This window comes from Stenella coeruleoalba (genome assembly GCF_951394435.1).
Source record: "Stenella coeruleoalba genome assembly, chromosome: 16".
NCBI classification, from domain to species: domain Eukaryota; kingdom Metazoa; phylum Chordata; class Mammalia; order Artiodactyla; family Delphinidae; genus Stenella; species Stenella coeruleoalba.
The window spans coordinates 46,103,654-46,235,197 of NC_137162.1; the positions used below are offsets into that span (position 1 = coordinate 46,103,654).

Consider the following 131,544-nt stretch of genomic DNA (forward strand, 5'->3'; position numbering starts at 1 on the left):
GTGCTACTGAAATGTGCAGTGCTCAAGCCAGCTCCCTTCCCCAAGCTCACTTTCTTTTTGGAGTTCATGGTTAATTGTAAGCACTTATATTCGCACGGCACACTAGTATACGTACCTCTCTCTCTTTTTCTGGAAACATCTTTTAATTCTTATAACCGCCTTACTACAGAGGCATTTTTCACCACGAGTGAAGCGCTGGTCACAAGCTACAGGTCAGCAGCCTAGGCCACTTTCGTACCCGGTTCACAGGTAGAAAGGCGGGGCTGCATTCTTCGCTCAAACCACGTGGTCTCGCCCGCAGTTCAAAATAAACCCTGGAGCCGGCGCATGCGCCATAGGCCGCACAGGCGCAAGCCCGTCGGGTCATTGTTGGGGGCGGTGCTTGGGCGGTGCTTACAGCGGAGAGAAGACGCACGCGCCGCGCCCGGTTCCAGACCCGGTTGCAAGGCTGTTCGAGAAGGCGGCTGCTTCTACGTTTCTATACAGCTGGCCGTGCGGCCCTGCGGTGAGTGTTCTGGCAGCTGAGTTGAACGTCGGGCGGGAGATGTCTGGGGCCCGCTCGGGCTGTCCAGGCGGCCGGGAAGGAGCCCATCCGCGCGGGGGGCCGGGAGGCGGCCCTCGGGCCGGGCGATAGCCTAATGCGCCAGCCCACCTGCGGCCGGAAGTGACGCTGCGGGGCGCTCACCTGGGGGGGCCGGGGGTTGTCCCAGCTTCTGGTTCCGCCGCGGGCAGGCGGGCCGGCATCTAAGCATCAACTTCTCGGCTTTGTGTTCGACCCCCGCGCGCAGGGGCAGCCCGGCCCTGTTTGGTCTCGATTAAAACACTGTTATTTGAAAGAGAGAATCGGGGTAAGTAGAAGTCAGGCACTTTAGGCATTGATACAGTAAAGTGGAAATATGTGAAGGAGGATTGAGCAGTCCGCATATAAGTTCCGTAACAGAAAGATTTCCCACGTAGCATCCATCTTCAGTGCTGTCTCCCTGTTCCAGGCTTCTGTCACTTGTCACCCGTATGTGTCCCAACATGTCCATGTTGCACTGTTTCCTCCAATCTATTATCTGTACAGTAGTCCAACTGGTCTTTTACAAACATAAATTGGGTCATGCCATTGTCACCCTGTTTAAAACTCTTCGAAGTCACTCCATTACACTTGGAGAAAAATCCAAGTTCATGTTTCCTCAGGCCCCTTGTGTTTCCTCAGGGCCCTTGCCTGCCCCTCCGTCTTCACTTGTGCCCATTCCCCTCCCCAACTCTGCATGCATTCAACCAAACCTCCCAACCAGAATCCAGCTCATCCCACAGAAGACCCAGTGCTTAAAGAAAGACAATGAAGATATTGTTTTCTCAGATGATTGAGCCTTGCAGAGTGTTAGAAGATATTTTGTAGAATTTACACAATAAATGGAGTCTTTATCAGCTCCTTTAACTCTGTTATTCATGTAAAATAAAATAAAAGATTTCTCACAATGCAGCCTTCTTCCATTTTTCCAACCGCACCAGCTCTTTCCAGCCTTAGGAATTAGACATGCTGTTTCTTTGCAAAATGTTCACTTTTGGCCTGTTAACTCCTATTCATCCTTCAGATGCTGGTTCAAATATAACTTTATCAGAGAGACCTCCCTGACCTCACACCTACCTCTGCAATGTCAATTAGGCTCCTCTGTTATTTTGTCATAAAGAATCCTGTACTTTCTTCTTAAGGGAGTTAACCACGGTTACATTTGTGTGTGTGTATAGTTTATGTATAAATACGTACTTATATGTAAATATGTATATGTATATATAAAATTCTTAAAATATGTGTCATCCGCAAGAGCCTCTAAGCTCAATGGGGACGGAAACTAGTTAACCGAGTACATTGCCTGGTGTAATTGACTTTCAATAAATGTTTTAAAAAAATATATTTATTTATTTGGCTGAGCTGGCATGCGGGCTCTTAGTTGCGGCATGCAGGATCTAGTTCCCTGACCAGGGATCGAGCCCCGGCCCCCTGCATTGGGAGCGTGGAGTCTTAACCACTGGACCACCAGGGAAGTCACTCTATAAATATTTATTGAATGTCATATAATTTATTTCACTTTGGAAACTCTTCACGTTCTGAGGAGAGCTTCCTTGTTTTCATCTCTTATTCCCAGGAGACTTGCCCTTTGGTCCATTCTCCAAGTGGCTTCTTGACTGCTTCCTTATTTCTTTTTTCCCTTTTCCCTTCCCTTCCCTTTCTCCCTCCTTCCCTCCCTCTTCCAGTCCCTTCTGGCTTGTTTTTTAAAAATCTACCCAGCTTGGACCCCAAGGTCAATTACTCAGCATCTTTACCCCATCCTCTGATTACTTTATTATTCCAGTGATCTCCCTGCCATGGCCTATCCTTAAGGGGATAAGGCCTCTGTTTCCTTCTCTACTCACTTCTTATCCCACTGCAGTCTGGCTTTGTCCCCTTTGCTCCACTAAGGTTTCTTTTACTAAGGTAACTAGCGACCTACTTTCCAAATCCACTGGACCCTTTCTGGTTTCCTTTGGAGCTTGCCCTATTATTTTCCATTTTTAACCATTCCCTCTTACTCTTTTTCTGTTATTAGAAGTTTTCTCCAAACATTATTATTTTAACCTTTTCTTTGTACTGCAGTGTTATTACTTAATATTTTGATGGATTTAATGTCTTTTTTTAACCTGAAAAGGAAATCTTTATATACATACAAATAAGAACAATGAAAACAGAATTGTTAAATTCCAGCTAGTATGAAGACTCTGAGCCAGAATCCTGCTGTCTCTGTTGAAAATGATAGAGTGCCAGTCTTATCCTTTCTCCTGAAAATAATCAGAATGGCCCCAAATGGAGGAACTTTCTTACTCTGCTGTTCTCTTTTAACCTTTTCAGTGTTAGCCTTTTCTTACCCTCTAAAAGGATCTTTGGTACCTGTCACAGCCTTGGGATCCCTGGGGCTGTTTACTCTGCCAGTGCATCCACATCTTGTCCAGATTTTCTCTAGAGCCTAGATTTGCGTTTCTGCCTGCGTGCCAGCTGGACACGTTACTGCCAGCTCTCCCTGCTTCCCATCTGCTGCTTTTCTGATTCATATTTTTGTGACTGAATTCACGAGTGACTCAGTTGTCCAGACCAGACTTGTTATTTTAGATTCCTCTCTGAACCTTACTTCCTTTCAGCGTGTATGAACACCTCCTGTATATCAGATCCTGGGTCACATGTTCAAATCTCAGTTTGTATGTGTTTTTTGAACTCCAGACCCAGTGCACTGTCCTTTCCTCTATGCCCACCTGGCCTCTTTTTTAATCAGAAAGAGAAAAACAGATATCGTATATTAATGCATATATGTGGAACCTAGAAAAATGGTACAGATGAATTGGTTTGCAGGGCAGAAATTAAGACACAGATGTAGAGAAAAATCGTATGGACACCAAGGGTGGAAAATGGCGGGTGGTGGTGATGGTGTGATGAATTGGGAGATTGGGATTGACATATATACACTAATATGTATAAAATGGATAACTAATAACCTGCTGTATAAAAAATAAATAAAATAAAATTCAAAAATTCAAAAAAAAATGAATTTACAGAAAAAAATATATATGCCCTTGGTCACAGGGAAACAGAAGGAAAAAAGGGAAATAGATTCAATATCTTTACTGTTAGAAAAATATCTCAGTGTATATTCCAAACTGACTTGCTCTAAATACTGTAGGTAATGTTAATTTTGAAGACTACATTGATCAAAGAGTTTCATTTGAATTAAAGAATTTATTAAGTTCCTAAGATAACTTTCAAAAATTAATTATTTTTTTGGTCTGCGTTGGGTCTTGCTGCATGCGGGCTTTCTCTAGTTGCGGCGAGCGGAGGCTACTCTTCGTTGCGGTGCGCGGGCTTCTCATTGGGGTGGCTTCTCTTGTTTTGGACCATGGGCTCTAGGCACGCAGGCTTCAGTAGTTGTGGCATGCGGGCTCACTAGTTGTGGCTCGCGGGCTCTAGAGCACAGGCTCAGTAGTTGTGGCGCATGGGCTTAGTTGCTCCGTGGCATGTGGGATCTTCCTGGACCAGGGCTCGAACCCATGTCCCCTGCATTGACAGGCATTCTTAACCACTGTGCCACCAGGGAAGTCCCCCACCTGGGCTCTTGCCTGTGCCTCTTTTACAGACCTGCCCCTCTGTGTTGTTACTGGCATGCTTCTCCTCCACTAGTGAGCGAGCTGCTTAGGGCAGGATGACACTTAAGTTCCTGGCATCTTTGTATCCTAGTGCTTGGCCACTGGGATCATTTTATTTAATGAGGAATGAGTGGGGCTTGTTGGGGAATTTGTCATCATTTCATTGAAATAAAGTTTTAGTGCTGAAAGAAACCTTAGTTTATTCACTGTTAAATAAAAAGAAAAGCTGTCACTTTTTTTTAATGTATATAAAAGTATTTATTCGATGGAGTTATACAGGCAATATAGTGAACACATTTTCTTTCAAGGAGTTCTTGATTTCTTGGAGTAAAATGTGAGAGTTCCCCTTTATTCCTACCTGTTCCTTCTGCTTCCCCCTCCCAATTGTCGCAGGTTTAGTTTGTATCCCCAGATCATTTTGAATGCATTCCATACACACAGGTGTGGATACACATTGTTTTCCAATATAAATGTCTTCATACGATGTGACTTTTTTCGTCTTACTTGGCTTTTATATCACTAACATTGAAAATACTTAATGACTTTTAAAAACTATTTTAAAACATGCTACAATAAATATCCTTATGTATATGTGAGTATTTCTCTGGAATAAGTGCCTAGTAATGTGAATTTTAAATCTTGACAGATATTGCTAAATTGCCTTCCAAAAGAATTTTACAAACTTATGTTCCCACTGGCATTATGTGAAAGTGGATTTTTCTTGCTTCTCCTGGATATTATCAGTCATCATGTTTTTGCCAGCCTGATGGTGAGAAATGATATCATGCATTGAAATGGAGTTATTTTTGAGAATATTTTAATTAATCTTCCTCAGATTCTGATTTGAGTGGTGCTGTTTATTACCTCTTGTTCAGAGTTCCTGTTTTTTGGAGTTCAACCTAAAAGTTTTTAGTGTTAGATTTGTAGAGAATCTCTCTCAAGTCACTAAATCTATACTTTACAGTTGATCTTGCCACTATAATGTAGGTCACTCGTGCCATAATGCAGTGAAGAGGCTGACTTGGAAAGCAGCAGTGAAATGACTTCAGTTGATTTGGAGAAGACTCTGTGGGCATCATTCAGGATGCTGGCTGCCAGCTTTCTTAGCTGGCTACCCCAGTGTCGTTTGTTGGTGATACTGCATTTTTTCTTCTTTTTTTTTTGTTTTTCTGGTTAATTTTTCTCAATTATCAGCACTCAAGAAGATCTATAGCTTGTGCCCGTTTAAGAAAAATACTTGGGCACTTAAATTTATGTATAATTGGAGGATTATTTCTTGATTTTTTTAGAAATTGGTCTGCTTTCGTTATAAGATATTTACAAAACTATATAAATATCAATTCTATATAACTGAAGGGCTGACTGAAAAATTGTTTTCCTTTTAGATAGTCTGTAGAGGATGCCAAATGAGAGGATCCCCCACTCAAGTCAAACTCAGGAGCAAGACTGTTCACAGAGTCAGGATATCAGTGAGAGTGCAGAGGGGACAGTCAAGCAGGAGAACGATGGCGACGTGGAGCTGGGGGAGAGCCTCCCCTCTTGTTCCCCTGCTAATGGACCCTCCACTTCCGCCAAGGGGTATCCCTCGGAACTTCCGAGGAGAGGGCCAGCCCTGCTGCACATCAACAGACATCAGATCCAGGCGGTGGAGCCCAGTGCCCAGGCCCTGGAGCTGCAGGGTTTGGGTGTGGACGTCTATGACCAGGACGTGCTGGAGCAAGGGGTGCTTCAGCAGGTGGACAGCGCCATTCATGAGGCCAGCCGTGTGGCCCAGCTTGCCGATGCAGAGAAGGAGTATCAGTCAGTGCTGGACGACCTCATGTGAGTGGACCACCTTCTCTCTGATTATAGAGTTTGTGTTTACATATGACGGAGAGATTCAGACAATAGCTGTGGTAGTCCAGAAATTTAGGAGATTTGTAGAACCTTTAATTGGAGGATGGGGTCAGTAAGGGTGGTCCTTGACCTTGTGTCTAAACCCCAGCCCTTTCGCTCAGAAGCTCTGTACACAGTAGTTAGGTGCTCAGTTCAGTTCACAGCAGCTTGTTACACATGATGTCCTGGAGAGAAGCACTGTTCTAAGTGCCCCAGATTTTGCAAGCTTGTGCACAGAATGGTTCTCAGGAGAAGCGTTCCTAAAGTTCTGATATGTCCTACTCCAGATACCAGGAACATATCCGCCCCCCCCACCTCCCCATCCTATAATTTCTTTCCAGTTTCCTGTGCCTAAACCTAGGGCCAGTCTTTTGGTACCTTTTCAGATTTGCATTTCTAGAAACAGTGAGAAACAACTCCCTGCTTTTTCTTTCTTCTGTTGTAATTTTGACTCTATAAAGAAAGCTGAAGTCCCATAGAGACTTCACTTGTGCTTTAGAGGAGAAACAGACCTGAGCCGTGTTGCGCACAGCACACTGGTGGGGAAGGGGGTGCCCTGGACCTGGGTTGGAAGACGGGGCAGAGGATTGAGTTGAGCTCGCTCTCCGTTGCCAGTCTGCCCTCCTTGGCCAGTGTTCTTGGCTGTGTCAGGGAAACAGGAAGGGGAAGGGGAGGACTGGGTGGAGGGATGGTGTGGTCTCAGGTGGGAGCAGCTGGGGGAGGGGGAGGGAGGCACGTAGAGCTTTTGGCTACCCTGGGCGGGGGGTGGGGGGGTGGGGGGGGGTGGGGGTGGGGGGGCGCTGTGGTACAGGCAGCTGTTGGCACTTAAAGGGCATGTTTTCTGCTAACAGTTTTCTGGTGTGTTCTTTGGGCCTCTTGAGCAGCAGGTGTTCTCCAATAGTTGTAGCCTGACCTTCAGGTGTGAGGACCGCGATGCCGTGTAATGAACACACCTTTTACATTCGACCTGAGAAATGTATCCACTGCTTGCAGAGGTGACAGAGCAGGGTGCTGCAGAGTCACCTAACACTAGAGGCCGCCTAACACTAGACAGATGGTGACACGTACTGAGACTGCCAGTAACTTGCATTGATAACATCTTTTCTCCTGAAATCCACAAAGGGTACAAACAGCAAATTACACAAGTGTTGAGATTGAATTTGTGTTTTGAAACTTGGGAGTTACAATTCTATGATGTCTATTTTAGGAGCAATGTATTATAAACTGATTCTTTTTCTTTGCACTACAAAGTGTAAAACGACAGCAAATAAGTCTTCTAGTCATGCAAAAGAAAAATATTGTCACAGTTGCCTGACCTATATAAGAAGATGTTTAAATATTTTTAGTACTTTTCCAAGCTTCGGGAGACTTCCATAATGGCCTTTAAACACGGATGTATGAGTTGTTGGTAATGGGGTACGCTGTGCGTATTTGGGGCAGGGAGTATATGGGAAATCTTCACCTTCCTCTCAGTTTTGCTGTGAACCTAAAACTGCTCTAAAAAATTAACTCTCAAAAAAAAGTGTATGCATTTTTTCATATAAAGGGACAGCTTATTGCCTGTTGGTTTTGCACAGTCTCTTGAATAGAGTAGACCCTTAAAATGCTTGTAGAATGAATGAATCTGCTTGCAAATGGGAATGAACTGATTAAAATTGGCCAGATTAGAGAAAAACATGAGCAGTCATCTTAGACTCCTAATAACCCTTCAAATTCTATTACTGGCCAAAAAGAATATGTATTCTGGTTTAGTTGCTTTTGTCTTTTAGTTAATAAGAAGTAAAAGGGACATGTTTTTAGCATTTCTCTCCATGTTATTCTATAAAAGATGTTACCAGAGTGGAAAATGGACATTTTATCTTCTTTTTCAGGTCATGTACGACATCCCTAAGGCAAATCAATAAAATTATTGAACAACTTAGCCCTCAAGCTGACACCAACAAGGACATCAACAGGAAACTAGATTCTGTAAAACGACAGAAGTATAACAAGGTGACTCCAAATAACACACTAAGTTGCATTTTTGCAAAAGTCATTATTTAGGCTCATTTAATATTTGGGAAGTAGCTATTCTGAAAAGTACTGGTAGATGTGAAGCAAATTTATAACAGAAACTTTTGAGTTCCTTTTATACGTTTAATTTTTTTGGCTGTTTCCCTTTAACATCCTCTGCTTAAAGAGTGTTTCTAAAAATACGCATATGTACGCATACGTACGTAACCGAGAAGCAGTTCCTCTTTTGGCTTTGCGTGCCTCCTCACGCGGGTACTTTCATAGTCTCCCTGCCGCGCCACTTTCTTTCCCCAGCTTAGGTTCTTTGGCATGCGGGCCTCTCACGCCGTCTCCTTGTCTTGCGTGGACTTGCTCTTTTTCCTGCTCAGCTCCTGCTTGCACTGACTGTCTGCAGACGTTTCCCATCGACCCAGCCCTCGCCCCTCACACACTCGTGATCACTGTTCTGAGAGGCTGGCCTTCGGTGTTCAGTCATCACCCAGCCACACTGACCGGGTCTGCACTTAGGGTTGGAGGACTTAAGGGTAGGGAATGTCTGTCACTTATGACATTGTTTTTATGAGGTTTGAAACATTTTTTAGAATTGATGTACACTTCATGACAATATATTGCAGGAGGTAGAAATGACTAGTTTTGATCATTTTATTGCCGCCATCCTAAGTGACTAGCAGATGGCCTTGTGCTTGCAGTGGATTCAGTGCAGTGAGTAGAGTCCCCACAGCTCTTATTCAGGCTCTACTTGTGGGGTGTGGTTAACCTTGGTTCCTCCTTTTGCTCTCCACTCACCGGTTCATGATCTTCTCCACACTGTCTCTCTCACTTAACTCCACAGCAGCAGCCCAAAGGTCAGAGCTCACAGTGGCTTGAGGCACCAGGGGTCTCCCCAAAGCAGAGAGGAGACCGCCTGGCTTCTCGTGGAGCATGTGAATAGTGGGCTTCTGGTGGGCTGGGGTGTCGAAGAGCAGAGAGGACCAATCTTAGGCCCCTTTAGGTACTGGTCTAACTTGGTTATATATTCCTGTCTCTCTTTAGCAGCTTTTTGCTGTTTAGAGAGAGACTATTCAGAGAGAGGCTGTTTTGTATGAGAGTTTGCTGAGAGAAAAACTGTGAGATACAGTAAAAGGAATTACAAGTCATTACAACATGGTGTTTATAATCAGGATGTCCCCTTGCTCCACACTCATGTTTGGCGTTCAAGCATTCTTGACCTTGGGAGAAAGAACCACCTACCACAGGCCTAGTTAATTAGGGAGTCCCTAGGAATGGCCGCATATCCAAGCTCTGGTGATGTAGAGGGAGACAAGACAAAGGGGGGCCCGGGGAGGACAGAGTAAAAGGGTAGATTTTCCCTTTAAAATTTTGTGATTGGGTAGGATACTATAAAGGACAGTCATAAATATGGTAGATTATCAAAGGTGACTGACTTTTTCAACTGTTTGAACATTTGTGTTTGTTTCTTATCCCTACAGCCTATTGACCTCATAGCCCATTGGCTGCTAAGGTCAGAAACAGAGAAATTCAGTGATTTACCCAGTGTGTAATGAGGAAACCATGTAGAGCAGTTCCACCTCCCAAGTCGGTGGAGAGTCAGTGCAGTGAACTTAGCTGCTCAGGCAGGTAGAGAGCTGTGCCGCCCAGTCAGGAGAGTGGGTGGGGACAGGGATGCTGCCCGATGGACATGCTTTGAGGGCTTCTTCCTGCTAGAAAAGTGGCAGTTATTCAAATAAGGTTTTCTGTAGTAATAGTTGTATTTGGTAATTGTTTTATTTTGCTCTTGATTAAAGTTTTTAAAATTTTGCAATGCTGTCGTTTGTATTTAACATTTAATCACTTCATTGCTGTTTTTTGTATTCAATATCTACCCATTAAGGAACAACAACTGAAGAAGATCACAGCAAAACAAAAACGTCTCCAGGCTATCCTTGGGGGAGCAGAGGTAAAAGTTGAACTAGATCATGCCAGTCTGGAGGAGGAGGATGCAGGTGAGGATACTGGGGACGGTGTCTCTGTTCTCGAATTGATGCCTGATGCCTCTCGTCAATGGAGGGTGTCCCTTCAGTTCTGGCCTGGGTGTTGGGAAGAATACATTTGTTTACTTAGTGACGAAAGAGACACAGGAAAATTTTATTCTCCACACCTGTAGAACCAAATCTATTTTAAGTCTTGTGGGGTTTCAGAGAAAGAAAGTAAATTTTTAACTCAGTCTAATGGAGGTTCCTGGTGTGCATTTAGTATTATGTCTAATAAATTAGAAATCTTAACATTCTTTTATATTGATTCTGTAGACACCTAACATCTTGATTGAATTGCGTTTTGTTGACCAAGCATCGTCCATGAACATTCATAGAATTGCTTTTAAATATCTTTTGGGGACGTATCTGGCAGGCTTTCCAAGCATCAGTTCTGTTGTTCAAGAAAGGGCATCTTAATTCAGGTTATTTAATCCATGGCCATGATTTTGTTTCTATCACTGACCTGGATGGGCATCTTTTGGGAAGCCTTTTGGGAAGATGCATAAGCTCTGAAACGAAGTATCTTTGTAGTCAGTGTGTGTGCATGTGTGTTTAGAAATTGTTGGTAGCTGTTCAGTTATTTACTAGTTGAAGTATCGATTTAAACCCTTCAGGCAGATATTTTCTACTAATTCCAGAAGTCTATTCAGTAAGACAAGAGAATTGTGAGAATTGAGGCATTGGAAAAAAATAACTATGAGATGTGCTATTAACGTCTCGCAGAATCCACTGGGCCTATGAGGAGTGCTTTCTGCTGCTGAAATGCCATATTTCTCATTGGTAAAAAAAACGATTGTCCTGGTCTGGCTGACTAGAACTCGCTGCTGCCTTTTGCTACCTGTTATTTGTTTGGTAAAACTTGGCCCAGGATTAATTGTTACTTCCCCCATCCAAAAGCTCCACTTGGCCTGTCTGTAGCAGCTGATACTTCCCTGCCTTCCAAGATCCATGTCTCTCTTCTGGTTTTCCTTTTAGCCTTCTGACCATTCCTGTTTAGTTTTTTTTTGACCGGCTTTTCTAGGCTTATCTTAAATGTTGATTATTCTCAGAATTTCTTGCTGAGCCCTCTTCTTCTTTTTTATAAATTTATTTTTTTATTTATTTATGGCTGCATTGAGTCTTCATTGTGGTGCGCGGGCTTCTCATTGCGGTGGCTCCTCTTGTCGCGGAGCACGGGCTGTAGGGCGCGCGGGCTTCAGTAGTTGGGGCACACGGGCTTAGTTGCTCCGCAGCATGTGGGATCTTCCTGGACCAGGGATCGAACCCGTGTCCCTTGCATTGGCAGGCAGATTCTTAACCACTGTGCTACCAGGGAAGTCCTGAGCTGCCTTCTTCTTATACTACCTCTCCCCAAATAATCTCATCCATTACCTATGGCTTTTGTGGCCACCTAGGTTCTAGTATCTTATAAATCTGTAGACCTGTGGCCTTTTGCCCTTTTCCTGAACTCCTGGTTCCTATTATCCCTCTCCAGTGGGGCTCCAGCTAACACTTCAGACTCCTGGTCTCTCTTATAACCCTTCCTCCTCCATCCCTTCTGGGATACTTTCCTTCTCCGTGGTGCTCTATGCTCTGTTTGGTGGGGCAGGAGAACAGAGTGTCTAAGCTTTGTGTACCCCAGCTCTGTATCGCCCAGGTATAGACCTTGGCTACATTCTTTAACCTTTCCAAGTCTGCTTTGAGATGGGCATAAGCATAGTAGACCTTCATTTCTTTGCTCACATGCTTGCCTGAGGTTTCCTTTCCCCTGGTCTCCACATAGTGATCCGTTTCCTAATTGTTGTGAGGATTATCTGATTAAAGAATCCTTTCCTGGAATTAGGTGGGATAAACTTTGCAGCAGTTTGCTTTGCTCCTCTGATCTGGGATGAGATGAGTTGCTTGCTATCACCTTTCCTGTTCAGCATTGTACCTGGATAGTGTAGTAATGTAAGAAGAGAAATAAAACCATCATTATTTACAGCATATGTTATTGGTCATATCAAAAATCTGAAAGGATCAATGGGCAGTCTGTTGGAATTACCATGTGAATTTAGCAGTGTCACTGGATACAAGGTCAGTATATAAAAATCAGTCATATTTCTACATACGAGCAAAAGCAAAAAATAAAATTTAATAAAGATGGCAATTACGATCAAAATCAAATACCTGGAAATAACTCTTAGTAAAAAAAGGTAGTTTTCTTCAGCGCTCTCTACATTAAAAACTACAAAATGTCATTGAAAAATTAAAGAAGGCAAATAAATGGGGAGATACACCATGGTCATAGATTGGAAGATACAGTTCTGTCCACTTGTAGTTTCAGTGCAACCCCAATATAAATTACAGGGAGTTTTTTGAGGGAGAGGGTATAGAGTAGGAAGAGTAGGCTGAGGGTGGGTGGCACTAACAACCTGATTCTAAAATTTGTATAAACATGCATTGGGTCAAGAATGGCCAAGGCAATCTTGAAGAAGAACAAAATACCCAGACTTATTACTAACCTATAGTAATTAAGACACAGTAGTGGCATAAGGATAGACAAATACACCAATGGGACAGAGTAGAGGGTCCAGCAAACAGACCCACCCATGTGTGGTCACTTGATTTATGACAGATGTGGCAGTACAGTGCTGTGGAGAAGAATCGTCTTTTCACTAAGTGTGCTGGGTTACTCCACATGAAGATAAAGTGAATATTGGCCCATTATACAGTGTACAAAAATAAATTCCAAATGGGTTGTAGATTTCACCGTTAAGGATAAAACAAAGCTTTTAGCATATAACAGAGGAAAACATTTTCATGATCTTGGGGCAAAGATTTAACAAGGCACAAAAACAAGGCTCACTGTAAAGGAAAAGATTTGATAAATGAACTATGTTACAACTAAGATCTTATGTCGCTGAAAGATAGCATTTAAGAGAGTGGAAAGGCAAGCTGCAGAATGGGAAAAGATGTTTGCAATATCTGTATCAGTCCAGGGACTTGAGTCCAGAATGTATGAAGAGCTCCTAGAAATCTTTTTTTTTTTTTCCTTTTAAAGACAGACCACATATGAGAAAAATGGGCAAAAGATTTGAACATTTTCTTCACAATAGGCTACCCAAAAGATCAACAGATCTTACGTAAAGATTCCCTAGTTCATTAGATACTAGGGAAATACAAATTACAGCCACAAAGTGGTACTACTCCATGCCTACCAGCATAGCTAAAGTGGAATGGCAAGAATGTGGACCAGTTGAAACTCTCAAACACTGTTGGTGGAACTTAAAATTGCTAGGACCACTTTGGAAATCGGTTTGGTGGTGTCTACTAAAGCTTAATATACCCAAAGAATTATATACATACATTACCAAAGAATGTGTATTGGAATGCTCGTAGCAACATTATTCCTGGTAGCCCAAACCTGGAAACTACCCAAATGTCCAGTAACACTAGAATGGAAAAATTGTGGTAGAGTTATAATAGAATACTAACAGCAATGAGAATCAACAAACTGCAATTGTATTCAGTAGTAAGTGTGACTCACCCAAGCATAATGTTGAACAAAAGAAACCAGATACAAGTACAGACATTCCCATTTCCATTAAGTTGAAAGCCAGGTACAACTTGTCTACCGTGTTAATAGGTCAGTCAGTATCTGGTGGGGTAGAAGCTGGGAGGCACCATGAAGGGCATATCTGGGGGTCCTAGTAATTTATGCTTCCTGATCTGGATGCTGGTGTTATGGGTTTGTTTTCTTTCTGAAAATTCACTGAGCTGTACACTTAGGATGTGTGCACTTTCTGATGTATGTTTCTCTTCAGTGCACATTTAATGAAAAACTGCACTGTGCTATTATTGGCCTGCAAGAAATACAGATTTTAGAATATGGTGCCTTCCTATTAAGCCTTTACTTCTTTTGGTATTTTGGCTATGGGTAAAGTAATTTTGCTAGAGATTAATTTCAACTAATGAAAGAGGGATGATCTCTGGGTGGCTTTCTATTATTATGGCATAACTTCCAACTTTAGTTCATCCCTTCAGTCAGTTAACTTCGCACATCTAACACGGTGCTGTTGAGTGGACCTTTTTGCAATAGTGGAAATGCTGTCTGTGTTGTCCATTATGGTAGCCTTTAGCCACATGTGGCTATTGAGCGCTTGAAATGTGGCCAGTACCACTGAGAGAATGAATTTTCAACGTAAATTTAAGTAGCCGTATGGTGACTCTCCTATTGGGCGGTGCAGAGGCAGCATTTATGTTTTACCTATTTAGGTGCATGCTGATTCTTTAGATGTCTGTTTTCAGTTCTGCTGTCTCTTGTATTTAAGTCCATCTGAATGCTGGTATTAGCAGTGACGTGGAAACTTGGGAGATTGCTTCCTCAAGGGCAGTTGATAAGGAAACATGGTAAAATTTCTCTGTATGTTACATATGACTGGGTCTGTCTTTGGATGCACAGAAAGTATATTGATAATGCAGTGTTTTGGGAAAAGTTATTGAGAAGTTACCGTTTTGAATAGGAGTATACTAAATGCGGCATGAATGCTATCGTAAATTTCACTCTGTTCTTCACATACACTATACTTTAGTACGTCATCTACTTTAGTACGTCAGTGATTTTTTTTTTAATTTATGTATTGAGTAGTGCACATATCCGTTGTTCTCTTGGAAAGTTTTGTGCTAGTGCCCAACGTGTTGTCATCCCTCTTTTCAGAAGCAGAGCCGTCCTCCCTCGGCAGCATGCTCATGCCCGCTCAGGAGACTGCTTGGGAAGAGCTCGTCCGCACTGGTCAGATGACACCTTTTGGTACCCAGATCCCTCAGAAGCAGGAGAGAAAGCCCAGAAAACTAATGCTCAACGAAGCCTCAGATTTTGAAAAGTATTTGGCAGATCAGGCAAAACTGTCCTTTGAAAGAAAGAAGCAAGCTTGTAATAAAAGAGCAACTAAAAAAGCCCCGGCCTCGGTCACTTCTGAGCTGAGCTCAACACTCAGTGAAAACAAACCAGACAAGAGAGGCAAAGTTCTCTCGAAAACAGATGAGCGCTTGAAAAAACACATCAAGAAACTCCAGAAGAGGGCTCTTCAGTTCCAGGGGCAGGTGGGATTGCTAAAGGGAAAGAAACCCTTGGAGTGTGATGTGAGGCCAAAGGCAGAGGGAGACTCTGAGGATGAAGTGTCCGAGTACTTGCCCACGGAGTGGGAGCAGGGGGAGGCGGCAGGGACTGACCTGTCCGGGGAAGACACCGACTGTGACCGGAGACGGGTGCTCAGTCGCCAGAAACGGCAGAAGAAAGTCGCAGTGCAGGAGATTGATGATGACTTCTTTCCAAGTTCTGGGGAAGAAGCTGAAGCCGCAGGAGGAGGAGGAGGAGGTCGGAAAGTAGTGAGATGCCGAGATGATGGAGATGAAGATTATTATAAGCAGCGGTTAAGGTCAGTCTCCAGGGATTGTACTGCTTGCTTTATCGTAGGTGGTAGGTTTATTAATAAATGAGAGTTCTAGTCTAGCGTAATATATTAGACCTCCATTCATCCAAAGGTTGGACTTCCTGCAATCTTAGCCTGCTAGAACCACCAGAGCCCCTGAGTCCTCGATGGAGCTGACCCAAGATTCTACTTCTACAAGCTTCTACTTCGGGGTCTTCATTGAGATTTGAGGGCAAGTCGAAGAAGAAAAGCTTAGGGGGAGGGCTGGGCAAGAGGCATGCCTAGGACTAAAGCAGGAGCTGTGTGGGTGGGTGGGAGAGTGGGTGCCCTGCCACAAGGGGCAGGAGGAGGTTGGCTTGTGTAGTGTATGTTGGGTGAAAGTAATTTTAGGAGACTTTCCTTCAAAAAAGAGCTGAAATTTAAGTTTTAGTGTATGAAAGAATAAGCTTGCTTTCCTAAATCCCTCCTTCCTTGTCTTGAAAAAGTGGTTCTCTACAAAATTTCAACAATACCATGCCAGAAATGGGCTTCCTATGCCCAGCATACCCTTCCTGTGCCCTGTCTTTTTTTATGCTAGAGACTAACTTTGGCTTCTTATTTCCGTGAATTTGTCAGTGTCTGATGTAAGTAAGTAAAAGGAAGGTGAACACTTTTTTTTTTTTTTTTTGGTGGTACGCGGGCCTCTCACTGTGGCCTCTCCCGTTGCGGAGCACAGGCTCCGGACGCGCAGGCTCAGCGGCCATGGCTCACGGGCCCAGCCGCTCCGCGGAATGTGGGATCTTCCCGAACCGGGGCACAAACCTGTGTCCCCTGCATCAGCAGGCGGACTCTCAACCACTGCGCCACCAGGGAAGCCCAGGTGAACACGTTTGTTTGTGGAGTCCGCACTGCATGGTGCCACACGTCTTCTGAGTCAAGAAAACCAGTGTGTATGCTACAGTCTCCACCGTGTCCCACGGAGCATGACGTTATGCGACTCAGGTCTCACGCCTTAGCTTTTTAAGAGTGCCGCGAGACTCAAAGGGATGCAGGAATCTGCTTAACAGATTACTTTTTTAATACTTGCTCCCAGGGTGGCTTTTTCCCCCAGTCCTCAACAGTTTTTTCTTGTTTCTCAGGGTAGGGAGACCTAGTTTATTATAATTCTTGTAGCTTTCCACTGGCCTTTGCGAATGAAGATTGACCTGATATTCTTTTCTTCTGTTATGTAGAACTGCCGACGCCCTACATCCAAGCTGCCACATACATCCTTTTAGAAGCAGGTGCAGCATAGTTCTTTTCACCAGTGATTTGAGTACCTGCAACCTAAGTCCAGGTCTTTAAGAGAGCTGTTACACTCTCACTGTGGTAGTACCTTAAGCAGCAAGACGGAGTTGAGGAGTGGCTTAATGTTTGTCATTTCTCATTGTAGCTTGCACATCTGATATCTGTAAAGTTGTCTGAACAGTGAGTGGCATCAGTCTTTTTCTTGACTATTGTAGAGAATTAATAAAAGTGTTGGGCTTCCCTGGTGGCGCAGTGGTTGAGAGTCCGCCTGCCGATGCAGGGGACGCGGGTTCGTGCCCCGGTCTGGGAGGATCCCACATGCTGCGGAGCGGCTGGGCCGGTGAGCCATGGCCGCTGGGCCTGCGCGTCCAGAGCCTGTGCTCCGCAACGGGAGAGGCCACAACAGTGAGAGGTCCGCGTACCGCAAAATAAAATAAAATAAAATAAAATAAAAGTGTTAATCTCAACATATTGATTATAAGTGGAATGAATATTCTTCCCATTAAATTGAGTCAATATTAAATATATTTTAAGTATATCAGTATTTTGATCAAGGGCAATTATTTTGATTGAATTTTAAATACAGGTTTAGTTTAAATTCATGGCAATAAGTTTTTCTTAATAATGTTAAGATTGTAAAACTGTTATTTCCAAAGCCATATTAGAAGTCAGTTTTTTGCTCAAGTTATAGTAAAATCTCAAATGAATTTTGGAAATATCAATAACTCTAATTGCTACCAAAATACTATAGCTCTTAAAATTTTATAGCTACAGTTATTAAGGTAGATAATTGTTAAATTGCAGATATCCACATTGAAATGTTTATACTGCATCTCCTTTGGTACCCTTTGGATTGGGGGATGTTAAAAAAACAAAATGCTCAGGATTGAGAAGCATATTAAGAATATTTTAAAACTGCCAGTCACTCTATACTTTGTTATTTCTTGTTGTTGATCTTTGTAGACAGAATGAAATTGTAATGGTATCCCCTTGAGGGAAGAAAAACACTTTAGGATTTCTTATCTTAGCACTGGTTTGTTGATGGATAAGAAGAATAAAGCCCCATATAGTTTACAACATAGAAAATGAGTTTTTCCTAATGGTTAGAATTTAGGAATATGTACCCAAGGTAGATACCTTTTGGACTTAAATATGTGTTGGTTATAGACCTGTTGATTATAATGCTGTTTTGAACCCTTAGAAGTGAAAGTGGGCGACTCCTAGACATCTCACCCCCTTTATTCCCTCCACTTGGAGAGTCTTAGGTCTTTCATTAGCTCTAGATTAGTCCTAACTAGGTGTCTTTAGTTTTAGCTGACGCTCAGTGGGAATTTCCTGTCAGGCCTTTTCTACAGCTTAACCTTTTCTGCATCTGGCTAGTAGATGATCCTGCTTTCTCTGACTTAGCCCAAGACCTCAGATCAGTCTTGGAAGTTTTAAGCATCTTATAAAATGCCCGTGTATTTTGCCTTTCCAACATTTTTATCCTGCTTGCTTCTCTGTTCTGTTGCATTTGGAGGCTGTCTCCTCAATGGTGTTCCCTGATTTTCATACCTTTGATAATGTACCGTGATGGATGGGCCACTTCTTAGAAGCAAATATTCTGTCGTTTCTTATTCATGTCAATGCTAACAGATCTTACAAAGCATCCATTATTTTTTATTTTAATTTTGGGGTACTCACGTTTCCATTAGGGTATGGCTCTCAATTGTGAGGTCTTCCTTAAAATCTATTGCTGCTTTAGAAAGCTAGGGTCTGGGAGCTCCAGGTGCCAAACACTTAACAGAAATAACACACATTCAGTGTTGGGTGATATATGTCCCTGGTGAGCCCAGAGCGGCCTAGAAGACCAAACATTTCATACGTGCACCTTTCCCCGCCAGGTGAACAGAGATCTGCAATCCCGGTTCCCTCAGTGTAGTTGGTTCATTTTCCAGTTGAGATGTGAGGTCATCTCCATTGCTTCATCTTTGCTCTCACTGCATGAATGCACATCTCCATTCTAGGACTGGCGTCTGGGGGTTCCTGTGAAGAATCTGCAGTCTTTTAGGGGACGTGGGCACAGATGGGACCTAACCAGTGTGCAGGGCGTAATGAAATCAGACTGAGGTATTTGGGGAAGATTTTGTGGAGGACGTTCATCCCAGCACTGGGCCTGGTCTGTTGGGTCATTCAGATATGTTGATATGGACCTGAGGATGCAGGTTAAAACTTGCCACATTTACCCCCAAACTTCAGGTGCATCACTGAACAGGAAAATACTTGCATTGCTTTGGGGGCACGTTGTTTCCTCAAGGGTCTCGTCTGGATTGCTTTGGGTATTGGCATGGTGGCCGTGGTCTGCAGAGGAGTCCAGTTGCTAAGCTGCCACTTCAAGACAGGGAGGGCACAAGCCCTTGCCTTTGCCAGCCAGCTCCCACCTTTGGCAGTGGTAATCTGTTCGGGGGAGACTGAGGCCTGTTTGGCTTCCCTGGGAAAGAGTGCCGCAATCCATTGGTGATGTCTACCTTGGCACGGGGACAACAGGGGGAAGTAAGCAACATGCTGTTTGCCAACAGTGAGATGTAACAAACAAAAGATGTCACCAACTCATGCCTCTTTCCCCAGCAGTGGACGTACTGCTTGGGTCGGACTTGCAGTGTAGGTCCGTTGACACCCCGAGTGAGAGGATGCACTTCCAAATAAGGTCTGTCTCCTGCTGGCACGACTAGGGAGAACATTTATAATTTGACTTAAACCTATACTCTGAATCTCTCCTTTCTATTTCCATTTGCCAGCCATGACTGCTTAAGTTGCTAACCTAACAGCTGTATTTTCTTGGCAATGAGCATAGACTAAGGCAAAGATTCCCAGCCCATGGGCTGATCCTGCAGAATCACTGGGGGCTCCACCATTGGAGGTGCTGATTCAAAATGTGTACGTGGGACTACCAGGTGGTCATTTAAAAAGGCTTTCCCAGGTGATTCTGAGGCACCGGCATGTTTGGGAACTACTTTGATATATATAAGTGGACTTTATATATTCTCTTCCTTTCTGAGGCCGTAAATTTTGGCAGATTGAGTTTGTATATCATTTTCTCTAAACTTTTATGTACCCTGCACAATTGTGTTTACATAGGAGAGGGCCTGGGCAGGAGCTTTGGGGCCAGTTTATTCAGCTCAGTGCTGTGTATAATAGTTCATCGGGTTCTTACCAGGGTGTGTGCTTGAGAATCCCCTGGGGAGCACCTTTAGGGCTCAGCCCGGAGCAGCAGGAGCTGGGCACTGCACTTGGGCTTTGAGCTCCCACTAATTCTGAGGTGAGGTTGGTAGCATTCTTCCTTATCAGAGGCCCTTACGATGTTCCCATTTAGGAAACCTTTGAGGAGGTTGGAAAGAATTGTTGGTAAGGATGTTGGGATTTGAGGATGTAATGCTCAACTCTAGCCCGAAGTTAGCTTGGTATTGCTGCTGGGATAAATCCCCACCACCCCCCATCCTCAGTCAGTGGAACAGTAGAATTTAGAAACAGACTCTTCAGTAGGTGGTGCCTGAGTCACCTCAGATTATCTGGTACTTTGGGCCAAGCTGCTGAGATCACAGCCTGAAATGGATTTGAACTGGTACCTCCAGATAGTTTGAAGGGTTCCCATACCCTGCCCCTGACCTTTCACTTTTGATAATTCCTTGTTTTTTGTGTGTGTGTGTGTGTTTTTTTTTTTTTTTTTTTTTTTTTTGTGGTACGCGGGCCTCTCAATGCTGTGGCCTCTCCCGTTGCGGAGCACAGCCTCCGGATGCGCAGGCTCAGTGGCCATGGCTCACGGGCCCAGCCGCTCCGCGGCATGTGGGATCTTCCCAGACCGGGGCACGAACCCGCGTCCCGTGAATCGGCAGGTGGACTCTCAACCACTGCACCACCAGGGAAGCCCCCAGTTCCTTGTTTTTTAATAGTGAAATTGTGATAATATTAAGATAGAAAAAACTACCTGCACCTCTACTTTTTTATATTTCATTCCAGCCTTTGATCCTATGCATATATATCTTTCAGTTGTTCTAATTATAGTAGGCTGCACAAACACTTTATCTTGGCCTTTTCAGGGTGATCAGTTTGCCCATGATGTCACTGGTTAAGAGCTGGGATTTGAAGCCAGGACCGGGTTGTGTAAACGGCGGTTTCCTTTCATTTGTGGAATTGGGTGGAATGGGCAGTACCTATGTGTGGCCACATGGTGGTGCCAAGAATCAGAACATAGCTACCCCTACCTCCCTGGGCTGGAGACCAAACCCTAGACCCAAGTCAGCTGGGTAAAGATTTGGGGAGATTGCTAGGGACTCTAGAAAACTTGACTGATCTGGTGTGGATGGGCATAGCATTTGCCTCGTGGTGTGGTGTAACTCGCGTCTGTAGTCATGACAACGGTTGATGTAACTGGCTTCTAATACAGTTTTGTCGTTAGAGGTTTTTCTTTTCTTTTGCCCCATTCTGAACTTTATTTACCGTGAATAACTTTGAGTTAAAAAAGGTCAGGGCTTCCCTGGTGGCGCAGTGGTTGAGAGTCCGCCTGCCGATGCAGGGGACACGGGTTCGTGCCCCGGTCCGGGAAGATCCCACATGCCGCGGAGCGGCTGGGCCCGTGAGCCATGGCCGCTGCGCCTGCACATCCGGAGCCTGTGCTCCGCAACAGGAGAGGCCACAACAGTGAGAGGCCCGCGTACCGCAAAAACAAACAAACAAAAGGTCAGATGGCTCCATTCATTGTGTAAATCTTACAGAGTATCTTCTAAGCCCCCGTAAGACTTAATCATCTGGGAAAATGGTATCTTCAGCACCCTGTCTCTTGAGCACTGTGGCTTCTGTGGCCAGGGGCGAGTTGGATCCTGGTTTGGAGGGTTTAGCTGTATACATGCATAGTTCTAGGAGGGGAAGGCTGTCGGTATTTTCAGATGCCGAAATGAGTAAAGCTGAGGAGGATGAATGTTGAAAAAAGCCTCTTGGATTTGAAATTTGGAGGCCCTGAGCAAGGGTGGTATCCGTGGGTGAGGGAGGAGGTGGTTATGAGAACTAAGATAGCCGACATTAGTGAATGCTTACCACTTAGCAGTGCTTCGCTGTATGTGGCTCTATTGGCTTAGTCCTCGCAGCGCCCTAGGAGATAGGAACCTGAGCCGAGAAAGCTGAAGTCATTTGCCCAGGATAGCAGCAAGTGGAGAAGCTGGTGGTTTGGGTCAGGAGGGAGTGGTCTGTCAGTGTGGACTGGTGCGGTGGGCTCAGAAAGCATGGCCTCAGTGATCACTTTGTCCCGTTGCTTGATGAGGACCAAGCCCACACTTTTGCAGGCCCCATTCCTTTGCCTGAAACGGCGCTGAAGGCCATGCCTCCTAGAACTACAGTCTCAGCTGCTCTGTCTCCATTTTATTGTTTTCACCGAGCCTCTTCCTCTTCCTTTTGCCTAGAGCCAATCCCTTTGCAGTGCGATTGTCCCATGTTTATCCTTCAGTTGCATCTTTGTTTGTGCTGCACATGGATTCAGGTCACACTTAGGCAAAGGCCAAAGTATTGATACAGCGTAGAGCTTGATTTGCTTGTACCTTTAAAAAAACAAAACAAAACGCAGATCGTTTGATTTCTAAAAATCTGAATTTGGTAAAAATTTAATCTAGGTTTGATCCAGAAACTAAGTATAATTATTTGAAGATTGTCCTTGTCATCAGTTTCTGGGAGTTGATTTCTTTTTCAGGAAATAAACTTGTGTTCTTTTCTTCTTCTAGGACTCTATATTTTAAAGAGAGAAGAAAAAGTTAACTCCCTTTAAGACTTTTCTTAGAGAGCATCCTGGCTTCTTTTAAATGACGAAGCTAAGACACAAATGAAGACTAATTCTGCTCCGTGCTCTGCACACACCTCTCATCCTCAGCTCCAGTGCATAATTGTCTGCATCAGTCTTAATTTACTCTGTGAGATCTGGACTCCTAACTGAGAGTATTTCATCTGCTCAGATGTGCCAATTAAGTCCACCAGATAGACCATAAAAAGGCAGATAGGAAAAGTAAAACACTGAGTATCTCAATTTAGCAAATTAGACTAATCTGCAAGGAATTCTTAGCTGTCTGAAATAGAAAACTTATTGCACTACAGAAATGCAAACTATATTAAATACCCAGCTAGGTGCCTTGAGTATATTTTTAAAAAATCAAATTGTACTCACTGTGCTTCTGTTGTAGAATTTTTTCATGGATATTGCAATAAGCGGAGAACGATCCTGAGAGTGAAATTTCACTCTATATTAGAAATGATTTAACTGTATGATGTGTGACTTTTCCCTCACAATCGCTACAGATCTTGGTGGCTCTTACAACGTAAAAATGAAAACAGCAATAAGGTCAGTTGTAAATTTCAAACAGCAAAGTCAGTGACTTCCTTGAAATTTTGGAGAGGGCACGTTCATTTTATTCATATATAATCTTGGGCTACTAATATTTGATAATTCCCATTAATAGGTATATTTTGCCTTTTTTGTAGGTTGGTGTAGGCATTTGAGTATAGGCGATACCTCCTTTTATTGCCTTTCGTTTTATCGTGCTTACAGATAACTGCACTTTCTACAAATCGAAGGTGTGTGACACCCTGCCTTAAGCAAGTCTATCATTGCCATTTTTCCAGTAGCGTTTGCTCACTTCATATCTCTGTGTCACATTTGTAATTCTCACAGTATTTCAAACTTTTTCATTATTATATTTGTTATGGTGATCTGTGATCAGTGATCTTTGACGTTACTGCTATGACTCACTGAAGGCTCAGATGATGGTTAGCGTTTTTTTGGCCAACCATTTTTTAATTAAGGTATGTACATTGTTCTTTTAGATATAATGCTGTCACACACTTAATAGACTACAGTCTAGTGTAAACATAACTTTTTTTTTTTTTTTTTTGCGGTACACGGGCCTCTCACTGTTGTGGCCTCTCCCGTTGCGGAGCACAGGCTCCGGACGTGCAGGTTCAGCGGCCATGGCTCACGGGCCTAGCCGCTCCGCGGCATGTGGGATCTTCCCAGACCGGGGCATGAACCCGCGTCCCCTGCATCAGCAGGTGGACTGTCAACCACTGCGCCACCAGGGAAGCCCCAACATAACTTTTATATGTGTTGAGAAACCACAAAATTCATGTGACTAGCTTTATTGCAATATTTGCTTTGTTGCGGTGGTCTGGAACCGAACCTGTGATATCTCCAAGGTATGCCTGTATATCGGTTTGTCTGGTATTAAGTGTATCTTACGTGTTTGTTCAGCCCAGATTACCTGTAGTCAAAAGAATTACTAAGCTGATTTTACTATTACTTGGAAAAGTTGGCAGGTGTCCAGTGAAGAGTGAGTTTTGACCCACTCTGCACAGTAGCGAGGTGGGAAAGGAATCATGTTATCGTACAAAAACGAAGGCCGTCTTTCCTCTCCTCAAACTTTTTTTTTTTTTTTTTTTTTGCGGTACGCGGGCCTCTCACTGTTGTGGCCTCTCCCGTTGCGGAGCACAGTCTCCGGACGCACAGGCTCAGCGGCCATGGCTCACAGGCCCAGCCGCTCCGCGGCATGTGGGATCTTCCCGGACCGGGGCACGAATCCGTGTCCCTTGCATCGGCAGGCGGACTCTCAACCAGTGCGCCACCAGGGAAGCCCATCTCCTCAAACTTTTAGCACTAATGTTTTTTGAGACAAATTTGAATTGAAGTTTTATAATTTGATTTGCTCTTGTGCAGTTGTTTTCATTTTTTTTTTTGTATAGCATTTCATTTTCATTGTATAGCATTTAAAGAGGTGATTATTGACCTTTTGGCTGGTGCTATGAGCAAAGGGGTGAATTTTGGAACTTTGAAAATACTTTTTGAGAGGCAAGATTATGCAACAGTTAGGAGCACAGACTCCGGGTTAGAATCTTCACATTGGTGATCTTGAGCAGGCTGCTTTACCTGTCCCTGCCTACCTTTCTTTAATTGTGAAAAAGGGATTAAGAATAGTATCTGTCTCATAGGGTTGTAAGGATTAAATTATTTAATACATGTAAATACTTAGAACAGTGCCCAGCACACAGTGAGCATCGGTAGCCATTAGTTGTTATTATTACTTAGAGTTTGTTTTCTGCCTCTAAATTTAAAAAACGTATACATAATATATATGTATATATAATTTCAAAACACAGCTTGTCCAGAGCTAGCCAGTGTTACTTAAGGAGGTAATATATGGCATAGGGGGTAGAAATCACAGGCCATGGCGTCAGAATGCCAGTCTCCCCTAATAGCTATGAGGTCTTGTATATCTCCCCATTTGTATATGGGGATCTTAGCAGTACCTTCTTCAAGGGTGATAGGAGGATTACAAAAGATAATACATCTAAGATATTTGGCAAATGTCAGACAATCAACAAATATTAGCTTCTCTTGTTATTTGCATGCCCACTAGGTAAAACATTTACTACAAAGGTTCCATCAAGCCAGTAAGAGGGTCTGTGAGAATCATGAGGAAGAGCTTATATAAATATTGATATGTATGAAGATGTGATGTTCTTCCAAGGTAAAAAGCACTTTAACAATTGTATGTAATATGCACAGGCAACTCATTAGCTGTTATAAACTTAGTGTTGTTTGATGTTAGGCTTTTCTTACCTCTAATACATTTTTTATTAGTATGATTAAGGTCCACTTAGTGATAAAATATCTATATGACTATAAGTACATTATCAGTAATTGTTTGGGGAGAAATAAAAAATTATTTCTCCTTTGAACAAACTAGGGGTCACTAGACATCTGCCCAGGGGGCATTCTTCCAACCTCACAGCCTGCTTATTGGTTCTGAGTGTGGATAGGTCAGGATTACACTTTGGTTCCTCACAGTTTTCTCTGTTCTGAGGTCAGTGTTCCAGATGCTTCTCTCATGCCTTATAAGGCTTAGTTTCCACATTCCTTGCTGTACTAGGTGTGTAGGACATTGTGCCTAGAGTGACCATGATAATCTTGATCTTGACTGATAGTACAGGTGCAGTAGCATGATGGCCTTCTAGACTTGGGGGCTGCACTTAACTCCTGCCTGCCCAAGATTGCGATTCCAGGTGTTTTGACATTTGTTACTATTTATTCACGTTTAACCTACAGTTAACTAAAATTTCTCAATTTTACTTTTTTTTGTGTAATCTCCTGCCCATAATTATAAGATAGTATCTGACATGTATGTAGTATTAAAAAATAGTTTCTAAAGGGTATAGTATACATATTATCTCATTTAGTCCTATAAGGACCTATTATTTGGCTCACTGTGGTCGAGGAGACAAATACAGTGGTGTTAAATGATGTTTCTAAAGTTCGGACCTCCCCTTACTAGTTATGGACCTGCATCTGGTTTTCCCTTCTCAGTGGGTATCTTAAATCTGTGCTTTTTGCTGGGTTCTGCTCTAATGGCCGCCCCTGGAGTCTGAGGGACTATAGGAGTTAGAAAACCTCCCAGTGAATAACACACTCACCTCATTTTGTTTGGTTGCAGCTGTGACTATTATATGTATGGATTAAAGAAAAAGATGAAAGTGGGAACCCTAGAAACATTATTTCCTTTCTAGTGATGTAAATATAGGGCTAGTTAAACTTCTTTTTTCCTCTGCTAGAAGATCAAGTCTTTCATAAAAAGTCGAACCTTTTGCTCAGCCTTTCCCACCTGGTCCTAGGGAGGCTTGGACCCAAACTCAGGACTCCTGATTTCTTCCAATCAGCTGGTGTGCAAAAACCAGTCTTGTTGCAAAGTGAATCCCCTGGGAACCCCCCAAAAACAGACATCAGGGCTTGAAAATAACTTACAGAATTTTTGTCATTCAACATAGTGAGCTTAACCTCCTCTCCTTTTTTTTCCTCCTTATAAAATTCTAAATTAAACACCTGGCTTTGCAGTCACCCTTTGCCAGGCCTCATTCTTTGCAGTGGGCCCAGCCACGTTTAGGCACTGGCTACAGCTCGGAGCAGTACTTTAAAGTCACGTATGTAGAAGGGGTAGGAATGCAGCAGGAGGCAGGCCCTAAAGGAGGTAGAACGGGACGTTTCTTGAACCCATTTCTGAGGGACCCACTTTGACCGTTTTCTAGCCATGCTTCTCTACCCCTGGTGTCTTCCTCATCCCTAGCCCAATTCAGAACCTCATTCATTCATTCCCTGAGCATTTATTGAGCGTCTTGTGAGGTGGGCATTATACTAGCCTCTAAAGATACAAAAATGACTGAGACAGTCTCCCCCAGTCTAATGGGGGAGACAGATACGGATTTCAAAAGATGCTAACACTCTGGTAGGTGCTAGCGTTCTAGTGGAGACGTCAGGTGTGCCTAGGTGCCATGGTGTTGGGAAGGCACCTACTTGGAGGATGCGATGCCTAACTGGCCGGTCAGGGATGGCTTCTTCCAGAGGTGCTACTCGGGCAGAGCTCTGAAGGGTACACAGGTGTGTGGGGGAGAGAGGTTGGGGACAGTACGGGGCATGCACATGCACAGAGAGGAGGCTCTGAATTTCAGCACAGTGGCAGCTAGCTGTGTTTTTCTGCCCTGGCATTTTTGAACATCCTTGAAATGCTGGAAATTCTCCTTCGAAAATAAATTAACTTCTCAGGTGTATTCTAAGGGTTCCATCGACAAGGCGTGCCTGTAGGTTACAACTGAAGGACGTATGTTTCTGGTGCAGTTCAGCTGACTGTGCAGCGTTGCTAGCAGTTTGGCCCTGGGTCCACGTTGCTTCTGACAGATCATTATCGCAGTATCAGCCCCAGGTCCCACAGCCTGGGCTGATTTCTCATTCCTGCGTGAGTGTGGCGAAGCCAAGGAGCATTTGCCCTGCCTGCTTCTGATTGGAATTGTAAGTTTATGTTTATTACTGGGTTCTCCTCTGAGTAGCTGCCAGTGGAGTCGGCAGCGGGCTGACTACGGCAGTCGCGTGGGGAGTTGGAGCTGCCAGAGAACACCAGGCCCACTTGGTTTTATGTAGCTGCAGCTGTGACTCTTACATGTGTGGCTCTTTTAAAACAAGAGGAAAGAAAACATGAAAAAGTTATTTCTTTTCCAAAAATGTAAATATTGGACTATTTACCCCCCGCCCCCACTTTTAAAATCTGTTATCTAGCTTATTTGTCGAAAGAACAGAATTTAGACATTTTGAGGCCATTTCAGAGTTTTAAGATTTCAGATCACTGGGGTCCAGATCTTAATTTTGACCTGCCCCCAACCAGTTTTAGGTCATTCTGTAGCTATCTTTCTGTTACTGTTGCATTAAACCTGGCCATACTTCATGACAATTTACTGTTTACAAATCTGTTATAGCACTTTTAAATTGAGATGTTCCAGCAGATACCATCTGCTGACTAGGTGTCGTTACTCATGGTGATCATGCTATTCACAGTCATTTACTGAGCATCCGTTTACTATCATAGTTTTTGTGCAAATATACATGTTCAGGAGTTCCGTCAAGCATTTGTGGTGCGTTGCGTTACCACATGCAGATTGTATTGGACTATACATTGCCTCTGTTTCTTCCTTTGTAAGTGAACATTATAGTTCACTCAGGGTTGTGTGAGGATTTCGTTAAGTAGATATGATTATATATAATAACATTAATTCATTAAGCACCTGTTATATTCTAGGCTTGTGCTAAGTGCTTTCTGTGGGGCACCGCATTTAATTCTCCCCTAAATCCAGTGAAGTACATGCCGCTGTTCCTCCGTCTCAGAGTCGAGGAAGCTTAGATGCTAAAGAGGTTAAGTTGCTTGCTGAGGGCTGAAGTGCTAATACATGGCAGTAGAATTTGATTCTAGGCCGTCTGAGTCTGAGGGTTTGGGCCTGTGCTCACTGCATGTGTCAGACCCGCTTTATTCATCCCCCTTTACACCTGCTGGCCGGACAGGTCGCTTGGCCTGCCAGGCTGTAGGACCAGCGAGTTAAGCACACTAAAGAGGGCAATTTTAGACCCTGGTAGCATCTGGGATGGGAAAGGCATCTGTTTCTCTCAGAGTTCAGGTGAATCTGGCCCTCCTCCACCCCACATAGTGTGCCACGTGGTACTTCTGGTCGACCAGCACTTGGTGCTGCCCTGCTTCAGCGTGCGCGGGTTAGACGGTCAGGTCTCTTGGCTGTAAACCACATGAGGAATTACTGCTTTATATACCAGGAGAATCTCTTAGCCTGAGCCACACATGCATGTGGTTTTGTAACCCTGGTACTCTCTGTCTTTAATACGTGTATATGATTCTACTGGGGCGATTTGTCTTTACAATGATACAAATACTTGTAGGCAATAATGATTTTTCCCCACCACCTTTAGTCATCTGTTAGCCAAACTGAATAAACATTTGTCTCTTTTCATCTTTCTTTACAAAGCGGAAGGCGCTGGAATGCAGTCATTTCTGTAGTGGCTTATGTGGTTTCCTAGGTGCTGTGTGTTCTGTGGCGACATGATGCCTGTATGTTTTAGAAGGGAGGGAGGAGGAGGAAGCTGAAAATCTGTTGAAACAGAGTGATGCGGTGGGAAATTTAACAGCCACAAAGACTAACTGGCTAAGTCTAAGGCAATAGCTATCATTTATCAATGAAGGGTAATGTGTGGTACTCTTGTATGTAAGGTATTTCACGACCTCATTGTGTCAAACTTGTTAAGCCAGGATCTTCTGTTTTTCTTTTTCTTCCTGTACAATTATTTTTGAGTAGTTGCGCAATGAAGTATTCTTAAGTGGCTGTGATAGGTTTTGTGATTTTTCCACAAAATTTGTATTATCCACATATTCGCTAAAAACAATTATCTTATAATATGCAGGTGTTTGGTTCTGAGCTCTGATGGTAAGAATGTGGGTACTGAGGACTGTCTCATTATCTGACATTGCCTGCTTGCTAAACTTCAGATAGTGAGAAGCAGGATTTCAGATATATACATTAGGAAAACGTTTATACATCATTTTGGTTTCTAAGTTCCAATGGTAAGGGTTACCTTTATATCAGGGTTTCTCAACTTTGACACTACTGATGTTTGAGACCAGATAACATTTTGTTGTGGAGGACTGTCTCGGACGTTGTAGGTTGTTCAGCAGCATCCTGGCCTCTACCTGCTAGATGCTAGTAGTGTTTCTCCCCTCCCCCTCAGCAGTTGTAACAACCAGTTATGTCTGCAGATATTGTCACGTTACCCTGGGGTGGGGGTGAGGGGGTTGCCCTCAGAGGATGGCCAGATTGCCCCCTGTTGAGAACCACTGCACTTACCTAAATTTGTAGATAATGTGGAACTCAGAAGAGTAGCAGAGACTATTATAGCCACTTAGAGGTATTTCATTTCATCAATTGCATGGTGATTTTAAGGAAGAAAAATACAAATAAAAGGGAGAAAGAGATCACCTTTAGAAGTTAAGCACAAAAAGGCCATTACATTTTTCCCATAAGAAGACTGTCACATATTAAACCTTATGGTTATGTGACAGCTATTTCCTTAGACTTGGCCATATACTGTCTCTTTCGTTGGCTGTTCTCTGGAAATCACCAGCACTGCTTATTTATAGGTTCTCTTAGTGCCCTGCGAAGCAGTTTCAAATCACCAACCAATTCTTCCTTACTGATCCTCAGGTAGCCCTTCCTTTCCTTATTCTGAAGAGCTGAAATTTTCAACAAGACCAGAATTTATCAGAGGACATGCTTTAAAGGTCCTCCAGCATCTAGTGCACAGGGCTGTGTTTGGCCTCTGTGCTGATTTGGTAGTTGGTGCTGGAAAACATACCGTTCCTCCAACTGGGCAGGGTGTGCGGTGTTATCCTTCCATGTTCTCCTTTACCTTCCCTCACACTTTCTCTATTACGCCTGCATAGTCAGTGGCAGAGAAATGCCTTCTTATTGTGTTGCTGTTCTCATTGCCTTCCTGTGAGCTTTTTACTTGGAAGGCATTTATCTGTGTTATTGTTTTATTTCATTTCCACCATTTTGTGAAATTCAAAGTGTCAGTTGCATGCATACTGAAAAAAGCCATCCTTTTATTATGGAAGTGACTAGAATATGAGGCTGTTGACTTTTTTTTTCCACTTGTGACCCCAGTGTCCATTATAGTTATATAGGTGCAAAATTAGTCTGGCTAAACAGCTGCACCTTCCCAACAGCCTTGCTGTATTGCTAATACTTTCAGATCTTCAGACGTTTCTTTTGTTATGCATACATGGCGTCACCCTTCTGAAATATAAATGTTCATCTTATTTCGCATCTGAAAAGCATCATAGAACTAAATTTATAACTTAGTTTTATTTAGTGGACACATTTTTTCCTCAGTGGTATAATTATCAGTCCTTTATATTGTTGATGCCTCCCCTTAATTAAGTAATCAGTATATGAATCTGATATATAGTAATTTTGACCAAAAATTTGCTTTATGTTCAAGATGTGCTGTTTTATGCTATGACCATCATATCTTTAGCACAGAAATAGTAATTATAAATAAAATTTACTTCTTCTTACGTTGTCATTTTGGAGCTATGACGTTTAGTATCTATAAATTTAGTTATATTGAAATTTTCACTGACTCTTTTCTAGAATTAAGTTCATATATCTTAGGAACTAGCAGAGAAATTTTCCCTTTAGGGTATGCCAGGAGAGGAGCAAGTAGTTTTGATAATGAAATGAGACCTTACAGGAATATTTCTAGAGCAGCTATAATAATTCAAATGAGAATTGAATTGAGGAGGAAGGAAAAGAGAATCAGTTGGTTTTTTTTTTTTCCTTTGAATATCAGTGTTTTGGGTAATGATGGCAGTAGAAAGCTAAAAGACTGTTCAATTTTGTCTGTTTTTTCCTATGTATTACTTAGAACTATCTATTTTAACCTGGTTTGGAACCAAAATAATGGAAATGTGGTTTTTGTTTTCACGGTAGGAGATGGAATAAACTGCGACTGCAGGACAAAGAGAAGAGTCTGAGGCTTGAAGATGATTCTGAGGAAAGTGATGCCGAATTTGACGAAGGTTTTAAAGTGCCGGGTTTTCTGTTCAAAAAGCTTTTTAAGTATGTGCCATGTGTTCCTTCCTTTACATCTGTCATCAAGCCATTGTGTACAAATTAATATTTTAGGAACTACATAGTACTTACCTGTGGGCCCTTAAAGTACTTGCAGCAATTTATGGCAAACACAGATACTGTCAAATGAAATTTTAGCCACATGCTGTTCATTAGAATTAGACGGTAATAAATTGACTAACGTGCGCATCGGGTATGTTTATAAACTGATGACTCTGTGTGGACCTGTCTCAGCGGACTAAAAGCTACACATTTAAAAGCTGTCTACATCGAGTTCTTTTTTTGTTGCCGTTCTTAGCAATTTTAAGGGGCCAAACCTCTAACTTCTAAATCAGATTAAGAAGACTTGCTTATTAAAATCAATATTGGAGAGGTTTTTACTTCTATATTGAAATAAAAAACTGCGTAGAGATTAGTTTTCTGAGTGTCCTATACTGTACCTAAGGGTGTAATACTTTTGAGCTGACCAGATGTGTATGTAAACATTTCCTGTAGATGTTATTCTGATACCAAAAGAGAAGATACAGGCAAACAGCTTCAGGGTTGCGTTGCTGTTTGAAACTATGTTTCATATGTCAAGTGGCCCAGGGTTGCATATAACCGGATGCCCTGTGATAGATGCGTGCCTATAGCCTACAAGGTCCAGGCGAGTCTCCGTGATGAATGTAAATACTGAGCCACGTTGTCAATCTCAGTCCTCCTGGGATTTACTAAACAAGGTGCTTTAGGAAGGCTTCCTCGATGCATATAGGAAGTTAAAGCATTAAATAGCTTCTTTCTGTCTCTTGTATCATCACTTGGTAGTCGGGTGCAGGATGTAAACTTCTTTCTTTGAGATGGTTATGTTTAATCTCCTTCATAGATTCAGCTGTCAGCCATGCCCTAAACTTGTGCACGATGTCTACTTAAAAAGAGCATGCTTTTTATATTTCCTCTCGAAGAGCTTTTATTATAGTTTTAATTTTTCTCCTGGGTTGGAGGGGACAAAGGGAGTGGTTATTTTATCCCACTAAACATAATAGGAAAGCTGAATCCTAAATATGTGAACTGTCTTGGTTGGGTTGCCGTACTGGACAGGAGAACTGTAAAGAAGTTCAAACCTGAATCTCGAGTAATTTCTGTAGATGTTTTATAGCCTGGAGAGGTGGCTACTGTGTTTATTGCTTCTCCCAAATGAAAATTTAACTATGGAAAGGTACATAAAGATAATATTTATTGGCAACTCTTTTCATCTTCTCTAAAGTGATTGCTTATTAAGAAACACGCCAAATAGTATCAGTGTTAAACTAGCAAAAGGAATACCCAGATTATAGATTAAATTGGTTTAACAAAGACAGGATACTTCTACATGAGTATTAAGTGATTTGGCAAATATCCTCAAGAATCAAGTTGAATGTGCATTTTTGTATAAATGTGGTATATTCTAGCAAAGGAGTTTCACAGTTCATAGAACCAAACTTGGCTTACTAGGAGTATATAGGATTTAGTGTATTGACTGTTAACCCTATTGTAGTTAACGTAAATGCACGGTTTTTTAAAAAAATTTGTCTTAATTGCACATTCCTGGAAAGTATTTTGTTGTTTTCATTTTTCATCTCTCAAAAACAGGATTTTAAATAGTTCATAAATGTTACGAAACTTGTTTCTTTTATTCTGCTACATGAAAAGAAAAGTAATAGGATTGGTAGAGTCTCCTTTTTTCTTTCATGATTAAGTTTTAGCCAGGCCAATTTAATTTTAAGCTGTAGATCTATTTTTACTGTACTTACCGCACTCTGTGGAATTAAATTAACAGGGTATATTTGTACGCAAGGGAGTCAGCAGGTACAGTTATCTATTTAAGTGCTGTTTTCTGCAAGATCATGGTTAACTTTTAAAATTCTGTTTTGAAAGTTTGCCCGGAAAATGTATTTGACTGTGTGATTTAGCAATCAGATGACAAAATTCAGTCTTGCAACTTTACTTTTAGCCACACTAGTAAATGCAATCTTGGGTTAATGTGACAATGCCAAGATATACCAATTATCTGTGGTTATTTTGTGACGCTTCAGTTTCCTGGGGGAAGCAGAGTACAGTAATTTCTTTACTCTTACACAGTAGTTTGTAAAAATCTTTTAACTTTTCCTAAAGAGTCATTTTTATGTCTTCAAAGGTTCTGAAAACTGAATTCCGTAGCCTGCTTTCATTTAAAGTATGTAATTGTTTTACAGTGTTCATTATTAGGAAATTAAAGCAACAAAGCCTGAGTCAGTTAGTGACACTGCTGGAACCAGAACCCAGACCCCCTAACTCCTCATGCAGTGATACATGCCTACCAATCAGTGTGCTCGTGCAGCCTGAGGGCCTTCATGGAAAGAGAGAGCCGCTCTTCATCATCTTTATACAACGTCCCCAGCTGTGGTTGGGCGTTTCCATGTAGGATGTGACTTACAGGGCTGCCTGGTAGATATATTTCCTGAAGTCATTTCTTTAGTGTTGTTCATCGTCTTATACGCACAACCATACACTGTGTGAACGCCCTTGGAAATTACATCTGTAGATGAGGAAACATCTAGCACAGCGTCTCTGCCTCTCGTGAGTCACCTAGAATGCAGATGTCCTAACTCCCTCTGGGATACCATGCTGGTCACCAGTTTTTATTCCTTTCATGATTTCTCGATTGTCCCTCTCTTGATTCCTTAAGTTGATTGGCCCCAAACAGAGAGAGGGGTTGGACCTGTGTTGGGTGGAGGCAGTGTTGTATAGTGGGAAAACACTGGAATGGCCACTGGGAGATTTTGGCCCCTACTCTGCCCGGAGGAGCTGGTCCCATAATTGTTCTGTAGCTCAGTAAAAGGAGGCTGATTGACTGGAATTTAGTGATTCTGAACGTACATCAGTTTTTGGGGGGAGCTTTTTGGACTACATCTTTTTCCATAGCTGAGATTAGTCCAGTGTAAGTAGTTCATGACCAACTTTTATTTTTAGATCAGGATTTTTCATTCTCAGCACAACTGACATTTTGGGCTGAATAGTTCTTTGTTGTAGGGACTATTCTGTGCATTGTAGGGTGTTTAGCAGCATCTCTGGCCTCTACCCACTAGATTACATTTGCACTTTCCCAGTTGTAACAACCAAAAATGTCTCTAGGTATTGTCCAGTGTCCCCTAGGGAGCAAAATACCCTCTTTACCCCCCATTTACCCCCATCCCTGGTTGAGAACTGCTGGTCTCCAAAGTGGAATCACTTTGGAATCAGAGGTTCTGGATTTCAGTTCTGACTTGCTCATTTTTTTTTCTAGCGGTGTGACCTTTAGCAAGTTACTTAACCTCTCTGTGCCTTCATTTCCTAACTGTAAAATGGGCTGATCCTCTTTGTGTGGGCTGGTTGTGAGGTTGTATCCGAACCTCACCTGACCAGGTGCCTCCCCAGCAGTAGGCCCCTTAAATGGTTGGTAGCTTTTATTTTCTGATTATATACCACGTGTTAAATAGAATTTGTCCTTCATCCCAAATTAAATGATCTTTTATCCATAGTAGACTTCACTGTGTTTGGATTTTAAATCCTCTCGTCCAGGGTACATATTGAGTGTGTATATTATAATTAGCAAACTTAAGCAGCAAAATACTCATTTAAAGTTTTCCTTATATGATAGATAATAATGGCAACAGCTAGAGTCAAACTTTTGGAATTGATTTGCAGAATACTGGGGGAAAGTTAATTACGACATACTTACTAGGAGAAGAGTAAATAAAACTAGTTTAACAGGGACTGAAATCCACAATGAGATTTTAGGTAGACATATCACATACCAAAGAGTAAAAAACATTTGGGCAGTAAAACAGCAACAAAACCACCTCCTTTTAAGGTGGGCAGTTCACTAGCCTTGGTATTTTCTTTCAAAAAAAAAAAAATTCTTTAGCTTTCATTTTTTTTTTTTGCAGTACGCGGGCCTCTCACTGTTGTGGCCTCTCCCATTGCGGAGCACAGGCTCCGGACGCGCAGGCTCAGCGGCCATGGCTCACGGGCCTAGCCGCTCCACGGCATGTGGGATCTTCCCGGACCAGGGCATGAACCCGTGTCCCCTGCATCGGCAGGCGGACTGTCAACCACTGCGCCACCAGGGAAGCCCATCATTGTCTTTTAAGTGTTTTTTGCTTTAGATTTTTTTACGTGGCATATAATTTTCATACCATTCCATAGTGTTAAATCTTTCACTCTCAAAAATGCTTTTTGCATTATTCCCTTTTTAACTTCATTTTTAGATTATTGAATTAGACATACCATTGATGGAGAAGGGCAAATACCAACTCTTGTTTTGTTTTTAGAGGGGAATATATTATTGCTTTTTGACCTGTACTCCTTATTTAAGATTTTAATAGCTCTGACCTTTTTGGATCTATGATAAAGTCTCTGAATCAAGTTCTACTTTAAAATATTAAAAGACCTTTTGTATTGTTGAGTCTTTAAACTGTTAGGTTTTTTTTTTGCATCTGCTAGTAATATGACAGAATCATATGTACTAATTTTGTGAGCAGCCCTGTTATTCAGACTTGTTTATGGCCTTAAAATTTAATTTAATTTTTCCTATAAAAAGATAATATGATTACCAAGTGACTTTTCAACAGTGTATACTGTAAATTGTAGTGTTCTCTGTCCTGCTTTTTGAAGCTGTTCAGATGGAAAAAGTAAATGTTAATGCATCTTTTCATAGAAAAATTATTGGAACTTTCTATAACTAAAAATATTTGCAGTTTTTTCCAGAAGGATATTGAATAAAAGATAGTAAGTTTATGCTTGTTTACCAAGCTATTTCTAATGTTGAAAAAGAAATGAAATAGTCCCTAATTACCCTATCTATCAGTTTAATTAGAAATGTGTTAATGTTCTGTAAAGAAAAATTTGTGATTTTTATGCCTAGGTAATCAAAAATGTATGACCTTATAAATATAATACTCATGTAAAACACACATCCGGCATGTTTCTCTGACTGGTACTAGAACCTCGCTAAATGATTAATTCATGAGTACTTTCTGTTATGATCTGTATTATCCACCATTTGCCATTTTCTTTTTCTTGTTGGTGTTTGTTGTTGTAGGTACCAGCAGACAGGTGTTAGGTGGCTGTGGGAATTGCACTGCCAGCAGGCAGGAGGAATTCTGGGAGACGAAATGGGATTGGGCAAGACCATCCAGATAATTGCCTTCTTGGCAGGTCTGAGCTACAGCAAGATCAGGACTCGTGGTTCAAATTACAGGCAAGTGCTCCTCTGCAGACTGTCAGTCTGTGGAGCTCAATTAATATTTCATCAGATGTATTGCTGTGGAGGAGGGTCTTGTGAATTATTGATGACATTTCAATTACAATATTCCTTTAATTCTTTTAGTGGGGGACATCAAAGGAAAATTTTTACGAGACAATGGAGCTGTAGGGCAGGAGAAATTAAACATGTAACACTTTTAATGAATTCCAGGCATTGATGCTTCATTTTGCAGATGAGCCCCACTAGATATTTTGGGTCAATACAGTGTCTAAGGTTAGCTTCTACAAATGGATTGTTTACAAACTCAGTTATGTTAATATCAGTAGTTTACACAATATGGAATTTTAAATTAGACATAATATCTTCAGTTCCACTTATTAAATTTTATATTAAAATATTTGTTCTGGCAGGAGACCGGGTGAGCATTACAGTAAGTACAAAGTCTATTCACGGGGAAAGTTGAAGCTTTGGAGAATTTCCTTTATAATCAATTACGCGTGATAGCTTTTATAGATAGTGCTTTTTTTTTCTAATGAAGCTACGTATTTGCTCACTATGCTTTCTACTTCCTCTCCTAGTCTTTAATAACTTTATATAAATTCTATAAGCCAAAGCCTAAGTGACTGTAAAATGATACAAAAATATTTTTAGGTTGTAATCTTTATTCTCTTTAGGAATTTAAATAAACTATTAAAACTTTAATATTCTGAAAGAAGAAGCATTTAAACTACATTTGTTCTGTGTGGAAGGACTGAAATAGTTTATCTTGAAATCCAGTGAGCCTTTCCGTATTTAAGCTGTAAATTGACTTTTTATGTCAATCAGTATTGGTAAAAATAATGCTAGGTAAATTATGTGGGATCTTTAATCTTGAGCCCAGGTGATCGAAGATGTCCTTGGATTCCAACAGGCTGACCTAATGAGTACCAGCAAGATACTTACCAGGTGCTTGTGTCCTGGAAACCTCAGGCACTCACAAGATGTGATTCGGCGATCCCTTTAAAAGAGTGTCAGCGTGCCTGAAGGCAGCAACAGCAGAGAGTTACTGCCCCGCACGCTGGTTCATTGTCAGAGAAATGTTTGCGAGAGAGCCAGATACGAACCATAAACTATTGAGTAAAGAACTTTTTTTAAAATCTTCAAAGTCTATTGCTTTGCTTTTATTCCTTACTCTTTTCATTAATTTAGCAGATCCACACTTACCAGGAGCCGTACTGAAGTTTTAGAATATTTTAGAAATACTTATATAGCATTAGGAAGGGAAAAATGTATTTGGAGATTTTTAAATACTAAATGTTCCGTTGTTATTACAAGGAAGTTGTGTTGAAGCAGAGTTTCTTCTTCAGATATTGGAATTCTGTTACATTTCATCTGAAAACATTCCATCCCAGTGGAAGAGTCAGAGTTGAAAGTGGGCATTTAGGGTTTTCTTATCTATGTATGTCATTAGTTCACCATTTAAAAAATGCTTTCTCTGTTCTAAATAAGCTCTTTGGTAGGCTTGGCTCTGCTCCTCTTGTTTTTTTTTTGTTTTGTTTTGTTTTTGTTTCTGTTAACTAGAATGCCCTAAGCTGCCCTAGTTTCTAAGACTGTCTTTCTTTCCTTAAATGATTTCTGGGATTTTCTTATCTCCCATCTCTTTTCTTCCCTTCCTGTTACCATGAAACTTGTGTGGAGTCTAATATGCTGGGCCTAGGAAACCTAAAGTCATCCCTGCAGTGTAGTTTTGGTCAAAAAATTAAAACGTGCTCTCTCGAGTGATGACAATCCTACTAGGAGTGAAGTGAGGGCTAATAATGAGCAGCAGCTGTAATCAGTTAACTATCAATGCGCATCTCCTCTTTTCCATAATGAAATAGTGTGGCATGTTGGATTATAGCCCAGATCGTCTTTATTAGAATAGTATTGGTAGAAGTGGCTTCCCAGAATGCAGTTCATATCAGCCAAACAACTGAGCTCTTTATGAATAGAGGTGTACGGAGGAGCTTGGTCCCTTCCACGTGCACGTGCCAGAGCAAATTGTATGACATTTTTCTCACAATTTCGTACTGTGTCCTCCTCTGAAACTAGATGAACTTGGAGTCCTCCTCTGTGTTTACGTCCTAAAGAAAACTACCCAGATGCATAGTCAAACGAAGTTCTGCATGAGCCAGCATGGCTTCATGGGCTATGTACGTTTCCTCTGAACTCTTGCAAGCTGTAGATTTTTGGGGCCCTGATTTGAGATGGTCTTAGTGTTGTAATTTTAAGGTCAACGGTCCCTGAAACCATGGAAGTCTCTGGGATACCAGGAAGGAATTTCCTGGTAAAAGAAGTTTTTAATTTTTGTTTCTTTAATGTGTTTTATATGTGTGTTTTTAAAAAAGAGGGAAAAGCATATTTACATTTACATGTGGATAATAAACATCTATACTAGTTGTTGTGTTCCCAGTTCATATTGTATACACTACGTTCTTTTCACTTTGCCATTCATATTATAATGATAGGCCCCCTGAATTTTGTGATGGAGAGGAAATAAATTATTTACCTTTCAGACTTCAGTTAATACTCTGAAGTCTTGGATATCATTTAGGAAATTCCTAGTTACAAATAAATGGCCTGAAAAAGGTAATAAACTTTCAAAGGTAAATGTTTTTACTTTGTAATTCCTGGTAAATTCAAGGCTATGAATGGCAGATTTCCATCCTGCAGGTTGAAATATTTGACCATGGAGCCGTTGGCTTGTCGTAAACTCATTAGGTAGTCAGTGATAATCAGAGATGAAAAGAATTGTAGCCAGTTTGGTAATTGATGCTAATCACTCCAGTACATTTAGCCATTTCTTACACTCATCTCACGGGATTGAGGGTTGGGGAAGGGTGGTGCAGTTGAAGTGACTGTTAATGGGTTTGATTGCCCCTTCTGTGGTTCAGGGACGATCTAGGTCTGCTCCTAGATTCCCACTCTGTGTGAAAACCTCTGTAATCTTCTAATAGAGTGGCAGAAATTAAAGGGCATAATAATGCCAGTTAGATGTTCAGCCAGAATAAAATATTGGCCTTAAATGACATTGTGGCGGTTGGCAGAGAGTGTGTTATAAAAAGAGCACAAACACTATATAACCTCCAAAAGCATAGGTACCTATTTATGTTTATTTGAAAGTGAATTTGTTTTTAAATATTTTAGATGGGTTTTGATTGGTTGTTTCCTAATCCCTGCTAAGTGCATATTGACGATAACTCTCTTTAATTCCCCTTGGAGGATATAAAGAAGTTGGTGCATTTAATCCTTTTAGAAAGGAATATTGTCAAGGAAGGGGCCAGGGCAGAGTCATGCTCTCCCCAGGGAGTTTGAAGGGGCTCTTGCATGGGCCCTGCCCTTGGGGAGGAGCAGAGCACGGCTTGGGAATTCTTCAGGAAGTGTCAGCACCTGGCTTCTTGCAATCTGAGCCCATGCTGTGGAGCAGAGGGGGCAGGGGCAGTGACTGTAGCTGGAGGTTGGGAGGATTTAGAGTGGGTGGAGGCATTTCGTTATGTTGCAGTATTATAAGGGTAAGCCTCATTTAGGCTGTGGCTTGTTTTTCTACTAGACCACAAGGTATTTTTCAGTTGTGCAGATTATTTTTAATATTTCAAGTACTGTGTGATTTACTCTAGTTTACAAAAAATTTTAAGTTCAGGAATCATTTATTGAACCGTAACAAGAAAATAAAAATCACTCAGGATCCCCTAACTCAGAAATAATCTCTTTTAACGTTTCAATACAATTTATTCCACCCTTTAAAAAAAGTTTTCATTTAATAAAGCCAGTATTTATTCATTACCTCCTGTGGTCTAGACATTGAGATCGTTTGAAGAAGAGGCTGTCCCTGTACCCTGAAGGACCTTAGGAAGGATCTAGCAGACAATTACAGTAAGGGTGATATGCGTTATGACAGGGTTAATGTGGGGTCCTAATGAGTGTGGATGCACCAGGGGAGGGTCCTTGACCTACCTGGAGAGAAAGGGACGGGAAGGGAAGAAGCTGCGGGCTGATGGACAGGTGGCTAGGAGAAGAGGGCAAGAAGGGACAAGGTGAAGGCTGAGAGGTCAGGGGAGTATGCACTTTGTAGGAACTGAAGGCGGTGCTGGTGGGGGAGTGCTGAACCACCGGGCCAGTGTCGGGGTAGGGGCCCTGAGAGAGGAGAGGCTGAAGAGGTGGGCCGAGGTCAGATCCTCCTGGTCTCATATGCCAGGGTGAGGTGTTTGGACTGTTTCGAGAGCAGGGGACAAACAGGAAAAGGCTCTTAAGCAAAGGGATGAGGTGTTCAGATTTTGCTTTCTTGAAATGATCGTCCTAGAAAGTGCAGTAACCCAGGTAAGAGATGACAGTGGCCAGAAGTGGAGTGTTAACAGTGTAGATGGAGAGACAGGGTAACTTTGAGAGGGATTTAGGAGGTAGATGTGACATGAACTCAGTACAGGTTGGATACAGTGGAGAACAGGAGAGGGGCAGAGGCCCGGATTTCCAACTGGGGTACCTGGAGAATGGGTGACAGTTCTTTCCATTGGATTAGGAAACATGGTAGGAGGGCCAGGTGGGGAGAGGATGACGTGTGGTGCCGTGGGGACATCTGAGTGGAGAGGTCAGCCGGCAGTTGGACATCCAGGCATGTGGTACTTTGGAGTTCAGGAAGGAGATTGGGGTTGGAGACCTAGATGTGCATCATCAGTGCAGAGACAGTAATTGAGACTGGGAGTTAATGAGATGGCATGGGGAAAGTGTGTGCAGTGGATCTAGCTTCAGATATGCAGTATCCTCATTGGGCAGAAAAAGGTAGGGGGCGGAGAATGACAGTTTAAAAGGTGCCAGTGACTCTGCTCCAGGATGAGTGAGAAGGTAGGCTCCAGTTTCCTCTGTCAGTCTTGGCTCCCAGTTGCCTCTGGTGGCATGAGCTGAGTGTGAGTCTAGTGTTGAAGAGATTCCCGTAGTTAGTTTGACTTTGCTTAGTTTTCATTTCATGGATACCCATCTCCCAGCAGGACTGAGGATGAAGCAACTCTAGTAGTAGGAACATTGATGTAGCGGGGGTATGGGCTCAGACAAGAAAAGGGACACCTGTTCCGTGGTAACCGGAGGGAAGGAAGGCAGGATGGTACTGATTCAGTCAGGTGCCTACGGTGTACAGTGGATCAGGATATTTTGACTTCAGGTAAAAAAATCTTGGCCTCAAATTGGGTTAAATGTTCACATACCTACAGAGGGGGTAGGCTGTACACACAGCATGATCAGAAGCAGCCCAGGGATGTCATCAGGGGCCCGGGTTCTCCTGATGCCAATTCTTCTTGTGGTCATAAGATCTCCTTGCACTGTATGTCCTTGTTCACATGCAGCAGGAGAGACCAAGAGAGGAAGCTCTCCCCGACCTAGAGTGTAAATCCTTCCTTAACCGTGAGCAAGCCAGTCTTCCCACGCCCCTCAGTGGACAGGTGATTGTCGCCAGGGGAACACTGTGTGCTGACAGACAAGCTATGATTCTGGCTTCTCCCCTCTTCGCCATAGCCAGACAGTGATCAGAGTCCCATCGAGTACACGTCTGGGAAGGAAGAGGGGATACCTGCACAAAATTGTGGTTCTGTTTGGAAGGAGAGAGGGGAGATGTGGATGTTGAGAGAGGGGGCCGTGACCAGTTTACTGGCTACCTATGTGTAAGTGAATTGGGGTGATTCCATAAGTAATTTGGTTTTTTAAAAGACTTATGAGCATCTTCCAGATTTTAAATATTTTTCAAAGACGATTTTAATGGTTATATTATATTCCATCTTATTTAACAAACCCTAATAGTATTTACTGTATTCTGTTCTAAGCACTTTATAGATGTTGATTTAATCTTCATATAAATGGTATGATCACTACTGTTATTATTTTAAGATGAAAAGCTGAGGTTCCGTTAGTGTGTGCAGAGCTGGGATTCAGACCCAGGCAGTGCTCCTAACCACCAGCCTGTAGTGCTGTAGTAAAGGTGGTTTATTCAGCCCTTCTCGTATTTACAGACGTTCAGGCAGCGCCCACTTTTTCCACAGTATAAATAATGCTACAGTATGTGTCGCAGTACACAAATGTTTGTCTTGGGATCGCTTGGTCAACATGCGACTCTTGTTAAAGCTCTTGCCACGTAGTGCTCAGCTGCTTTACACAAGAACTGAGCGGCTTGCCTTCCGTTGGCCTGGGCTTTCTGGGAGAAACGGTCACTGTGATGCTCACCCACTTGTTTTTTATCACGTGGAGAAGAGAGCAGCACCATGTAGTGGAAGAGCAGGCTGCAGCGATCAGAAGACCGACTTGAGGCCTTGCTCCATCTCCTGGTAACCAGGGGGCCTCGGGCACAGCAGCCTTCAGCGGCCCCGAACACCGCAGGATTTCTGTCCTGCTTGCTTCCCGAGGCTGTGAGATTGATTGAAATCTTGTGGGTGAAAACTCTTGGTAGACTATAAAGCTTCAGACCAATTGAAGACACTCTTACGTCCACTTAGGTTAAGATATACTGTACAATGCCTTCACTAATCTGGAAGGAGAGAGAAAAGTATTTTTGTTAGGTAATGCTTGTTTGATTTTTTTACTTTACTATAGACATTATCTTTTGATGTGTAGTAGCTGGTGTCTCCTCTTAATACCTGCACTCACTAACTGATGAATGGGGTTGTAGGGATTTCACTTGGTGGGTTTTATCCTCAATAGCTTTTTCTTTAAAGAAAATATCAGTAAATTTCCAAAGCTAGGATTTTCTTTTTTGAGCTGTTAAGGTTTTGTTTGTTCTTTTTTGTTTTTTGGCAGTTGATCATCCATATGCTGTCCTTCATGGTTGTCTTTTCTTCTTGGACATTTTGGGTGCAGGTTCGAGGGGTTGGGTCCGACTATAATTGTCTGTCCGACGACAGTGATGCATCAGTGGGTGAAGGAATTTCACACGTGGTGGCCTCCGTTCCGAGTGGCAGTTCTGCACGAAACTGGGTCCTTTAGCCACAAAAAGGTAACATTACAGTACCTCAGAATCTTTCTGCTTGTTTTAAAGCCCTCTATTTTACATAATTGTTTTTGCTTTGATCCATTTATTTATGAAGTGTATGTTCCTGTGTTTCTTTCTTGCATTTAAACTTATTGATTTAATTGTTTTTGCTTTGATCCATTTATTTATGAAGTGTATGTTCCTGTGTTTCTTTCTTGCATTTAAACTTATTGATTTAATTTAAAACTACAGGTGCACACCTGTAGTTTTAAAATAATTATGAATGGAGGCTTTGTCATTCCAACAGTCCATGGTGGTGACATGTTCTTGTCCCGTGAAACACAAGCCTGATACCCTGAGTGGGACTAGAAATCAGGGGACTTATGCAGCAGTTAACTGGCTGGATTTGGGGGCATTAGAGACTTTAAACAGTTTTAGGAAAGTAGGTACAAAATGTAATAAAATAACTCGTAATTGATAAATGAATTTGTTAACATGCTTTTAAAATGTATTTGAAATGAACAAAAGAACAGCTTGCCATTTTGTAATTTGTACTGTTGCCTTTTAGTTAAGTTGTTTTTTGTTCTCTGAATCGTTGATTACCATTCAGGTCTAATCACTGTTCTTTGAAAGTTGCATTTTCTCACTTACTTGTAGTTTTACCCACACATTATCAAAAAGGTTTATCATCTCTTCTCCTCTGGGTAGCATAGGTAGGGTGAATTATGCTTTTTTAATCTCATGTCTGTCTACCATCTAGACTGTAAGTTCTGCAGTGTGGAGACTGTGTCTTCATCGTTATCATATCCCAGGGGCCCTATAGACAATAGATAATAATTACACATTTTCACTGTGGGTTTGCAGGTTTACTCTGTAGACAAGAAGTGGCAGTTTGCTATGAGTTCTTTCTGTCCTGAGTTTCACAGCTCTTGAGTGAGGCCTCTGTGCCCCCATGAAAGCAGTGCGAGCTGAGAGAGCTGTTGAATGCTTGCCTCGCTCAGTTAAATACGTGCGAGCCACTAAACTCCATTGTCTTTATAATTCTGCCAGTACCCCTTTCCTCCAAATTCCCATTTTGTTCATGGTCATGAGTAAGCAGAACTTTTGATAAAAGTGAATCAGGAGTATATAATTTGGTAGCTCAACTTTAGTGAGATGGAATCTTGCTTTTACTAGCTGTTGTTAAAAACAGCATACTTTGCCCTGAATTTTAAATGATAAATAGAAAACAAATGAGTTGAAATAATTAATGAAGTGGGATAAACACCACAATCAAAACAAAAAACAAAAGTGATTTTTTTTTTCAGCAGCATGAAAATAGCAGCTTAGATTGTTTTTCTAGTCAAACTAAATTGTTAACTATCCTGTCATCATTCTTGTAAAACATTTTTGATTCCTTTTTTCACTTCCATTGTCTGTTGACATTTCTTAATATTTTGTATTGCAAAGTCTTGTACTAGGATTCATTAGTTGATGAATGTCTTTAAAAGGCAAATTTTTCACATGTTTCTCCTTATCCTTTTATTTCTTTTGTGCTTTTTCTTTTACACCTTTACCATATCATGGCTCACTTGAGTCTCTTCTGTTATTATAGCCTGAAGAGCAACCTTCATGTAAATGAAATACATTGACTCATGAATGAAAATAGAATTGACATTGGTCAGTGTCTCTGTTGGTGAGATTTGCTTCCTTAACTTGCTTAGAGAGCAAACAATTATTTCACTTTTGTTTACAGTGATTTGCACCTTCTGAGGTGTCTGGTTATGCACAGACACATGCATATATATGATTGTTCATAATTTTTTTAGTACTTAATGGTTTACCAAGAGCTTTAACTTGAAGTTTCTTAACTTTTGAGGAAAAGCAGTAGACTTGTGTTTTTACTCTGACCCTTAACTCTTTGGACAGTTCCTTTTTCATTATAAAGTATCTCAGATCTCTAAAGATGTAAGCTGTTATGCAAAAGATTGAAAAGATGTTCTTTCGCATCTTTCAAACCGTACTCTCTACTTAGAAACACAATCAGTTTATTATTAATATTTAATATCAGTTTATTATTTGTGATGACGACATATTGAAAATGTGTTAATTCTTCTGCACAGGCCTTGTTATAACACTTCCAAGATCAGAACTCTGGCTTCTGGATTAAAAGACTGAGTGGCATTTGATCCCTTTGCTCCTTCCTTTTGTATTTGTGTGTACAGATCTCTGTTGCCACTCCGTGCACACCTGTTGGCTTAAAGGTGTGTGTTAGATTGCAATAGAGTTTACATTTCTTAATCACATTTCAAATATTCTGTCAGTGCTGCTGTGTCCTTTAAGCCAGCATCTAATGTCTAACTTCCTTTCCATCCTTATAGGCTGAAATTTCTTTTTTCCTTGGGGGAACTTTCTGTGCGCACCAGCTGTCCTGTCTAAATGTATTGATAATAGCAGCACTCTGGTGTAGGGTTATTCAGTGCTGGAGAAAATAGGGAAGAGAAGAGAATTTCTCTTTGGAAAACTTAAAAAAGTAATAATGCCAGAATTATTCTGCTTATCATTCAAATAGATTATTTTTACTTTTCTAATGATTTGTTGTAGCTGGTAAGATGTAAAACTTTGAAATTTTGGAAGTTTTTCATTTAAAGAAGAGCTATCAAATGATCAAACAGTTTCTAAATGGAGATCATCTATCATTTTTCTTCCCTAAATTGCCTTTTAGCTTCCAACCTCTCTGACCAGGTGATCCTATATTATCTTTGTTAATATTTTCTTTGGTTGACAGCATAATTTTGAATTATCAAATGCACACCCAGCAACCTTGCAAAAAAATATGTGGCTCATATTTTCAACCAGATGATCAAATCAGATAAAGACATTTTCAGGCTCTGAATCTCCTTTAATGGTCAGTTGAACTCTCATTTACTAGGAATCTAAGATTATCCTTTTCTCATGTTTTATGATCCCTTTTTTCTAATGGAGAGAAACTTGATATGTAAGTTGATTAATATTTATTTGTTGAATAACTATAAACATAACATTGCAGGTATTTGATGCTATTAGGACTCCAAAAAATGGATATGATGTTTTTAACTGATCTTGAAAAGATAACCATTTTCTGGGGGAAAGAAAATATATGAAAAGATAATAAAAGAAGGCAGTTTTGTAATTCTTATCCCATAACTCACAGCAGGGGGTGGCAACTTTAGCACTGTGTTGTAAAGTTTAATTATTAAGGACCCTTTTTTCAAGTTGTTGGAAGATGTGTAATGAGAAATTTCTTGCTTATATTCTGAAACAGTTGTCACTTTGTAGCTCTCCCATCTTTCCCTGCCTTGTAGGATATAGTAATTCTGTGGAATAGTTTTGATAATTCAAAGAGATCATTTTGATCCATTCAAAATGGAGGCATAGGATTAGGAAATGTGACAATGGCATAAAGGCATAGATTTTATAATTACCAGACCAGGGCTGGAATCTTGGATCTGCCATCTTATAGCTTTGTGACCTGGTGCAAGTCACTTAGCTTTTCTGAGCCTAGTTTGATCTCCTGAAAATGGGTTATTTTTGGTAATTTTTTGAGGATTTGTTGGATTAATATGTGTGCACAATAAACTTAGTATGGTCCCCAGCATACAGTGTCTACTCAGGTAATTCCTACAATTAGAAACGAAGAATGTGGTAGACATCTTCATCTCAGTACTTGAGAAAAGATGCTCTGACATTTCTGAGGGATTCAATATAAATACATTCGAGATAGAAGGTTCAGACCTGCTTTATCAAAAATATTCATAGTCATTCACGTCTAGACCTTTCTCCTTCGTGTCTAGATTCATTGGCCCCCAAATGATACAGTGTTAAAATTCTTTTTGGGAAATGCAAGGTATGACTAAAGAACAGACCACAGGAAAACATGGCCATCTGATGCAACTACCATCACATGTTTTTTAAAAAGGCCCGTTTTCTGAAACACTAAAATAAAAAGACTTGGCTTTTTAAAAAGCTGGAAGGGAGACAAGTAAAAACATAACAAATAAAAGTAGAAAAGGGCCACATGGTCCCTCAAGCATCCTGAATATTTCAGACCCGCTCCAGGTACACAGATTACAACACAATGTGATGTAGTTCCCATTAACTTTCGAGACGGTGTATACACCTGATACAAGAAATGATAGATGCTATGCTTGGTCTTTGAGGGATATTGTAAAATTATGTTGCTGGAGCCCTTTTTTCTTCATTGTCAGCACAAATCCTTGTTTATTAAAGATTTAGCTTGAAGGAAATTTTAATTAATTACAGGTGCAGTAAATCCTGCCTGGGAAGCTGCCGTGCTGTGTTTACCGTGAATGGCCTTCATGTGCCTGTGCTCCACTCCGCTCTCCCTGCTGCCTGACAGTGTGATTTATGGCTGTTGTTTTCTACCAGTCCACTGTTTGCCCTCTAGGAGGGATTGGTCTCCTGAGCCTCTGTAATAACAGCAGCACTTTCACAGACATCTTTTAATGACAACAGCACTGCATTCAGTAAGTCAGGCTAATTGCAGATGTACCCTATTAATTGCAAAAACTAGGAGAGGTTACATATTTTACAAGCTTTTAATTTGAAACCGCCCGAGATGATTTGTCTTAAGTGTTTGGATAGAGACGTCCATAATATTCAACAATTCACCATTGTTGAAACTCCGGTCTAGGCAGTTACAGAATTCTGAGATTGAATCAGGTAAAAACAAATAGTCTTAGATGTGTTTTTACCCAGTGGCTGTTAAGTGGAGGTTATGTTTTCAATGTGGACATTAAAAAATTTTCTTACTCTTTTTATAAAAGCATCTTTGATTCTTATCATCATACATCTTTTCGAATATGGTAGAAATTTTGTATTTCTATAGTTAACGTTACAGAATTTTCCAAATAAACTTCAATTCTTAGACATGTCGAAGAAGCTAAACATCACTCTGGTGGTATGTATTTGAGAGGCATGGCATCTCGTTTGTTTAACTGTGGTAAAGTGATGTCCGAAATCCAGTTCAGGGTGGCGTTCCTTGGAGGGGAGTGGAATGACTGTGGTGAGTCACTGCGTCTAGCAGTTAGGAGTTCCAGGGTCATGAGCAAGCAGATCCACATGGGCAGGCTTTGGCTGTGATCCAGCGGACAGTTTATAAATGTGAGTGGTAATTTCACTTCTGCTGTATTTCAGGCCCCAAACAGTTGTCCTTGTTTTACTCTCCCATTTCTCTCTGGGCACATAGCTCTGTGCCTGGAGTAGCACAGGGCACGGGGCATTCCTGTGTGTCGGTTTGCTGTCATTCCACGCCCTACCTGCTTCAGGGCTTCTGGCAGCCACTGCTGTCCCAGGAGGAGGAAGAGATGAGGATAGAGTTGGGATAGCTGCCTGCCTAGAATCTCAGTGGAAAATTCAGATGTGGAGGAGCTATTGAAATCAGCTCTGGCTTCTGAAAGTCTCAGGACTGGTGGGATGCGTTCGAGGTGGAACAGTGCATCTCCGGACAGCCTGCTTTTCTTCACTGGACACTAGCCACCGTGGCAGAGCTGGTGGCAGTGGAGTAGCAGTGTAGTCAGGGAGAAGTGGGTAAGGCGAGGCATGGGAGAGTCTATACGTGTGTTTGTAAGGCTGTGAGCCTTGAGGTATTTAGTGCTGCATTCATCATAGGTAAAAAAAAAAAAAAAAGTCAGGAAATGATTAAATCAGGTGTGGCCCTCGATGTAGTATTGCATAGGCGCGGAAAATCATGAATAGGAAGATGGCAAAACAGTAGTCATGTTAATAATACAGCTCTCAACTGTTGAGCCTTTACTAGTACCAGGTGTTACAGCTCTTAACTCTGAAGTTTTGAGTGTATTATGACATGAGAAAAGTTTCTCTTTTCCTCTTTCAGAATTTTCTTGGCCATTGTTAACACCCTTTTATAGTCTATTGAATTAAAAAATATTTTAACCCTTGTTTATTAAGATAATATTTTTTAAGATGTTGAATTTTATAAAATTTGTACGACTGATTACATGAATTATTGTATTAGTTTTTCTAATATTTAGCTATTCTTCTATTCCTGTTGTGCCTTGTTAGCTTAATGTAGTGCTAGGTTTTATTTATAAAGTAATGAATCTCTAGTTGGGGAGTACACACACTGTGTGAGTATGTTGCTTCTGTCAGTTTTGAAAACAGGGTTTTGCTAGCCTTCTGTCTTTTTCTGTATTTTGGAACCGTTTAAATAACAGGATTGATTCCTACTTCACTCGTAAAACCCTTTGGGTCTAGTAGACTTCTGGTGGGAAAAGCATAACATCCTTTTCAAGTCCTTCAGTATTGGTCTGATTGGTTTGTCTCATTTTTCTTGGGTCCATTTTGGGTAATGTTCACATTCTCTGTCAAAGTTCAGATTCTTTGGCATTGGATTGCATGTGGCATTGGCTAACATTTTGTGTTCTCTGCCTCTGGGGTGACTCCTTTAATGTTTTTCATGCTGCCCATCTGAGTCTGTTCTTCGGGCTGACTTTCCAGAGGTCTGTCTGTTTTTTGGTCTTTTCAAAGAGTTACTTAGTTTTTTTCTCTATCAATTCTACCAGGTTTTGTCCTTAAGCTTCCCTGATTTTTGTTTTTCTCTTACTGTCTCACTGTCTTTATTTAGCCAGTTGTATTGGCTGCTGGGTTTGATTTCAGCCTCAGTAGGGGGTGGGGAATGAGTATCTTTGTGTGGGTTAAGGCTCTGCTGAGAGCTATTAAAAGGAGCTCACTGATGGAGAGACTCAGATTCTTTGGATCCTAACTATAAACTTGTAGTTGCCTTTAGTCTTCCTCTGTCTCTTCTGACTGTCGAACTCTGAGAAGCTGTGGCCGTGTCCCCTGCTGGCTGTGGATGTGCTACTTTGCCAGCATAGCTCTAAGGGCTGTGCCTTGGGTTCTGGTGCAGTGCTCCGGGCAGGCAGGTAAAGGCCTGGCTCTTCTCTCTAGTGTGTTGTCTCCTTAAAATACAAAAGAGGCCCTCCTTTTCCTGTTCACTGCTTGTTGTCTGATACTTGTATTTCTGATCCTGCCCTGTTTTTGTTTGCATTTCCTTGGGATATCTTTAATAGTTCCCATACTCTTAACTCTCAGCACCAGTCTAGTTTGGGTCTCATCTCTTAAACACAGGCCAGGTTTTGGCCGTACTTTCCTAGTGGAAAGGGTCACAGCTGACAGCCCACTGTCATGTGGAGACCCTGACGTAAATGTTAGGTCTGAAGCCAGCTGTCTTATTTTCTGTTTATTGTATTTTCTGCTTTTTATATTTTCTTAATTCTTTTTCTATTTCCTATTAGAAAATTTTCTATTCCTATATCTATTTTTTTCCTGATAGTGGTTTGATAGTTCTACAGTCTATTTCTTTTCTGGTATTTATGCTGAAGTAGCAACTATTAATCAATAAATGGGCTTAAATTTTTTTTTTTTTTTTTTCTTTTTTATGCGGTACGCTGGCCTCTCACTGTTGTGGCCTCTCCCGTCGCGGAGCACAGGCTCCGGACGCGCAGGCTCAGCAGCCATGGCTCACGGGCCTAGCTGCTCCGCGGCATGTGGGATCTTCCCGGACCGGCACGAATCCGTGTCCCCTGCATCTGCAGGCGGACTTTCAACCACTGTGCCACCAGGGAAGCCCTGGGCTTAAATTTTTTATGAATGTATTTCAATCTGTTTTTCTGTCATGATAAAGACATGAACAGTGTTCATCACCTGTGCTCCATTCTACCATTGATAAGGTGGGATTTTTAGTACACTCTTAATTTCCCCTGTTCTCACTCTAGGTTTGTTAAATTAAACTGGAATTATAATCATGCAAAAATAGATCCCTTTTTATATTTTAGATAATTTCATAACAGTTTCATTAGTATTTAAAACGTTTTAATATTTACTTAATTATTATTTTAATAATTTTAGAATGGTAGGTATATTACATGTAACCTTCCCTTAAAAATATTTTCTTTTATAGTAAAGTAAGAGGCAGTGTTGCCTAATATTCAGTTAATATTAGCTTTGGAGTTGGCTGCTTTTCTATGCTCAGATCCTACCACCAATTTACCAGCTATGTGACCTGATAAGCCACAGTTTTCCCCTCTGTAAATTGGGGGTAAGGACCTCTGTCCTCTCTCAGAGTTGCTGTGAGCACTCAGTCTGTGATGAGCATGAGGCGGGGAGCTCTGCCGCCTGCTCTTGTGCAGAGTGCGGGGTCCTGAGCACCTTTCTTCTCCCACCAGGGAAAGGAGCTGCATTCTTTTAGTGACCGCACTCCTGCACCCGGCTGGAGGTAGCATGCTGTTCATAGGCCATCTCTTGCTGGTTTATTTTCTGTCCTTGCCCAGCTAAAGGTGGAATTTGTTCTTTTTTTCTGTCAAGCGTGACTGCTAATTTGGATCAATGCAGAATTCCAGGGTCTTTGCTTTCCCCCTAGAATTATGGAAAGATTTGCCCTTCGTTTTCTGACGTATTTAGTGTTGCAGAAAAGATATCCAGCACAGATTTCCTTTGCAGGGAATCTTTTTTCAGTCTGTTTTGTTCTGACTAGAAGCTACAGCATTTTCTCGTTTTCCCTTGTTTTGGGGATTCAGACATCTAATAGGTGTGTACCCAGGTGTATGGCTGTTTCGGTGTTTTGTTCTATAGACTCTAGTCTCTCCTCAGAAGTTTTTTCTATCATTTTTAAAATCACTTCTTTTATATCCTTTGTACTCTATCCTTCTTGAATTCATGCTATACATCATCAGAGCTCCTGGATTTGTCCTTCTTGTCTCCTTGGCTTTTCTCTCATTTTCTTTCGTTTTAAAAAAAAACCGTTTTCCATCTACTGTGTTGTTTTCAGTTTAACAAGGATTGACACAAAGGATGTTTTGGAAAAAATAAAAATTGGGTAAGTGTTTACATGTTATACCTTTTTCTGGTCTTCTTATGAGCCCTCCTCCCCCACAGTAGTGGACATACTAGTCAGTGTTTACGACTTACAGATTAATGAAACATAAACTTCCACTGCTGATAATGTATAATTCTGTTGTATATATTATGTTTGTGTACATACTTATAAGGTGCCTTAGATTGTATCATGATTGAAAGGTTGATATTTTTTTAATTTTTAAACATTTTATTATATTTATTTTTCCTTCCAGTTTTATTGAGGTATAATTGACATACAGCACTTTAGAAGTTTGAGGTGTACAGCATAATGATTTGAGATACATACACCATGAAATAATTATCACAGTAAGCTTAGCGAACGTTCATCCTCTCATATAGATACAAAATTAAAGAAATAGAAAAAAATTTCGTGTGATGAAAACTCTAGAATTTACTCTCAACTTTCATATCTAACATACAGGAGTGTTAATTATATTTGTCACGTTGTATATTACATCCCTAGTACTTAGCTTATAACTGGAAGTTTGTACCTTTTGATTGCCTTCATCCAATTCCTCCTCCCCCCCATCTTCCACCTCTGGTAACCGCAACTATGATCTCTTTTTCTATGAGTTTGTGTTTGAAGTATAATTAACCTATAACACTATGTTAATTCCTGTTACACAACATAGTAATTCAATATTTCTATAGGTTTCAAAATGATCTTCATGATAAGTCTAATTATTATATGTTACCATACAGAGATGTTGCATAGTTATTGACTAGATTGCCCCGCACTGTACATTTCACCCTTGACTCATTTATTTTGCAACTGGAAGTTTGTACCGCTTAATATCCCTCACCTATTTCTTCCCTGCCCATCCCCTGTTTGTTCCTGGTACCTATGGCTATTTCTTTCTTTTCTTTTCTTTTCTTTTTTAACATCTTTATTGGAGTATAATTGCTTTACAATGGTGTGTTAGTTTCTGCTTTATAACAAAGTGAATCAGTTATACATATACCTATGTTCCCATATCTCTTGCATCTCCCTCCCTCCCACTCTCCCTATCCCACCCCTCTAGGTGGTCACAGAACACCGAGCTGATCTCCCTGTGCTATGCGGCTGCTTCCCACTAGCTGTCTATTTTACATTTGGTAGTGCATATATGTCCATGCCAGTCTCACTTCGTCCCAGCTTACCCTTCCCCCTCCCCGTGTCCTCAAGTCCATGCTCTAGTAGGTCTGTGTCTTTATTCCCGTCTTACCCCTAGGTTCTTCATGACCTTTTTTTTTTCTTAGATTCCATATATGTGTTTTAGCATACGGTGTTTGTTTTTCTCTTTCTGACTTACTTCACTCTGTTTGACAGACTCTAGGTCTATCCACCTCACTACAAATAACTCAATTTCGTTTCTTTTTATGGCTGAGTAATAGTCCATTGTATATATGTGCCACAGCTTCTTTATCCATTCATCTGTCGATGGACACTTAGGTCGCTTCCATGTCTTGGCTATTGTAAATAGTGCTGCAGTGAACATTGTGGTACATGACTCTTTTTGAATTATGGTTTTCTCAGGGTATATGCCCAGTAGTGGGATTGCTGGGTCGTATGGTAGTTCTATTTTTAGTTTTTTAAGGAACCTCCATACTGTTCTCCACAGTGGCTGTATCAATTTACATTCCCACCAACAGTGCAGGAGGGTTCCCTTTTCTCCACATGAAAGGTTGATTTTATTTATTTATTTTTTGGCCACGCCGCATGGCATGTGGGATTTTTGTTCCCCAACCAGGATTGAACCCGTGCTCCTTGCATTGGAAGCGGGGAGTCTTAACCACTGGACCCCCAGAGAAGTCCTTAAAAGGTTGATTTTAAGAGTCATCCTCATTTAACTTCTTATTTAAAACGGTCTTTACCATTTTGTCATCGTTTTAGGAGAAACTAATTCGAGATATTGCTCATTGTCATGGGATTTTGATCACTTCTTACTCCTACGTTCGACTGATGCAAGATGATATTAGCAGGCATGACTGGCACTATGTGATCTTGGACGAAGGACACAAAATTCGGAATCCAAATGCTGCCATCACTCTTGCTTGCAAACAGGTGTGACCTTTAATAACAAGGAGGGTTTCCAGGTGGATGATATTTAATTGAGAATAAACTCTGCTTTTAGTAACAGACTTATTTAATCTTTCCTTGTGCTTTTTTTTTTCTTTTTGTGGTACGCGGGCCTCTCACTGTTGTGGCCTCTCCCGTTGCGGAGCACAGGCTCCGGACGCGCAGGCTCAGCGGCCATGGCTCACGGGCCCAGCCGCTCCGCGGCATGTGGGATCTTCCCGGACCGGGGCACGAACCCGTGTCCCCTGCATCGGCAGGCAGACTCTCAACCACTGCGCCACCAGGGAAGCCCTTTCCTTGTGCTTTTGCATAAGGAATTTGAAATACACATTTTGCCTTAATGCAGAACACTTTTCATTCTTGCACTTAATCATGTTTTCTAAAATTCTAATTGTTCACATTACTTAATGTCTCTTATAGGGATCAGTTGTTAGAATGTAACCAAATCCAACTCTAGTCCATAGTCTTCAGCTTGAACAGGAAGAAAAATTCTTCCCTATATATATATATTTTTAATCTATGTGTAATTGAAGAATTAAAGTTTCATAAAATGTCTGCGTCTTAGAGGAGACCAAAAGAATATGTAGTTGTGTTAAATAATAAGATTGCATGGGAGTGTTTTGGGGTAGGGTTGGTGATCATCTGCTAAAAGGTGAATTTAACAGAAAAGTCCTTGCTTTCCCCGAACAGTTCCGCACCCCTCATCGCATCATCCTGTCTGGCTCACCGATGCAGAATAATCTCCGTGAGCTGTGGTCACTCTTTGATTTCATCTTCCCGGGAAAGTTGGGCACGTTGCCTGTGTTTATGGAGCAGTTCTCAGTCCCCATCACCATGGGGGGGTATTCAAATGCCTCCCCAGTACAGGTAATGTAGCAGGCAGGTGACACTTCTGGTGTTTTAATATTTAAAATGTTCCTACTAAATACTATATTTTGTAGCCAAGTCATTCAGAATGTAAGGGAAATGACCAAGCTTATAAATTGGTATCTGATAAAAAAACCACAAAATTATTTTTGCTTGATAGCGCATAACTTTCCAGATGAGTTTTTAAAAAATCATGTAAAATATTCAAGAGCAGTCAGAAATTATGAGGTAAGAGTGAGTCACTTCTGGACAGCATGTAATAGTGCAAATTGGGTAGTGCATCTTATAAAGTACTTTACAAGCTTAGCAAAGGGGACACGAGGGAAGACTTAACAAGATGTATACCCTTTAACCTGATCCTGGGAAAACAGGTTGGGAAAAGTGGGACATTCTAGGTTAGAGCAACAGTATAATGCAGCCACTCTGTGTGACCATGAGCAGTGAGGACACTTGCTTGACGGGACTGGAGATGCTTTAGGAGGAGTTGCAGGAAAGCTGTGGATGCTGGCAGTGGGGGCCTTGAAGGGAGGCAGGAGCGCTTAGGCAGGGAAGAGCCACTGAAGGTGTTTGAGCAGGAGGCTGGGAGCAGGCGGTTCTTGGACGGTTACTCAGGCTGCAGGTAGTTGTGGGAGGGAGGCTGGCATTGAGGGACCTGCACGAATTGTTGGGGGTGAGGGTGATGAGAGCCTGGACCTGGATGTGGGTGATGGTCCTGAGAAAGCAGGTCCAGAGCAAGAGTCCCAAGTGGCGTTTTCTAGGCAGAACAAACGAGATGTGGAGGTTGATAAGATAAAGGAAATTGGTGGGAGAGTGGTGAGCTTGCTGTAGCTAACCCCTGAGGCTTCAGGCCTGGTGACTGGTAGAGTGGGCTTGTCACAGACAGGAACGTTAGGAGGTGAGGCCAACTGGAGGGCGGTTTATGGAATTTGGGGGCAGGCTCTAGCCTCCATGAGAGGCTGGGTCTCTGCACAGCTCTCAGGTGGGGGCCTGTACCAGCCAGGTTATGACTGAGCCAGAAATAAAATACATAACTAGAAAAAGAATTTTAGACCTTTAAGATTAGAGGACTGTCAAAAACCATTTTAATACCTTTAAAATTTTGAGATTGAATGATTTTTGATTTTTAATTAACTTTTACGGGAGCTCTCTTCCTCCACTGAATCCCCGTTATCCTTCATGTATCCTGTTCTTTTTTTTTTTAACTCTTTATTTTGGAATAATTTCAAACTTAACAGAAAGTTGCAAGAATTGTAAAAATAGCTCCTAGATTCCCTAATTGTTAGCATTTTGCTAACATTTTGCCATATTTGCTTTATCTTTCCTTCCTGCCCTCCTCCTTCCCTACCTGTCTCTGTCTCTCTCTGTCTCTCTCCCCCCCTCCGCCGTGTATATACACACACACACACACACAAATTTATGCTTTTTTTTTCTGAATCATCTGAGTAAGTTGTAGACATGATGCCCCTTTTCTCCAAATCCTTTAGTGTATATTTCCTAAGAGGAGGGATGTTGTCTTACATAATCATAGTATAAACATCAAAATCAGGAGGAAATGTAACATTGATGTAATTCTGTTATCTAATCTATTTGTCATGCACATTGTGCCGGTTGTTCCAGTAATTTCCGTGTCTGTTTAGTCTCCTTTAATCTGAAGCTGTTCCTCTGATCTTTCTTTTGCCTTCATGACTTGACATTTTTGCAGACTACAGGCCTGTTGTTTCATAGAACGTGCCTCGCCTTGGGTTTGTTTTCCATTCTTTGTGATTGGAATCAGCTTATTCGCTTTGAGCAGGAGTGCACAGAAGCGGCCCGTCTCTCAGTGCTTTACCCGTACCTGGAGGTACATGCTGTTGGTTTGTCCCTTCATTGGTGGTGGTCTGACTACTGGGCAAGGTGTTGTGTGTCAGATTTCTAAACTCTTTGAAGCTACCACTTCTCCTTTATAATTAATAAGTCATTTATGGGGTATACTTTGAGGCGGTGCAAATATGGTCTGTTTCTTCCTTGAAGTCCTCGTTTCAGAAGTTTGTGCACTTATCTTCTTTCCCTTTTTAGACTGTAAAGTCCTTGGGAGCAGAGGTACTGCTTTTATTTGCTCCTTTTTGTTTTAAGTCCATAGTTGCCATGAAATAGTGAATCCCAAGAAGGTAGTCTGTCAGCAGATATTTTGTGTGTCAGGCTGGGGCTAAAATGATGGGAAACGGCTGATAATCAGAGCCTTCCCTTGAATAGCATTCCTGGTCCAGTGGAGAGTGTGCAGGGGGGAAAGTGGTAAACAGATGATCACGGTATAGGGTAGTGAAGACTGTGCTCAGGGGAGATAGCCAATAGCAGAGCTTGTGGGGGTCAAGGCAGGCTTCCTGGGTGGGGATGATTAAGATCTAAAAGGCTGAGGAGGGTGAGGGGGAAGAACATTAACTACCCAAAACATGGACTGCCCCTTGGATTTGTACACTGAGCCTGTGCAGGGGATTTTAGAACTGAAAAGAGCCCGAGGAGTCATCTAGTTGAGCCTCCTCATTTCATGCTCAAGGTTATTATTGAGACTGAGCGTTTTGGTGACTTGCTCTGTCTGGGAGAGGCAGAACTGGGGAGGAGTTATCACTCTGCCTCCTCAGGAAGAGGAAGGAAGCGTGAGCGGGCTCAGCAAGGTGTCCACTTTCCGTAGCAGTGGGGAGGTGGAGTGACGACGGAACACGGTGGGATCCTCACTGTGCATCTTTACTCACAGAGAGGCAGACACAAGAAGCAGAAGGGAATTCAACATAGAATTGGCTCGAAAGTTGGACTGGAGAATGTGGCGTGACATCAAAGCTAAAATAGGGTTTCTTCGTCTTCCCTGCTCTCACATCCCCACCCCAGTTTAGAGCTTAAGATCTTCCTCTGGGGAGAGTGGGGTGTGAGAAACAGACCCGTCCCCAGCTACTCTGAGCTCCAGCCCTTGCAAGTTCAGCACAAGTGGGCTGGGGGCAGGCGGACTTTCCAGAAGGGTAGACGGGCAGGAGAGAGCGAGCCGCCAGGCCACTCACCAGCCCAGCCCTGGGTTTCCAGCACCATCAGCATCTCACTCATTCTTCGAGAGGAGAGAAATGGAGGTAGACGTGAGCATGTGGGCAGAGTTTCCTTAACACACTGTATATATTTTTAGGAAGATTTTAAATAATGTACTTGCTTCCTTGGTAGGACTGCAATGTCTTGTTAAAATTTGAAATTTATCTCAGCATTACAAGTCATAAAATGTACCTGGTTATCATCTTCAGGTAATTTTTATCAATGTCTGAATGATACGTTTACAGGGTTACCTGTAACCAAAAGTCGTTGATGAATGGAGTTTCTTTGTTATTGTCTGCTGGTCCAAGTAAAACTGTTTTTTTGTTTTTCTGTCTTTTTTTTTTGTGGTACGCGGGCCTCTTACTGCTGTGGCCTCTCCCATTGCGGAGCACAGGCTCTGGACGCGCAGGCTCAGCAGCCATGGCTCACAGGCCCAGCCGCTCCGCGGCATGTGGGATCTTCCCGGACCGGGGCACGAACCCGTGTCCCCTGCATCGGCAGGTGGACTCTCAACCACTGCGCCACCAGGGAAGCCCAACCATGTTAATTTTTTAACGTGAATTTTTCTGTGTTTATTCAAGCTCTCTTAATTATTCATTTTGCTGATAACTTTCTTAAATTTAAGCTTTGGTTGGAAATTTTCTTGTTCCATTAGATAGTATTTACTAGGTTGTTAAGCCTATTTAGATTTTTTTCAAAGTATCAATAATTTATTGAATTCTTTGTTTGCCTTTAAGTGAATTGCAGAGAGAGTGGTTTCCTGCACTGTGGGTCTTTGTTTTTCTCTGGACAGTTAATACCCATCTCATGTGGCTGTGCTCCATTACAGAGCCATATGCTCCATTTTAGGCTGGAGTGACCTTTCATTTCTGGGGTCATAGGGCTTTTCTTGAACTTACTCTCTGAGTCTCCTGTGGGCAGTAATCTCTGCTTATTATCTGCTGTTCCCCTTGCTGCAGCATTTCCCTGAGTTAGTGTTTGATCTTCAGTCTTACGGAGTAGCAGTTCCTTTGTGGCTATTGGAGAGTACAAGATTATAAACTGAGATTTGTTTGAAAGCAGTTTTTTTCCCTAGAGGGGGTCAAGCACTGAATAAATCTCCACTTTAGGGTTTAACTATATAATAATAATTAAATAGAGGTGGAACAGGGCACAAAATTACCAGTTGTTCTTTCGTACATTTTGGTTAATGAGACGTTTTGTTTTGTTTTGTTTTTTTAATTGGTGATATTATTATGAAAGCTACTGTATCCTGGAGTATATGGAACTTAAATTTTTACAAACCATTTTCCTACTGTTTCCCACAATTTTGTACAACCATTGGTCATTCTTTTAAAAAAATTTTTTTAAGCATTGGAATCATTTGAGAGGTAAGAACAAATGCATTCCTTAGATATACAGTAATTGTTTCCCCTGTTCTCTTATTAAAGGTTAAAACTGCTTATAAGTGTGCATGTGTTCTACGAGATACCATAAATCCGTACCTACTGCGGAGAATGAAGTCGGATGTCAAAATGAGCCTTTCTTTGCCAGATAAAAACGAACAGGTCTGTAAATACAAGAATTATCAAAACATTCCTAAAGCACAGGTGTACCTGGCATTCACCCTGCTTTTCACACACACAATAGGTGAGGCTAACAGGTGTGGTCTCTGGTGCTGTGGGGCAGGCTAGTGTACAGCTGTATATACCTGCCTACGACAGGTGAGTCTGCTGGGCTCAGGAGCGACTGGAGGGTGGGGAAGTGGAGGTGGTCATTGTGCACATCCTTTCAGGGAGTTTTCCCCCTCAGTTTTTTTTTAATATATTTATTTATTTATTTTTGGCTGCGTTGGGTCTTTGTTGCTGTGCACGGGCTTTCTCTAGCTGCGGCGAGCGGGGACCACTCTTAGTTGCGGTGCAAGGGCTTCTCATCGCGGTGGCTTCCCTTGTTGTGGAGCACGGGCTCTAGGTACGCGGGCTTCAGTAGTTGTGGCTTATGGGCTCTAGAGCGCAAGCTTAGTAGTTGTGGTGCACAGGCTTAGTTGCTCCACGGCATGTGGGATCTTTCCGGACCACAGATCGAACCCATGTCCCCTGCATTGGCAGGAGGATTCTTAACCACTGCGCCACCAGGGAAGCGTCCCCCTCAGTTTTTGGAGCATCTAAGGTGTGGAGCACTGATCTGAGGAAGATGAATGGGTTTTCAGATCTGGTGCAAAGATGAAAGGGTTGTCCTGGATCCCTTGTAGGGACCTGCTGGTCTGAGAATAAAGGAGAACAACCAGGTGTGACAGATGAAGAAGTAGATACATTTTACAGAGTGAAAATTAGGAAATCAGGCCTGATAACTTCAGCTTCTATTTCTGTTTTTTTGTTTTTGATGTTTTTAAGTAGAGGTGGAGACACAGGTGGTGGGTGGGTGGCTTGGGGAGAGTGAGGAGTCTTGTCACGGCCGTCTGGGTGTGAGCAGGTGCTGAGCAGGGCGGGGGGGGGGTCCTCTCTAGGACGCTGCCCTGGTGGGGCTGTCTCCAGCGGCACTCAGCACTTACCACAAAGCAGTGGAGAAGGCAGGCAGTTGAGTTCCTCTTCATTTGGAAGTTTGCAGGGCGGATGCAGTGGGTGGCAGAGGGGTAGCTGAAGGAAAATGCCGTGGGTTTGTGAGTAGCTGAGGAACATAGCGCCGTGAAATGGAACATAGCGCCGTGAAATGGTGGCAGTGGTCTTGGAGAAGGAGAGGAGGGTTGAGAGGCAGAATGTCGGGGGGTGAGGGGAACGTGGGGGCGTGGGTTAGTAGATGCTGTTGGGCTGGCAGGGTAAGGGGTTGTCAGAGGTGAGTCTGGTAAACTTGGGGATGGCTTAGAACTCCAGGAAAGGGAGGGGGTGTGCCAGGCAAGGTTAAGGTCACTGGTCAGGTTTGCTGAAGTGAAGAGTGGGTTGAGGGGATCGCGAGCTGAGATGGTCTGAGCACTCGGAGGCTGGGATGGAGGAAGTGCTGTGCACCTGGTCCTGAACTTCCCCATGAGCAGGAAGCCAGGCTTCAGGGACTCCCAGGATAGTGGGGTGGGGACCAAATGGCATGGGGACCAAAAAGTGGATGGAAGACAGAAACGGAGGGGGCTCTTGAGAGGAGGGAGCTCTTCTTTGCTCAGCTCTGAGATGTGGCTTCTTTTTGTTTTGTTTTTAATAAGATGTACACTGAAAACTACATACATTGTGTTCTTTTGATTAGTAAATTTTGTTACTATTTTAGTTATTTTGTTTTGTTAAGTTTTATTTTTCAGCTCTGTTTTTATTCTCCCCTTAGGTCTTATTTTGCCGTCTTACAGATGAGCAACATAAAGTCTACCAAAATTTCATTGATTCCAAAGAAGTTTACAGAATTCTCAATGGAGAGATGCAGGTCAGCCAAATAATAGAAGCTGGAGAAAGAATTGTGGACTAAGGAAAGTGGGGGAGGAAAGGAAACTAGTACTAGTCAAGGATTCACTATTATTACCCTCTTGAAAATATTTGGGTGTGAACCTTCCCTTCATTTGAAGCCCTTCCAGAAGTAAGAGAACACACAGTTTGAGCATGCTCCCTTTTTATCTGTACTGCAGCACTGTTACACTTGAACCCAGCACTGCATGGTCTAGTGGAAGAATGCACTAGACAACAGGGTCTGTAATGGTGGGTCCTACAGGGATTGCTGTTCCTCCGTAGCATGTCGGGAGCAGCCCCGGACTGCTGGGCTGCACAGAGGAAGAATTATTGTTATACATTTTTATATAAGTAATAACATTTTAGTTATTGGCCATATTCAGCAACATATGTGGGTAAACGTCTCCTCATTCAGCACATGTAGTAAGTTTATCATCAGCTTTAGTCAAAAGCTTCACGTAAACTCTTCAACTTCTTTGTGCTTCAGTATCTTGAAGCGTGAATTGTATTTTTATTTGACATGTAAGACTTCCTTAGTCCTTGGTCCATCCTCGTTGGAGGTACAGCTGAGCAGCATGGGATGCTCGGAAATACGCTTTCCTGCCTCCTGCATGGAGCCAGACAGAGATGAGTGTGGGTGACAAGGCTGCCTGTGTTCCGTAGTATCTACATGTTTTTTCCTCCAGATTAAGGCATTTTCGTTCTTTTATCCACCTCTTACTATTTATTTCATCTGTCATTGGCATCTCTAGGAGGTTTTGAAACCATTCACATTTATTCATCTCTCCTGTATCTCCCCTTAACTTATCTTCACGTGTCTCCAAGTTGTGAAGCCTTAGGTGGTCTAGATCAGCACTGTCCAGTAGATAGAGAACACAAGCCACATGTGTGATTTAAAATTTTCTAGTACTCACATTAAAAAAGATTAAAAAGCAAAACAGGTGAAATCAACTTTGATAATATATTTTATTTAGCCTGATGTATCTAAAATATTTTAATATGTAATCAAAATTTTCAAACTACTGAGATATTTTACTCTTTTTTGTACTAAGTCTTCAAAATGGGGTCTTTTACATTGGTAACACATCTCAATTTGGACTACACACTTCACATGCTCAGTGGCCACACATGGCTCGTGACTGCTGTGTTGGACAGCAGAGATCTCCAGGAAGAAAGACAAGTAACAGATGACTCTGGGGAGTGGTGATGGGGTTCCTGCTTTGTTCAGATCGTTTATTGTTTATTTGTTTAACTGTTTACTAGTTAAAACTACTATACTCTTTGATTTTTGGCTTAATTTATGATTTATCTTTTTCCACTTGAGTTTTTATACTGGTGAGTGTGACTTGAGTCAGGGGTGAAACCTGTGAAAGATTCCCTCTTGTTGGGGCGGGCGGGTGGGCTCTCTCACTTTGGGTCTCTAAGCCCTTCTGCTGCGTGAAAAGTCCCGCACGTCATTCCCATCCGTGGATTTTGCACGTGGGTATGTTTTCTGATAAACTAATGTAAAGGTAAAGGGAATTTCAACCTCTGACTCACATGTTAAAATACAGAACTTCTAGTGAGGTACTTAGGAGTATAATATTTAAATGCATTTGTTTGTAAAATAGATAGCTAGTGGGAAGCATAGCACAGGGAGATCAGCTTGGTGCTTTGTGACCAGCTAGAAGGGTGGGATAGGGAGGGTGGGAGGGAGGGAGACGCAAGAGGGAAGAGATATGGGGATATATATATATGTATAGCTAATTCACTTTGTTATAAAGCAGAAAGTAACACACCACTGTAGAGCAATTATACTCCAATAAAAATGTTTAAAAAAAATAATATCAAGAAAACACTCCCATTTACCATTGCAACAAAAAGAATAAAATATCTAGGAATAAACCTACCTAAGGAGACAAAAGACCTGTATGCAGAAAATTGTAAGACACTGATGAAAGAAATTAAGCATGATACAAATAGAGGGAGAGATATACCATGTTCTTGGATTGGAAGAAACAACATTGTGAAAATGACTCTACTACCCACAGCAATCTACAGATTCAATGCAATCCCTATCAAACTACCGCTGGCATTTTTCACAGAACTAGAACAAAAAATTTCACAATTTCTATGGAAACACAAAAGACCCCGAACAGCCAAAGCAATCTTGAGAACGAAATACGGAGCTGGAGGAATCAGGCTTCCTGACTTCAGACTATACTACAAAGCTACAGTAATCAAGACAGTATGGTACTGGCACAAAAACACAAAGATAGATCAATGGAACAGGATAGAAAGCCCAGAGATAAACCCACGCACATATGGTCACCTTATCTTTGATAAAGGAGGCAGGAATGTACAGTGGAGAAAGGACAGCCTCTTCAATAAGTGGTGCTGGGAAAACTGGACAGGTACATGTAAAAGTATGAGATTAGATCACTCCCTAACACCATACACAAAAATAAGCTCAAAATGGATTAAAGACCTAAATGTAAGGCCAGAAACTATCAAACTCTTAGAGGAAAACATAGGCAGAACACTCTGTGACATAAATCGCAGCAAGATCCTTTTTGACCCACCTCCTAGAGAAATGGAAATAAAAACAGAAATAAACAAATGGGACCTAATGAAACTTCAAAGTTTTTGCACAGCAAAGGAAACCATAAACAAGACCAAAAGACAACCCTCAGAATGGGAGAAAATATTTGCAAATGAAGCAGCTGACAAAGGATTAATCTCCAAAATTTATAAGCAGCTCATGCAGCTTAATAACAAAAAAACTAACCCAATCCAAAAATGGGCAGAAGACCTAAATAGACATTTCTCCAAAGAAGATATACAGATTGCCAACAAACACATGAATGTTCACCATCACTAATCATTAGAGAAATGCAAATCAAAACTACAATGAGATATCATCTCACACCAGTCAGAATGGCCATCATCAAAAAATCTAGAAACAATAAATGCTGGAGAGGGTGTGGAGAAAAGGGAACCCTCTTGCACTGTTGGTGGGAATGTAAATTGATACAGCCACTGTGGAGAACAGTATGGAGGTTCCTAAAAAACTACAAATAGAACCACCATATGACCCAGCAATCCCACTACTGGGCATATACCCTGAGAAAACCATAATTCAGAAAGAGTCATGTACCAAAATGTTCATTGCAGCTCTATTTACAATAGCCCGGAGATGGAAACAACCTAAGTGCCCATCATCGGATGAATGGATAAAGAAGATGTGGCACATATATACAACGGAATATTACTCAGCCATAAAAGAAACAAAATAGAGCTATTTGTAATGAGGTGGATAGACCTAGAGTCTGTTATACAGAGTGAAGTAAGTCAGAAAGAGAGAGACAAATACCGTATGCTAACACATATATATGGAATTTAAGAAAAAAAATGTCATGAAGAACCTAGGGGTAAGACAGGAATAAAGACACAGACCTACTAGAGAACGGACTTGAGGATATGGGGAGGGGGAAGGGTGAGCTGTGACAAAGCGAGAGAGAGGCATGGACATATATACACTACCAAATGTAGCTAGTGGGAAGCAGCCGCATAGCACAGGGAGATCAGCTCAGTGCTTTGTGACCGCCTGGAGGGGTGGGATAGGGAGGGTGGGAGAGAGGGAGAGGCAAGAGGGAAGAGATATGGGAACATATGTATATATATAACTGATTCATTTTGTTGTAAAGCAGAAACTAACACACCATTGTAAAGCAATTATACTCAAAAAAAAATAAATGCATTTGTTAAGTTACATGATAGATTTTCCTAAATTTTAGATGGGCCTGATGTTTCTTATTTATATTTAAAAGGTGAGTCAGTTTTTTATATACTGTGAACTGCATACTTTTTTTTCTAGAAGGAAAATAAATCATCAGCAGTTGAATGTGACCCTGGTAGATGTGTTTGGTCCAAAAGGATTTTTTTTGTTTTTAGAGAACTTGCCCTATCAGGAAAAGAAGATGCGTAAAGGTTGATTTCTTCCAGCTCCTAATATGCTGTGATTAGGGAGGAAACTAAGAAGCTGGTGAAGAATTACTTTTTAATCTGTGTTACATGTCAAACAGCCTCCTTCCTTTTCTTCCGGAGTGAATGGTATTTTACGTGGGGTAATCTGAGTGCACGTAATTCTTTTGTACCATAGATTTTCTCTGGACTTGTAGCCCTAAGAAAAATCTGCAACCACCCTGATCTCTTTTCTGGAGGCCCCAAGAATCTTAAAGGAATTCCAGATGAGGAACTAGGGGAAGATCAGTTTGGACACTGGAAGCGTTCTGGGAAAATGATAGTTGTTGAGTCCTTGTTGAAAATATGGCACAAGCAGGGCCAACGAGTATTGCTGTTTTCTCAGTCCAGACAGGTGAGTATACAAACCTCATACAAGAAACAAGTTGGTTCTTTATGACTCACAACCATTATTCAAAAAATGAGATATTGTCTAAAATACTGATTCCAAAGGCAAATCCACCCATTGACCCTGAAGTGGCAGCCTGCAAAGCTCTTTGGGAGATGGGATCTTTCTCTAGAGTTGGTGCCCAGAAGTCGGCTTTTTAAAAAAGGTTTATTACCATGTGATTCTGGGGTGCAGGTGAGTTTGGGTCTGAACTCAAATAAATGCCGTGCTGATTACAAAACTTGTAAGAATTAACAGTATGGAAATACCAAAAATATTCTTGCAGTAATTACATTTATCTTCCTCGAATCAGGAAACCCCTTTTAATATAAGCCTTTTGGGAAGGATATGACTCTTTACACAAATGTGGAGTACTCACTGGAGGTGTACATTTGATTTTTAAACTCTTATATCCTCCACCCCTTCTCGCAAACAGATGTTGGACATATTTGAAGTATTCCTTAGGGCCCAAAAGTATTCCTATCTCAAGATGGATGGTACCACTGCGATAGCTTCAAGACAACCACTGATTACAAGATACAATGAGGTAACAAGTGAACAGAACGATGAAGTCACATGGTGCTACTTTGTGCGGGGCGGGGGGGAAGAAGGAGAGGTCTGCACCCACGGAGCCTACATCTGGGATTGGGCAGTGGGCGCTTTTAACTCAGTGCCTTTCTGGATTATTGGGATGTGTTGTGTTTAAACAGAGAATGTGTATTCCTTCTCGAAAACCCGGGTTTAAATATTGCTAATATAATTGATATTAAAAGTAGAAGCTGGGAGATGGGATCTTGGCTGACCAAAGGTTTCTGGGGCATAACCCATTGCTTGTATTGGGAACAGGCTTCCGTGTGGAGAATATGTAAAGGCAGAGGTGAGGAGCTGTAACTAGTCTTCCATGTGCATACTGAGTGTTGTGTGTCTTACCTCTAGGACACATCCATATTTGTGTTTCTTCTGACCACTCGGGTGGGTGGCCTAGGAGTCAACCTGACGGGGGCAAACCGAGTCATCATCTATGACCCTGACTGGAACCCAAGCACAGACGTGCAGGTCCGTTTATTTTGTTTAAAGGAGCGTGTTGGTGACATACCATCTGATGGCTTGCACTCGGGAGCGTCCTTCGGTGCCACGTTACCCTCAGCACATAGCTCACATCTTGGTTGTAGCTTGTCTTCAGCTCAGAGTAAGGGTCTTCACAGTTTTCCCGTAGCAGGCACACTAGACATGGGTAAAAAGAGAACGTGGGAGGGGACAGACACACATTGTTTTTCAGGTAGAGTTGGCTAGGTCTGTTTTGTCACCTGCCTGTTTATCTTCCTTAATAGGCCTTGGTTGTACTTAGCCTCATTAGCCAAAATTCTAATTTCGGGAGTGGAAGGAAGCGACCGGCTATTAATCAGTGCTTATCGCTGAGAAGGGTCCTTGTTGAGCTGCATCTCTTCTACCGTAGGCCCGGGAGCGAGCGTGGCGGATAGGCCAGAAGAAACAGGTGACGGTGTACAGGCTTCTGACCGCAGGCACCATTGAAGAGAAGATTTACCACCGGTCAGTACACATGGCTGTGCTCCTTGACTGGAGGGTGCTCTCCTGGTTGCGGGTGTGCAGGAGGGAGAGGCACGCTGCCAGGGTTTGGAGCAGGGAATTTTTAAAAAATAGTACTTTAAGAAGTCTTGGGACTTCCCTGGTGGTGCAGTGGTTAAGAATCTGCCTGCCAACGCAGGGAACATGGGTTCGAGCCCTGGTCTGGGAAGATCCCACATGCGGCGGAGCAGCTAAGCCCGCGAGCCACAACTACTGAGCCCGCGCTCTGCAGCAAGAGAAGCCCCCGCTCACGGCAACTAGAGAAAGCCTGTGCGCAGCAACAAAGACCCAACACAGCAAATTAATTAATTAATTTAAAAGAAAAAAAGTCTTTCCATCTTAGAGCAATAGTTGCTGTAACTGAGCGATATGTGTTTTGGTTTTTTTATCTTGTTTTTTTTCTTTCTCATTAAAATAAGCTTAGATGTCTTATTGTGTGTTTTTTAAAAATGTCTTTGAACCTGATTGTTTTTCTACCTTATTAATAAACAATTGCTGTATGTTTAGAATTCTGAGGTACAGCTAAACATTGTTTCATACCAGCTTGATTTCTATCTTTTTAGACAAATCTTCAAGCAGTTTTTGACAAATAGAGTGCTAAAAGATCCAAAGCAAAGGCGATTTTTCAAATCCAATGATCTTTATGAGCTGTTTACTCTGACTAGTCCTGATACATCCCAGAGCACTGAAACAAGTGCTATTTTTGCAGGTATTTCATAAAAGAATTTAACTTAAAATAACGAAATACATAAGAATTATGCAGTATAACACTAGCATGTTTTTCCTTTTCACAGGAACTGGTTCAGATGTTCAGACACCCAAACGCCATTTAAAAAGGAAACTTCAACCGGCTTTTGGAACGGACCAGAACGTTCCAGTAGGTAAAAAGTTCTCTGATTCTAACACATCTGCAAATGTTGCCATGTCATCTGAAGAGAAATCTACAACTAGAGGACCTGAAGTGAATGCAGTAACTTCTAATCTAGGTGATCCTTTGAAAGATGCCCCTCAAACGTCTTGTAGTCTAACTAACAGTGAGAGGCTTGGAGAAGAGACAGATGCAGTGTCCAGACTGCAGGATTCCTCAGTGATTCATGGAAACGGGGAAGGTTCAGATTCTCCAAGAATCAGCAAAATGTACAGGATGTCTGGTGAGGAAAGCATCGATGAAAAGGAGGGTCTTTCTGATAAAAGAGAAAGCTGCCGGGTTCAAACAGAACCTCTTTGGGAGAATGAGCAAACAGAAAATAATTTTTATAAGCACAAGTCGAAAACGAAACATCATGTGGCAGAAGAAAAGACCCTGGAGAAACATCTGAGGCCGAAGCAAAAGCTTAAGAGCTCTAAGCACCGCAGAGATGCCAAGTTTGAGGGAACTCGAATTCCGCACCTGGTGAAGAAGAAGCAGTACCGGAGGCAGGACAATGAAAATGAGAGCGAGCCCAAGGAACGCAGCCATGACGACTACGTCCTGGAAAAGCTTTTCAGAAAATCAGGTACTCCTTTTGCTGACCTTGCCACAGGTGTGCTAGGAATAGAAATGAGGGGGCCACTTCTAGCGGAAGCAGCCTTTTCTGACAGTGCAGAGTGTGTGCTCAACTGGAAGTATTTTTCCTTCTAAAACTCAGATTTGAAATGTATTGACATTTTTGAAAATCATTTTCACCTCTCTTTCATAGGAGAATTTGAACCTTGGGAGAACAATAGGACTCGACTTCTAACCACATACAGGGGGGCGCAATGCTTAAAATAGATTTGTACTACCTGAACATTCATAGATGATTTCTCTGCATGCTATATTTATCTGATTTAACAAACACAGGAGAGTAAAGTGACAGATCATGGGAGAGAGACACAGGGGCATGGCCAGAGGCAGGCACTCTGGAAGTAGGAAAGCTGGTAGCTAATATCAAGGGAGAAAAATTAGGAAAGCAGACTCAACAATTGCTCAGGACCCTGGAGGGACCGGCCAGCCTGCAAAAATTAGTCATCCCTGGGACTGTCTTACTCAGGTCTCACCAGTCATTGTGTTCCCAAGGTGACAGCCTTGAGTTTCCAAAGATTGCTGAATGGGTTTCTATTCAGGAATGCAGGCTTATGTATGGCATCTCAGAAGGAAACCATCTGGGCCCGATGCTTTCTTGTAAGGTAGTTCATTGGTAACTTGCTCTATTTTTTTCTACAGTTCCTGGTCTATTTTCCTAAGAAAAATTATCTGTCTTGTCTGATTTTCAAGTTTATTTGCATGGAGGCATAGAAAATACTCTTGTAATAATTTTTTTAAAATCGGCTTCTGTTTCAAGACAATTTCCCCCTTGTCATTTCTAATTTTGTATATTTTTCCCCCGTTTCCTTTGTCAGGTTAAGCTAGTAGATTGTCTATTTTGTGATTTTTTTTTTTCCCAATAAACCAGGTTTTTGATTTATTAATTAGATCCATGGTTGTCCTCTACCTCATTAATTTATGCTTTTATCTTCAGTATTTTCTTCCTGTTGCTTTTGTTTTTGTTGTTGTTTTGATGAGTTTTTTTGGTCTTAATTTTTATAAAACTGTTCGACTTGGAATTCAGCGTATTTATTTTTGTTCTTTCATTTTTATTGACAGAAATATTTAGGGCTATGCATTTTCCACTGATGACTGCATTGGATTCTTCTGATATGTAGTGTTTCCATCATCATTACTTTTCAGAAATTCTGTAGTTTTATTTTATATTTGTATATTTTCCCCCTTCAATAGAGAATATATTAGTAGAAGATTTTAAAGTTTTCCAGGTGACAGTGAAGAGTTTATGTTGAAGTGTGGTTATTAAAGCATTATGCTTTGATTATACAAAGCAGTGACAGTTGATAGTCCCTCCCTCATCGGGTAGAGATGCAGGTGAAGAGCAGCAGCATTTGTAAAAGTTCCTGGGTCCTGGTGATCACGGGTGAATAGCAGCTAAAAACGTTCATGATGTTTCCTCTACCCACAACACACTAGCCTATACAGAATAAAACGTGTGATTGTGTACGAGCTGAAATAACATGTTCACTGTTTCCTTTGCTCTTGCCAGTGGGTGTGCACAGCATCATGAAGCATGATGCCATCATGGACGGAGCCAGTCCAGACTACGTGCTGGTGGAGGCAGAGGCCAACCGTGTGGCCCAGGATGCCCTCAAAGCACTGAGACTCTCTCGGCAGCGGTGTCTGGGAGCAGCATCTGGTGTTCCCACCTGGACCGGCCACAGGGGGGTGGCTGGTACACCAGCAGGAAGAAAGTAAGAGGTTGCCACCCTGCCATGCTTGTGAGGAGGCCAAACCTGCTGGGCTGGAAATAAAATCAGGGCAGGCGGGGGCGGGGATACCTCCTCCCATTTATCTGAAGCAATAGAAAATCTCTCAGGGAGGGATTGGGTCAGCCAGATGTATGTGACTTGGGGAAAGACTTTTATCATCTTACCTTCTTCTTTGCTTTCATTCCCTCCTTTCCAAAGCTGATTTTTCAGGGAAAGGAGAAATCTGTTTTGCTTAAGAGGTGATGTCATAAAAAATAGTAAGAGATACAGAATAACGATTAAACTTTAATAAGATGATTAGCTAGGTTTCAGCAATCAGTAATTACTATGGTATTCAGTGTGCTCTTTCAGAATAGTTTCCCTACCTAGAATTCAAGGGTAGTAAGTTGAGCAAGGATATTGAGTGGTTTTTACTTGAGATGCAGTAATAATTTCTACTACTTTACTAGGAGAGTAAAGTACAGGAATCTCAGGGGATAGAGCAGAAGCACCATGGCTGATGGAGCAGAAGCATCATGGCTGTGAGAGAATAACCGTGCAGAAGAAAATTGCTCCAAGAGGAGTTTAGTTGTTGGAAGGGCATTCTCATCTGTAAGTCACAAAGTTACATTTTATCAACTATGACTCTCTTCCGTATTTAGGAGAAGATTTGGTCAGAAAAGGAACTCCAGCTTCTCTGTGCAGCATCCCTCTTCAACGTCTCCAAAGGAGAAATGCCAGGTAACCTGATAGCCTATCAGCTTTTCATTTGTGAGATCTACTTAATTGAATTGCCATGAAAATTTCACTCGATTCTGCATGTGAAGAGCGTCACTGGCATAATGACATCTGATGTTTACATTGTATGCACTTTCATGCATTTATGAAGTACTTTTGTGTGAATTTAAAAGGGCCAGCGAACTTCCTAGAAAAGACAAAGTCTTTAACCCAAGATCCATAGTAGAATCTCTGTTTTGTCTTCCAAAAGTTCATATAAGGATGGGTGATGTGTGAGTTGCTGCTCATACCACCTGCCCCATCTGGAGGTGAAGTACTAGCTCCAAGGACCACTGCCCTCTAGACTAAAGGTCTAGAGGGCCTTTATTGAATGTTTGTAATTTCCTAGCTGCCAGAGCACTGTGGCCTTCCCTGCCTGTCCTACAACCCCGAAGGCCTTGAGTGCTTCTCTGAGAGTAAATAGTAGGCCATGCTCTTATCATTTAATACTTTGTTTTTTTCTGCTTAAGGGTCATGTTACTTATAAAATTTGAAAACTCCCAGGTTCAGATTCCTGTTTTAGGTTAATATGAACACATTTAGGAATAGAGAACCTTTTTTTTTTTGACTTCCTGTGTTATGTTCTTTTAGCAGTAGGAATGTGAAGAAAAACTAGATTTATGTAGCTGTTCTAAGGAAACTCACATGAGGTGTAAAGTAGTAAAAAGATTTAAAAGTGAAGGAAGTACAGCTCTGATATTGTTCCTTATCCCACGCTGCTCAGTTCAGGGAAAATTTGGGAGGAAGAACAGTAAATGCCCACAGAGCTCGTACCTGCTGGAGACAGGTTTCCCTAGAAGCCTTCTTCGGAAGCCCGGCCCCACCCTCTCTGCCCTCCCTCCACTCCCGTCCCTCAGGATGGTGACGAAGCAGATAGTGTAGTTTTGGGTTTTTTAGGAAATGTTTTCTAGGAGTGGGTGCATTTAGACACTTGACTCTCCTCCTTTCCCTTTGCATTAGACGGTGTATCATCCATTCTCCATCAACCTCAGTGCCCTGGGCATGTGTGTTATCTTATGGCCCCTCAGAGCCTTTGGAGAAATAAGTAGTGGGAGCGTAAACTGGAGGTTAAATATATCGATGCACTGGTCTTCTTTCTCCAGGACAGCACTATGAAAAAGGATGGAAAAGACAATGTTTCGGAGCATTTTAGAGGAAAAGTTGAAGATGCAGAGCCTTCATCCGGGGCCCTCACTTCGTCCTCACTGTTGGCTAAGATGAGAGCTAGAAACCACCTAATTTTGCCAGAGCGCTTAGAAAGTGAAAGTGGGTGCCTTCCAGAGGCTTCTGCTCCTCCGCCTTCCAGCATGGAACACGATGACCTTCTGGTAGAAATGAGAAACTTCATTGCCTTTCAGGCCCAAGTTGATGGCCAGGCCAGCACTCGGGAGATACTGCAGGAGTTTGAATCCAAGTTATCAGCATCACAGTCTTGTGTCTTTCGAGAACTATTGAGAAATCTGTGCACTTTTCATAGAACTTCAGGTGGTGAAGGAATTTGGAAACTCAAGCCAGAATACTGCTAATCAATGTTACTTCTGAACTTTAAATTGACTTTTTCTAGTGGAAATTTCTGATTATTAATCTTATGATTAATAATCATGTTTTGTCAATGGAAGTTGGCTGCATTTGATGTTTACTTTGAATGATAGCTACCTCATAATTAAAACTCTAAGGAGGAAGAAGTTCTTCTCTGAAACGTAAAAAATACCTGGATTTCTTTTTTTTTTCCAAATACCTGGATTTCTTTTTTTTTTTTTTTTCCAAAATTAATTATGAAATCAGGGACCTAACTGTTAATCCTTGGAACACATTTGTTCTTTTACCCAGAAGATGCTGTCAGGGAATACGTACTACTCATTTAGAAGTTTATAGACCAGAACTCTCAAGAATTCTTTTTATTGGTGCTAAAATCATGTCTTATATTCAGTTAGACCTGTTCGGTAAATCAGTTCATCAGTATCTGATAACAGAATTGTTTTTGGTACCTAGCTTTTAAATGTTTAAATCGATCATTTGCCACCCAAAAAAGAGATCAGACTTGTTACCTTTTGAGTCCTATTAGTTGCCTTTAAACGATCTTCTGTTAAGGTACTGTTAAATTGACAGGTATTTTTATTAGTAAAGCATGGAATAGCTTGATAGTAAATGATGAGACATGTATTTTCAGAAACTTGTAGTTTTCTCAGTTTACAGTGGCTTTATTTTAAGCAAAGGGCACCTTTCCCCCCCGCATAGTGAATAGTGGTTTTAGGAAAATATATGTTATCTTTAAAAAAAAAACTCAAGCAGAACCAAAAGTAGATACAAATAAAACCACCAACGCACACACACACGCACACGGACGTTGCTCCAGACCACACCCGGATATACCATCATCACCACATGGTGAGCACCATTCCAGCCCTCTCTCTGCTTACATCCTGGGCGGGAACTTTGAACCTTTTTTACCTTATTCATTGTCTGTCTTTCTAAGGATGCTGGTAACTTTATATCAGACATCATTGTTCTCCTTCTTCTGTCCAGTCATCTTCATCTCTCTTTTCCCTTTCCGTTTGCCGTGACTCTCCTGTTCTAGAGGTTTGGTTTTCAGCTGCATCTGTTTCTGGCTGTTGTTCATGTGTTTAGAGTTTTGTGATGATGTTGTTTTGATCCTTAGTTTGTTTTCTTAGCGTTGTTTTTCTTTCCTTGTTATTGTTTTATCATCACAGCTCTGAAGTCCTGTTATCTGAAGTTCATTGGCTTCCTTAAATGTCTTCTAGAGCTGTCACGGTGCAGTTTGTTTCTTAGAGTTGTTCCCTCTGGCCTGCTGTTTTCACTCTTTCTGATTTTTCTGTATTGTGCTCTCCTTCTTCCCATGCTGTTTCTTTACATCTAGCTCATGCTAAAATCAGGCAGCTGGGTCCAGATCTGTATGCTCTTCCCTGCCACCCAGAGAGAAGGGGTGTGGGTTTGGAGGTCGGGGGGAGCCTCTGCTGGGCAGCATGCAGCTTTTGGTTGGAGGACTTGGGTTTTACTTTTCTGTTCTGAGATTTTGTTAAATAGCTTGGGCCATGAATCCTTCCCCTTAGATTAGGAGATGTCATTGTCAGAGTCATAATTCCCACCAGAATTTTCTGCTTCTTTTTTTGGATTCTGGCTTTTTTATTTTATTCTGTTTTTAGAGTGGTTCGGTATTAGAGGAAGAAGATTCTTCATTCTGCCATCATTATCTAGAAATAATAGAGACTTTTAAACAGGTCAGTACATCCTAAACTTGACTACTTGGCTCAGAAGGGAGTCAAAATTAATGACTTTTGTTTCTGGGAGGTTCTTTTTTAATTTTTATTTTTGTAATCAAGTCATTAATTGAAATGTAATCATCATTTCAATTAAGAAAATTGCATCCCTTTTGTTCTCGGATTAAAGTACCAGTGCAGTTCACGAGTGTGAAGTGCTTTGGCATCCTGGCTCTGTTGTGTGAAATCTAAGCTCTACCAAGCTAGGGAAGTTGTAGCCTTCTCATCAAGTAGAAAATGCCAGCAAAAGTTACGATACAGTCACAGCAAGGTGGCCTTCACTCCAAGCCTTGTCTCAGCTCTGCCACCAGCTGAGACCTTGGCTAGTCACTGCCTTGCCTGTGTCTCAGTATGGATATCTGTAAACATCGTCATCGTGCCTCTGGGTGGAGAGACTTAGAGGAAGATGCTCTAAGTCATGGTTTTAACAACATAGAGTAACTTTTTCATTTAGATAATATCTAACTTTTGGAACTTTAAAAGCTTTGTACAATATAGATAATGTATTTAAAATGTTATATTGGTATTAAGCTACAATAAAGGATTTTAAAATTTTGTGAAATTTTAAAAATTCCTTAGTTAATACATGAATATACGATCACTCTTTAAAAACTTTCAGGCAGTACTCTGCCTCCCCACCCCCTCTTGTTCGTGTTCCAGAGATAAGTACTGTGTTTGGTGTGTATTCTTCCAGGCTGTTTTCCATGCCTTTACAGATGCGTGCAGCAGAGACTGCTGCTGTAATGTCTGCTTTCCCCTTCTCCTTTACTGATAAGATTCCTGCTTTTTACCTGGACACGTGGCTGCTCAGCTCACGACGCTACTTGCCAGCCTCCCTTATGGTTAATTGTGGCCACGTGACCAGGCAATGGGCTACAAAGAGAACATCCAGACTGGGCCCTTAAATGAGGAATTGGGTGTCCGCTCCATTCGGCATTCCCCTTTGTGCTGGCCGAGATGCCTGTGGGAGCTTTAGCAGTGACATGCGGTGGGGAGAGGTCGTGTGCTGAGGATGGAGACGTTGGCCTGCCAGTCTTGAACTGCTTCCCTTTCACCCGTTAACTTAAGAGCAAAATAAATTCCTGACTTGTTTAAACCACTGTCTTTTGGAGTCTTTTTGTTACAGCAGCTGGTTTTGTTTTATATGTGATTTACAAAAATGGGATTATCATCTTTATTATTTTGCAACTATTAACTTTTCATTTAACGTTATATACAACACATCCTTTCGTTCCTCTAAGTATAGCTCAACCTTCATGTAATTGCTGGAGTTGAAATTAGGTGGATTTTTTATTTTAATGGTTGTAGTGAAAGTACTTCCTTCAATTCATACTCCATAAAAGGACCATTTCTCCACACCCTTGCCAACAGTAGGCCGTATCAATCTCGGAAGTTTGTTTTCCTAAACAATATTGTGGTTGAAAATACCTTGTTTTAGCTTGAATTTCCCTGATTACTTATAAAACTAAACATTTCCATGTTTTTTGGCCATTTGTAGATCCTCCATTACAAGTTGCTTGTTCATGTTATGTTAGCCTAGTTTCACTATAGATCATTTTCTCTTAGGGGTGACCCTCTTTCCCAAACAAAAATGAAAAGGCAGTTGTTCCTACTATTATTGAATAGTCCAATCTTTTCTCCATCCATTTGAAATGCCTAGTTTATCATATGCTAAATTGTCTGTTTCTGGACAGTGGATCTAGATTCTATTCTACTGAACACACACTTCCCTGTCCAACTTTGTACAGTGTTTTGCTATCTATAGGCATGTTTCCCTTCCTTTTTACCCCCTCTTCATTCATTGTCTTATTCTTGTGCATTTTGTTTCAGGTAAATCTTAGAATCGGTTTATTAAGTTCCACTAAAATTGTGTTGCTCTTTTGATTGGGATTGTATTAGTTTATACATTGATTTGAGGATAATAGACTTCTTGTAATTAATGTAGTTTTTCCCATTAGCATCATGGTAGGCCTCATTTTATTAGAGTACGTTATATTCTTGGATAAAATTTTAATAACTTGCTTCATGAAGGTCTTGCACATTTCATATTAGGTTTATTCAGCTATTTTATAGATTTTTAGTTTTGTGAGGGAGCTTTTTACTTTTGCATGAAAATATGGAGGATTAGAACACAGAACTTTTTTATGATGTTTATCATACAGTTTTTAATTTAAATATAGTCAAATTCAGTCTTTTCATGTTTCATTTTGTTTCCTTATTTAAGAACCCCTTTCCTAACCTAAAGTCTTGATTACGTTCCCATGAATTCTCTTGTAAACACCATGTGGATAGTTCCTTTTTCTAGCACCTTTAAAAAAATAGTTCATCCTTTCCCTCCTGACTTGCAAGCCTTCCTCTATCACTATATCTAATTTCCATGTAATTATGGGCATGTTTCTGGGCTCTGTACTCTGTTAAATTGGTCCACTTCCTTAACTTTGCCACTAACCCACTGTTTTAATAATTGTAGCTTTATAATTGGCAATCATATATGGTAGAATGATTCCCCTCATCTTCCAAAAAATTTCTTAGTTCCTGAACCTTTGTTTGGGATCAGCTTGTCACATTTGGATTTTGTAGTTGTTTTTGAAATTGTAATGACTGTACAGATTACTTAGGGAGGATTGTTTACTGAGTTTCTCATCTATGAATAGGGCATACCACTCTGTTTATAATACATATTATAAAGGCATAATTCCATTATGTCTTTCACTTTTATAAGGTCATGCACATCTTACATTATCTCCTAATTATCCTACAGTTTTTGTTGCTATAGTAAGTAACATTTTTAAAATCACATTTTCTAGTTTATAAGAGTATTGTTGGATTTTACGTATTGGTCTTGTATTTAGCAACCTTGCTTGAACTCTTATTAAGTCCAGTAAGTCTGTAAATTGTCCTGTGTGTTACAATCATGTCAGCTGCAACTAATGCCAATTGTATTTCTTCCGTTTCAATACTTCCACCATGTATTTCCAATATGATAATGAATATAATTGACAACGGTTGACATCCTTGCCTTATTCCTGACTTCTAAAGTTTTACCGTTAAATATGCAGTTGCTGTAGCTTTCTGGCAGATGATCTCTATCAGGTTAAGGAAATGCTCTTTCTGGGCTTCCCTGGTGGCACAGTGGTTAAGAATCTGCCTGCCAATGTAGGGGACACAGGTTCGAGCCCTGGTCCAGAAAGATCCCACATGCCGTGGAGCAAATAAGCCCATGCGCCACAACTACTGAGCATGCACTCTAGAGTCCGCGAGCCTTGACTGCTGAGCCCACGTGCCACAACTACTGAAGCCTGTGCGCCTAGAACCCGTGCTCCTCAACAAGAGAAGCCACCGCAATGAGAAGCCCACGCACTGCAACGAGGAGTAGACCCCGCTCGCTGCAACTAGAGAAAGCCCACGCACAGCAACGAAGACCCAATGCAGCCAAAAATAAAGTAAATAAATTTAAAAAAAAAAGAAATGCTCTTTCCAATCCTGAATCCAGTGCTGAATTTTATTAAATGCCTTTTCTGCACTATTGATTTAATTGTGTAGTTTTTCTCCTTTAAATCTCTCTCGGTGTTGTAAAGTACACAGTAATTTTCCAACATTAAAACATCTTTTAGACTTCTGACAGAATGGCAGTGTGAAGGACCCTGCAGTAGTGCAATCCAGAAAATGACTATAACTGGGGACAAAATTCCAGAAGACACACACCCCCTCCCTCCCCCAGAAAACTGAATATATCTGGAAATAATCCTAAGGGTATATTGTAAATGAAGAGACAGTCAAGAAAATCTACTAAACCTTGGTAAGAACAGCAGAAGTCTGTGACTCTTGAGCCACGACCTGTTCCTTCCCTGCTTCCTCCTCATCTCAGTGTGATGACAGAGTCTGTGATCCAGGAAGGTGTAGCCAAGAAAATGTGGCTCCTTCCTGCAATTCCCAATCCAGGGATACAGTATCTCACTGGGAGGGCATGCTGGCAGCATTTCTCATCCCCTCCAGCTCCAAGTTGCAGGGGCTAAATTCATGGAGTATAATAACATATAATAAGCATATAACATATAATATATAAACATATATAAACATATAATAAGCATAATAACAAATGAAAAATTCACTAGACTTGAACTGGCTGAAGAAAGATTCAGGCAATTTGCAGATAGATGGATAGAGATTATACTCTCCAAAGAACAGAAAAAGAATGAAGAAAAAAGTACAAAGCCAAAGGGAAACGGGATACACCATTAAGTGCACCAATATACGCATAATGGGAGTACTGGAAGGAGAGAGAGAAAAGAGAAGAAAAAATATTTTAAGAAATGATGCCTGAAAATATCCCAAATTTATTTTTTAAAAACTCCATGAAGCTCAGTGAACTAAATGCGAAGGCTCTCACTGGCAGATCAGTGAAATTGCTGAAACCAAAGACAAAATCTTGAAAGTGGCGGATGAGAAATGATGCATCATTTACAAGGGAACTTCAATATGATTAACAGTTAACTTCTCAGAAAACAATAGAGGCCAAGAAGGCAGGGATAACAAAGTCCTCAAAGAAAAAAACTATCAACCTAGAATCATTTTACCAGCGAAGTTATTAAAAAGTGAAGGCGAAATAAAAACTTGCCCAGATAAACAAAAACAAAATTTGTTGCTACCTAGTAAGAAATACTAAAGGGGAAGGGGAGTGAGGAGTGAGGCCAGGCTCCCTGGTTTTGGGGGACTGAACACCCCCTGAGACCTATCACTTCTCTTCCACTGACCCAGCCACCCTCTGCCTTATCCTTCTCATTACCCAACCCCACCCAAGGGAGAGAACAAAGGGCAGTGACTCCTGCCCCACCCCCCTTCCCAATCTGCAGCACCTGTAGTCCAGTCCACTTTTTCTTCAACATCTACTCAGAAGGCAAACCCCAGAAGTTCTGAGTGCCACGCTCTAAACTCCGTCATCCACACGGGACTCCTGCCCATGACAAGGCCCACCATGACCCCAGGCAAGCTGGGCCTGCCAGGGGAGCAGATGGCCCACAAGGAGAGTGTCTGGGAAGGGATAACCAGCTTAGGCCCGTCTACATGCATTTCCCCTGAGCTCTCAGTTTGCCCACAGCCAGTGGGAGCAGAGGCAGCAGGACCTAGGTGTCTGGTCTAAAGCCTGGCTCAGGTAATGCTCTGGCTCTCAAGTTAATTGGGGAGAGCATGGGGAGAGGGATGCCATGGAGGGCAGCTCCTCAGGCCACATGGGCCTTCTTCTGAAGGAGACAGGGTGGGCATCCTCAGCAGGGGGCATCAAGGTGGCACAGTGTGCATTGAGGGCAGGTGCTGTGTGTTTCTGGGGTGAATTTATCAAGTCCCCCAATGCACCTTCCTTCCCTTATTCCCCCTTCCTCCTCCTCCCCCTCTCTCAATCATTTGGTCATGTTTATTATGTGTCAACAGTATGCACCATTAATCTGTTCTCTAAGGGTAAATAAAGAAGGTAGGGGGGCTTCCCTGGTGGCGCAGTGGTTGAGAGTCCGCCTGCCGATGCAGGGGACACGGGGTCGTGCCCCGGTCTGGGAGGATCCCACATGCCGCGGAGCGGCTGGGCCCGTGAGCCATGGCCACTGAGCCTGCGCGTCTGGAGCCTGTGCTCTGCAACGGGAGATACCACAGCAGTGAGAGGCCCGCGTACCGCAAAAAAAAAAAAAAAAAAGAACGTAGGGACTTCCCTGTGGTCCAGTGGTTAGGACTCCGTGCTTCCAAGGGTTCGATCCCTGGTATGTGGGCCTCTCACTGTTGTGACCTCTCCCGTTGCGGAGCACAGGCTCCGGACGCGCAGGCTCAGCGGCCATGGCTCACGGGCCCAGCCGCTCCACGGCATGTGGGATCTTCCCGGACCGGGGCACGAACCCGTGTCCCCTGCATCGGCAGGCGGACTCTCAACCACTGCGCCACCAGGGAAGCCCCTGAATACCTTTAATAACAGATTATATTACATATATTTTTTCATTTGGTGTCTTCATTTAATCACTTTCCCATGTTAAGAATTCTTCTGGAAAAAAAAAATTATTTTGGTCACATAATATTGTCATATGCAGATATATCATAATTTATTTCATTTATTAAATAAATAAGCCTATGAGGTTTATACCATTTTTATCAACTTAATATATCATTATTTAACATCAGTTTCCCATTTTCTCCTGTTATAAATAATACTGGTGGACATTTCCATGCATGACAGTTTTCTCTCCCTTCTCATTCTGGATCAGTTTCCTGGAAGGATTCCCAGGTCACAGACCTTTGCATTCCCTGGAAAGGAAGAGGCCAGCTCCCTGGCTGGTGTGGCGTTTCTAGGCATCTGGGTCTAATTTCATACTGGTGCTATGTGGAGCTTTTGCGAATGTGGGCTCAGCTCATGGCAGGGTTGCTGTGTCCCTGGTGGAAATCCCTCAGGTCCTGGGATCCCCCCATAGTTGGAGGGAGGTCTCCTCCTTTCAGTCATGGACCTGCCCCTGACCTCCCCTGGCTGGCTGCTATCTGGTGTCACCTGGATGTAAGTGGTGGAGGGGGCCTCAGCCCTCTGGGCTGGAGGGGCTGGGTGCCCAGGGAAGCAGCGTGGAATGTGCTATGTGCCAGGCACTGCTGCCACTTCACGTGCATTGTCTCAGATGGACCTCCTCCAACACCACCAGGCTGCTCTGACTCCAGTTCCCAGGTGTCCAGGTTAGGCTCTGGTGTCCCTGGACACCACACGCAGGTGCTGGGCTGCAGGGCGGCAGTCAGCCACATTCTCTTTTCACTCTTTTGATGATGCCCAAGGCAGAGGATCTGGGTCAGCACAGGGATAAATACCCTTAATTTAAAAATCTTGCTGTTTTGAAATAATTTCAACATTACAGAAAAGTTATGAGAATGTCAGAGAACTCCCTTGACCTAGATTCACCAACTGTTTACATTTTTGCCCCATTTGCTTGTGCACACGCACACACACACACACACACTTTTTCCTGAACATTTGAATGTAAGTTGTATACATGCCCCTTTACCCCTAAATATTTCAGTGTGCTTTTCCTAAGAACAAGGACAATCTCTTAGATACCCACAGTACAGTTATCAAAGGCAAGAAATTTAACTTTGATGCAATACTATGATCTGATATGAAGGCCATATTTGGATTTTATCAGCTGCCCCACTCTGTCCTCTGCAGCTCCTGCCACCCGCCTGTCCAAGACCACACACTGCCTTTGGTCATCCATTCTTTTAGTCTCCTTTAAGTGGAGTAGTCCCATCTTTCTTTGGCTTTCATGACCCTCACAATTTGGACATTGCAGAATGTCTCTCAGTTTGGGTCTGTGGGGTGTTTGCTTACAATGAGGGTTTGGTGAAGCATCTTTAGCAGAGGTGGTGTCTTGTCCCCTCCGGGCACGGCCTTGGCAGGCTTGATGAGCTTCTGACCCCATATTGGTCATGCTGACCTTGACCACCTGGGGAAGATGGGTTTCCCCCCGGGCTCCTTGCGTCTATGTTACTCTTTACCCCCCTCTGTAAGCTCGTTAAGTATTTTGTGGGGAGCTGCTTTTGAGATTATATGGCTATCTTGTTCCTCATCAAATTCTTGCCCACTGTTTTTAACCTTCATTGATGAGATTTGCCTGGATCCATGATGACTATGATGGTTGCCAGAGGACCTTCTAACTTCATCATTCCTTCTATATTTATTATTGGCATTCATTGGAAGGAAGAGCTGTCCCTGCTTATTTATTTAGAGAAGAATGGACTTATGGAATTTTATTTTGTTCAGTAGATTATAATCCATTAGTACCATCATTTAGTTTGACGCTCAGACATTCCCAGTCTTGACCCGGAGCTGCGTTAAGTGAGTGAGCTCTTATAGCTTTTTGACGTGTTCCCATAGTTTTTGGCTACTTCCTTCCCTCCTGGCACAGCAAGATAGTTCAGGCTCAGGGTGTACTTTTCTCCTCTTGAGTTGGAATCAGCCATTCCTCTGAGTCGTGTTCCCCCACACCTCTCTCTCTTTCTTTTTATTCTGAAACAATTTCAAACTTACATAGCATTTGCGAGCCCGACTCCTGTTTTAGTGGGGAATGGTACTGAAAAACCAAATACGTTATATGCTCATTGCTGTTGGAGTATCATTTGTATTCCATATTTATTTTCAGTCTATCCTCAGGAACACAAAGATACTGGGTTTATAATAGTGCTTTAAAGTGTTTATTTAAAATAAATTTTGGGTAACCAAAGTGATATGATTTATAGAAAAATATGAAGTCAATATTTTGCACTGAATTTGTTGTATCACATTGAGAAGGTGGGAAATAGATGAATGAAGTCAGGAAAACCCCAGACCACATTGTACTGGACTTGGTTTTGAGCACCAAGGGGCACTTTGGCGTCCCCCCAAAACACTGAATGCTGGGAATGCCCAGCTCGTGGGGAAGTTGGCTTGGGCTAAGAAAAATAGCTCATTCATATCAAGTCAAAGGAACTTAATGTTCTCAGCAAGCCTATGAGATTTATACCATTCTTGTTGCCATTGTACAGATGGGCAAACTGAGGCACAAAAGGCCATTTGGTGGGGCAGGGCTCTTTGGTGCTGCAGTAACTCAAGTCTGTGATGGTGACCAGGATGCTGATCTGTACTTTCTTAATCTGGGGTGTGGGTTGTGGCACTGAATGAAATTTAAGGTCTCTTCCATTGCTAATATTCAAAGATAAAATGTTTATTGGGATTGTCTTTCCATTAAGAACATGCACTGGCTTGGGTCTGCTTAGGCAGAAAACCATAGCTTGCTCATCTGGTTTGTCTTAAGGAGAACTGGTGCATATTAAAGAAATTTACTCATCTCAACACATCTTATTTCTAAGTCTCAGATTCTTTATATGTAAAATGGGGATAAATATAGCGCCTACTTCTTGAAGCTACTGTGAAGATTGGTTTCAGATAATGCAAAATATCAAGTGCCTGGCACATAGAAAGTTCCCATTAAATGCTAACCATTGGGGGAAAAACACCATTCAGCTAATAAGACCCAGGGTTTGCACCCAGGTGGTGCGGTCGCAGGGCCATCCTGTTTGATTCCTACCTGTTGGGACCCTGCTGTCTCTGGGTGTCTGTCTGCATCCAGGAAAAGGCCTTGACCAGGAGCTTTCTGGTTCTGACCACAAAGAACGTGGGTACGCTGCAGAAGGACAGCTATGGCAAGATCGACCAAAAGTGGACAGGAAAGAGAACGGGAACTCCTTGCTTGTCATCTACACCAACAGCAGGGGCAAGGAGCCCCCTGGGGGACTAGCCGGCCCTGCCCAATGGTGAGGACAGCTTCACGCTCAGCCTGAGTGGGTGAGGGCTTGGTTGACAGTGCGCTGGGTGTCACGGGCCCCTCTGACAGGCACGGGAGGCATCAGAGATGAAAGCAGTCAGGTCCCAGCCCTTTGCACACTGAGAATATAGTCAAAGTCCCAAATGAGCAGGACCAAAGCCTGGGTGTGCTGGCCACTGGCCCAGATGGAGTAGAAGCTGCCTTCAGAGCCCTTCCCCAGCCCTCCCTGGGCTTGGCCGCTCCCCTCTCTCCTAATCACTTTTCCCCGCAGGGTCCTGCCTGCCCAGCCAGCATGAAGCTTCAGGCTCCACTCATGGCATGACTCCTGAGCCCACTGACCCGGGTTCCAGTCCTGGCTGTTTCTTCCATCAGTCCATCGTGATGGAGTTGGAGTGGACTGACAGTGCCGCATCCTGCCCCAGCTCAGTCCCTCCACGGCTCTGGGGTTTTGCCCTCCTCTCATACCTTCTGTGGGGCTGGGGTCTGCAGAGTGGCTTGGCAATCAGAGACCCTGGCCCGTGGGTCCCCCAGCTCCCAACCATCAGTATCCCCATCGCAGACAGAAGCTTATCATTTTGCAGGAAAAACCCAACCGCATAGGCATGAGTCTATGGGAACACTGGCTGTCTGCAGAGCAAAATGGGAACAGATTCTTTAGATCTGCAGAGCCTTCTGCTGCTTTACTGTGGAGGTGCCCTGACAGCAGGACGCCTCTGGGCATGTCTGGGCCCCACTAGCCTGGCAACAGCTTGTTGACTGAATAGATGAAAGCAACCCCAATACTCATTTTCTACAAATAATCCTCTGGCTGTATTGGGGGACCAGACAAGCCCCCTCGGGCCCCTGTTCCCCTCCAGGTTTTTGTGTGCCAAGGACCAGGGTCAGGCTGAGCCGGGAAATCCTGTGCGAGGGGGCAACTGTGCCTTGTTCCCAGCACCCTGGCTCTCTGGAAGGTCAGGGGCAGCTTGTGAGTGACTGGTTGTGGCTCTGCAGAGCTGAGTGTTGCCTGAGGCCTTGGCTGTTTCCAAGGTCCCCCCACCTTCTCTGCGGCTGACACTGCCTCCCCAGATTCCTCCATCAAACACTTCCTTGAGGGACGGCAGATGCTGAAAGCAGCGCTCACTCTTCCTGCTCCTAGGCTGGCCCCTAGTTTAGAAAGCTTTCCGTGAACACGACAAGGAAGACAAGCCGTCGTGCAGGGAGCCTTCAGGGCTGTCTTTTCCTTCTCTAGTCCCCTCCTAAGCAGAAACAAAGATTCAATGGATCCAGGATCCTAAATGTAAGACTAGAATAGGGAAAGTGTCTGGAAAAACAGGGATGTGGGCGTGCAGGATGGAGGGGAAGTGATGGGGCTGATGAGGCAAGATTGGGGTCCTCCTGGGGGCTGGGGAGGAGGGGTTTCCCTTTCTGGGTAACTAGACAACCAGCGCCCGACTGAGCAATGAGGGCTCTGCCTCTGCCTAACTCATCACGAGGGCAGTGGGGGGACAGCCCTGGCTCAGCGAGGCGAAAGCCCAGAGGAGGTGGGATTGTCCTGGGTAAACACACAGCCACTGCCACACAATAAACTAAGAAAAACATTTGCAACACAGATGACAAACAGAAGAGTGAAATCTTTTTGCATTTAAAGATCTTACAAATCATTGATCCTCCGGTAGGAATCATGAACCCTCCAACAGGAAAATAAACAAGCCCCCACCCCCCAAACCCCAAAGAAGTACAGTACAGTAGAAGCAATATATGTACAGTAAACTGTTTAACCCCATAAAAATGAAAAAAAGAAAGATAAAGCAAGATGCCTTTTTTGTGTGTGGCTTAGACTGTCAGAAATGATTTTAAAAGTTGCCTGCTGGGCTTCCCCGGTGGCACAGTGGTTAAGAATCCACCTGCCAATGCAGGGAACACGGGTTCGAGCCCTAGTCTGGGAAGATCCCACATGTCGCAGAGCAACTAAGCCCGTGTACCATAACTACTGAGCCTACGCTCTAGAGCCCGCGAGCCACAACTACTGAGCCCACGTGCCTAGAGCCCGTGCTCTGCAACAAGAGAAGCCACCACAATGAGAAGCCCGCGCACCGCCATGAAGAGTAGAGTAGCCAGAAGCAGAGAGGGATGAGTGAGTGACGGGTTTCTGGGCACAGAGAGGCAGCCGGATGACAGCAGATGAGAGCAGGTAAGACTCTCACTCACCAGCAGCTCTGCACTGGTGCCTCCCCTAAATGATCTCCTTTCGTGCACCCTCACCATAGTTTCGTTATGGTTCATTAAACAACGATAATTAAAACAAAATATATTAGATTTGTTTGTCTTGGACTTCATAAGGGAATGAGGTTTGCAATGGTGGCGGTGCAGATCTAGGACTTCAAGACTTACAATCAGCAGAGTAATTAAGGGGAAGTTGCCTTTGTCGTGCAAAGATGCACTTCTCAGGGGTAATGAACTCTCACTGGTGGTGGGAGTCCTAGCTGGGGTGGGGGAAGGGCCAGGGGCTGCCAGAAACTGGTCCAGCTGGGGGAGGAGCTGGAGTTTGTTGGGTCAGCAGAATGCTGTGCTCCAGGTGCTGTTCTAGACACTGGGTTGCTCCACTGAGCTTGCACGGTAGCAGGGAGGGGGACCGATAAAACACACGAGAAGGTTTTGACAGCTAAAAAGGAAATTAAAGCAGAGAGTTGGGGGCTGTGGGGAGAGTGGGGCTGTGGTAGCCCTGGGAGCCTTCTCTTGAAGAGATGACTTAGAGGTGGGAAGAGATGATGTGAGTGCCAGAGGCTTGAAGGTGTCAACTTAAAAAAAAATGCGCAGCGTGAGAGTTGCCAGTTAAGTTTTATTTGAGGCAAAATGAGGACTGTAGCCCAGAGACAGCATCCCAGATAGCTCTTAGAAACTGCTCCAAAGAGGCAGGGGGGGAAGGTCAGCATATATGTGATTTTGGTGAAGAGTGAATACATGTAATCAAAGCACATATTTTTTTTTCTTTTTTCTTTTTTTAAAGGGAAGGGGATACAAATACATTTTATTTAAATCTCAGAGGATGAGGTTACTTCAGCTGGATCTGAGTAACGTCATATATTAGAAGATGCCTGATTTCCAGTAACAGAAATCTACATCAAACTGGCTTAAGCAGCAAGGGAATTTATTGGCCTCGATCACTGGGAAACCCCAGAGGCAGCTGCTTCAGGTACAATTGCATTGACAGATACCAACTTCCATCCGGGCTTTGACCGTCTCCATCTTGGGACTTTACTGTCTGCTATGAAGACTTCACTTTAAGGGACGTTCTTCTCATGAGGCGGCACAGACGGCGCCTGTGTACTCCAGGCTTCTGGACACTTTGTTGTCTCCTATCTCAGAATGAAAAAGGCTGTCTTATTTGGGTCATGTGCTCAACCCCGGGGTCAGTTCCTCCACCTAGAGGGCAGCATAGTCTGGCCCTCCTGGGTCATGAAGCATATATTTTTTATGAAATTTTCTGCTAGTCGCATGCAGGTTACTGCTAGTCAGGAGGAACAGTTGTCACCATGAAGGATTTTAGTGCTTTTCTAGATATGAGGAGATACAAGAATTGGGCTCATAAAAGTGGCTCCTGAAAATATCTAACTATCTGAAGACCTGTTCTGCCAGTTTTTCCCAGAGCACAGAGGGCCTCATTTCTGCTCTCCACCTGAGCTCCTTTCAGGGGGTGTTGAAAGTCAGCAGCTGCAGGGGTGCATGATTTAATCCTTGTAGAGGTAGATGGCACGTGTCAGTAGAAAATGCCAATTTGTAGTTGACAAAGCCTTCCCAGACAGAGAGGAGAGCCAGCAAGAGGGTGGTAAGACAGCTGGCCAGGCTGGGGTGGGGACTGGGTACAGGAGGGGCTTCTCTGATCGTCCCACGTGAGATGCCCCATTAGGACACCCCCAGCGTCCTCTTGCTCTTCACCCCCTGGCATGGAGGTAGACCACCAATTTGTATAATAAAGACCCTCTCTGCAGGCTGTGGACCCAGACGGAGCCAGAGGCAGAGGCAGCTGGGAAGTCCTGTTCTTGAGCTGGAGCTACGTGTGAGGTCCGGGGTGCACCCCCATCTTCATCTGCAGTGCCCACTTGAAGGAGAAGATGCGTCCAGCTCCTGCAGTGGGAATCAGCTCCCTCCATCCACCTGTCCATCCTGAAACCAGAAGACATTCGCATATTCTGAGCCCTCACTCTGTGCCAGGGTCTTGGTGGGAGCAGGCAACATACAGATAAATCAGCCGGGGCTCCAGTTGTGGACGTGAAGCTGTCTGTACAGGATTTTGAGCTGAAGAGGAAGCAGCTACTGTCTTTGCAGTTTGGTGCCACCTGGTGGCAGTTTCTGGCTCCGGCTTAAATCACTGGGGGCGACTCTGGGTTGGGGGCTCCATGGGACCTCAGGATAACAGTAGCAATCTCAGAAGTTGCATAGTCGGTTGGTAACACTTTGCCAGCCCAGTCTGAGGAAATTGGGCTGGGAGAACTGGGGACACAGAGAGCCCTCCCCCATCCCCTTTTCTGCTCCCCAAGATGGGGTTGCCTAGGGTTTTCCCTTCCTGCCTTCCTCCCACTCCCTCTGCTCTCCTGTTAATCTGGGCTTCCGTTTTCATGGAGTCTAAAGTCCTGACCTGTGAACCGGGGTGTATGGCCACTGTAGGGGTGTAAGCAGAGTGCCCCATCTGCTGGTGGCAGCCCCTGGTGGTGGAGGAGCTGAGTGGGTTCAGGGAGTCCTGAGGACCCCTGCTAGATGTCTCTGCCTTAGGGAGAAATCAGCCAGTGGCCTATAGCGTATTGACTCCCCTGGTGTTTGGCCTCCTATCTTCCTCCTCAGCCTGGGAAAGAAAGCCCTGATCTCATGCCTGTCCCAGGACCTGCCTCCGCCGCCTTCCAGTCCCCACCCCAGTGTCCTTTGGCTTCAGATTTCCTGACTGTGACCTCTCTCCCCAGGCAGCCTCGCAAGGGTGTGTTTGGGGGGATCAGGGGCTTCCATCCAGACCTTTGTCCCGTGGTCTGTGAGTTCTCACCGGCAGTATCTGACTTTCTGGACTGTCCCTGAGACCCTGATTGGCTCCAACGTTGCCACCCGTGACTAGAAGGGGCTGACGCTGGCCTGTGGGATTTGCGTTACTGATGTGGTTTTCATTTGGGGGTTATGCCCACTGACGTCTACTACCCATGCAGGCTGGTCCCCTTGTTAAAGGATGGAGAGCTGAAGGTTGCTCAAAGTGGAAGGGAAGCCAAAAAGAAAAATTTGCACGTGGGTATGGGCTTTCACAGAATTGGGGAGAGGTACCAATGACTCTCGGGAATCTTCAGTATGCTTACTGTTTGATCAATGAGAGAATACTGAAAAGTTATCTTAAGAGAATAACAACGGCTGTATGAATGTTCCGCAACAGTCCCCCAAATGAAACAGCACCGTGACAGACACTGACAGCTGTCTCCCAATAGCCACTCTCCTTTCTCCAATGATAACAGACCCTGTGATATTTATCTGGGCACACGGATGCCTCCCTAACAGCTGGGTGGAGCCACAGTCTTGGCCAAGGGGATGAGAGCAGAGGTAACATGTGCACCTTCCAGATGCTGGAAGGGCGATGCCCTCCAGTGAAGGGTGTGCCACCCACCCTCCTTCTCTACTCTCCCTGGTGGCTGTAAGGCAGACATGGAGAGGGGTCCTCTTGGGCCATGTGGACAGGGCCTCATCGAGGGATGGTGGAGAAAGGAGGGCCGCCATACCAGAGTGGCCACCCTCACAAGAGGGAAACGAACTGTCTTCTTTAAGCCACTGTTATGTGTCTCTATCACAGCAACTGAACATGTACCCTAACTATGTGTAGAACCACTGAGAATATTGTGGAAGAACATTTAATGACATAGAAAGACATTCACAATATATTGTTAAGTGAGTAAGAAACTACAAAAGCAGGTAATGTTATGATCCCACTTTTTTTCTTTAAAATGTATGCATAAAATAAATTCATGTAAAATATCTGTAAGCTCTATAATGAAATGTTAATAATGGTTCTCTTAGGTTGTGAGATTGTGCATGTTTTTAATTTCATTGCTCTATGTGCTTTTTAGAAATATCTTAACATTTAATTCATTGATTGATTTATTTTTCCTTTAGACAACTTTTTCCAAGGAGCAGAAAAAAAAGGAACGTCAGCCATAAACCTACCACTTAAAAAAAATCTATCCAGGGTTTGTAAGTTCAGATGCCTTCAGATGTCAGATAGAAATCATCATTGTGTGAAGTGCCCAGTGTTACAAGGGGGCAGGATATGGACCTTGATCAGTTGTGTTCCATACAATCGTTTTCACATTTTAAAGAAAATAAAACAAAGCCAATATCAATTCGGATTGAACAAAAAAATTTTCACCGCAATAGCCAGGTGGCCACCCCTTCAGAAAGTAAAAAATGGGGGTCTCCTCCTCTTCCCCCATTCTTCACTCGTGCCTCCCCACATCCAAACACTATTTCTTGGTTAAAAGGGTGAAGGTGGTGAGAGGTCAGAGCCCACACAGACACCCTTGGGAGAGTTACAACAGAGAGGGAAGGAGATAGGCATCCCTTGGATAGGACAGAATTTAGCATAGGGAGAGGGACAGAGAGAGAGAGGAGAGAATGCGAAAGTGGAAGGGCTATTACCCATTCCCCACACTTACCCCTCTTTAGTTTTATGAAAGGGAGCTCATGCAGGCTAACCTCCACCACCACATCTACAGAGTCTTTTACCATTTCATAAAGTACTTCTTCTGAGATGGGAATCATTTCTCTGTTGCAGATGGGGAAGATGATGTTCAAAAAGCTAACAGGACCCAGGATCTGGAAAGGGGCACCAGGGATTTCGGACATGAAACACCATGTACGTTCTATACTGCAGGCTGTGGAGTGGGCAGAGAAAAGGCTCTAGAATGGTTTGTGAGTAGAGTCAGGCAAAACAGCCCAGGAGAGTGCTTTCATCCCGTAAGATTGGACGGAGTGTCTGATTTGCTTGTGACCATCTTGGAGGTGAGTTCTTGTACTGTTCTAAGGCCCTCAGCAACATTTAGTAAGAGATTCAGGAGAGACGAGTTGGTTGATTGGCCCTTGATTCATGTACTTATTTTTGTCCTGACTTGTCCCAGGGACCATCGAAGGACACGGCCCAGCACTTGAAGGGAGAGGTGTTGATCGCCAAATGCTCTGTTCATGTCTATGTCCTCTTGGACTTGAGCCCTAGATCTCGTTTTATTCTTATGCTTTCTTTCTTGCATGTCTATTAGGTGCCAGGCATTGGGCTAAGGGCTTAAGAATATCATGATGAACCCACTCTGACCTGTTCTCTAACTTCGTGGCATTTAGTCTACTTGGGGAGATAATGTTAGTAAAAAAAAAAAAAAATCACACAAACGATATTAAAAGGTTTAAGCACAGTGAAAGAAAAGACATCTCTCTTCTCTTGCCCACAGCATAAGGCTGGCACAAACATGGTTCTCTGTGAGCATCTGTTGGAGGAATGAGAGGTGGAGGAGAAGAGGAATGTTGCAGCTACAGGATGGCATCAGGGAAGCTCTGATGGGGCCCTCCACCTCCCCGGCGAAGCTGAGGCCTCATCCATCCCTGCTTCAGCTGTCCTCCTGCAGCAGCTGGGCTCAGTCTCTCTGGCTGGGATTCTGGGCCACACGGCTGCGGGACTGGGGGGCAGCCTTGGGCAGCAGGGGTCCTCTCCAGGGGTACAGCCTGTCGCTGGAGGCTGGGCTTTAGCAAGCTCTGCTATAATGGTTATGAGAGGCTTTCCTGACACACCTACCTTCTCTATCCCTGGATCTTGTGTACAAGTGCATCTCCTGAATGCACCTGGCATGAAACTGGTACTCCACAGCTATTTGGGGAATGAATGAAGAAGCGGATGGATAGAAAGGTACATGGAGGATGCCCCCAGTTGTATCAATAGTCAAGCTGAGCCTTGCCCATCAGCAGGCTGGCCTGTGGGGCACTGTGGGCTGCTTGGTGACTGGACTGAGAGGTGGGAATTGCCTGCACCAGCCTTGCTCAGACACCAGTCAACGTCATTCAATAAATATTTATGTTGGGATTTAAATGTGCTCTGAGTCTGCCTTTGAGTGAGGCTGAGGCCAGCAGGAGGGAAGGGAGGCAATAGGACCGTACCCTTGGAGTGTGCTGAGAATTTCTGCTGCATATACACATGGTCTCTCCATGCTGGGCAAGGCCATGGTGAACTGAGTCACGAAGGGAGAACCAGACAATGTGAGCAGAGCTGTGGACTGGGTGTGGGGCTGGGGGCAGCATCCTGGAGAAGGAGGGGAGGGTGCAACCATGGACACGAGTGGCTGATCAGAGGGAACGGGAGGTTCCTAAAGATCCCGGTTGAGAAGGGCGTCACAGAGAAGTCACAGTTATAGAGTGCCTACGCTGCGTGTGTGTGTGCGTGCGTGTGTGTGTGTGTGCGAGAGAGAGGGAAAGAGAGAGAGAGAGAGAGAGAATAAGACACTGATGTCCTGATGGCTGGCCAGATACTGAAAGGCAGGCATTGTCAATCCTGCTTTGCAGACAAGGAAAGGGGGGTTTAAGAAGCCAAAGTTAACCCAAAGTCTGCTTGATCGCAAACCTCCCTCCCTCCCACCGTAGATGTTTACAGAATTCAAGTCTATTAAAAATTAGGAGGCTTTCCTTGCGCTCACTAATATTCACGTTGTAAACCTATTTCATTTCTTTAATAGTCACTTCAATTAAATTCTGCACATTTACTAAACATTTAGCATGGGCAAACGACTGTGTGTTTTGTTTCAGGAGAAACACGTCTCATTACAGAGGGCACAGCCAAGAGCACTGGGCTTGGGGCTGGGGGCTGGATTCCAGTCTTGCTTCTGTTGATAACCAGTTCCTCCAGTTGCCATCTCCTCACTCCTCCTCTTAACATTCTGCACCTCTGCTATTTTATTCTTACGGACAACTGCTTTACACCAAAGAGCTGACCTTGAAAGTTATTTGTCCTAAAGGTTTACTGGTGAGATAATTTAGGTCTGGAGACAGATCTTTCTTCTATTTTTGGCTGGATCCTATTTGAGATTTCCTTGGATTGGCTCCTTTTTCTTATTGGCAACTTATTATGACGTCTTTAATAATAGCCGGCTGGAGTTAACAACTAAATGTTCCTAAAATGATTTCGCTCCAAGTCAGTGACTCCAGGAAATCCCGCAGAGTAGTCCTGGATGTTGGGATCTTAGAAACAGAATCCTGCGGGTGCACCTGTAGGATATATCCCAGACTGTGGTCCAGCTCCCTGAGATTTTTCACTGTAGCTGAAACTGGAAAGCAGGAGGCTGAAGGCTGTTGTCGAGCCTTGTCGAGTCTCTTGGATTCTGGTGTGATGGCCTGAACACTGGGGACCGAGGGGAGACTGGGTCCGTGGCCTCTGGGGAGAGAGGCCGCTTCTCCATTTGAAGCCGCATAAGGATGCAGGAGTATGGGAGCCCCTCCTTCAGCTGGGGGTGGGATGTATTCTGAGAGCTGCCCTTCCAAAGATCTCTCTAGGACAGAGGAGGGAAGACCCAGTGAATCCAGTGCCAAACTGGCCAGATGGTGTCAGTTTCCCTTCTCCCTGCCACCCCATCTCATTTCCTAGCCAGAATCTCTAGTGGCTGGCTCCCAAGGCCAAGAAATCAGTTCTGTATCTCCTGTGCCTAGCACAGAGCAGGTGCTAGATAAGTGTTTATAGAAGTGGACTGAGCTAGACTCTGAAACTCCAGGGGCTGCGGACTTAGTTTCCGTCAATACAGCCCTTTCCCATCCTAACATTTGATAAGAAGGCATTATCAGTTGGGAAATTACGCTAGACTCACAGAGAATTTATGTCAGGGGTAGGAAAGTCAGACGTCTGCAGGAACCAAGTGTGTCACACAGATGTGAGAGGTGACCTGGAGGAAAGGAGTGCAGAATAGTGGGGCCTATGGCTAAGTAGAGTTGACATGCCCAGTCTAAAGGCACTCAATTTGAATTTTTAAAAAACTTCTGTTGGCCAAATAAAATACCCCTGATACAGCTTAAAGGCCCTTGGTTTAGGTTTTCTAGTCAAATACTTGTATGCTGTGTAAAACTCAACAAACCAAGCAGTGAAGCATGAAGAGAAAAATGTAAGGAAACAAGCATGGCAGACTGGCAAACGAGTAGGAGGGAGAGCCACAGAGGAGCTCTCCCCATGGTGGTACTGTTTTGGCCCAAGGTGGGCTCATCTTGGAGACAGCCAGCAGAGGCAGATGCCATCTTGTAAGTACCCAAAGCAGCTCAGGGTAGCATCTCTCCAGGAATGTGGCCCCCTAGTGGGCCATAGTAGTGACAAGATAATAATAACAATAATGGTAGGAGAACAGTTGTAGCTAATGACTGGTTGTTAGGTGCTGGGCATTGTTTTCAGTTCCCCACCTCCCCCTTAATTAAAAGAAAATAGACTATTATTTTTCAGAGCAGTTTTTGATGCACAGTCTCCCCATTACCAACATCCCCCATCAGATGTTACAGTCAATGAATCTACATTGACACATCCTAGTCAGCCGGAGCCCAGAGTCTACATCAGGGTTCATCCTTGGTGTTGTACCGTCTATGGATTTTAACAAAATTATAATGAACATGTATCCACCACTGTAACATACAGAATGTTTTCTCTGCCCTAAACCCTCTAGCACTGTTTTTAATCTGCCCTCCAGCACTTGATGTAAGCATTTTTGTTTTGTTTTGTTTGTTTGTTTGTTTTTGCGGTACGCGAGCCTCTCACTGTTGTGGCCTCTCCCGCTGCGGAGCACAGGCGCCGGATGCGCAGGCTCAGCGGCCATGTCTCACGGGCCCAGCCGCTCCGCGGCATGTGGGATCTTCCCGGACCGGGGCACGAACCCGTGTCCCCTGCATCGGCAGGCGGACTCTCAACCACTGCGCCCCCAGGGAAGCCCCGATGTAAGCATTTTAATCCCCCTTTCACAGAGAAAGTCACGGGGGTCCTGAAGGAGTACGTGACCTGCTCATGAGGGCTGGAGCCTGCTTGCGTGAAGGCAAGTAGGCACAGACTCTTCAGGAAGCGGGCCTGCCTCAGGTGTAATGCTTTCTTACCTAGTGAAGGTTAGGCAGACTGGAGCCAGCTTTGAGATTCCCTGAGAGCCACGTGAGAATACACTTTGTCCTGTGGCCACTGCAGGTGAGATTATTAGAAGTTGGCTTGTATTTAAGTAGCTGCTATTACTTTTACATGACAGTAAAACTAATGAATGATAGGAAATTTCCAAGATAAAATGCATATTTATCCCTTGCTATATATATATATATATTTTTTTTTTCCTCTGTTCATCGTCCCCTGTTCATCTGGAATTTCAATTGGCTGCTTTTTTTTTCCCTCACATATTCCATTGTGTTTAGCAATTGCAAACTTTCTTGGCAATTTCCAAAACTACAAAATGACAATAGATTTGCAGACAAATAGAGGATGTGTGGGGTCCACACTGAACATGCACATGCTGCACCTTCTGTCTTGGGAGAGCTGTGTGGCCGCTGAGTGTTACACCAGAGAGGCTTTGTAAAATTTAATAACGAAACAATATTACAAAACAACCAGACACTTTAAAAACACATAATTAGGGGGCTTCCCTGGTGGCGCAGTGGTTGAGAGTCCGCCTGCCGATGCAGGGGACGCGGGTTCGTGCCCCGGTCCGGGAAGATCCCACATGCCGCGGGGCGGCTGGGCCCGTGAGCCATGGCCGCTTAGCCTGCGCGTCCGGAGCCAGTGCTCTGCAACGGGAGAGGCCATAGCAGTGAGAGGCCCGCGTACCGCAAAAAAAAAAAACCAAAAAACCCACACATAATTAGGAATTCAGTGTGTTTTTTTTCTCCCTGAAAATGTAAGTATTTTATCTGCTTTAGCCCTTTGTTATGGTTTTAAACCGTATTTACTAAAACTGTTTCTGCTAAAGAAAGTTTTAAAAGGGAGGTTGGAAAAAATCTCTTCTGAGCACAGTTGAGATGTCAAATCCAACATATGTTCATGCATTCAGGCTCAGAAGATGTTGACAGTGGTGTTTCCAAATGTTTCTCCGTTTTCCTAAAACAGAGCAAATGGTAGGAAATAAATACCATGTGTGGTGTTTGAGACACTGACCTGGAGCCTCAGCTCCCTACATTTTCTAAGGATTTGGGATTCTTTTCAGGAATCAATTAAAAATAACTCATAATTCAACTGAAAGACAATTTAGGGCTTCCAGGTATAGGTGCTCCGATTTCCAGCATTTTCTTGCTGCTCTCAGTGTTTTTGAGATGACAGTTCTCCCTTCATAGAACAAGCTTCAGATTAGAAAAATCAAACACCCATTAGAGAAAGCAGATTTACTCTCATTAATTGATACAGAGATGGAAAGCTACCATCACCCAGATGGGAGCCCAGTGCATCCCCTGCAGACATTCTCAGGGGCCAGAGCCTGGGTCAGCAGCAGCGCACTTGGCCCAAGCCGGAGCTGTCTGTCTAAGAGCGGAGGCTTGGGTTTTCAGGGGTAGGGATGCGCTGCACGGGGGAGCCTCTCTGCAACCTCCGCACACAAACATTAGGGTGTGTGTTACTCTCTTCCCACTTGGTTTTATTATTTTTTTTAAAGTGAACAACCTTGAAAGTTGAACTTCCCATTCTGTTCCAGCTTCTCTGCTCTGCTGGACAGGAGGTAGCGTAGCATGCCTGTTTAGTAACCAGAAAGTGATTGTTAGAGGGAATGGAGACTGTGGCTGCTGTGCATGAAATACGGAGAGAAGGAGCCTTTGAGGGCCAACCACAGAATTGTCTCCTTCCAGAGGCTGGAAGCAGCAACCCAGATGGGGGTAGGGAGGGCAGTGGTGTGAGAATCTGTTGAGATATGACCCGTGGTTTTAACTTTAAATAAGCATTTCCGTCCTAATAGAAGCCCCCTCTAATGTCTCCTGCAGCTTTGATTTTGGAACACGTCACATTCCTCATTAAAGCAATCACTGTTAAAACATAAAGCAACACAGGATTTATTTCTTCATTAAACTGATGATCCGTATATGAAGCCAATTAACATTATGAGTCTGGTGAACATCAAGTGTAAAGAGGTTAGAGAAAATTAAAAGCAGTCACCTTGGTCTTTAGATAAAGAAAGTACACTTTTAGGTTGTAAATTATCAGAGTGTCCAAGCAGGACAGATCGGTGAATTTGGTTAATTGGAAAATACATTTTATTGCACAAGAATTAAGGAAAAACAACATTTTCGTTGCCAACGAACGCTCTTTTTTAGAGGGGAGGGAGATGGTAGCGAATACATACACGTTAGCCGCCTCTCTCCGGCCCCGAGTGTCAGAGACAATCCGAGGAAAAAAAGGGGCCAGCGTTGTCATCAAAGTTTGCTGTAGCCTTTCCTCTCTGCGATTGCTTGGTTTGTTGTTAATTCACTGTTTTGCCAACAGGAACGAGCCCGGCCTCCCTGCTGGGGGAGAGGAACTTCGGGGGAGACGAGGCCGAGGGTCCCGCTGGCTCTGAGCCCCGCGCCAGGTGGGTGTTTTGCGGGAGCCTGACTAAGTGTCCCATCAGGGAGACAACCAGGCTCGCGTCGGTGACGCTGGGAAAGCCGGGACCAGGCGGCGACCGGCCGCGGGAAGATTCCCGGCCGTAGCCGCGGGGCAGGAGCGGGGCGTGGGTCTGCGGAGCCGAGAGTTTGGTCCCTGCTGCGAGCACTGAGCGCGCGTCCCAACTTGCTCAGGTTTGGACCAGGAGAGGATTGGGATCGGGCCCCCAACACCCAGAATCCGGCGGGGCGCGTCCGGCCGCGGCGCAGCGCAGGGCCACAGAGCGGCCCTTGTGACTGGTCTCTTCCCTCTGCAGCCCAGGAGGAACAGGTGCCGCTGTCCAGGGTCCTGACTGACCGGGAGGCTCTGGGAGCGCGCTGCCCGCCGACCCAGAACAAGCCTGTCCAGCCCCGGGGACATCTCTGGGCCTTGCCAAGAAACTGCTTCAACGGATGTCAGGGATGCGGAGCTGAAACTGAGGTTTGGACCTCATTGGTTTCTGGGGCCAACGTGGCGCTGGGCGCCTGGTGCCTTGAGTTCCCGTGCAGATACTCAGGTGCTCCCTGGAGCATCTTGGCCAGGCCCGCCCGGATGTCTTCCTCACCCCACTTCACAGGCACTAGGCTCCGGAGCGCGCGGGGCTCTTGCAGGAGAGGGGACGCCGCCTAGGGCAGGTGGGAGTTTGAGGGGGCTTTTGGCAAACCCAAGCGCGCAAGGGGAGACTCGGGCTCTTGAAAAGAGATCCAGAGAGCAAGGGTGCTCTGAGGGAGACAGGGAGAGAGAGCACGCCGAGCTTCCTGGCCTGGGTTGAAATAGGGTCGGTTCTCAGGGCTCCATCCCTTTCCGGATGAAGTGGAAATGGCCCGCCGGCCCTGCCTGTTACCGCGCCCGCCGCCCAGACCAGCATGCGTGCTCCCCGCCGGCGGGTCACCTGGACTCGCGGAGTCGGTGGCCCTGGCGGAGCTGGCGCAGCGGGATCTTTCCGCTCTGAACCCAGCCGGCGTTTCCAGCGGTTCCTTCCGCGTGACTGGGTCGACTTTCCGCGCCTGGGCGGGCTGAGCCCAGGAGGGGCCGCTGAAGTGCATCGGCCCCGACTTGCCTCTGCAGGAGCCGTGCTGCATCTTCCTCCTGGCGGTTTTCGGAGGGGCGTCCACGGGCCGGTCAGGGCCCCAGTAATCTGCCCTCCAGCTCCATGCGCCTCTTTCGGGGCGGGTGTCCACGTGTGGCCCTGCCAGGCCTTTTGTTTCCAACTCAATGTATCTTTAAGGTCAAGGCTGGATCCCAGGCGGTGCAGGGACCCGACCCACCGCCTCTCCAGGGCTCCTGAACGCAGCATTAGAATGTTTATAAAATATTCAATTTATGTAGTCTGTCCAAGAAGCCATCGTCCCAAAATAAAATCAGCAGTCTAGACGGAACACAGACACCAGAACTTATCAACAGTTGTCTGACTTGCATCTTCTGATGCATCTTGAGTGGGTCATAATACCAACTTTATTTTCAGTGGTGCATAAATTAATTACACGCATTTAATAACCAAAATATCATTATATTCCCCCTTTAATATCATAAAGGCTTTCCGCCAGGGAAGCACTTAATAGTTCAGGGGGCCGTAACGGGCTATTATCCTGGTGTAATGCTATTACAGAACCAATTATGTGCCATTAGACTTGCTTTTTTTGCAGTTTATGTGATTTGATCCAATCCCGCACCCCTGACTTGAAAATTTCAGCCCGGTACTTTAGAGTTTAATTTTCACCCAGGCAGAGGGAAGGGCGGTCTCTCCGCTGAGCTTCTGCCTCGGATGCATTTTAAAAGTAATTGCGAAGGGTCCCACCGCATATCATTTGCATGGAGAAGCGAACATAAATTCTGGGACCCCTTGCTGAGAACAAAATCAAACTTTCCTTTTGTACGGTCGCTTGGAAAGGGAAGCCGTGTGCAAAGAGTCCCCCCAAAACCCATCCGGTGGCGACAATTATCAGCGCTTTGTCATCTGCAGACCAGGAGTCACCAGGCCTGACAAGGGGAGCTTAAAACCAAGCTCTCCCCGAGAAAGAAGGTTTGAGTCAGAGGGAACTTGGGGTGGGGGTGGGGTGGAGTGTTCAGAAAATAATGCTTTTTGGCGGATGGTGGTAGTGGTGATTGTTTCAACCTTCTTTTAAAAGAAAAGAGGAAAAACATTCCTGATGTTTGCTGAGAAATGACGGATTTTTTTTTTTTTTTTTTTTTTTACACCACGTGGGCCATTTGTAAGGCCCAGTAGACCTATCCAAGTTACTCGCTGTAGACAGCGCTGGAAATAATCAGATTAAGGCCAATTACGCGTGAGATTATAAAGGCGAGTGCTGAGCGGCGGCGCGCGCTGTAGACAGATAGCAAGACATCTGGCCACTTCCCGAGTCACTTTTCTGGTCCTGCGGGCGCCAGCCGCGCGGAGCCCCGCCCGTATCCAGTCGAGCCCGGCGAGCGGACCAGAGGCGGTCACGCTCCGGCCTTCCTCGCCCGCCGCCCGCCGAGGTACGCGCGGCTCCCGACCCACACACCGAGCCCTGCGCGCCTGGCCTTGGGGCTCGGCCGCCTTCCTGGTGGGGGCTGCCTTTCGCGCAGATGGCCTGGCGCGCTCGCCGGACTCGGCTGCGTTGTCCTGGGTGCAGGGATTGTGGCGGGGACCCCTGAGAGCCGGGAACCAGACTGCGTGGGCTTGGTGTTGGGGCCGAGGTGGGGGGACGTCTGTCCGGGTGGTGGACCCGAACGGAAGGGCTGTCCCACGGGGTCTCCGGCTTGCGACGGCGCTGCCACCTCCCCTCCAGTACCCAGAGTGGGCTGAAGGCATTGGGAGGGGGTTTTCCATGAAAGGAGCGCCCGGGGCACTCCAGGGCCGGGCGGGGGCGAAGGCAGAGGGAGACTCAGGCTCTGTCGCTGTTTGCTTTGCAGCCAGGCCAGATCTACGCGTGCCTTGTCGGTCCCGCAGTCACCCTCCCGAGTCCTGGCCGTCAGGTCGATCCGGCCGTCGGCGATGTTTTATTTCCACTGTCCGCCACAGCTAGAGGGTGAGTAAGCGCCGAGCCAGGAGCTGCTCCAAAAGGCCGGCGCCGGCCAGAAAGGGCCATAGCAGCAGCTGGGGCTGGTTGGTGGTTGGGTCCCTGCTCAGCGAGGGGCGCAGCCGCCGGAGGTGGGTAGAGGCGCCTTTGGCCCTCTCCCCACATCCGGCTCCAGCCTTCCACCCCATTGCCACCTGCCTCCTACCTCCCCCCACCCCCCCACCGGGCCTGGGCGGGTTGGCCCCCGGGCTATGAGCGCTGCCAGGACCGGCGGATCCTCCCAGCACAGATGCTGGTGTCACGCCTCTAATCTGGGCTCCCCTGCCCAGGGGGCCGCATCAATCTTTCACGGTGTTTTGCAAACATCCTGATAAGCCGCCGCAGTGGACTAGGTGACCCGCAGGGTCCTGGGCCGGACGTGAGCAGGACCCCCCGCTGCCAGGCTGCTCTCACTCCCTGCCCAAGGCCATCTTGCTTGGCCAGGCCAATGTGGCCCTCAGGAGCAGGGTGGCCCTGCTCACCACTGCCAGAAGTGCCCTGGCATGGCTGCTCCTCTGTGACTCACTGGGTTTCTGACCTCAGACGCTAACCACTTCCCACTCCCAGGGCCAGCCCATGACCAGGGTTTGGGTCTTTGAGGGTCTCCGGTTCTTAGAAGAAATTTCGCTTCAGGATCCTTGGTGTGGTCTCTGCACTGGGCTGTTAGGCGGGGGTAGGTTGGTGAGAAGGAAATAGCTTGGATTCCTGGTCTTGGGGGCTCCCCGGGGGTGGGCCGTCCATACAAGAAGGGGATTTCTATGTACCAGGCAAATGCAAAGCCACACACTCTGGCCCTTTAACAGCGCCTTCCTCAGACCAGTAGTCTGAGCCATGGGCTGCTAGGACTTCTATAACTGGGAGCAGAACCAGGACTTGGCTTTGGCAACCTACTCCTTTGGGGGTGGGGGTGGGCAGTGAGTGAATTTTGGAGGGGAAGAAATCGAGAAAGGCACGGGGCAGGGCAAAAGGTGGTGAGACACTGGCGGGACCTGAAACATCAGAGCATGCTCCCTCACCTTGCCCCGGTTACCTTGAGCAGTAGCCGGCCTCAGCTGGCCAGCGTACACAGGGATTTCAGAAAGTTTGTTTTGTTTTTCGCATGGAAGCTTTTAAAAGTTCAGTAGCATTTTCTAAAGGAGGCTAATGAACACCAGGGTTCAAGCCCTGCCAGCCCAATCCGCATTCCTAAGAAGGGAAGGCCAGACACTTGGCTGCATTTCACCTCCTTTTACTTCCAATGACCCATGCAGATGGGCTTTATCAAGGTCTGAGAGGTTCACCCCCTGACACCTAGGACTGCGGGGAGATCCTCTGCTTGTGCAGTGGACACGCCTTTTCTGCATCCCTGAACCTCAGGTTTGGACTGATGGATACTCGGCAGCCCACCCTTCCAGTTAAAGTGGGAAGGTTGAGGTGTGGGCGTTTAGCAGAGGGTGGGCTGCGTGGGTGACTGAAGGGGAAAGCCCAGTCTGCAGGGTGGGTTGCAGAAGTCACCTGGGGAGAGCCCTGGCCAGCCTGTCGTGGCCCCAGCACACAGAGCTGCTTGCTGTCCTCAGCTCAGCTTAGCTCACCTTTCCTTCCCACACCTGGGGCACATCCCGCCTCAACGCTTATTCTGATTGCTGTGACCAGAAGAAAAGGAGATGGGTCTTTAAGAACTTTTTTATTCCTCTGCAGATGTGTTTCAAAGGCAGTTTTACAGAAACGGGTGTTTTATTTTAGTTTAGTATTGCTGTGGGGGGAGGTGGCCTGCTGACGATGGAAAGGCTGAGGACAGTTCCTTGGAATCTGACTTCTCATTATTGCCTATCATCTTTTTAATTGTAATTTTTTATTAATCTAGAGAGGCATATAAGAGAAAGCAAAGCATGGCTCATAATCTCCCTTCTCAGATAATTTTGCTGATATTAAACTAGAAAGTATTACATCTACCTGCTTAGGAAATTCAAATAGAACAGAAACTTACACACTGAAAAGTGAAATCCTCCTTCTCTACCTCTTTTTCTAAAGATACTCCCTATTGTTGGTTTCTTGTGATTCCTTCAAGAAAAACATGCTCTCACCTGCGTTTACCCTCATTTATGTATTTTTCCTTTATATGTTATGCCTTATTTGTGCTGAGATCACACTGGCACATCATTCAGGACTTGCCTTTTTTCACTTTATAATACAGATTTTGGCGATTTTTCCGTGTCAATGTATGCAGATCTACTGGCTTCTTTTATTATTTTTTAAATTTATTTTTAAAATAAATTTATTTACTTATTTGTTTTTATTTTTGGCTTTGTTGGGTCTTCGTTGCTGTGCGTGGGCTTTCTCTAGTTGTGGTGAGTGGGGGCTACTCTTCGTTGTGGTGCGCGGACTTCTCCTTGTGGTGGCTTCTTTTGTTGTGGAGCCTGGTGCACGGGCTCAGTAGTTGTGACACGTGGGCTTAGTTGCTCCACGGCATGTGGGATCTTCCCGGGCCAGGGATCGAACCCATGTCCCCTGCACTGGCAGGCAGATTCTTTTTCTTTCTTTCTTTTTTTTTTTAATAAATTTATTTATTTATTTTTTTTGGCTTTGTTGGGTCTTCGTTGCTGTGCGTGGGCTTTCTCTAGTTGCGGCGAGCAGGGGCCACTCTTCATCGCAGTGCGTGGGCCTCTCACTGTCGCGGCCTCTCTTGTTGCGGAGCACAGGCTCCAGACGCGCAGGCTCAGTAGCTGTGGCTCATGGGCCCAGTTGCTCCGCGGCATGTGAGATCTTCCTAGACCAGGGCTCGAACCCGTATCCCCTGCATTGGCAGGCAGATGCTCAACCACTGCACCACCAGGGAAGCCTGACTGGTTTCTTTTAAATAGCTGTGTAGTATTCCATTATATATTGTTCAGAAGGTGCCTACAATTGTGCACTTAGGTTGTTTCCTTTTTTTTTTTCCTGTTACCATGTTACCAGGAACAATATTCTCGCTCCATTTTGGCACATTTTTAAAGTATATTCATAGACTACATACCTGTATGTGCACTTAACATTTTTGATGGATATTGTCAAATTACCCTCTAATAAGGCTGCACAAATTCATGCTCCTACAAATGGTGAATAGTGTGTACAATTCATTATGCTTTTAACTGTACTGGGTATAATTGTGCAGCTTATTGTTTTGGCAAAATGTTTTGTCTAATTATTGCAAGGTTTAACATTTTCATAACATTATCAACCATTCTATTTATTCTTAAGTAAGAAGCCTGTTCTCATCATTTCCTCTTTTCTATTAGGTTGTCAATCGTTGTTCTTATTAATTTGATGAACTGTCAGCTTTTTTTAGGATCCAGTTTGACATGCAGTGTTTCACTTAAAGATACTATATGTACACTTTGTGAAACAATTTGGGACAAGCAGGTAGAAGTTTGTGAGGCTGATTGTGATTTGAGGGCCTCAGAGCTCGCATTTCATCCTCACCAGTCAAGTGCTTTGTTTTAAAAGGAAACTGTTTGGTTTCCCGCAAAATAATGGAAATAAGACCACTTTGACGCTGTCCCTTTGAAGTTCCCAATGAGCTGGAGAGAAATATTTGTAACTAGGATTTTGAGGAAGAAAGCAATTTGGATGGGATGGTGGAGGGAGAAGTTTTCACCAGAGAGTGGAGGTCTTGTGACCAAGGATGTGCACTGGGGAGTTGAATAATAAGTAGGAGGGACTCCGTTTAGCAGATAGAATTTTAAAAAGCCGAAGGACCTTGCTTCTTTGGGACTGAGGTCCTTCGGAGGGATGGTGCCTGGGCAGTGTCACTAGCCAGCTCCTAATGGCAAACATGCAATGATTCTGAGACCGGAGCCCATGGCAGGTACAGCGTTCACTGGCTAATGGGAACTTGCTCATTTGTTTTCCTAAGAAGCCAAGTAAATGGTGGACTGTCAAGTCAATGGTGCACATTTGGAAAATGACCTGAATGCACATTTGGGGCAAAACTCTGCTGTGGCTTAATCCGAGCTTTGGAGGCTGGCAGGGAGGACTGTGGATGCCTTTTCTTTTCACAGAAGTGGGAGTAGTGGGTCCTTTATAAGCCTGGCCAGAGGCTCCTGTTTAAGTCTGCTTGGAATTCAGGACAGTCGCTATTGGTGCAGATTCCTTGTTAATTGACATCTATACAACAGATCCACTAGAGTGCTGATGAGCTGTGACCAACAGTATTAATATTCATTTATAAACTTCCTACCTCCTCGTGTCCTGAAGTTCTAGGAGAAAAGTGCTGGGAAAAGCTCTTGGTGATTTCATTCCTCCCCTAGCCCCAGCCTTTAATTCTTATTGTTGTAGAAACAAGGGAAAGTAAAATAACAAGTGAGCAAAAGGGAAACGTAGAGGCTTTTGTTAAAGGACCAGAGGTAGAAGGGATGAGCTGAAGGCACATTGGACAGAGGTGCAGGCAGCTGGGAGCCAGAGGGCCGATGAAGGCTCCGTCTCAAGTTAGTGACCCTTCCTGGCTCAGAGTCTAGAATTTCACAAGTGGACTTGGCTGTCTAGGGGAGTAAGGTCTCCACTCACCCTATGAAATAGGCATAGTTAGGCCTAAAGTCAGAGATTACTGGGAGAGAGAGAAAGCATGAGAGAGTGAAAAAGAGGGAGCCTTAATTACAGGAGCAGAGAAAGATGCTTTAGGACAGACAGGGCTCCGTCTGGGTGGGATGCGTCACTGAGTGAGTGTGCATGGCAGGGGCTCAGTGTGAAGACTGGGGGCCCTGTGCTCAGGCTGATCCAGCTTGCTCCCTGCAGGCACTGCACCCTTTGGCAACCACTCTACAGGAGATTTCGATGATGGGTTTCTGCGGAGAAAACAGCGCCGGAACCGGACCACGTTCACTCTTCAGCAGGTAATGATGTTCCCCTTCTGAGAGCCATCCACTTCCTGCCTCCAAATTAATCAGAGTTTGAGCAGCTCTTCTTTGTCTTTTAAAATAAAGCCAATGGATCATGTTAACTGGATCTTTCTGTTTTCTTGAACAATTCATGTGTCAAGGAATCTGTCTGGGGAGAGGGCAGAGGACTGTGACGTTATGATCCCAGATAGTCAGTGAAGAGGCAATGAGGATGGCGCCCTTTTGTCTCAAGTTGATAGTTTGGGGAACATTTCCACATCAGCAATACAGCAACATCATTTCAACTTGGAAATAACCTTCTGAGGAAGGCAGGTCAAGTGTTCTCATCCCCAGTAGATAAATGAGAAAACCGGGGCCCAAGAGGTTGACTGATTTGTAGAAGGTATTGTCGTCCATAAGTGGAAGGGCTACAACTGGAACCTTGATATTGTCTTTCCAGGGCCGCGGCTCCTTCCCTTAGATCCGTTTGTCTCCCAGAGCACACTGGAGCAGAAACCCTAGGCAGTTTCTGTGGGACTGACCGAGCGAGGGCTTCTGCAAGTTGATTCTGTTCTTCCAAGCTCTATAGTGAAAGCTGCGTGGGTTGCACTTTAAAAGTAAATGCATTCAGATGTTTGCGCCTCTCTTATTTCCACCTCTTGGGGTAGCACTGAGGTTGTTAGTAAGTCTTAGCTCCCAAGTCTTCCGCGGTTGAAATTTTAATTCTGTGGGATCTTTCCAAAGAGCATTTTTCTCCCTCTCTTCCCTTACTTGATCTGTGAAACTACTTCCTCACCACACATAGCAAATTTGAAATATGCATCTGCTTCCTCTCACCTAGCCACATCCTCTCACCAGTAAATATTTTTTTTTTCCTTTTACCAGCTGGAAGCTCTGGAGGCAGTTTTTGCCCAAACACACTACCCTGATGTCTTCACCAGAGAAGAGCTAGCCATGAAAATCAACCTCACAGAAGCCAGAGTGCAGGTAAACCTTCTTTTTAATTATTTAACTCTCTGATATTAAAACTGGCAAACTTTTTTTTTTTTTTTGACATCATGACTGCAGAGTGCACATTTGGCCAAAGAAAGCAAATGAAGACTATCTGTCATTTTCATGATGCACTTTAATAACATCAACATAATGTGGAATATTAGATTAGGTTGATTAATCGGTCATTCATAATTAACTAGTGATAATGTTCTACACTAATTTGTCCGCGTCTCTAAGGTACTAAATTACATCAATGCACATCCATTTCCTTGCTTTGGAAAAAAAAAAAAAAAAAAAGAGCTGAGATGCTATTCTCAAAGCAGCTCTGACCACTCTGGGGTAAGGCCGGTCAATGGCAGAGAATTGTGTTTTCGTATGGGAACAGAGTAGGATCTGCTTTCCAGAAATTGCATCATGTCCAACTTTTCCCCAGCACGCGGACCCTTTCAGCGAAGTGGTCCGAAGAACATGGGCAATTTAAAAATCTTTAAACGGCAGCAGCAAAAGGGCTGCCTCAGAGCCGAGCGTGGCCCGTGGTGACTGTCTCTAGGCAGGATTTCTTTTTAGAAGCTACACGGTGATTACGTTTAAGTGCACAAACCCGTCGAGCCCAGCAGATGTGCCCGAACGCAGGAGGAACAGATTCGCAGCAGCGCCTCTCCGGGCGAGCTATTCTTTGAGCACAATTATATATTCATTTTATTTATGGGGTTTCCTCCATGCTGTTTCTGTTCTTTTTTATGTAGGGGCTTGGGGTTAAGACTATGCAAAGATCTAATTGTAGGAAATATAATAGTTTGCTTTCGGTTCCCCTGGGTCATGTTAGTATCTCTTAAAAACCTATGGCTGAAGAGAGATAATGGAATTCTGAACAGTAAATTGGGGGTTGTAAACAAATTATTTCCCCTATAATCAGATTATGTGATCCTGATTATTAAATCTGAACATGAATCATTGGTCATATGCGGGCAAATTAAACTGATTATTATTTGGAAATGAAAATCTCCTTTGGCCAGGACGCCGTTCATCCTTTCTTTTTTTAATGCCAGCTTGCCAATAGCTGCGTAAAGACTGAACTGCAAATTGAGATAAATGGCACAATTACTGAGCATTCAGAAGTGGAAGATCATAACTTCTCCCTGAAAGGTGCAAGGGTGAGATAGGGGTGGTGACAATTAAAGCTGGGACTTGTTGTTCGGGCTATTGTTGGCTATTATGCAAACAGACAATGGCTGTGAAGCATTTGTTTAGTGAGACTCCATGTGGGGACACGGCTTTGGTGGCGGGAAGGGAGATGTGTTTACATTTATACCCCTTGCTCATTCAAATATGATTAATGTTCTATAAAGCAGGGTCTTAATCGAAGCTGATGTTGTCAAACAATAACTAAATAGGGAAATAAACGACTCCATCATGCTCTTGCCTCAGAAGCAGGCGAACTGTCAGTGCAAAGTCATTAAAATATGATAATGAAAAATAGCTCAATTAAATGTTGTTATAGCTGTGACCTTCATTCAATTAAGATGCCAGAAAGTGTCTGCATTTTGCTTTGCATTTAACTGCCCTAAATTTAGAATATAGATAAAATCATTATTCAGTGGCTGCTGATATGTGCAATTAAAAAACCAACTAGATTAAAAAGAAAGAAAGAAACCCAGTTAAAGGAGAATGAAAATTCGGAGGTGGGGTGAGCCTGGAGACCGAGGCTCTCTCCTGGGCCAGTCTGCTGACAGGCAAGGAGGAGAGGATGCCCAGGGGAATAGGAGGGAGGTCTAGACAAGCCCTTTTTTTTTTTAAAGCCAGGAATTATCTTCTAGGAGAGAGGGGGAAGAGGTTTAGCTGCACTGAGTAAAGAGCAGCAGGACTTCACTGACCTCTGGGAACACCTTGGGCCCAGGCTGCCTGACTGCCCTGAGGCTGTCCTGCAAATGCGATCTTGGTCTCTAAGGCTTAAAGAATTCCACACCCGCCTCTAAGAAGGCACTCAGAGCAGGTGAATCACAAGCTGCCTCCCAACCTGAGGATGGTGGAGATAATAACACTAGCTAATGTTCACCGAGGGATTGATTGCTGCGTGCCACGCACTGTGCTTAGTATTTTGCATGCATCTCCGTTAAATTTCCTGATGATGCTTGGGGGTGGCTGTTATTATTACTCTCAGACAATTTGGATTATGGTACCCAGCCAAGCCACTGGGCTTCAAATTGTAGATCTGCCACTTAGCACTTGGATGACCTCAGGCAAGTTAATTAAACTGTCTGTGCTTAGTTTTCTCATCTGTAAAGTGGGGGTAGTAGGACTACCTGCCTTAAAGGATTGCAGTGGATTCTAAACCAGATTCTCCGGGGTCCAGAATTCTCAACCAGGACTGACTCCAGAGTCAGTGTTTCTAGTGGATGCACTGGGCTGATGGTCATGAACTTGCCGTGATGCGTCAGTGTTAAATCACACGTATGAGGCCAGACACACTCCGGCCAAACCTGCTGGATGAGAGAATGAGTATTTTTTGATGAGGAAACCCCAGGACAGTATTTTACAAACTGCTTTGATGACGAATCCCCCGTCTCCCCGTAGGAAACACATTTCACATCAGATAAGTGTACTTGCATACCCTGAGTATTTCCACAAGATAGTACTTTGACCCTTGCTGTGGGCAGTGCATTCGGATACTTTCTATGATTTCACACTCATTAAAAAATGCCTGTCACACCTTCCGCTCTGGTTTTCTGACCCACCCATGAGTCTGAAGCTGCAATTCGGAGGGCACTGCATTGCTAGATCTTTAGAGAGAGGAGGCTGTGCTCCCGCACGCCTACTGCAGGGGAGCCGGGGGCACGGGGACCAGGCACCTGGGTTTAGGTTCTGGTTGCCTCCTTCTGTCTGATTTTCTGCCTCTGTTGGGTGTGTGCTTCCTTCGGGGACTCAGGTTTGGTTCCAGAACCGAAGAGCCAAATGGAGGAAAACGGAGAGAGGGGCCTCGGACCAGGAGCCAGGAGCCAAGGAGCCCATGGCAGAGGTGACGCCACCGCCTGTGAGGAATATCAACTCCCCGCCCCCTGGGGACCAGGCCCGGAGCAAGAAGGAGGTCCTGGAGGCCCAGCAGAGGTGAGGCTGGCTGAACCCAGGGCCTGGAGGGCTGGCGGGCACCCGGGATTGGGAACTCAGTGTGTCATTTTCCTTCACTGCCAGCCTGGGGCGAACTGTCGGTCCCACAGGGCCTTTCTTCCCCTCTTGCTTGCCGGGGACCCTCCTGAATACGGCCACGTACGCCCAGGCCCTGTCACACGTTGCTTCCCTGAAAGGTGAGTTTGGGCTCTGCTGCCTGCTGGTGCGGGGCGGGGGCTCTGCCTGCCTGCAGCGCCTCCAGGGGGATCATGGAGATGGTTTGCCTCTTCTGTTTGCTTGGGCGGGCCCATCCTTGCACCTGGGGCTGGTGTAGCTCCTTCTCTCCTTCTATCACAGCCAGGGTCATGAACGGCATCTGTTTCCACACATGCTATCTTGTTTGCTTTCTACATGGCCTGAGAATGAGGGTGAACGTCATCTCACCGCACCAGCTGCGGAATTGGTTGAGAGAGGGCTGTTTCAGAAGGGCCATTGCATGTTCACAGACTGCTGCTTCCTGTCGGTACCAGTTTTAGGTGCTAGCTTGCAGCTCGTGGGTGAGGCCTGCAATGGACCGTTGTCCCAGCTCGTGAGGACCCTCCCCAGACGTGCAGCCTCCCCACCTGCCTTCCCTGGGGCCTCCTGATGTCAGGGGTTAGGATTTGTGGTTTTCTAAGATTTGCTGTCTTCTCAAAGGCTGTGGTTATCTGAAGGATGGAAACCATTTGGGGCATTTTTGTCAGGCCCAGAGAGAAGGACTCTGGTGGGGCTGTCCTTTGGGGGTTTCTGGGTCAACCCTACTGGATGAATGGGTCCATCCAGTGTCTTTCAATTCTTGGCCCCAAACTCACTCTTCCTGTGAGGAGACCAAGCAGCTGTGCTGGCCGGGAGCAGGGCTGGGCCCCAGAGTTCGTCTGGGACAGTGAGTGTTAGTGTTGGGGTTTGTCCGTCACAGCGGGTCTGGGAGGTGGGGGTGCAGGTGCGGGCTGTAGGCTTATTCCCCATAATAGGCAGTGGGAGAGGCCCCCCTAGGATGTTTCCTGTGTGCTCTGTTTTTGGGTCTGGGGTCTCCTGCCCTCGAGAGGTTCCCCCTCCTGCAGGTTGGTCTCGCACGTGCGTGTGCACACGGGCGCGCGCACACACGCACACGCACACTGGCGATCTGCATTGCAAATGTAGTTTCTGGAGCCTGAATAAGGACATGATGGAGCCTCTCTAGGGAATCTCTGAAGGGAGAGAAGGGTGTTCTACGCACAGGGAACAACACGTGCAGAGTGCCAGGCGCAGGGAGAAGAACCAGGCTTGTCTGGGGAATGGCTGGTATGTTGGGTGCCCACAGGAGAGTGCCCAGAGGTCAGGTGGAGGGGCCAGAGCTTGCAGGCCTTGGATGCCGCACTCCTGCATTTGGAGTTTCCACTGTAGGAGGAGGGACCCTGAGGCCTGGAGCCACTTCTGAGTGGTCCAGGCAGCTGGGCAAGTCGCCGTGCTCAGATGGCCAGCATGGGTTGATGAGGTTCAGCTCCATCCAGCTCTGCACCCCGTGCCCTGATAGTGCTCCCTTCAGCTCCAGGGTCTGTGTGCTCCAGGGGCCAAGTAGAGCCCCTTGCCACAGAGTGGCCTTGGGGCGCATTCACAGACACAATAGGCTGAGGGGGCACTGTGAAGATGGGGTCCCAATTGGAAGGGGCTTCCAGAAGGAGATTACCACTGGGACTTGGGTATCATTCAAGGAGCTGCTCTGGGCAGAAGAGCAATCCTGTGTCCATCTATGAAATCCTCTCTGCTTTGGTGAGGCCCAGCTCAGTTCCTGAGAGTAACCGTCTCTTTTATCAATGTTCTCTGCTTGCCCCACTCCAGCCTCACGAGTTGAAGGTGAATCCCACGTCTCTTCGCTGGGGCAGTTGGGAGGGGTCTGGGGCAGAGCCCAGGCCCTGGTGGAGGCCTGAGGTGTCTGAACGAGTGGAGAGAGGGCCTGGCTGCTGGCAGGGAGGGTGGGAGTGCCTGCCTGCCACTGCGAGGCTGAAGGCACTGATAAGAGGGAGACAGAGGACAGAGCAGAAGGAAGAAGGGCTGGTGGGAGGGGCAGGTAAATCTGTCATTCTCCTCTTCTTCCTTTACTCGTATGTACTCCCCCAACCCCAGCACTTCCCTTGGGGCCTGACCTGTGCCTGCTTCGCTGGAAACAGACTTTCCTCTGATGGAGGGATGGGGCGTTGGGGTGTCAGGATCCGGCAGAAGTGCTGGAAATCACAGTGCGCTCACCAAACCAGGGCACAGCTTGCACATCCCCACTGGAAGGTCTTCCTGGCTACGATCAGGGACACGAGGCGTGCTGGGGCAGGTGACACACTCGGATAGTTCCAGAGCCGGGCAGGTGATGAGCGAAGCGAGTGCGTGTGGGCTTTGTCTTTGCTCCCCCAGATACGCAGCCGTCTTGGTCTATACGTCATTCTCCCACTTGTGAGAAAGGGGTGGGGAAAAGGCACGTTTCTCTACGTCAGAAGCAGTTATGCGAGGAGCATGCTAAGGGGCTCCCTGAGATTCGGCAGAGGCGGGCTGGGGAGCATTTGCCCACTCCAGGGTCAACTACTGCTCACGTCAGCCGATGGTGGCCAAGTGGGTCTGTGGACCCCACATTGCCAGAACTATTGAAATTTCAGGAGAAGCTGGAAATCTGGATTTTTATTTGAAATAGTCCCATCTTTTGGCTCTTTTGACGCGCAGGCTCAGCGGCCATGGCTCACGGGCCCAGCCACTCCGCGGCATGTGGGATCTTCCCGGACCGGGGCACGAACCTGCGTCCCCGGCATCAGCAGGCGGACTCTCAACCACTGCGCCACCAGGGAAGCCCAAAATAGTCCCATCTTTTAAATGCGACCTCTAAGTCTTTGGGCCAAATGAGCGCATCATTGGTCAGACCAGCCTGCGGACTGCCTTTCTGTGGGGGATGCTTCTCCTCCACCCCTCCCATCTCTGCTTTCTGTGTTCTTCTCGCTGCATTCGTAGCTCCTCTTCAGGCCTCCCCCGGCAAAGTTCCCCTCCTGTAGCTCATCCTGACCCCTTTACCCACCAAGGCCCTTGCTATCTGGCCTCTCTGAGCAGCTGGCTTTTTAGTCTCTGGCAAGCTAAGTGGTGTTGGAAAAGGAGGGAAATGAGTGATTATTGAAAACCTTTTCTGTCCTCTGTCCGGTGGTCTCACGTGTGGTCCCGTTTATTTCTCACGGTAGAGGAGAGTAGTAAACGATGTATCAGGGAGGCTCCAGAGCTGCACAGCAGGTCAGTGGAGCTGGGATGGCTCTGCGATAACAGCTGGCGTTGGTTGGGGTATCTTTGCCTTCTAAGAGCTCCTGACCCTGTGAGGTGGCAGCACAGCCTCGCTCCAGTCCAGGTGGGCTCGGCCGTCCTTGGAGATGCGCTTGGGGGACCTGCCTCTGCCTCAGAACCTGGGGTAACAAGCGTGTACCTGCAAGTCAGGTTCTGGGTGCCCCGGGAGTCAACTCTCGATTGTTTTCCGGAACATTTGTTAAGTGGTTTGAGGCCTACATCTTGCAGACTCTTGCAGCCTACATCTTCTTCTCCGAGGGTTCCCCAGCTACAGAAGTTAAGTGCATGGCCCAGTTTAGGCCCAAGAGAGGAGCAATCCCAATTTTCTAGGCCTGGCTCAGTGCCCGGACCTCTGGGCTGTTACCTGGCCTCCCTTTCCTGAGTTCACCCCCAGAGGTGGCTGGGCGACCAGGTGCTGGCAGAGCTGGTGGCCTGAGCTCTGCTTCCAGGGGCCTCTGGCCAACCAGGGGGCCCCCTCAGCAAGCTGTGAGGAGCTTCACGCACGTGTGTGCTGGAAGGCACACACCTGGGCTTCCGTACCCATCCGTCTTTTTACAAACGAGAAGCTGAGGTTCCCGGAGGGAAAGCCACTTGCTCACAGGTCACTCATATCGGCGAGGTCTCCCCTTTGAGATCTAGGCTGATCTCCACAGGATCCTGGTGTGCTCTTTCCTCCGGCCATGATTTATTCATTCATTCCTCTGGGTGGGCACCTGTTGCTAGGGGCTTTTGACCCCCACCCTGCTTCTGCCTGGCAAGTGAGGACAGCTGGCAGTCCACTGGGCATGAGCCCTGGGGGAAGAGTCTGGACTCACCCAGAGCCCAGAACCATTGTGAGCTGAGCGCCGCAGCCCCTTCCAGCCCAGAGATCCCAGCCCACTTCTCCGGGCCTGAGGCAACTTGCAAATCATCAAGAAAGAATCAAAGTGAATTTCAGCTTCTGGACTCAAACCAGTGTTCAGGTTTCCTTCCCCAGGCTTTGTGGTCCTAGTGGGGTCCTATGGTCCTGGACTAAAGACAGCAGGTGTCCTGGAGAGGCCACCACTATTCTGGCCCTGCCCCAGACCGCACTCTCGGTGTCGATCCCGAGACTCCAGCCCTGAGGCTCCAGCCCAGGGCTTGAGGACCCAAGCCAAGGCTGAGCTGTGCTACGCCAGCACCCGGCCTGGGTGTGAGGGGAATCCGGGCTCCCAGTGCCCAGGCAGGATCGGTTCTCCCTGGGGGCACATGGAGCCTCCCAGCGAGTGGTCCCAGAGCTAACTGCCTGCAGAGCATTCTATAGAGTTACAAGTCGAAGGACTCTGAGTTGAGGGTCCTGGTCTTTCGGTTCTAGGTGTTGTTGTGACAGATGTGAAGTCTCTTCCAGGGAAACATTGAGAGAGCCTCCAAGTGTGTTTGTAGGGGAGCCTGGGGGTTGTTGAAGTACGGTTTGCTGAATTCCTTTGAGTGCCGGTCCTTGAACTCCTTAGGTCCTCTAAGTAGTTGTTGAATTCACTTCCCTGGAAACATTTTGGCTTTGAATGTGCTCTGAAAACAAGGGCATTCTTGGAATATTGGCCATCAGCTCCTGGAGCAGGTGGCACTGGGGGGAGGAAAAGGGCAAGCAGGGGCAGATCGGGGTGCTGGATATAGAGGGAATGTGCTGGGGTGGGGGATGTCCCAGAGCACAGAGCTGTGGGGTGTCACCAAGCCCTGCTTCCAATGTGAACGGCCGGGTGGGCTGGGCCCCGGCAGCTCCATGACTGTGGCCCAGAACATGCTGGTGGATCTAGACTCTGCTTTTTTATTTTTAGGTTGTGGGGGAAGTGGCCCAGAAAAGGTGAAGAGGAACAGGTCGCTCAGCCGCTTTGCTGAGCTTTAGCACCCAGACTGAGACGTCAGTAGCAGATCATGGTTTTCTTAGGAAATTAGAGGCCCTAATTTTCATTCCCTGGAGACACCTGTTGAAGGCAGGGGCCTGGGATTCGGAAGCAGCTCGAGAGCTAGGGAAACCAAGATGAGGCTGGAAACGACCCCGGCTTTGGAAAACCTGCACAGCTCAGAACTGCCACAGCGCACACTGAGCTGGCTCGGCAGTTCTGCCTCCGGCCAAGGGGTGAGGGCAGAGACCTTCCGGAGCTTCGCCTTCTGCCACATGCTGTGCTGGGGGACTGTGCTCCGCTGCCAGGTCCCCAGGCTTGGGCAGGTGGCTGAGATGCAGCTCTGGGGCTGGAGCCCTGGGGACACCTATTCAGCAGGTTCAGTGTTGGGGCGTGTGGATGGGGCAGTGTTGGGGCGTGTGGATGGGGGTGTTCACAGAGGGATGGGTCTGGCTAGGTCAGCAAGGCTGCCCAAGCAATCTGGAGCCTGGGAAGGGTGGGAGGTGGGGCCGGCGCCCTTGAAGGACAGGAGGTTATGACCCCTTTGGGGTGGCTGGGTAAGCAGAGTGTCTATATGCAGAGGTGTGGCAGACTTGCCTCCACGCTCTGCTGGGCAGGGAGATGTGGATGGGCATTGGGCTGTGCCCATCAGAGGGGGCCAGAAAACTGCCCGCCAGTGACAGAGCCAGGTAACTGAAAACCAGGCACTTGTGGAAATTTCCTCCTTTAATTATCAAGCAGTGAACTAGCGCAGCAGCGTTGAGCAAGGGCTCTGGACGTCCTGCCTGGTGTGAATCCTCATTCTTCCATTCTCTGGCCATGTAAGTCTTGAGTTAAGTACTGGGAATCTCTACCTCTGCTTCTTCATCTGTAAATTGGGGATCTTGACCATCCCAGGACTGGATTTATAGGACCAAATGTGGAGAGTGTGAGTTGGACCAGTGGGAGGCGTGAGTCAACACCGTTATTAATCAGATTCCTCCATCCTCATTTTCAAGTCGCTGGGTCCCACTCATCTTTAAAAGACCAACTGAAATGTCTTTTCTCCCAAACTTCTCCCATTTTTCTGAACTGTATCGCTGCTGACATTCACCTTTTCCTCGTAACCCCTCCTTGTTCTGATTGCTGGCTGTGATGGGAGCTCCTTCCCGTCCCTGGTAGGATTTGCTGGTCAGGGGAAATTTGCAAATTTGCTTTGTACTCTGGGGTGGTCAGAGAGCGCGCATCCTGGCCAGGCATGCAGTCAGTGTGTTTCCTGATTGAGTGTCCCACGGAAACTTAAAAACAAAAAGGCAGCGGGACCCTACCCCATGAAGTCAGGGTTTGCATAACAATAATGGGTGTCCAGAGAAAAAGCCTTTGCAACACAAAGAGCTTTCCTGCACTGTCTTAATGGCCAGCCTCCTGTTCACAATTCATTAATGCAGAGGAAGTTATTAATGGCCGAGGGAAGCGCTTGGGTTTGTTCCGGGGAAGTGCTGGCCACAGAACGGGCCACAGTCAACGGAGGCCTTCTCCCTGGTGCACTTGGCCCAGCTGCCTCTAACCTGTGATTCGGAGAGCTGGGTGTGAGGTGGAAATTCATTACGGCTGCCAGGGGAGAGCTTTCATAACTCAGTCCGTGCTCATGCCCGGGAGTCACAGCCACTCTCCCCAGCTGGGCGGGGCATCACGGCTGACCTTCCATCGGCTCCTGACGAGGCCAGATGGCTCCTGTGGTCCCACATGAGGCCCAGGCAGGGAGGAGTCTGGAGGCACACACACCTGGTCCCACCTCCGTAGCTGAGCTCCATCCATGCAGGCCTCGGAAGCCGTGAGGACTGACGGAGATGTCCTGGCACGCAGTGGGTGCTCAGTCAGTGCTAGCGATCAGAGTAGCAGTCCTGGGCCTGCATCATGTGTGTGAGGACGAGCAGGCAGGCGAGGGGCAGGGTGTCCAGTGCTGGGAAAGGGTCTGGTCATGTCCTCCTTGAGAGCAGGGCCCCTTACTTACCCAAGAATGTGCCCTCCCTGCTTCACGTTGGCGTTGGCCCTTGGGCTTCCAGGCCAGGGTAAAGTGTCCAGAGTCTGAGACTGGAAGGGCTTTATTGGCCAATGAACATTTGCCCACCAGGGCTAAACTCAGAGCCGGAGGCAGCCTCTTCCTCCTTCAAGTCCCCTGAAAACATTTTCCCCCTAATTCTCTTAATCACTTTTTCCTGTGCTGTGATTAAAGAAAAAAAATCACAATCTTAATAAACAATTAAAATTGTTTTATTATGAAATATGTTAATCAAAAACTCAGAAAACATGCATCTAGAACTTAATGAATGATTTTAAGCACCCATGTGCTACCCTTCCTTTAGAACTATGCCTGCACCCCAGAAGCCCCCGAATCCCTGTGCCCCTTTCTACTAAAGTCACTTTTCTTCCACCTAAAGGAAACCACGGTGCTGACTTTTATGGTAATGCAGCTTTGCTGACCACCTGCGTAGGCATTCAGAAACGCTACTGTCTAGTCTGAACTTTTATGAACCGTACATGTGTACACATATAAGTGGAATCATACAGGTTGTATTTTTCGTGCCTGGCTACTTTAACTCGGCATTATGTTTGGGAGATTTATCCAGGTAATTAGGTTTAGCTGTCAATTCTTAACGATATTCTGTGTACATGCTCAGATCATCTGCCGATAAAGACGGTTTGCCTCTCCCTTCCCAATCCTTATACAGTCATCCCTGGGTACCCGTGGGGGATTGGTTTCAGGACGACCTCTGCGACCCCCCATACCAAAACCCACCCATCCTGAGTCCCTTATATAAAATGTGGTGGTATAATGAATGCAGTTGGCCCTCCATATCCGTGGGTTTCATATCCCTGGATTCAAGCAACTGGCGGATCGATTTCAATTGGTTGGTTGAATCTGGGGATGCGAAACCTGCGGATACGGAAGGGCAGACTATAGTTTTTATTTCTCTCTCTCTTTTTTTTTTTTTTTTTTTGGCGGTACACGGGCCTCTCACTGCCGCGGCCTCTCCCGCTGCGGAGCACAGGCTCCGGACGCACAGGCTCAGCGGCCATGGCCCATGCACGGGCCCAGCCGCTCCGCGGCACGTGGGATCTTCCCGGACCGGGGCATGAACCCGTGTCCCCTGCATTGGCAGGCGGACTTTCAACCACTGCGCCACCAGGGAAGCCCTATTTCTCTTTTTTTTTTTTGTCTGGCTGTGCTCGCTTTTGTCTGGCCATAACCTCTAGTACAGTATTGAATAGAAGTGGTGATAATAGGCATCCTTGCCTTGTTTTTTTTTTTTTAAATAACAGATTTATTGAGATACAATTCACATACCATACCATTCATCCATTAAAATGTACAACTCAGTGATTTTTAGTATAGTCAAGAGTTGGGAAACCATCACTACAATTGACCTTAGAAAATTTTCATCACCCCAGACCTATTAGCAGTCAGTCCCCATTTCCCCCAACCCTCCCTGCCCCAGGTTACCACTAATATTTCTGTCTTTATAGATTGTGGCCATTCTGCTATTGCCATTGTGGATATCTCATTGAATGGAATCCTACAATATCTGGTCTTTGTGACTGACCCTGGGCTTATGCCCTATTCTTGATCTCAGGGGGAAGCTCTCACAGTTTCACAATCGTGTTTGCTGTCTGCCTTTTTATTTTTAAGATACCCTTTATCAAGTGAAGATATTTTTCTCTTGCCCTAGTTTTCTGAGAGTTGTATTTTAATTATTCTTTTAAAAAATCATGAATATAAGTGGATGTTGAATTTCATCGAATACTTTTTCTGCTGCTGTTGAGACAATCACATGATTTTTCTTTCTCAATATATTAATGCAGTAAATTACACTGATTGATTGTTTAATGTTAAACCAACTGGGCATCCCTGGAATAAACCCAAATTAGATGTGACATGTTATCCTTTCTATATATAGCTGGATTGGCTGCCATTTTGTTTAGGGTATTTTCATCTATGATCATGAAGAAATTGGCTCATCATTTTCTTTTTCTTATAATCTCCATTCCAGGCTCCAGTATTGTTTTACTTTACCCCCCAACTTAGTATAATAAAAGCAGCAGCAGAACTGCCCAGCTGTTTTATTATCTCTCCCGATTCCAAGGACTGGCTGGGCTCAGCCGGGCAGTTCTGCTGCTGCTTTTGCCTGGGGCGTCTCATGAGGTTGCAGTCAGATGGCAGCTGGGACTGATACATACAAGACGGCATCACTTCTGTGCCTGGTGCCTTGGCAGGGATGCTGGGAGGCTGGAAGCACTCTCTCTCTCTCTCTCTCTCCCCATGGTGGCAGTTGGATGGAGGTTGGATCCTGAGAATGTAAAAGCAGAAGATGCCAGGTCTTGTTAAGACTCACACTTAGAACAGGCACAGTGTCACTTCTGCTGTATTCTATTGATTAAAGCTGCTCACAGAGCCGGCCCAGACTTAGGTGGAGGGAACCGCGCACCGGTGTGAATACTGGGAGGGTGGTTCATTGAAGGCCCTCTGTAGAGACTGACTCTATAGGTATTGAGGATACTCTGGCCTCGTGACATGAGTTGGGATGTTTATTTTTGAACCCATCCAACCTCCCAATCCTGACTATAAGCACTTTAAGAGCACTGGCCTTATCTGACTCACCTCTAGATCTTTCCAAACCACTTACCTCTGCCCCTTACACAGGGTCTGGTCTGGTGCCGAGTAAAAGGTAGTGACGTTTGGGGAAAGAAGGAAAGAAAGTCGTGCTGTTCTGGCCCTGGGAGACCCGCCTCACTTAGGAGACCCCAGTCCACTGGCCTTGGCCCTGTACTGCGGACCACTTGCTGGGCCCCAGAAACTGCTGGAGGCTTCCGTTCTTCATTCAGTACCCACTGAGCACCCTACTTTGTCAGCCTCTGAATGGGGGGCTGAGCATCCTTTGATGAATTAGATACAACCCTACCCTAAGGGGCTCAAGACTGGGCGTGGGCTTGGAGAGAGAGACACTTGTGACACTGTCACGTGCCCTCATAGAGGCCAACAAGGGCATGCAAGGTGTGGGGGAAGCCCAGAGGAGGGAGGAACTCTTTCTCTGTAGGAATGAGGAAGGTTTTCCAGAGGAAATGCTTGAGTTGGGCTTGAAGGAGCTGTAGGAGCTGACCAGTGGGTGTGGACACTCCAGGCATCTGACAGAAGAGCATGAGCAAAGGCACTGAGGCTGGCTGTTTGAGGAAGGGACAAAGTGTGAGGTTGGATGGGGCCACGGTCCTTGGAGAGGATGGTGTGGCCTCAAGATGAGCCCAGGCTCTGGAGTCAGACCAGCCATGGCCCTTCACTGCCTCCTTCCCTTTATAAGGCCAACTTAGGGGAGACCCCAGTCTCCTCATCTGTAAAATGAGGGTCGTCATGGCCATACCCAATATTGCCTGTGGTCTGTAGCGTGTGTATCTGTGCCTGGCACATCCAAGTGCCCATTAGGCGCTGGTGATTGTTGTTAGGGTTATGAGGATGAGGCCAAGAGATCACCTGGGATCTGATTAGGGTCTGGGCTTGGATTTCTGGGGCAGAGGATCCCGCTTCCTGCAGGTGTTCACTCCTCAATGGGAGAGGCTCTCAGCCTGAGGTCCGCGGTGTGTGCAGCTTCAGGAAAGCAGCACAGCCTTACAGGGGCTCCTGGCTTATTTCTGAAGGTGCAGGTGTTTGGGGAACAGGGCACCTGAGGGCCAGGACATGGTCTGTCCTCATGGGGGAGGTGGTCTGGTCAGCCCTAGCCTCTCGGTGCCTAGCCGATGTCAGGAAGGCAGGGGTGGAGAACCCCAGCACTGAACATTTGTAAGGAATCTCCTTGATGTGTATGTTACCACCACTTCTCCAGGATACAGTGGGGGAAACTGAGGCTCAGAGAGGGGCTAGGACTGCCCAAGGTCACACAGTGCCTCTGCCAGAGGTAAGACAAGCCAGGGACCCAAGTGTCCCACCTGCCAGCTCCCCACACCCTGTATTGATTCCGTTCCTTTTACAGGCCCCTGCTATCATTCTCTGGCTTTAAAAACTGCAACTCACTTTCCAGAAGCCATTTCCTATGGGTGCTGATGGGTTTACCCTTCCTGCTAATCAATGGGGCCCTGGAGGGCAGGGAGCTGAGCAGAGGGCTCCTGGCTTGTGCCCAGAGGCAGCGGGGAAGCAGGCTGCCCGTCCAGGGTTCTGGCAGTCGCCGGGAGGGAGGGTGCCGCTCATTGGCATCGGATCACCTAGAACGCGTGTCCCTGCTGCTCCTCTGGCTGTGCCAGGGTCCTTGAATCTGGGTGCTGTCATCATTTGCTCGCCCCTTCAAAGGTATCCAAGCAGAAATGGGACATTGGCGCTGGCCCCGAGACTGGGTCACAGCATGAGGGACGGTCGGCTGAGCTGACTCCTGTCAGGGAGCATTTGCTGAGTGAATAAGCAGATGTTGGGACAGTGCGTGCACACGTGGAATTACGACAGGGAGGGATTTCGAGTCCACTCCTCCAGCATAACCTGCCAAATTAACCTGGGGATTTTGGCATTAATCAGATTGGGTAACTCTGTGATGACCATAGTTTTTCTTTCCATGGGGTATAGAGGAAGCTTAGAACCTGTGAGTTGGCAACCTTTGAGCAATTAAAATATGCCCCCTCAGTCAGAAAAGATAGACTCTCCCTCCTTTTCTCCCTCCCCCAAACATTCAAGTGCTTACTTTGTACCCACATTGGAAATATTAGCTCTGCGATCAGGGCTGTGTGGGTGACATAGGTGAAAGCCCTTACCCTGCAAGTTTGGGAGGTGCGGTGGGTACAAAAATAAACACAACTCATGGTAAAGAGGCAATCAAAACCGTCACACAGGTACAGGAGAAAGCACTTTGGGGGTTCTGTGGTAGTAGTCACCCAGGAGTGAATTGGACCCTGTTGTGTATTTGATTACTGGTGAACACGCTTAGCCACTGCATCTAAAAATCTCTGCCTGAATACTGCAGGCGTCTACTAACACTGCCACCCGAATATTCCTTGTAAACTGTAAGGAACTGGTATTAGGAATCACAGAATATCTTTATTCATTTATTTACTTTGCTATAAAGCAAAAAAAGAGAAATGAACTGTAGTATTTATGTGAAAGGTCTCATAAATCCACTTACTCATTTCCTTGCTCCATACTCCTTACCCTTAACCTGAACGTTCGACAAGAAATCGATGTGTGAGAGCTCTACCTGTAACCAAAATTATCGTTCATGTGCCTTTCTATGGTGAAAATGTGCTTTCGGCAGAGAGGAGACAGAACTAACTTAATTTTTCCTGTCAGTCTCTGTAGTAGATCAATTAAACTGCCAAGGAGATCAACTATTTCAGACTGTATTTATTACATTAAGTATTTATGTTCAGGCCAAGCCTTTAAAGCATGATGTCATATAGGAATGTAGGCCGATTCAATCAATGCAGCAGAATTTGCTGTAACTTAATGGAAATCTAACTGTGTGTTTTAATTTAGTGTCTGAGAGGTAGCAAGTTCTTCAAACAACATAATTTTCAGGCCGTATTTGGGGGCTTGGAGGCTCTTGTACAGGCTTTGGTGATGGCATGCGTGGTAGGGTGAGAGGGAAGAAATTGTGGCCTTTTAAGGGCTTTGCTGGCTGATGGTTGGTCGCGTCCCATGCCAGGGATCACTGACTTCGATCCCGGCCGAACGGGAGATAGACAGGATGTTCCTGGTGGGTCTTCCATGGTCAGCCCTCAGCTCCATGTTCGCCAGTCAGTTACTCTAGAGCAGACTGAAGCCATTAGCAGTCGTGGAGTCTCAGCCGGGTGCTGAGGGTACAGTTCTTATTCCTTAGAAACCTCAGTGGAACTCTGCCCTAAAGGAGAGCGTCTATCCCATCATTTGAATGAAAGGAGAAGGGAAATCATGAGTCACAAAAAAGACACTCTTATTGTGAGAGTAATACTTGGCCAGTTTAGAAAAAGTGGAAAGTACAGCAAAACCCAAAGAAAAATATAAAAATCATTTGTAATCTTAGCATCCAGAATCAACCACTATGAATATTTGCTACTGGTACGTTTGCTTTCTTCCCATTTATAAATATATATCGCTAGTAAATGTATGTATTTTAGGGAATTCCCTGGCGGTCCAGTGGTTAGGACTCGGTGCTTCCGCTGTCGGGGATCTGCGTTCAATCCCTGGTCGGGGAACTAAGATCCTGCAAGCCACACAGCCAAAAGAAAAAAAATTATTTAGTTTAGAACTTATTTAGAATTTTTAAATTTTAATTAAAAAGTTTAAATTTATAAATATTTTCTGTTGCTAAATAAAATTGTATATTATACATACTTGTGACCACATATGGATATGGTGTATGGCTACACGTATGCATATATACGTATGTACTATGCAAATATATGTATGTATTGTGTATATATGTATATGTATGTATATAAATATATACACCTACACCAAAAAGGGATCATTTTGACTTACTGTTTCTTAACCTACTTTTTAAACCTAATATTTTATTATTATTATTTTTTATGGCACCAAATATCCTCCTACAACATAATTTTGTCATAGCTTCAGTGCGTTCAACATGGCAATTATAACTTATTCAATCAACTCTCTCGTATCGGGCGGTCAGGTTATTCATAGTTTTTTGGTGCTATGTGCCACATGGGGATGACTTCCTTTGTAGCTAATTTAATTTTTAGCCCATTGGTGATTGTAGCTTTTTGATAGATTAAAAAAAGAAAAGAAAAGAAAAGAAAAGAAAACTAGAGCCCCAAGTCTGGAAATCTGGTTATTAAAAGATGAGACTTTTAAAGTTTGTTTGGCTTACTCCTCAAGATTCTATTGGCAGAATAAATGTTTCTACTATTTGGTCTCATGGAAAAGCCTTCGCCAATGAACCCACACAGCTGTGAAAACAGTGTAGGGGTACGCAGGGTGGAGGATGCTCACAGCACAGTCACGCATCTCGAGGCACTGTTCATTCTTCGTGTCCTCCCGGGGATGCTCAGAGCAACTGAGTTCTTCGCCGGCCGCTGAATTGAATGCGTAACTTGAATAAGCTGTGAATTGTGACTTATTCTTGCCCTTTATTTTGTATGGGGTCATGGAAATAATAATTGTTGCAGGACTTAGTGCTAGGTCCTTTATAGAATTTCTCCTAAGGTAGGTGTATTACCTCCTCTTACAGATGAGGAAGCTGGAGCTTGGAAAGTTGGTGAGAAGAAGTCCCATGACTAGTTAACGGTGGAGTCAGCAGCCAGACTTCAAAGCCCACTTTCTTCCTCCTCAGCAGGCTGTATCCGGCTTTCAGACCCCAGAGATGTCTTATCGCCACTCTCGTGTTATAGGATTTTGATAATTATGACTTGGTTTTGGGGTAGACATTTTCTAAAGTGTCTGTCACCACCCTGACATAATAAAGAGGAGGACAGAGCCTCTCTCACGGCCGACTCTGTGTCGCCCCATCATTAATAGACGCAAGCTTTGTTCGGTTTTCAAAGCCCTTTCAAACGTCATCTCTTGTGATGGTTCCTGTTGTTGTCCGGTGATGGATGACTTCCGGCCATCCTGAGACGTGCTACTTTGCTTGCCTTGTACTAAATGGCCCCAGGTTACTGTGCATGTTAATTTTTGGGGCTGTTTTATAATTTTTTGTCTCTTTTCTCAATATTACCCATTAATGTTTCTGCTATTACCTTTCAAGCTTGCTTTCAAGCTTGCGGCAGCCTTGTAAGACAAACAACTTATGTTAGCAGTGCACTTGGAAGAGTCTTTCAGCACGTGGTGAGGGCTTTGAGACTGCTTTTCATGGGAAAAGCGCATGCGTTTTGGAGTCTGGTTTTTTTTCTCGGTAGCTATCTGTTCATCTGCTGCCCTGAACATTGCAAAGGATGCGTCCCTATTTTGCTACTACTGGTTTTCAGTAGTGCTCCAGGTTGATGAAGTTTTTAGGCAGAGGCACATGGAGAAATCTCGTACTGCTGTTGGTACTGTGAAGTCATGGAGAAATCAAGAGTTAGGTCTAAAAGGATCCTATTTGTAGGAATCACTTTTTTTTCCTGTATTAAAAATGGTTAAGGCAGATGCTGTTTGTTGGACAATTTAAGTTCAACTGAAATCAATTGAAATTCTGAACACGCGTTAAAATTGGAAGGAAAACTTAGCTTTGTAATTCACATCCCATTCTAAAACCACTCATTTTTTTGTTGAAAGGGATTAAAAAACTTGTCCAATAGCCCATATTGTGCATGAAGATTTCTACAACATCCTGTCAAGGGAGCTTCAGGATATTATGACCAGAAACCCATCACCTCCCAGAGAGAGCCCACCACACATGCATAGCATGCTGACGGTAAAGAAAAGAAAACCCTTCTTTCTCTCACTCCACCCACTGCTTCTAGTCAACCCACCCCCCGAAAAGGGGCAGTTACCTCATATCCACTGTGCCTCAATGGCCCCGGTTCTTTCACTTTTCCCTCCTCCCCCCAACTCCCTCCCTCTGGCCTGACGGTCTGACCATGACTTTCCCCTCCCTTTTCCTGCAGCTTCTGCCTCGGCAACCCACACTATATGGCGTCACAGTGAACTTACTGTGAAGTCATGTGGACCACGTGCTCTACTGCAGAGACACATCCCCCTCTCGACAGTTGGATCCTTGGGTGCAGAGCACAGACTTCACATGTTTCCCTGATAAATATCATCGAATGAGATTTGTCTTCTTGTTCGCCTTTGATCTTGTCTGCTGTCCAGATGGCCTCTCTTAGTCTTGCCGGCATCTGCCGTCTGGGTCGGCACGTCTTCCATGTTCTCATCCAGGGAGGGCAGGGCAGTGTGGAGAGGAGGCGACTCCCGGTGGCTCACTTTTCAGCATTCCTCCAGGTAGCTGTTCAGATGTTTTTGAGTCCACCTATGAGTATTGCCCCCCTTTGATGGACACTCAGCTGTTGTTCAGACTTGGGGTGTTGATGAGGAAAGAGGTTGACATCTGTGAGGGGCTTTGTGCCAAAGACTTTTGTTGGCCTGGGTGCACCTCTCACGGTCTGTTGCCCTGCTTTAGAAATGCCCACCCAAAGGGCACAGTGCAGTCATGAGACAGAGGCAGGGCTCAAGGCAGGTGTACAAACTGCATAATGCTTCCTCAGCCAGAGATGGGGTGGGTGAGATCGGTTGAGGGTGCCTCTCACAAATGTGTGTGGGTGGCCTGAGGCACTTTGGGGGTCCTCACCCACTGGAGGGGCAAGAAGGAGTTCCAGCCTTGAGCGGTCCTCATTTTCCCGATGGCCTTGACCTGAACTCTCTTTTAGCTCTTACAGTTTTGTTTTTAAGAATTTATTTTATTTTATTTTAGTTTAGTTTTAATTGTGGTAAAATACACACATGATAAAATTTTCTGTCTTAACCATGTCTAAGCATATAGTTCAGAAGTGTTGAATATGTCCTTATTATTTTACATGTGCTTGATATTATATATATTATACATTATCAACCGTCACCACCATCCATCTCCAGAGCTCTGTCATCTTCCCAAACTGAACTGTGTGCCCATTACACCTTAACTCTTCACTCCCATACCCTCAGCCTCTGGCAACCACCATTCTACTTTCTGTCTCTATGAATCTGATTACTCTAGGTACCTCATACAAATGGAATCATACAGAATTTGTCTTTTTCTGACTGGCTTAGTTCACCTAGCATAATGTCCTTGAGGTTCATCCACGTTGTAGCCTGTGTCATAATTTCCTTCCTTTTTAAGGCCAAATAATATTCCACTGTATGCATAGCCCTTACAGTTTTAAACCAGGGTCTCCCAGAGTCATTGGGTTCATCTGGTCCCTGGTTTCCCCATGTCTAGTGTAGGGGGTGAACTAGTCGAGCCACACAGACTCTCTCCCTCCTGCAGCCTCCATTCTGTGAGTTAACTTATTTCTTTACCTCTGAATCTGGGTTTTGTGGGCCAGGAATATATTGCTAGTTATTGGTGGCTTTTGCGGGGACTTGCCTGCTGCAGGTGTGACCTAGCAGGTGCAGCTGTGGATCCAGGAGGCTCTGTCTTGTCCAAGTGGCACTTCTTCATCTTGCAGGTGACATGCTCATCACTGAGTCACAGACTAGTTAACTCCTTCTTTGATGTTACATCAGAGCAAGGCCTTGCTGGGGACAAGAACCAGCCCGAGACATGCACATTGAGTCTGTGCCCCTCTCGGGCTGGCCTGACTTGGGGTCAGCTGCTCAGGCCTGGGCCTGGAGACTGTGGCCCCTGCAGGTCCCCCAAAGCCCGTAGCCTCAGTCAAGCTCCCACCGCTGAGAGGGTTCACTGTGTTCTGTTCTCTTCCCACATGAGCTCCCCTCGGGAAGGACTTGGAGGGGAGGAAGGCCTCCCCTGAAGGGAGGGTCCTCGCCCTCGGGATGGCCCCCCAGGCTCAGGGCACAGGCACTGTTCCCAGCCAGGACCGAGCCCACGCAGGGGCTGAGACTGCTGTCAGCGAGCGGCTGTCTGTTTGAGCCACTGGGAGAAGTGGGACCATCAGGATAACAGGGTTTGACCCCATGTAACTTTTTGTTTGTTTCCTGCTGTCTCTGGAAACATGACCGGGCTAGAGTCAGCCAGGGGTGCGGGGTGTGGGACGGGCTCTCGGGATTTCCTGTGTAAACTGGGCACTTGTGATTCATCTCGCGCTCATCTTGCCATCTGCTGCCTGCTGTACTGGCCCCTCCGTCAAAACTGAGGCAGGAAGTGATGGCCGCGCGTTAACCTCCTCTTAGACTAGAGGAGAAGGGAAAGGCCACCGGAAGGTTCTGGTCCCACTTCTGTCATGAACTGTGAGACCTTGGGCCGTTACTGGAGTCTCGTTTCCTTGCCTGGAACATGGGGCTGAGTGATGCCCTCCCCTCAGGACGGCCAGAATGGTGACGAGAGGCCACGCTAGGTGCTGGTAAGGGTGAGCTTCCTTTTGCCTCTGACAGGCTTGGAAAGGAAGAGAAAGATGCCCAAATGTGCTTCGAGAGAGAAAGGAGCCTGGCTCCGGCACAGGGAAGGCTGTCCCCGGGAAAGGAGGGTGGCAACGTCCCAGCTGCTGGCATAGCTGAAGGCTGATTCTACACGTGGGCCCCGGGGCTGGGCGGCCCTCCCTTGCCTCCCTCCTTCCTGCCACAGATGTTTCCCATAGGCCTGGCCCGTCCCAGGCACTGTGCTAGGTGTTGGGGACAAAGTAGTGAGTGAAGCAGAAAAATACTTGCCCCCTTGGGGGTTTGTAGGGGCAGGTAGACAAGAAAGCAGTCACAAACCATTGAGGATCCACTTACCGCCTGTGGCCAGTGCCTGAAGATGTGAGGGTGAAGCTCTGACGGAGCGTAACGGGGGATCCTGCCCTGGATGAGGAGGTCCCGAAGGGCCCCCTGAGGACATGATGGTCAAATGGAGCCCTAAAGGCAGAGAGGGAGCCCCAAGCCGGAGGGAGGGTATCTTCACTCCCAGGCAGAGCTCGGCCAAGGGCCCAAGGGAGGGGGAGGAACGTGTCCTCTTTCCAGATGGAGGGACATGCTGGTTAAGGAGCCGGCCCTCTGCCTGGTGTGACGACCGGCTCTGCCACTTACTATTTAACCTCAGTCTCCTCATCTGCAAAAGGGGATAATCACAGAGCCAACTTCCTAGGATTGTTCCAAAGCTGAGATGCGTGAAGTCATGGTGTGCTTACAAGCGCGGTGCCTGGTACCTACACGTGTTTGCTCTAGCGAGTACAGCTCCTGTGTAGGGCTTCGCTGTGACGGTGGTTTGAGCATCTGAAAGGAGGCCTGGGCGGCACATGAGAAGGAGGACGAGAGGGCAGTGGGGGCCCCAGCACTCAAGGGTTTGAAGGTCACAGGGAGGAACTTGGATTCATTCAACAAATACGGATTTTGGTCCCAAAATACTCCCTATTTGCGATGCTGCTTCTTCCAAAGCTGGTGCTGCACTTTCAGAAGAGCCAAGGGGTGGGTGGAGCCTGGAGGGCTGGCTTTGCCGGCCCCTCCCAGGTCTTAGGCCTCCGGGACAGGCACTGACTCCCAGCTAACTGTCCTAGGCAGGGCCACGGTGCACCGTCTCCTGCTGCCCTGGTGGGATGGGGCTCCGGAGCCGGCTGGGGGCGGAGGCTGTGGCGATGCTCATCTCCTGCAGGGATCACACGTGGTGCATGGGGCACCGTTTGACCTGTCCAGAGACTCAGGAAGTCTCTCAAATTATGTCATGTCAGCAGCCGTGTCCACCCACCCAGTCTGGGTGCAGGTCTGTGACTCCGGCCACCACACCTGCACTTGTGGTGGTGTCAGCATTGCTCACCTGTCCCCTCAGAACTTGGATAGCCATCAGGACCTCAGGATTCCACGGCCAGACTCTCCATATCCCCTCACACACACACGCACACACACGCACACACACGCATGCGCACACACACACGCACGCACACACACACACACACGCACGCACGCACGCGCGCGCGCGCGCACACACACACACACACACACACACACACACACACACCTTTCTCTCTGTTTTTCCCCATCTTGGAAATGGCACCTTCATTCATTCATTCGGGTGCTCAGGCCCAAACCTAGGTGTCGTCTGTGATTCCTTCTTTTCCATCAGCCTCCACCTGCAGTCCAAGGACAATTTGCACAGGTGCTAACCTTGAGCATAAACCCAGCATCTGGCCACCTCTCATCACCTCCCCTCTAGTCACCTTGGGCCAAGCCACCATCAGCTGGGCCTGCGTTACTGCACTAGCCTCCCCATCCTCTCCCCGATGCAGTGAAGCTCCAGACACTCTCTACTCAAGCCCGCTGGGGCTTCCCCTCCCTGCGTCCCGCCTGGCCCTGGCGGCCCCCGACTCATCCGCTGTCCTCCTCCCCTGTAGCCTCTGGCTTTGGTCACTCAGAATGCCCTGCTGCTCTCTGAGCCGTGCTCTCCCCACTTCGGTGCCATTGCACTGGTCTCCTCCCCAACTGTCGTGCTCTCTCCTGGGCCTTCACGTGTCTGTTTCTCTGACGTTGCCCTCAGGTATCTACCAAGCATCACACTCCATTCCCGTTTTAAATAGCACTTACTGCCTCCTGCCTTTGCATGAGGGATGCCTGGGCTGTGGTGTGCCTCTCCACCGGAGCTGTGCTCTGTGAAGCCGGGGATCTTGCTGCCTTATTCCTGCTGAGTGGTCACTAGGGTCGAGACCAGTGCCAGGTGTTCATGGGCCAGTCATTGAATAAATGCACCGTTGAGGGTGACCTGTGAGAAGGGAGGCTCCTCAACACCGGCCCTGTCCCTGGAGTGGTTTATGCAGTGCTGGCCGGCATGCTCGGGGCCAGGCAATTGTTCCTACGTCCCATTTCACACATCGGATCTGTGCTGAGTGCTTTCCAAACTGAGGCCATCTGAGCTTCTCAAACCTTAGCTCACGGTGCCCTGAGGGTCCCTTGAACCTCAGGTTAATGTTTCGTGACTCTCCTGGGCCATAAAAAATACCTACCAGTTCTGTTCATTAAATGGTTAGGTCCAAGTAACTCAGTGAGTGTTTATGTCCCAACAACTTAGTAGCCATTTGAAAAATATCACTTATAAATTGAAAGAAAAGTAATATTTTTCTTTTATTCTTAAATAGCTACCATTACTTTCTAATGGGATTACACCAATGGGCTCTGCATGGCTTCTCTAACCGCGGAATCAGGTTGGATGCCACCACCCCTCATTTTATGTTCCGTGTGGATTTTTGTGTGGTACTTGCAAAATCCAGCTTCACAAATGTATGACATCCTTGAAGGGAGTGCAGTGAGATCTCCTGATGAAGCTGTGAGCTGCCTCGTCCAGCAGCTTCACGGAGTCCGGCAGATGTGACTGGCTTCCCCTTGCCTTTGAAAATTTAAAATATCCCTGCAGGGCCCTTGTGAGGTCTTAGGGGTGCTTTGACACGTAGTTTGTGGTGTGTGGCATTGCTTCACTGGAT

At 44.9% G+C, this 131,544-nt stretch overlaps 2 protein-coding genes across 3 annotated transcripts in view; both read left to right on the forward strand.

The window, feature by feature from the left end:
* The first annotated feature begins 392 nt into the window (after positions 1 to 392).
* On the forward strand, positions 393 to 76,683 carry ERCC6 (ERCC excision repair 6, chromatin remodeling factor). 2 transcript variants are annotated; one of them, XM_079900193.1, is made up of 21 exons: positions 393 to 505; positions 5,544 to 5,979; positions 7,905 to 8,025; positions 9,917 to 10,028; positions 14,737 to 15,457; positions 31,598 to 31,726; positions 36,816 to 36,974; positions 43,833 to 43,968; positions 54,734 to 54,904; positions 55,610 to 55,786; positions 60,268 to 60,384; positions 62,123 to 62,218; positions 66,380 to 66,595; positions 67,065 to 67,175; positions 67,565 to 67,684; positions 68,085 to 68,179; positions 68,779 to 68,924; positions 69,010 to 69,711; positions 71,269 to 71,473; positions 72,133 to 72,211; positions 73,351 to 76,683. In XM_079900193.1, the coding sequence occupies exons 2-21, from the start codon at positions 5,558 to 5,560 to the stop codon at positions 73,771 to 73,773; spliced, it is 4,458 nt and encodes a 1,485-aa protein (XP_079756319.1). In that variant the 5' UTR covers positions 393 to 505; positions 5,544 to 5,557; the 3' UTR covers positions 73,774 to 76,683. The 2 variants fall into 2 exon arrangements, with proteins under 2 accessions (XP_079756319.1, XP_079756320.1); XM_079900194.1 differs by having other exon boundaries at positions 411 to 505; positions 5,548 to 5,979.
* Positions 76,684 to 101,404: 24,721 nt separating this feature from the next.
* The window catches only part of DRGX (dorsal root ganglia homeobox), a gene marked incomplete at both ends in the record, with an annotated part of 30,717 nt that continues 577 nt past the window's right edge, over positions 101,405 to 131,544 (forward strand). Inside the window, 5 exons of the mRNA XM_079899720.1 lie at positions 101,405 to 101,438; positions 106,218 to 106,315; positions 107,186 to 107,287; positions 110,220 to 110,398; positions 110,483 to 110,595. Coding sequence (XP_079755846.1) covers positions 101,405 to 101,438; positions 106,218 to 106,315; positions 107,186 to 107,287; positions 110,220 to 110,398; positions 110,483 to 110,595 — 526 coding nt within the window. The remainder of the gene's footprint in view (positions 101,439 to 106,217; positions 106,316 to 107,185; positions 107,288 to 110,219; positions 110,399 to 110,482; positions 110,596 to 131,544) is intronic.

What these genes read in the sequence shown, in the direction of transcription:
- ERCC6 (XM_079900193.1), top strand. Translation starts at nt 5,558, where the DNA reads ATGCCAAATGAGAGGATCCCCCACTCAAGTCAAACTCAGGAGCAAGAC. An exon ending in TCACTCTTGCTTGCAAACAG is followed by an intron (nt 54,905 to 55,609) that starts GTGTGACCTTTA and finishes TTCCCCGAACAG; the next exon opens with TTCCGCACCCCTCATCGCAT. An exon ending in ACCCAAGCACAGACGTGCAG is followed by an intron (nt 67,685 to 68,084) that starts GTCCGTTTATTT and finishes CTTCTACCGTAG; the next exon opens with GCCCGGGAGCGAGCGTGGCG.